We start from the raw sequence: 101,495 nt of genomic DNA, 5'->3' as shown, positions 1-101,495 counted from the left end.
TATGTCGACCACAACGGCTTTCCTCTGCTCTTTGTCCACCACCACAATGTCCGGTTGGTTCATTACCATTTTGTCCGTCTGTATCTGGAAGTCCCACAGGATCTTGGCTCGGTCATTCTCGACCACCTTTGGAAGTGTTTCCCACTTTGACCTTGGGGTTTCCAGCCCATACTCTGCACAGATGTTCCTGTACACTATACCAGCCACTTGGTTATGGCGCTCCATGTAAGCTTTCCCTGCCAGCATCTTACACCCTGCAGTTATGTGCTGGATTGTCTCATTGGCCTCTTTGCACAGTCTACACCTGGGGTCTTGTCTGGTGTGGTAGATCTGGGCCTCTATTGCTCTGGTGCTCAAGGCCTGCTCCTGTGCAGCCATGATGAGTGCCTCTGTGCTGTCCTTTAGTCCGGCTCTGTCTAGCCATTGGTAGGATTTCTGTATATCCGCCACTTCAGTTATGTTTGGGTGGTACATGCCGTGTAGGGGCTTGTCCTCCCATGACGGGACCTCCAGCACCTCATCTTCTGTTCCCCATTGTCTGAGACATTCACTGAGCACGTCATCTGTCGGAGCCTTGTCCTTGATGTACTTATGGATCTTGGATGTTTCATCCTGGATAGTGGCTCTCACACTCACTAGTCCGCGGCCTCCTTCCTTACGGCGAGCGTACAGTCTCAGGGTGCTGGATTTGGGGTGTAACCCTCCGTGCATGGTTAGGAGCTTTCGCGTCTTAACATCTGTGGTCTGTATCTCATCCTTTGGCCAGCTTATTATTCCTGCAGGGTATCTGATTACTGGTAGGGCGTAGCTGTTTATTGCCCGGGACTTGTTCTTGCCATTGAGCTGGCTTCTTAGGACCTGCCTTACTCGTTGGAGGTATTTGGCCGTAGCCGCTTTCCTTGTCACCTCTTCGAGGTTGCCATTTGCTTGTGGGATTCCGAGGTACTTGTAACTGTCCTCAATGTCTGCTATTGTTCCTTCTGGGAGTGAGACCCCTTCTGTGTGGACTACCTTCCCTCTCTGAGTCACCATCCGACCACACTTCTCTAGTCCGAATGACATCCCAATGTCTGCACTGTATATCCGGGTGGTATGGATCAGTGAGTCGATGTCTCGCTCATTCCTAGCGTACAGCTTGATGTCATCCATGTAGAGGAGGTGACTGATGGTGGCCCCGTTCCTGAGTCGGTATCCATAGCCAGTCTTGTTGATTATTTGGCTGAGGGGGTTCAGACCTATGCAGAACAGCAGTGGGGACAGGGCGTCTCCTTGGAATATGCCACATTTGATGGAGACTTGTGCAAGTGACTTGCCATTGGAGTTTGCAATGAAGGCTCTTAGAGTCCTGTTGATGTTGTATAGCTCCAGGCATTCAATGATCCAAGTATGTGGCATTGAGTCGTAGGCTTTCTTGTAATCAATCCAGGCAGTGCTCAGGTTAGTGTGTCGGGTTCTGCAGTCTCGAGCGACTGTTCTGTCTACCAGGAGCTGGTGTTTGGCACCTCTGGTATCTTTACCGATTCCCTTCTGAGCTGTGCTCATGTATTGATCCATGTGCTTACTTATCTTAGCCGCTATGGTGCCGGACATGAGCTTCCACGTTGTGGAGAGGCAGGTTATTGGCCGATAGTTGGATGGGACTGTACCCTTTTTGAGGGATCCTTCAGGATCAGGATTGTGCGCCCTTCGGTTAACCATTCAGGGTGATTCCCATCCCTCAGCAGCTGGTTCATTTGTGCTGCCAAGCGCTCATGGAGAGCCGTGAGTTTCTTAAGCCAGTAGGCGTGTATCATGTCAGGGCCTGGTGCTGTCCAATTTTTCATACCTGAGGCTCTTTCTTGGACGTCTGCCACTGTGATGGTAACTGGATTCTGTTCAGGGAGGTTGCTGTGGTCCTCTCTCAGAGCCACCAGCCACTGTGCATCACTGTTGTGTGCTGCCTCCTTCTCCCATATGCCTTTCCAGTACTGTTCAGTTTCCAGCCTTGGTGGGTCTGCTCTGTTATTGTTACCCTGCCACTGAGCGTACACTTTCACTGGTTGAGTTGCGAACAGACGATTTACTCGTCTGGCTTCGTTGTCTCTCGTGTACCTCTTTAGGCGGCTGGCCAAGGCTTGGAGCCTTTGTTTGGCAGTTTCCAATGCTTCAGGTATGGGCATCTGGCTGTACCTTTTGGGTACTTGCTTTTTCATTGCACCTTTCAAGGCCTCTGTCAATTGACTCACTTCTCTCCATGCTGCCTTGATGTTATCCTCCAGCCTTCTTTTCCATGGTGGGTATTTCATCTCATGGTTGCTCTTACGATAGCCAAGCGTCTCTAGGATCACTGCTGCTGTGGAGTATATCAGCTCATTGGTTTCAGTGATGGTTGATGTAGGAATTACTCTCAGAGCTGCATTCACATCTTCTAGGAGACTTTCTGACAGTACTTCTCTGCTATATATATATATATATATATATATATATATATATATATATATATATATATATATATATATATATATATATATACATATAAATAAAAAAATAAATAAAAACTGATTCCAGCTTCGAGAAAGTTTTGTTTTGGTTGTAAGCTACAGAGTGCACCTGCGCAGCAACTTCAGCAGACGTTTCAAAAACAAGACGGTAATTATTACCGTTAACATTTTTACCAGGGTTTACCGCTACACCGGTAACCGTGACATCCCTAGGCGGAAACAAGGACTCAATTCTATTTGATCAGCTTTACAGCTTTATTGTCAATTCACCACATGTAAAGCACAAAGAAAGATTCTTGCAAAGAATCGTTTCACTCAAAAAGACGAAAAAGACAGAAGGGGAGAGTTCAGCTTCCTGACAACCTGGTCCTTCAGTCAGTTGGACCTAGGGCTGCTAGATTATACAAAAAAATAAAAATCATGATTATTTTAGAATATAGAGGGTTCTAAACAGCTTTTCTCCTTTCAGCAAAAGGTGAGCACTTCTCAGTAGTGTTATCTCAAGAGAAAATTATTAAAATTATCCGCGACAAATACAACAGTTCATCACGCTGCACTGGTACTTCAGCCGATCAGCCGCGCTCACACAAACCGTGCAGGAGGGACTTTCTACGCTTTGGATGGACAAGCGGGAGGGCATCCTTAATAATTGTTTTTTACTCTATTATGCTATTTTTGTACTTGTTTAGTGTAATAATCCAAATCGTCATTGAATTTCGATTAATTGCACAGCCCTAGTTGGGCCTGTCACTGATGGCACTGAGTCCGCAGTCTTGTCCCTGAGGCAGGACTGAAGAGAATGTGAGATGGGTGAGGTGATAACCCTGCCCACTCTGTCGCAGAAAAGCTGTCTGAATGGGCCCTGTCCAGAACATTGTTGAGCCAAAAACACAACAGTCTTACACAGTCCACAGTTCAGCTTGATCAAAAGAGCGCCTAGTGTTCTAGCTCAGGTGTCTCCTACCTTTTACTGCCCTTCATTTTCTGTCACTCCACTTGAAGTTATTGAAGTCTAGAGCTGATGACCTCCCCAGAACATTTCATGAAGCAAGATGTAGTTTTGCTCACTCAGATCTAGCAAAAACTGATTTCCAATCCACAAAGATGCAACAAAATGCATAATACAATGCAAGTTCTGTAGTAGATGCCTTATGGACAACAAAAAATATAATTTACAAAGGTAACACCCACAAAAATGTGTGGATTGTGGATGTTAAGAGCTTTTTTACAGAAACAGTAAATCACCCAATTGTCCATATACTGGCCCATGCACTCCATCTGAAATTATGCCATGATTTAATTCCTTTGATGGACATACAAAATGCTGGTTAGACGAGTTATTCTGCTGGTGCAGTCTAAGTGGTAAATGAATACAAGCACAAAGGTAAAATGTTCCACTGCATATGATACAGAGTGGCCCTTATATGCCCCTGTGTCCTGGCTGTGAAGTGATGGACAGTTTCATCACATCTCCAAGGACAGCCATAAACTATACATCTAATGGAGACACACACACACACACGCACACACACGCATGCACACACACACACAGCTGCTGGTGGAAGTGGTGGGTGTCTAATGCACAAAGAGATGGTCTCATCATAAACCAGCAAAGGCACAAATAAAACAACTGTCCAGCAAATTTAAGGAAAATGCAGAAAGCACAACAAGCAAACAGGTGGCTTCCAATTTACATTTCTTTGTTTTTCTTTGAATTATTGAATGAAATTTAAATGTTACACTTTTGTTAACGTAAAATTATTCTTAAACGGTAAAATATTGTTTCTGTCATCAACTCCTCTCAACCTTGTCCTTGCCCTGGCAGGTCTTCATGTCACTTGGTAATGATTCTGACCTACCTGCTCCCATCCAGAATCAATAATTATGTCATAGCCGTCTAATCCAAAAGATTGTCTTTGTGTACTCCACATATTTACAAACTGAACCACTCATTTCAGCCTGATCCATTTTTAAAAACACCATCTTAAACTTGAAGCTATACATCACATCCTCCACCACGGATTTCTATGGGCACCAGCAATCACTTTTGGTGTGACATTTTTTAATGAGTCTGGCCTTTAAGTTCAATATAAGATGCTGTTAAAGCGAGATGATGCTACTCTTTGCTGTTCTATAAAAAGCATCACACACAGGTAGATATGGAGCTGTACATCCTTTTAAACAGTATTAAAACTATCACTATTTAAAATAATACATCAAATAAAAATGGTCATGTATCTCAGACAAATGCATATTGTATTTTTTCCCCTATAGAAAGGAAAATGAACTTGGGAGCTGAACCACACTTGAGTGGGTCTTGCTATTGATATAACTTTCGGTATTATTACCAGTAAATATTGGTTATCAGCGCAAAGAAATATCAGATATTTGTGTCGGTAGGAAAAAATTATATCTCTTTCCATCAAGTAGCCACTATTTTCTTGGCAGCCGTCAAACGAGTGGAGAAGACCCTTTTCTCACCAGAGACATGTGGTTAAGAGCCAAAGCCAAAGGTGATAAAGGACATGACAAAAGATCAGCCCGACTGTCTCATCAGCTCCCAGAAGAAAGCAACGGTCTCTCACCATGTGCACAGTGAGCCAGGCACAGAGCGCAGTTTGTGACACTTTTTCACCTAACTAAGATGAGTCAAATCATGTTACTTTGGACTAAAAAAGATGAGGTGAAAAACTACATTACTAGTCTTACTGACTTAAGTTGAGATATAATGCAACTTGCAAGTAGAGTCAAAAACGCAAGAACTTAACAGAGCAACTATTAACGACTTTGAAAAAACTTTTCATCAGCTTTAACCACACACAGGCGACACTAAAACGAATACAAACAATGTAATATCAGAACTAAACAAAAAATATAATAAATAGAAATAGCCCCAGATCTAAAGGCAAACTCTTATCTGGATCACACAGAGGTATTAATCTGTATCTGGTCTCCTTACAATCCCTCACTGCACTCCAGGTCAAAGCATAAAGAAAAGCACCGTACGGAAGGGAATGTTTATAGGACAAAAGTAGATTAAAGAAAATGATGTGGCTGAATGGGCATCATATCGGACTAAAGGCCGTCTGAGGATTTCTTATGGAGAGAAATATGCAGCAGAAGCTGAAGGTGAGTGAGAACTGGCCTTTGGCACCATTTATTACATATGACACTGAGGTTCTGCTGAACAAGCACAGCACACTCATCAATACATTCCCACTCCATCCTGTTCACAGCAAGCAGCATCTCCACCAGGTTTAGATGGGAGCATGGACAGCACAGTGTACAGTATCTAAGCCTCACTTATTTTTCATGAACAGTCAGAGGTGGAGCTGCCTTGTTGATCGATCTGAATTCTCTTCAGGAGTCTGTTTACCTGCGCAGGGAGTTTTTGGGCGAATACAGTGTGCCTTTGGTTGATCCATTCCCCCTGTACTCCAGCCTGACACATTCCTGTGGTGAAAGATTTCTGCCCTCAAAAAGTTCCTGTTGCTATGCAACTGATCTGCCAGGCTCCGCTCTGCGCCCTGCACCAGCTCCTGCAGCCTGCTCTCACACCAGCATCTCTAATCCACACTGTGGTGACCAGCAGAGATTATGCTCATAAAACTGTCCTCACTCCACGCACTCACTCTGCTGTGAAATTAAGCACAAACTTGTTTCATGTCACATTTGGCACCAATAATAGTTACGCCACGATACTAAGAAAACCAATCAACAGTTCCTTAATTACAAACACTGGTAAAATGAAACTTTTGTTTAATAAGTAATGCCAACATAACACAATCCCTTTCTTAAATAGGGCTTTTGTGAGTGGGTCTGGATCAAATATGGTGCACCGTTGGTACGGTGTTCCATAATGCAGTAATAGATAAAACTGGAACTCAAAAGAAAAAAGTCAAATATGAATTACTCAATGTGCCAGGATCTATGTGAGTGCTGACTTAACAGCTACGCAGATCACACCAAACCATGATGGCTCAAAACACTAAATCATTATAAACAAAAATCTACTGAAATTGCACTACACATAATTGAAACTATTGCAGGCCACTGTTAAAAAAAACAGCTCGGCCGAGTTACTTAATGCAACAGTCTCTTATCTACAACACACACAGCTCCTGTGCAAAACGTCTTACTCACTCCCCGCACTCACTGCAGAGCCCATCTCTCTCACGGTCACACCAAGGGCATTCCTCCAATGAAACCACACAGCAGAGCCTGCTAGTGGAGGGGAGTGCAGAGATCGGCTGCTAATAATCACTTACAAAAGACTATGTACAGTCGGAGAGCTTGTGGATGGAGGGAATACGGCTGGGCAACAAAATGAACGCAAAAAAAAAAACAGTGAGAGCAGCAAACGAGAGTGGCTAATGTTATGCAAGGTAAACAGGCATGTGTAGAGAAGTGTAGGCACAGCGTGGCAATGGAGATGAGATGATAATGTGCCTGCTACAGATGCAATGCAGCAAAGTAATGTATGAGGAGCCCATTAGGAGAAGACCCACATCGCAGGAGAAGCGATGGAGGAGCAGGATAGAGGGGGGTGTGAGAGAGAGGGGGTGAATGAAAGGACAAGTGTAAAGAGAAAAGAAATGTTCTGGACTGGGCCGATGATGCAGCAGATTACACATGAAGGCTATAATGAAGAGAGCAGAGCAGAATAATAAAAGAGGAGGGGGGGTTGATTCACCTATAATGGAGCTCAACAGTTACACTTCCAGTCACGTTCCTGGGTACATAATTAAATATCCCAGTCATATTGAGCATTGAATTTTCGGGGGAAAAAATAAATAAATTGGATAACGATAATGATATCAAGAGTTCAAAAGAACAACAGTAGCTAATCAGCTTATGCGAACTCCTGAACTTTCTATGTATTTTCAAGCAATGAAGTGTTTTCTTTCTTGTGAAATAACGTGATGGTCAGCAAATAGCACTAGCTGATTAGCCTGCGTCGTACTTTTAAACTCTTCGTAAAAAGTCGATGCAAAATTATAATTGAATACCTCCAGACTCCAAAACACGTGCCCGGAAATGGTCCGGACTGTTGAGCTCTACAGGTGTTAAATCACCTGTAAAGGGATGTAAGAGTGGGGAAGTACAATTTGTTGGTTTCATTGTCAAAGATTTGAAAAAGTTTCATTGTTCAAGGTTTTGGCCCGCCACATACACCAGACTAATATTGATCTTTTAATTACAAAAGTACATGATAAAAAAAAATGGAGGTTTGGAAAATAGAGAAATAGCCTTTTCAGCATTAACTGTGATGTATTTAGACCTAGTTCCATGAGCTGATTCCAAATTCCTCCAATAATAGCTCCTATGTCCTGATCCTATAGCTCCTAGCTCCTATCCCCTTGTCATATGATACAGTAAAGCGTTAGATCCCTATGCAGTTTGGAACAAAAGCTTCAACTGCGTTTGCTCGATACCACCGTCCTCACCCTGCGGCGAAAACAAGGAAGTGACATCACCGACAGCTGGTTCATAAAACTACATCACCCATATACTATTGGACAACAAAAAACACTCCTACTGCAGCCACTGACTTTAATAACTCAAACTTGAACCACAATAACGATATGAAGCCGCACAGGAAACAGACATTGATAAAAAGCTGTTTCAGATTTACCTTACACAGCTGCAGCTTCAGCAAAGAAATAAAAAATGTTCTGGTCAAATATTCCATCAAATCCCGTCCTTTGGTTCATCGTCAGAGAAAGATGCCACATTAACACACAGTGAGGTCTGCTCCTTCTCTGCAAATGATCCATGTGGCTAAAGTTTCCACTAAATGAAAGCAAAAGCACAAGCTGCCTTCATTTACTGAAGCGGCTCTTTAAAACACTGACATGTGACTGTGCTGTGGTGACTCTCACATTTACTCTGTCACTTTTATAAAGTTTGGCTTGTGCAGAATCTTTTTTATTATGGAATTAAAATCGCCTGTCAATCAACAGTGGTTGCGCATGAATAACTCGAGGGTGGGGGGATTGGCGGCGCGGTGGCTTATGGGATGGCACATTGCTCCTAACAAGGGCGGGGTACCATTCGTTTTTTTTTTCAATACCACTACTTTAACGATATCTGCTTTTCAGTACCGGTGCCTTAGCGGTACTTTTTTCGATACCTATGTTATTCTAATTGAATTACAATAATGTGTATAAAAACTATTGTTCAGGAAGAACACAGGCCGCAGCAGCGTCACCTGTCACTTCATTTTTGAGCAGAATTCCCACTTTGTTAAAGTGTGGGTTTTCAGACAAAACAGGAGTTCATATTCTTTGCCCTGGCCAAACGGGGTCGGCATTTATTGAACAGCTCCGCAAGCACAATGTCAAGTCATAGCCTTACTCTGTGGCTCACCATGTAGAGTAGCCCTTGTTCGCCCCCTAGTGGCGGGTGTAACCTGAACAAACATACAATATTATTACATATTGTATTGTTTTATTCTTTTGAAACAACCCCGAAACGCCCATTTAATTAGTAAAGTCCTTGTAGCGCTGAGGCTGACGAACAACTCTACCACATCTGGTGTCTTCGGCATCTCGCTCTGAGTTTGAGGGTTCAGCTGGACTATTACAGTGTCTGTTTGGGTATCTGGGGTGTGAACAGTCTCTATGTCAACAGCCTCTGTTTGAGGAACAACATGAGCGCGTCTGAGGTGTCTACGGTTCCTCCTGAGAACTGCACCCAAATCCATTTCAATCTCATAGGATCTAGCGTCAACCGGTATTTTCACCTTGCCCAGCTTCCATTTGGTGTGAGGCTCAAACGGCTGTACCCTTACAGTGTCACCTGGTCGTAAGGCGTCTAGATCCCTGGCTGATTGGTTGTAGTATGCACATTGATGCTGTTGGTTGTCCAACTGTGCCTGTTCAGCTTGAACCACTTTAGGCTGGAGAAGGCTGCTTCTCGCAGGTAGCAGAGTCCTCGTACGAAGGCTCAGCAGTCTTTGAGCTGGGCTGCTCTCCAGTCCTTGTGACGGTGTGTTACGATGGTCCAAGAGCGCGAGATAGGGGTCTTGTCCAGAATCTTTGGCTTTGTGTAACAGTCTCTTTACAGTTTTAACGGCAGACTCTGCCTTGCCGTTACTCTGTGGATAACCTGGCGATGAGGTTTTGTGGTCAAAGTCCCACAGTTGGCTGAATCTTTGGAACTCTTGAGATGAATATTGAGGTCCGTTGTCTGAGACTACTGTGTTGGGAATGCCGTATCTAGCAAAATGTGACTTTAGCTTCTTAATCACTGTAGAAGATTTTGTGCCTGGCAAAAAGTCTATTTCCCAAAAGTTGGAATAGTAGTCAACTGTTACATGGTAGTTCTTGTTGTCAAAGTGAAATAGGTCAACGCCTACTTTGGCCCATGGCCTGCTTGGCACATCGTGTGGGTTAAGCGTTTCTCTGTGCTGTTTGTCGTCCACTGTCCTGCAGATATCACATCGAGCTATGTGTGTCTTTATGTGGTCGTTCATGCCAATCCAGTAGACGCATTCTCTGGCTCGTCGAAGACATCCTTCTGCACCGATATGTGAGGAGTGCAGGCGGTGGGTGATGTCCTTCTGCAGTGATGATGGAATAACCGCACGTTCACCTCGAAACACAATGCCATCCTGATGACTCAATTCTTCCTGGAATGAAAAGTAGGGTTTGATTTTCAGTGGTATGGCCCTTTTTTTGATGGCCATCCCTGCTTCATCAGTCTGATTAAAGTTTGTAAAGTTTTGTCATCTTTTGTAGCTGTCCTGATTTGGCTTAGACTGTCACCTGAAATGGGTGTTGCACCATATTAACCGTCTCTATTTCAGCTTCTACAGAGCTTAAAGATGGGCATTCTGGGAGATATGCTCTGCTTAAAGTATCAGCTAGCAACATGTCTTTGCCAGGAACATACACTACAGTCAGGTCGTATTTCTGAATGCGTAGCATCATTCTTTGAAGTCTCTTGGGTGCACTCAAAAGAGGTTTCCTAACTATGGTCTCTAATGGCTTATGGTCAGACTGGACAGTAATTTTGCGACCATACGTGTACTGATGACACTTCTCAACACTGAACACCATAGCTAGAAACTCTTTCTCAATCTGGGCATAACCCCGCTCAGTTTGTGTGAGTGCCCTGCTTGCATAAGCGATGGGCTTACCCTTTTGCATGAGTGCTGCTCCCAAACCTGTGTCCGATGCATCACATTGTACTACCAGGTCCTCCTCTGGGCAGTAGTAACTTCAGAACAGGAGCATCTGCAATAGCCATTTTTAGTTTCACAAGTTTTAGTCCGTTTGCTGTTAGTTGGTGCCCGATGTATGTACACTCACTCTTCCGCAGTTTGAACTTGTCTGGGTTCAGTTTAATGTTCTTTTGTCTGCACCGCTCCAGGAACAGTTTCAACTTCACATCATGGTCTCGTTCTGCTGCTTCCTGAGTCTCACCCTGACCTGTAATGAGCACATCATCAGCAATAATGTACAGACCAGGTAACCAGTCCAGTGCTTGGGTCAGTTTCCGCTGGAAAACTTCCGGTGCCGGACTTATTCCCATGGGCATCCTTAGCCATCTGAAGTGACCAAATGGAGTGGAGAACATAGTCAGATAGCTGGAATTCTCTTCTAGCTTGACGTGCCAAAACCCGCTTTTGACGTCACACACTGTGAACACTTTAGCTTTAGACATATCTGGGAGTACGTCCTCAATGGTTTGTAGTGGAAAGTGACTGCGCTTGAGTGCCTTGTTGAGGGGCTTTGGATCAATGCATACTCTTGGTTTACCGTTTTGCTTTTGCACAACCACCATGCTACTGATCCAGTCCATGCTACAATCCACTGGCGTGATAATACCTCTGTGCTCAAGGTCCTGAAGCTCCTCTTTCAGTGGCTTCATCATGGCGACCGGAACACGTCGCTTTGGGAGTTGCACAGGTTTCACACTCTCATCCACCTCCATTTTGTATTCTCCTTCCAGACAACTGTCTCCTGTGAACACATCTGTAAAGTCTGTCTTTATTTGTTCCAGTGTCCATTGTCTTTTTGTGTCTCTCTCCGTTGTCACAATACAGTCAATAGCCATAATGTTTTCATAGTGTACTTTTATGAGTTTCATAGCCTCACTGGCTCTCTTACCAATCAGTGGTACTGTACTCCCTTTGTCAACAACCTGAAACTCTAGCTGGTACAGTTTTTGATTTCTAGGGTTTCTTAATTTCACTTTACATTTACCCAGTGGCTTCACTTTGCTGCCATTGTACATCACTAACACAGACTTTGTATCCTCAAGCTTAGCATCTGTGTTCAGCATGTTGATAGGCAAAACATTACATGTAGCTCCACAATCGATCTGAAATTTTACAATATCTTTCCCTAGGAGCATACCTGCAAACAACTGGGTGTCTTTACCTTTGTTAGAGTCAACAGCGTTTACATTTTCACTGTCTGCTACATCTCTAACACACAGTATGTCCTCATATTCACTTTCACATTCAGTAACATTGTGCACAGATTTCTTCTTCTTTGGGTCAATGCGGGCTCTACACTTAGCCGCAAAGTGGTTTTCCTTACCACAGTTTTTGCATTTCTTTCCAAATGCTGGACATTTCTGTTTGCTTCTCTCATGCGTCTTGCCGCAAAACTTGCAATCCGCGGTGCTTTCCTTCTGCTGGAAGCGCGAAGCTCCTTGCACTGCGTGAACCTCTTCCACTGCGTGCCTCGCTATGGCCCTGCAGTTTTCCCGCGACAACTCAGCAGCTCTGCAAAGTTGAATGCAAGTGTCCAAAGACATGGCTTTCTCCTGTAGCAGTCTCTCTCGCATGTTACTGCAGTTAATCCCACATACGATCCTGTCACAAATGAGCGAGTCTCTCAACGTCCCAAAGTTGCATGTTTTTGCGAGCAACTTCAGTTCAGTAGCATAGCCATCTATGGATTCACTGGCACCCTGATTTCTTGTGAAGAATTTCTACCGCTCCACTGTCTCGTTCACCAGGGGACTGCAGTAGTTATCAATCTTTTCAAAAATGTCTTTTATCTTCCAGTCCGACTTCGCTGTGTCTCCCATTAACGTATCCAGTAGCTCTCTGCCGCTCTCACCGACCAGATAACTGAAGAGCCTGACCTTTTTCTTCCCGTCATCCTCGGCAACAGTTAATCCAATGTACAGTTCAAACTCGTCTCTCCAAGACTTCCACGTTTAAGACAGGTTACTGGAGTCCAGACACAACGTCTGTGGAGGTATAAGTCCGTCCATGACGTTAGCGTTAGCTTGTTTACTTCGATGCTACACTTAGCACTTTACCGTCTTCGGACTCCGGCGCCTCCGCAACGACTCACAAAACTTGGGCAAAAATCCGCTGTCGCTGCCACCATGTTAAAGTGTGGGTTTTCAGATAAAACAGGAGTTCATATTCTTTGCCCTGGCCCAACGGGGTCGGCATTTATTGAACAGCTCCGCAAGCACAATATCAAGTCATAGCCTTAACCCCGGGATTCCACATCATCCGCCTGTGCGCTCAGCTCCACTCCGCTCCGCCCCGACTCCGAACTGCTGCGACATCAATGCCCACTGTCTCCGCTTCAGTCCGCCCCGGTCCTCTCCGCCAGTGCTCCAGCTCCACGAGGAGCACGCACACAAAGCAACGACTTTGAGAAATAAACCTCCCAATAAAATAATAAACAACTATTTATGAGCATGCGAGCTATACCGTGTTGAAGCATGAAGCCTGTTCCCCCCTCATGTGCGAGAGAGAGGCAGAAAAAAAAGTTACGTGAACGAAAGCAACAGAAGCTTAATCGGGTCGTGTGATTGTTTTTGTGATAACAAACTCCCCAGAGGGAATTATCGAGGTCACTTTGTGTGAAATAGTGACATTTTCTTTAAGATAAAGTCCGCTCGGAGGGAATTTACTTTGAAAATACGGATATTGTTGTCGTTCTCTTTCCCGACGGACCTGAAAATAGGGTTGATCCGTATTTTTATCGTGGCGAGGCGGAGTGGCGGAGAGGCGACGTAGGCCCCTCGGAGCGGAGTGGACGATGTGGAATGTTTCTGAACGTTAGCAACGCATTTGCTGCGGAGGTCGGGGCGGAGTGGAACGGAGCGGGGCAAGCACGGAGAATGTGGAATCTGGGGTCACTCTGTGGCTCACTACTTAGAGTAGCCCTTGTTCGCCCCCTAGTGGCGGGTGTAACCTGAACAAACATACAATATTATTACATATTGTTACACACTTGAGCAGCGATTAGCAAATAGCGACATTATTACCTTGTGAGCTGAAGGAACAGACCAGATCCATATCAGGACACCATTTTATTTCAGATAAACTGAGTGAAAGCGCTCCACATGTCAAAGATCTGTTACATAGTGAGCGCTCACTCTGTAACTAATAATTTACAGAAACTGTTCCAAAAATGCCTAGTGCAGAGTAAGCGCTCACTTTTTCCAGAAACAATCTTTGATCTCATTCTCGGTGCTGCCATTTTGTGCAGCATGAAGTTTAGTAAACAGGCTCTGCGGGGCTTTTGCTGAAGGTAAAGAGCCGATGTTCTTCTTGTTGTCACTGCTTTTCTCTTTGTCTAAGAGCTCTAGTTTCTTATTCAGTCCTGGTTCAGTCTATAGACCTGCACGGGACTGGATTTCGATCCCGTTCCCACCCGTTCCTGCCCGCTTCCGACGCCCCCCCGCCCACTCCTGAGTCTCCCGCGGGAGTGTCCTCCCCTGTCCGCCCTGGGGAGTCTCAAAAGTCCAGAGTTTTTTAAAAGGCCAGCGCCACAATGCAGTGCACCATGTGGTTTTCTCAAACCGTGCAGCGCTTTAAACGAACAACGAACATTAACAAACATAAAATGCCAAACTTTCCCAGAGTGGAGTTCTGATGATGGATTCTATTTTTCCACTGCTTCTCTCAGAACTCCCAACAAAGTTTAGAACAGTCTCCGTTTGTCACAGTCCATGGTGTTGTGCGAGTCCCTGCAGAAGAGTTAAAAACCTGTGTTTTCCTCCATGGAGTGCATCACCTCTCAATAGAAACGTTACATAGAAGCGTTTCCGGTGGACAGAGGGAGGTTTGGACAAGTTTTTAATTGACCTGTGCCAGGAGATAACAGCGTGTAGTTCTGCTGTAAGTCCGGTTGGTCAGTGCGGAGCAAAAGCAGCCAGTGAAGGTGCAGCAGTGTGGGGATCTAATCTGCATCATCCCGGTGTCCAATGGCGGTGATGCACAAAACGCTGCGCTACATGTGTCTAACACCCTGTTTTTTTCTCTATATGGGACATGTCAGGACAATTGGGACCCAACGTGTTTTGGCCTGACCGCCCGCTCCTGCCTGGGGCAGTTTGAATCCCACCTGCTCCCACGAGATTTGGGTCAGGTCCTGCAAGTCCCGTGGGATTTCCCGTCCCGTGCAGGTCTCTAGTTTAGTCCTGGTTTTTAATCCGTTTTCTTTCAGTCCTGGTTTAGTCCTGGCTCAGACCGCGGCGCTGCCATCTCTGATAATGACTAAAGTGTTAGTAAGTTATAGCTTTGTCATTACTTAGCTTAGACTCACTGCGGATCATTTATTGACATCTGGAGAGAAAAAGCACAGAAAATGAGCACTGAAAAAATTGTTTTTTTGATACCGCCCCCTACCGTAGCTTTTCGGTCGGTACCAAGTAGGCACCGTTTACCAGCCCTACTAACCGCAGGTGAGGAACCTCCAGAGGTCCGTATGCTAAGGGAGATATGATAGGAAGCGAAGGCTCCTTTTCTGATCATGGCGGATGCTGACGCACATCCGGTTTGGCAGTGGCCTTTTGCCAATTTGCTCGTTTCAGTGTTAAAGTGTTGAAGTTCTATATATTACAGTCATTGAACGCCACACAAGCAGTCGCTGCTTTAGCTGCACAGAAAAAGAATGACCTGACATTTTCCTGTACATAATGGCCTATTAAACAAAGGAAAAGGAGCATTTCATAAGGATTTCAACTGTGACTCAACAAGTTGGTCAGATGGTTTTTCAGTGCACAATCTTTAGTGAACTTATTTCTTAATGCTAAATGAAGGTGGTATGAGGAGGTAATACAAGTGGAATGGGTGATCCATTTACCTGCGACCTTCTTACAGTCCAGTAAAGTACAGTAAAGACCCATAAAGACCCATGATGTAATTCGTGTTTCATTTTTTCTTGCACATACCATACCTTAGCCCATGTGTCACACTGCTAACAGAAAAGCATGCCTTTTATATTACTGCTGCTACTATTGCTGCTGCCCAATTACACAAGCCGCTCAGTGTTCTTCAAAAGAGCATGACACTGGTGCTGACATGAAGGCAACGTTTGATGTTACAGTTTAACTACCGCTCACAGCGGAGCGTTTACATAAGATCGCCGCGCGACGCCGACTAAAGAAAATGAGGAAAAGGCTGATGCATTTAACGATTAGAGGAAAGCCAACAAAAAACAAACAGCGCTGTGCCACTCATTTTTCCTGTTCATTAAACGCTATAATGGCAAACTGTCACAGGGCAGTGCCATGTCGTCTGCTCCTTTTAAACAGACTTGTTCAGTTTCCTGCGGTGTTTTCTGCTATTGCTGCCGCTGACAGCAAACTAAATATGCGGCTTTTGAACAGCGGGGTCTTTATTTAAAAATAATTGTGTGCTTCTTTTTTTTATGATTACAAAAAGATAAAACTTGATTTCTGGAAAGACAGAAAAAAATAGACCCCAAAGGTTTGTTTTACTCCCGCAGTGTGAAATTGATGTACAACTGGTCAATAAGCAAGAAAAAAGTGACTGATTCAATTGAACAGACAATGAGGAACTAAAAGTAATTTACTAAACACTGCAAAACAAACAAATTACACCGAAGACTGTCATCACTACCATTTAAAATATATGATTGCTGCATTCCAGACTTTCTTTCTCCCTTTTACATGTTGTACAACTTATTTTTTGTTCATTCAGAAGACATGTTATGTTAATAAGGTGACTAACATGTTTAAGTTAAAGGTCCTATATCATGCAAAATCGACTTTTTGGAGCTTTTAGCCATGTTGTTATGCTATTTCCTTATCAAAAACACCCCCAGAGTGGTTTGCGGCTTCATTCACGCAGCTCTCAGTAATCCTCCTGAATCCTGCTCTCTGAGCAGCTGCTCCTCCCTCTCCTGGTGAACGACTGAGTGTTCAGTTGTGTCGTCACAGCGGAACGGAAGTGCTCGACGTCTGTAATGTAATGTCTTAATTCTATGCTTACGGCCTGATTTTAATTTGTAAAACAGCTTTTTCATTATTTCTGTCGTAAGAGAGAAACAAAGAGTAAAAAATGAAAAAAAAAAAAAAAAAAAAAAAAAAGGATGTGCCCGAAGTGCTTCCAGGTCAGCTGTGGCCAAAACAAACACATCGCGTCTGAACAGATCAGTCATGTTTGCGCTGCAGCTGAAGATGGAGCTCGTTGTAACTTATTCTGGACACACCTGTTCTTCATTCTTAACTAACGATCATGTCACGGACGGAGAAAAAGAAGCGCGTTTGGCTACGAGGACGAGGAGTTTATATTCAACCTTTTTCAGGAAGAGGCCACTCAGCTGTTTTTTTCTCCGGGATTCAGCGACTATCACCAAAATATTGTTTTTCTGTGACTGTCTCTGATGGATGTTTGGTGAACCTTCACCAGAATCAAAGTGGATTAACTTTTATAACCAACGCGAGTCCCATAATGTAAACAGCGATGGAGCAGAGCGGTGAGTCAATCCAAACGCGGGTTAGCTTGTGTGTTAGCATATTAGCATGTGTGTTAGCCATTTATGAAGCTGTGTTGCAGATGTCAACTCCATATAACTGCATCGTGAAGTAACTTCACTTATTGTTGTTTATTTATATTACGGTAAAGTTGTATGTTCGGAGAGAGGGGGCGGAGTTAACTGAATCGAAGCGTTGTGTCTTCCGGGTTTGAAAAATACCTCCAGAAAACACTTATATTTATCACAAAAATGAGTGCTCCATAATGGTAGAGGTACAATATATCATATAAATGCCTATACTTAACTTTGGAATGGCTAAAATAGCATGATATAGCTCCTTTAAAACTTGTTTGGAAGAACAATAGCCTTTAGCTTTTTGTGGATTATCTGTAAATTGGCCATGCCCCAAATGAGTCCATCAATGTGTCAAGCTTTTACCAGATTTGTCACTCAAAAACGGTGGATTTATGAACAGCTCCAGAGCTTCCAGAGAAGAGCAATAAAAAGCCATCCCTATCTATCCACCATCTGAATTATTGAAATGCTAAGGGTGTTGCATTGCGTGACACATCTTTCTTGACCTCATAAAAGCAGAACATAATTTCATACCTCGACGAGCAGGTCCCTCATGATGCATGTTTTAAAATGAATGCACAGCTGCTTGTCTGCAACAATCAGGCTATATTTATCTAAGGCCATCATGTGGACTGTATTCAGTCTATGAGAAAACTGCCTTAAAAGAAAAACAGGCTTTTCCTGTGCAGCTTTTGCGCGAGGGGAAAAAGCTTCAATATGAAACATGAAGAAAACCTGCCAAGGGAATTGTTGATGTAAGATGATGACTGGCTCCCTGAAAGACAACTGTGTTTTTGGGGAGCAAAAACAGGCCCCCAGTTGGTAGTTCTGAAATCCAAACAATTAAAAGTGAATAAAAAATATTGCCCAGGCAGGAGCAGAAGACCATTGCAAAGCAGCCTCTGCGGACATATAGTATCGCCAAATCTAGACACGTTCTCGATCAGAAGTATCTTGTTGGAGGATTAACCTATTGCAAGATTGATATTGTTGGAGGACAGTGGGGTATTCAGAGGAAATCCACTTAAACATGAACAAAACTCTAAGAAACAATGTAAAATGAGAAATAGAGACCTTGGCGAAAGGTGAGTGAGAAAGCCACTCTCCCATGTTTCCGGTAGTCTTTGTTTGAAGACCTCATTTCAGCGCGGGAGTTTAATGATTTAGACTGGCCCACATGCCCAAGGAGATTTAGATCAACTCGTAGGGCGTTAGCTTTATAAGTCAAAGGTTGTAGGATCGGTCACTGCTGATTAGGGTTGGGCAATGTCCCCTTAATTGGCCGTTGACGATGTTTACAGTGAACCATCGTGATGGACGATGATATCGTCCATTTTTCATTATAAGCATTTTTTTTTAAAGACATTTACATAGCCTTTATATGCTGCATATTACTATGTATGTTAGGAAAATGTGAGATTGCAGGATAAATGGATCTAAACTAAACATGTCACGGAACACGACTTTTGCAAAAGAAATGTGTTAAAACTCGTGCGTAAAGTCTGAGAGGAGAACGACTTATTCAGAGCGTGAACTCCAAGGCTCTTATCACACTAATACAAATGTAAATCGGAGCTTATTATTTGCATTTGCTCAGTTTTAGCGTAATGTTTAAGAAACAATGGGTGAACGGGACAATATTTAGAAGTTTGCGTCGTAGCCTTTGTTTTTGAAGCCGCTCCACGCACCGCCCGGTCCTCGTACCTCCTGCACCGCCTCTTTCTCTCTCCTCTCTCTTTCTTCTCTCGGGGCTTCGTGAGAATAATCCGCGCGCTCAGCTAGCTCTGATGTGAGAGCCATTCTCGTTATTTTAAAACGGTTTAAGTTTCCGTACGCAGCAACGCAAAGCAAAACTTAACTTAACTTTAACGCTGTTAAACTCTGAGCTGCAGAGAGAGAGAGAGAGAGGGTCAGAAATAGAGCAGCTGCGTCTTTACGTTAATAATTACGGCTGACACATCATGGCTTCTGACAGGTACTGACACTAGCGTGTATATTAGTTACATCCATGATTTAATTTACAGTGCAATCCCTGCAAAGTTTGTAGGTTTACAAGGCCCACAGAAGACCAGTGCGTGTTTCTGACAGGAGGGGGCGTGGCATCACAATGGTGGCTCTCCATTGTGATGTTGCTCATCCATCATGATGGACGATGATATCGTCCATCGGCACAACCCTACTGCTGATGACACCTCCTCTTTTCACACTGGCTGCTGCACACACAGTTTGAGCCATTTCCACAGTCAGCAACAAGTTCTGTAGATCAAAAATATATTATATATCGCTAATGTCTATCGCACGTGCCTTTTTTCTGTTCCCTTCTTTACTCACGCAGACACTTCTCCGCTGGATTGGACGGCACCAACTTGAACTAACGCAGAGGGGTGTTTCAGTGTCTGCGAGTGAGTTTGTTAAATGGTCAATATTAAACGTCTAATGGTATCTCCCTGCCCCAATGAATGAAAAGTGTGATGCAAGTTCTTTCTGATTTTGATTTGAGCACCGCTGGTGGCAATTATTAAACTCAGTCATTACTCTTATATCACAATAGTGTCCCGCCTGGAAGCCTATGGAGCATCGATGAGTGTGGTATTGCATCTGAAACTTGGGGGTAAAGGGCCTCTAATGCACATGCTCCAACATGACAGAGTACCTTCAACAGTAGCATCACTTCACCCAACAGTCATTTCAAGGTTGATGATTTACTCTTATTAACATATTTCCACATCATAATAGAAATAGATTTTCAGGGTGAGCTGTGCAGTGCGGCCTCATCCCCCTCTCGGACTCTTTGTCTACAAAAGCAGCCACTGGACGTATGATTTACAAATACACTGTACTGGTCACTCCCTTAAGTTAATACTCCCCCAGACGTCCAGCTCTGCCTGTCCTCACATGTATTGACTGCAGCAAGTGCCAGTGCAGGCAGCTGCAGGTAGCTCCCTCAGTGTCCTGCATTGCTCGTGGTGCAGTGGGTGCTCGGGTTCATTGATTGTATCTCTGCTGGCACTTTAATGGCTGCGCTGCACTTGTCTCTGGAGCAGGCATTAGCATGGACAATGCTATTTTCTCTCAGGGCCTATTTCCACTGACCCAACAGGATTTTTCCGTTCGCTTTTTTCAAACTTGTGTAAGAAGACTGGCTAGCTGTGTTTTTCCATTATTTCTGCTGAGGTATCCGAGAGAGTAAGACCTGCTTGACAGTACAAAAGATTTGCCTAAAAGTGTATTAAATTTAAGCGTCAAACCTCGCCAGAATTATTTTACTGCAAATGACTCAGAGCGCTTGATTTAGCCACTGCTATTTTTACCAAACTATCACCATTGTAGCGCTCACAATTACAAATAACTCGTTTTCAAATATATGTGTCCAATATAAACAGAAACAAAAGAACAAAAATAAGAGGAAGAAAGACTCGCTTCTTTACTTTAAATTTGAAATGTCTCTTTCTCTCCTCATTTTGCAATCTTACAGACTATCACTTTAATTGAAAATAATAATGAGACAGTCAGTTGGCAAAATGCTTGTCGCTTCCCTAAAATCTATGTAGTTGAAAAGGTTTGTCAACAACATAAAACATCCCATAAACACTGACATAAATTCCATAGGGCTGCAAGGTTTATGGAGACTGAGTGTTTTGTTTTTCTTGGTAGATGTTCACCTATCAGAATTGTGGAGCCTTGTGATCTCAGCTTCAGCTGCAACAGATAAAAGTGTAACAGAGTTTCCATAAAGCAGATTCAAAAGTGTTTAGATATGCACCATGTGATTTCATCCCGGGCTTACTTTAGTCACGTGGCTGTCCTCCAGAAGTACTCCTCCACATAAAATCAACTATTTTTGAAAGCAGTTAATTGTGTATCGTTCTAATGTGGGGCCTTTTGAGCAAGAATGTCACATTTTAGCAGTTTATGCATTTAAATATCCATCCATCCATCCATCCATCCATCCATCCATCCATCCATCCATCCATCCATCCATCCATCCATTTTCTTCCACTTTTCCGGTTCTGGGTCGTTCACATTGCACCAGGCCCTTATGGCTCCTCCTATAAAAATTGCATATCAAACTGCAATCGCAATATTTGTCTGAAAAATCGCAATTAGGTTTTTTGTCAAAAACGTGCAGCCCCACATTTTATAATACGTTTTATTTCTTGTTTACCCATTTCATTTCGTCTCGTATTTCTCCAAACACATAACGGCACAAACCCAGGATGCAAAACACGGCTCTCACAACTAAAGGATCTCAATGTTTTCCACAAAATAAATCCTTCCATTTGCTAAAGTGCGTAGTCTTGATTACTTCCTGAAAGATGCTCAGAGCTGGTAATGACGTGGTGGGTTGTTGGACGGCCTGTTAATGCACCAGGCTGCAGCAGTGGCACAGGTGAGCGTTGAGTGGATGAAGTCACGGCAGTGTTTTGACCCTGCCCCTCAACTCAATCATCCAACCCAACTACTTCACCTTCACCTGGCCTTGACCCGACTCCCATAGCCTTTATGAGCACCCACTGCAGCGTGCGAAGAAAAGAAATGCCAACAATAACTGCAACACTTCCCATTTATTAAACCATGTAGAGATTTGTCATGTTCTGTGGACCTTTTAGTGCCATCCTTCCATCTCATCTTCACCGCACCAAGGCCTGGGCAGTAAATCAAATCAATCATGTTGAGTATGACGCGGACATGGAAAGGTCCTGACCAAGGAGGAGAACCACTAAGCTACAGCAACAACTGTGCATCGACAAATAACAAATACAAAATGGTTTGATAACATAATGTCATATTGTGTCAGGCCTTATATAAGACTTGTTGCATCCGCTTGTCAAGATCTTGAGCAAGGACTATCTAACTGGAGAAAAAAAATCAACATCTTCTTGCTGTGAGGCAAGAGAGGTACTTATACCATAAGAATAGAAGGATGCTTTACATTAAAAACAGATTCAGCAGGGAGGAATAGGAACCAGGGCGCTATACAAGCAGCCCACACACACACCAGATTGGACGACAAGCCAACATTGCATTGCCTTACATCACCGGCAACTGTCAACAAGCCTGTATAGACTATGAAGGCAATTATATTCTTGGAACAGTACATTTATGAGCGAGATTAAACACTTCTCTTTGACATCTCCTAATGTAAACTTGATGCATTGGAGGCTGATTGCTCGCTTACTGATTGCTTGCTTTGGCAAGCAATTGGCACTTCCTTCCATACAGAGGTGTTCTACTTCTCGTGAAGAGCAAAAACAGTTGCTATAGGTGAGCCCTATAAGGCTCGTATTACATATGGGGTGTTCAGCAACTGTAACTTCAGAACTTGGATGAGACACTTCAAGCAGGCAGTAAACAATCAAACAACAAGTAAAAATATTTCTCTTTGTGTCACTTTTCTGCACAAGAACTAGAAACTTTTTTTGTTCACTAGACCTTAAAACTTACAATATGTAAAAACAAGTTCACAATTGTTATTTTTACTTCACACATCCCTAAAGCCTGGTCCACTAACATCTATGGGAAAGGCTATTTTAAAGCTAGTTTGACAAAACACAAAGTGGAGCTGACTGTTGCCACAGCAACTACAGCAAAAGGACGCAGAGCTGGAGGATTATAGCAATAAGCAGCGGAATACATGACAAGAGTACAGTAACTGGTGGTTTAGCTAATCCCTGAGGTTATGCTAAAAGAGAGCGCTAACAGAAAGCTGTTGTTTAAAGGCTTTACTTACAGAGAATCAGAGGAAAGTGTAGCAGCAGTACTAAGTCTGGTCTCCCCACGCAATCTTTTTTTTCTTTTTTCTCCAAATGATGAGAGTCTGCAGTGGCCTTTCCAGGACTAAATATAACTCAGGGCAGCAGCAGCAGCAGCAGCGTACCGGAGGCCCGATCCAGCTCGGCCACCTCTCACCAAACCGACTTCTGCCTTATCCAAACACATAGTCCCTGCACCGAAGACTCCAGGGCACACTTCCACCACTCAAAGTGTGGAGGGAGGGAGGGCCGAGGACCCAAACACTGGGAGGTAAAGACGCCAGGACAAACAGTTAATGCACAAGTTCAAGGGGAGAGGAAAGTACTTGTGACACCTTTCATTGGCCGATAAACCAGGGATCTGTTAGTTCAGGGAATAATGCTTTATGAGTCAGATAAAAAATGTGTGTTGTAACTTGAATTATTTATTTCATATAAACTTTGCCTTCATAAAGCTAGTCACCTACTAAGGATTCCATAAAGATTTTACTATTTTGGAGGATGGGTGTCGCGAAATCCTCAAAACACATTTAACAAGGGTGTAAAAACTTTTCCCTACTGACAGAGGGTTTGCCCATTTCATTTGGATGGACACAAACGTCATGGATAAATGTTGTTCAAATCTGGGGTCTTCCCATGCCCCCCACGGCCTTTGTGCTGGAGCGGGACATCTCCCAGAGGCAGCACTGTAAATAGACAAAAGCTCCACCCACTCATCGCCACACTGCACTCAGCTGTCCCAGGAACACTCTTTCAGGGGAATAGTAAAAGAGAATAGTAAAAGGGATGACCAGAAAAAAAAAATCAATCACAAACGTTTCAGTAACTTCTAGGCTTTGTGGATCCTTCTCACAAAGTATGTTCAGTTTGAGCAGAATGGCTACAATTAAGAATCTAAATATCATCCTTTTTTATTATTATTTCAATAACCCTTTCAAACAACAATATGCTTAATATGCAGAAATTAAAACCTCAAACTCTTCCATTGAAACATGTTCCAAAATGTTTAGAGTAGCAATGCATTATATAATTAAAATATGCACTGTGTGACCTAAATATATTTTCTTATTTATCGTAAATCTAATGGCAATCACAATATTTGTTCTAACATTCTATTTCATTTTTTCGATCCTTTTATAAAATAGGTTTACTCCTAACATAATAATTTAACTTTTTAAAATTGTAGTAACTCTAGGTTTCCTGGACGTTATGCTATGGACCTCTGTGTTCCTCAAAAAGACCAGTCTTATATAACAATCCAGTCCTTTGCGCTCATAGCCTTTAGCACATGAAGCACTTATAGTGTCTATAAATAAAACGGTTTATTATTGACCCAGTCTTTCTACTCTTTATCCTGTGCTGAAAAAGAGGCTTGCTGGTTATAAGAAACCAGAATGTGCCTCAGGGACCCTGGAGGTGCAGCTTGTTCTTTGCAAATACTCATCCTCGCTACTAAACAATGGCCTGGGTTATACATACATTAACAAGCATTTACAAAGTGTTTTCTAGGAATAGAGCTGGTAGTAGATTGTTCTCATATTATTTCATATACGTATGTTTGCATTTGAATAAATCTGCCTTTCAAACCTTTTCCTTCAAGGGATATTTCAGGATTTTTGACAAAGGGCCTCATTTCTTAGTTATCCAGAGTGTTGTTGATTTGTGGAGATTTTTATTTTTTTGATTCATGCCGTTCTTATATTTGAAGAGTTTAGTGGTGCTAGGCTAGTGCTAGGCTAGTGCTAGGCTAGCGCATGTCTATGGTAACTAGTAGCCTGCATTAAAAACCTCTTCAAAATCACCAGGTAGTTCTCCAAACATTGCCATATCTGATTTGAAGAAAGCTCCTCTGTGAAGGAGTGGCATCCAGGTTAGGTTGGGAACCACTGCCATAAGGTACAGATTAATGAATAGAAATGAAAAAAAAAAAAAATGTTTCTTTGTGTAATGTAAAAGGCCAATAATAGTTTGGAATTGATTTAGAAAGGCCAAGTTTCCTGCACAGGCTGAACCTCAACTGAAAGCACCTCGAATTACCCATACACTTCCATTACATTATATTTACAATTCACAAGCAATTCAATAAAAACTTGACTTCAAACTTGACTTTAATTCAAAACTCTATAGTTTTATTTGTTCAAAGCGTTTTTTCTGGGAAACTATGTATTACCAAACAGGCACATCAGGCGAGGGGAACTCGGAGACCTGCTGAGCCTCATACATGGCTGGAATTTTAAGCCTTTGAGGAAAATAGTGCAATGGAAACAAATACCTTAAAGTGAAGCATAAACCACCACAAAACACAGCCTGAGGTAACGCATTCAAATCGAAACAAACAACTTTTACAAGTGCAGTATTCACACTCTTCCTAGAATGGAGTTCTTTCAGTTCAAGGTATTACAGAGGAAACAGACTGACCTGAATGTGCTACAAACAGCCTACTGTAAGCTCGCTAATGTACGCTTCTACTCCAAAAGCAAGAGTGTTTAACAGGCAAATCCACCTCTGCCAAGAGTCTCCATTCAGGGAAGTCAGTCTTATTACATAATGAGCAGAAGCTAAACGTGGTCAATGCCAAGTGATATGGCCCAGTTTAGCAGTGGGGGCTTTTGAGGCAGGGCTGCCACCCTTCCTACAGTGAAAGTGCCAACAAGCAGGCAAAAACAAATGCTCATGTACATTTTTATTCTGTTGTGTGTGTGCATGAGGGGTGTGTGTGTGTAGACGGAGGGTGGGGGTGTAGGTGTGTGAGTGTATATATATGTGATATATTGTAAATATTGGAGGTTCTGGGTAGAATGTTTTTCATTATTTTATTCTGTAAAGCACTTTGTGATGCACCTGTGTATGAAAAACGATTGATTGATTGAAATGAAAAAAAAAAAAAAAAACAAGTCAAAGAAACACCGATTACAGTCATACTTTTTTTGACAACTACTAAAATCCCATTAAAATGCCAACATGACACAAGACAGGAGGGCTCTACAAAAAAATTATACACAGAATCATGAGACGTCTCTTGCAACATAACTTGTACCCTAGTATAAAAGGTTTGAGCTAAATACTTATTATGTTGGGGGGGATTAACCTCTTACCTCCCGCTTTAACCAGTTACTGGCTATGGTTATAAGGTCATGATTAGGAATGGCACATGTGATGCAAGGTATGAGGTATCACACTGACCCTAAACCGCAGCTGGCAGGTAGCAGGTTAACTGAACTTCTCCAGTTCAGTTTGACCCAAATCTAAAGCTCCTCCACTGCAGTTTATAGCCTTTACGCTAGAGTAATGCCTCATTTGAAAGCCAAGACCTACAAAACTACACAATTTTTAAGCGTTTTTTTGTTGTGTTTCTCACTTTTTTCGAGGCTTTCTTGTTGATTTCTTTGTTGCTTTTTCAGCACTCTTAAGTCATGTTTTTGTTGCGTTATTGTTGCTTTTCCAGCATGTCTTTGTGGCTCTTCTGTCGCATTTTGGATGTGTTTTTGTTGTGTCCTCGTGTTTTTCTAATCGCTTTTTCATTGCGTTTTCAGCACTCTTTAGTCGTGTGTTTTTGTCGCTCTTTTGTCACTTTTATTTGCTTTTAGAGTTGGGTAATGACTGGAGAAACTGTGCTCGGTTCATGTGGGGGTTAAGAGGTTAAAGTACCCCAAATAAATGCCAGTAATCAAAAAGTATGAATGGTTTCCTGACTTTCTATCAGAATTGACAGTAAAGTTTGGTATAGCCTTGTACCTGTGTGTACGAGTCATGTCGTGTCAAGGCTCTGACATCTGGGTCTGACACATTCAAATAGGAGACCTAGAGGAGAACCTAGAATACCCCAGAATACCCCAGAATACCTGCAACAGATCCCACTATGACGTCCTACTCTAATTGCCTTGCCGAAACTGGACTCACAGCCCCTTTTTTTTAATATCACATCAAGAAAGAAGGTTGTTAAAAGTGACATTGAAAGGTCAAATCCCCATTAGGACTCCATGGCAACACTCTACAGTGACAGAGTCTAAAAGTGCCGGTGGAGTTTCTAACTGGACGTCCATCCATCCATCCCCTGTCCCGTTACCTGCCGCTCGTGCACTGTCCGCGTGGGAACCGACTGCATAGCAACAGCGCCACTTAACAGCACATGTATCCGTCAGTTCTGTTTCGTATGGGCTTCGCCCTCTACGGGCTTCGCTATTGGTTATAACCCGGTGTAGCGATTTCAAACTACCCCCCATTCACCTTACCCCCCCGGTACTTCGAAATTGATTTTAGATTACCGGGGGGTAGGATGAACGCGATTTCATATTACCCCCGGGGGTAATATGAAACTGATTTTAAACTACCCCCCCTGATTTCAGATTACCCCCCGCTAGTTACAACAATGTATTAAATGCCCGGATGTTAATTGCTAAAATTAGGTATTATTTGGCGCTAATAAAAAAAAAGCCCGGATGTTAATAGCTAAAAATAGCTTCTATTCTCTAATAATAGCTACACTCATAATTTAGCTACACTCGTAACGGTTTCCTGCTCCAAACTTTTACCAGCGCTCGGTGCCTGTAAGGTATTTCTATAATGGACGAAGAAAGCAATTCAAAAGCCAACAACATTGATCTAATTTTTGATTATGTTGTAAACGGCAAGTATGCCAAAGGAATGACCAAAAATGAAAAAGCTAATCTCCGGAGACTGTCCTCAAATTACGTTGCTCGATCAGGGCAGCTATACTACCAGCACAGAGTTCACAAAAGATATGATGGCGAATATACAGAACTGCAGGTTATTCGGGATCGCAGTGAGCAGCTGCGCATTGTGAAGAGTGTGCATATGGGTTCTGGAGACAGCGACACTGCCCGTTGTATGGGAAGTCATCTTGGAATGGAAAAAACTAGAGCTAAAATCCTAGAAAGATATTATTGGAAAAACGTTGGCCGAGATGTCAGGGAGTTTATTTTGGTTTGTGATCGCTGCCAGAAAGTAAATCCACTTCAAAAGACAGAGGTTGGACAGCTTCACCCAGTGCCTGTTCCAAGTGAGGTTATGGTCCAAATCGGCATTGATCTAACAAATCTGCCCAAAACAGAGGATGGATACTGCTGTGTTGTTGTCGCTGTGGACTATTTTTCTAAATGGCCTGAAGCGCGCGCTCTTAAAGACCACACTGCAGAAAGTGTTGCCAAATTCCTGTTCGAGGATATCATCTGTCGTCATGGTTGTGTCAAAATACAGATAAATGATCAAGGTAGAGAGTTTGTCAACCGAGTGTCAACCGAACTTCACAAGATGACTGGAACTGAACAACACATCACCAGTGCGTACCACCCGCAGGCTAATGGTCTCGTTGAACGCCAGAATCGTACCATCAAAGACGCATTCATTAAATCTCTAAACGACCGCAGCAACTGGGCAGAATGTTTGCCAGCGGTGTTGTTTGCGTATAGAACCTCCAAACACGCATCTACCAAAATGACGCCTTTTCAAGTGCTGTACAACAGACGAGCTGTACTTCCCATACAGATGACCAGCAAATTGACAGATCAGGAGTGTTTGGATATAGGCCTACCAGACAAAATAGAGCATATGGTGGCTATACGTGACAAGATGATGGCAAAGGTTGTCACTAACATCGCAACAGCGCAGTGCTCCCAGAAGAAACAATACGATAAGAGACACCAAAGGCAAACTTTCAGTATTGGTGACAGGGTGCTGCTTAAAAACCTTGTAAGGGAAGACAGAAAAGGAGGGAATTTTACAGAGCGACGTACAGGTCCGTACACTGTGGCAGAAGTGTGTGGCAAAAACACCTACCGAGTATCGGATACACATAAAGTGTTAAAAAAGAAGGTAAATTCCTGTAACCTCACCAGATACAACGAGGCGCTCTCTTCACCTGATAAACACCAAACGCGCTCTTCATCGCCACCATCTCCAAAACGCACAAGGTTGTCCGAAGGAGAGGTCACACAAGATCTTGTGACGGAATCCATCACAGTCACGCCTGTTTGTGAGGACTGGCAGAGATGTCACTCAACTCAGCTGAACCTGGATTTTCACAGCTCAAATGGAAAAGCGCACGGCACGAGTGTGAGCGCCATCCCAGTGAACCAGGGCCAGAGAACCTGCCGCATCACTCCCGACGGCAACTGTCTGTTTCGTGCCTTCAGTCAGATTCTAACTGGGACTCAGGAAAACCATGCTATACTTAGAGCAAGAATCGTATCATTCATGATGGAAAATACCAACTTGTTCAACAGCGTATGCCCCAGCGTCACTCAGCACATCAACTCCAGTAAAATGATCCGCTTTGCAACCTGGGGCACTGAAGTGGAGATTTTTGCCATGGCAACAATGCTGAATACCAGGATTTATGTGTTCAGTAAATGTGGAAATGACAATAAATGGTTGGAGTACAAACCACTCGGCCCATCACATGCATGTGACATTCACGCACACGAGGTCATCATGCTCAGTAATTTGTCCAACCACTTTGAGCCTGCAGAACTTTGAGTGTCGTTTGCCTAATAGATAGCGTTCAAAGATCTATCCTGGTTACATTCAAAAATAAGATTTCTGGTCTTAGTTTATTGCCAATGTCTGTTTGTAGCTACTGGGCCAATGTTTATGCAGTTGCAGGCAATTTCTTTAGGTTTTCATGCAGTTGCAGGCTATTAGGATGGTAACAAGTTTTATGTTTCATGTTTGAGTTACATGTTGACAATTTGTATGTAATTGTATTATTAAAAAAAAAAAATTTAAAAAGAAGAAGTTTGTTTTTTTCGTTTACAACAGCACACATTAAGCTACCGCTGCTGCGGTTAGGGAGGTTTGATGCGTAATGGCGCACAGAGCGCGAGCTTGGAGACCCTTTGGCACAACTACTTGGAGAATGTAATCTTAATTACGCCACTAAAAACACAGGAATACATAGGCTATTGAAGGAAATATACAAAATCATCTTAGGCCGACTTAATATGATCGTCTAAGGGGGGGTAGTTTGAAATCAGGGGGGGTAGTTTGAAATCGCGTTCATCCTACCCCCGGGGGTAACTTGAAATCGATTTCAAATTACCGGGGGGTAGCCTGAAATGGGGGGTAGTTTAAAATCTTTACACCGGGGCATCGCCTCGCGCCTGAGAGATTAAAACATCTACCCGCTCCAATCATACCAAGGTGATGGCACACCCACCTGGGGTATATAAACCCCCTCTGCCCACCGCTCATCTCCTTTTTTAACTCAGCGTTTGAGAGAGCAAGTTCTTTTAGAACTCACTTCTACGAGCACGTTCTTCTCAGAACGACACTTCGACTTACTTTCAGGATCTTCTTGCCGTTTCTCCGCTCGAAGATGTCTTCACCTGCCGGTGTCGAGCTCCGTAGATGCGGCAAGTGTCCCTCCATCCTCCTCCCTGAAGACCAGCACGAGCTGTGCTTCCGTTGCCTCGGTTGGCGCCATACAGCGGAGGATGCTGACTGCCGGGCGTGCTTGGCGCTCTCCAGGGAAGAGCGCGAAAGCCGCCGCGGCTTCATAGGTCCAGATTCACCGGTACGGCCAGCTCAGGACGCTGTGCCGCCGGTACAGGATCTGGTGCCTCCAACAGTCCCCGGGAGGAAGGATTGGAGCGAATATGATGAGGAAGATGATCGCCGCTGTTACGAGGAGGACGTTAACTCCATCTTCTCCGAGACGCCGTCAGAGGGTCAGAAGGATCGTTATCCTTTGGATTATCTCCCTGCGCTGTTTGCGTCTGCCGCGGACCGTATGCAGATTCCTCTGCCCCCGTCTCAGTCTGCTGCTCCGTTGGAGGATTTCACGGAAGGCTTGGCTAGTCGTTCCCGCCGAAAACCTCGCCCTGTCGTGATGTGCCCGGCTATGCCGCCTATCATGCACTTTGCTCAGCGCGAATGGGTTCATCCGCTCGCGGCGAAACATCCTGCGCTGGGGTACGGGCCGTATTCCACGGTGCAGGATTGGGCGTGGCGGTCCGGGGTCCCGCCGATTGAGGACGGGGTCAGGATGTCCCTCCTTCCGTCCTCATCCCCTTGGCTGGGCGGTAAATCGTTGCTTCCCTCTGACAAAGACAAGTTAACGATGGCTGTTTTGGATCGCTGCTATGCTAACGCCGCTCAGGTAGTGGCGTTAGCTAGCAACATGGCTTTTCTGGCGGGCTCGCTAGATAAGCTCGTCCACGGGCGCACCGAGCTGGCCCTGGAGGAGCTGGAGGAGGTGCAGACCACAGTGGCGGCCTTCCTCCGCATGTCCCAGGCTTTCGCCATTGACGGTGGCCGGTCAATGGCAGCGGCTCAGGTGGGATCTCGTCACTTGTGGCTGGGGCTTTCCTCGTTGAAGGAGCAGGATAAGCGTCAGCTACTGGATCTCCCTGTTTCCACGGCCTCGCTGTTTGGGCCTGACATCCAGGCGATGGTCGAGCGCCTCGATGCTGCTTCCAAGGCTTCCCAGCAGCTGGGTCCTCATCTCCGTCCCCAGTGGGACCGCCAGCGCGCTGAACAACGGCGGAGGTCTGAACGGCGCGAGCGCCGCTTTCAGCCTCCGTCCCCTCCGCGGAGACGCGACGCTCCGGGCTCATCCCAGGCGACTCAGGCGCGCTCTCCGAGGCGGGACCAGCGGAGGGACCGTGGACCTGGACCAGCGCATGGACGCCCGGGCGCTGTCACCAAGGGGGGGAAGCAGGGGCGCTTTTCTTTCAATAAAGGCCATGCTTCGGCCCGTTACATTGTAAAAGAGCATGCTTCGCCTCTTATTCACAGCGGAGACGCGCTGAGAGCGTCTACTGCTTGTACGTCTTCTACACCCTTTGCTGTTTTTCGCAGCGCGCCACGTAAACGTATTCTCCTACCAGACCGTACGGAGGATGCGTCACGGCGGCCGGCACCTGTGACCCATCCGCGGGGCGGCGGTGCGGCCTCGGTTAAAGAGTACAGCGCTTCGCGGTCTGAGGCTGCCTCTAAACCCGCTATTGGCAATAGGCGGGACGGCTCTCGGGCTGTGCGGGGAGATGAGACGGGTCAGTCTAAGAGGCTTAGGTCTTCTCTAGGCTGCACGCTGTTTTTGCCCGCAGCGGCGCCGTTGTCCGGGGACCCGGGTTTGGGAACCCCGCGGCCCTTTTCGGCAGGGCCCCCCGCGTCCTCCCCCGCAGGCCGGGGTGGAGGTGGGCGGGCCCGCTCCGTTTCTGCTCTCCGGGCCGGTGAGGCCCGTGACAGAGTTTTACCACGAGTGGAGAAGCCTGGGGCTTCTCTCCTCTCCCTGGTTAGACAGGACGCTTCGCAGGGGCTACGCGTTGCAGTTCGCTCGAAGACCGCCGCCTTTCAACGGGATCCTCAGGACGAGGCTCCAGGGTCAGGCGGAGGCCGCGGTCATCGAAGAGGAAATAGCCTCGCTGCTGCGGCGCGGGGCTATAGCAGAGGTGGCTTCGGACGCGGTGGGAAAGAGATTGTACTCCCCATATTTCCTAGTCCCCAAAAAGAGCGGAGGCGTGCGTCCGATTTTGGACCTGCGTGTCCTGAACCACTGCATCGCGGAACGGCCCTTTCGCATGTTGACATGCAGGCAGCTCCTGGAGTGCGTCAGACCAGGCGACTAGATGACATCTGTGGACCTCACAGACGCATACTTCCATGTTCCTATTGTGTCGGAACACAGGAAGTTTCTGCGCTTTGCAGTGGGGGAGAAGTGCTACGAATATCACCGCCTCCCCTTCGGTTATTCACTGGCCCCGCGCACGTTCCCCAAGTGTGTGGAGGCAGCACTGGAGCTGCTTCGTCGTCAGGGTATCCGAGTTCTTACATACATCGACGACTGTCTCACCCTGGCCTCCTCTCGGCAGGAGGCACAGGCTCACACAGTGGCCCTGTTGGAACACATCTCTCGACTGGGCTTTGTGGTCAACCTGGAGAAGAGTGTGCTGTACCCCATCCAGCGTGTGACGTATCTGGGCCTACAGCTGGACTCCAGGAGCATGCGCGCCTCCATCTCGGCCGCGAGGATGGAGGCGCTGTGGACGCTGGGGAGGGCGGTCTTGGACGAGCTACGGATACCGTCCCAGTCCATTCGCTCCCTACTGGGCATGATGGCTGCCGCTCACCCTGTGGTTCAGTTGGGTCTACTCCACAGGAAAGCGGCGGAGATTCTCTTGTGGGCGGGCTCACACCTGTCCTCACTGAGAGCCCGTCACATTCCCGGCCTGCTCAACGTGGGCGCGGACGTCATGTCCAGGGGAGGCCCACTGCGCGACGAGTGGAGCCTAGCCCCAGAGGGCGCAATGGAGGTCTGGCGCCGGTTCGGAGAACCAGTGGCCGACCTTTTCGCCAGTGCAGAGAACGCACAGTGCCCACTTTGGTTCTCGCTCAGGTGGGCAGACGCCCCTCCACTCGGGGTGGACGCCTTGGCCCATCGGCCGTGGCCCACGGGTCTCTTGTATGCGTTTCCGCCGGTTCGCCTCATGCCTCCTCTGCTGCACAGGGTGAGGACGGAGAGGTTGGTCATTCTGATTGTGGCCCCAGACAGTCCGAGCGCCAGGTGGTACCCGGACCTGGTGGGGATGGTGGTGGACGGCCCCTGGCCTCTACCGGACAGAGTGGACACGTTGGTTCAGGCGGAGGGGGCTCTGCACTCCCGCCCAGTGTTGGGACACAGGCTCTTGGTTTGGAAGCTGAGAGGGGGAAGTTGTTGCGTTTAGGCCTTCCCTCTCCGGTGGTGGCCACCATTCAGGGTGCGCGTGCGCCGTCCACAACGCGAGCATACAGCACTCGCTGGCGGCTCTTCGAGGAATGGTGTTCAGATAGGGCACTTGACTCCACTTCTTGCCCAATACGGGAAATATTGGAATTCCTGCAGTTCCTCTTGGATAGAGGGCGTGCTGCCGCCACTCTGGGGGTGTTTGCGGCAGCCATTACAACCGGCCACGTGGGGTTTGGCCACCTCACGGCGAGGAGCCATCCCCTGGTCAAGCGTTTTTTGCGCGGTGCACGGAGGCGGAGACCGCCCGTGCGGTGTACTTCGCCCTCATGGGACCTTCAGGTGGTTTTGGAGGGTTTGTCTGGCCCTCCTTTTGAGCCCCTGGACAGGTCAGACCTTAGTTGTCTATCGTTTAAGACGGCGCTTCTCTTGGCTCTGGTCTCTGCCAAGAGGGCGGGGGACCTGACTGCGTTGTCGGTGCATCCTTCCTGCATGTCCTTCAGTGAGGATGGGGGCCTGCTGGAAATGTGGCCTAATCCGGCTTTTCAGCCCAAGATCGTCACTTCTTCTTTCAGGTCTAGGGTTATCAGGATTAGACCCTTCTCCCCCCCTCCGCATGCGTCTGTGGAGGATGAGAGGCGACACCTGCTGTGCCCGATTCGGGCCCTGCGTTGCTATTTGGACCGTTCAGCGACGTTCAGGCGATCGGACCAGCTATTTGTGGGTTTTGGAGCCAAGTGCAAGGGTGCCCCACTTTCCACCCAACGGTTGGCTCATTGGGTCTGTCATGCCATTCGTATGGCATACGAGGCTCGAGGCCGTCCTGTTCCTAGCGTCGTCAGGGCCCACTCTACACGAGGGGTGGCTGCCTCTACAGCGTTGTTCGGAGGGGTGTCGGTGGAGGATGTTTGCTTGGCGGCTTCTTGGTCATCCTCGTCAACCTTCGCCCGTTCGTACTTAATGGACGTCGCTTCTGGGTCGCTCGCTCATTCGGTTTTGAGCGGCGGCCGTGTTTAGTTTGTAGTTTGCTGCCCAGTACAGGTGCTCTTGGGAGAGGCTGCCTGTTGGGCGTGGAGGTGCGGGCGCTCTTGGGAGAGGCGGCCTGTGCACCTTCACCATCTTTTTGTCGGTTGTGAGTACGTGTGTGCTCTTGGGAGAGGCGGCACGCGTACTCTGCGTTGTTGTGGTGGCATAGGCGCTCTTGGGAGAGGCAGCCGCTATGCTTCCTTATATATATTTGGGCATTAGGTGCCTTGGTGCTCTGGAGGAGCAGCTCGAGGCCCTTGCTCTTATTGCCCATGGGTGCGTCTAGTTAGTGACACTGACTTCATGACGTTGTCCTGGGTGCGCTCCAATCATGGGCCATTTGTGCCTGCTGGGAGTACATTCATCCCTACGACCTTCGCGCAGGTTTTTAACCAATAGCGAAGCCCGTAGAGGGCGAAGCCCATACGAAACAGAAATGACAGTTACTAAACGTAACTATAGTTCTGTGAGTATGGGCGTAGCCCTCTACCTGCACGCCCAGCAGGCCCATCCTGTCTCCTATGGCTGAGTTTCAAAGGAGATGAGCGGTGGGCAGAGGGGGTTTATATACCCCAGGTGGGTGTGCCATCACCTTGGTATGATTGGAGCGGGTAGATGTTTTAATCTCTCAGGCGCGAGGCGATGCCCCGGGTTATAACCAATAGCGAAGCCCGTAGAGGGCTACGCCCATACTCACAGAACTATAGTTACGTTTAGTAACTGTCATATCACCGGAAAACAGGCGAGTCTTTTAGGTCACGTGGATGAATGGAGAGTGTCCTACCTGACCTCCACGCCTCGGAGACACGGGGAGAGCCGTCGGGATGAAGATGGATGCCTCTGCGGTCACAAGCCCCCAGAAAAAAATATAAACACATGACCCGTCAGTGCAACGTGGAAACTTTCCCTCGCACATTTGTAGTTAAAATGTGTTAATGGATGATTCTGAAACATGACGCTTGCTTTTGCCCGTGTCATGATTATCTTTGGTTATTATCTTGTCAAGCACTTTAACAGCACCGCATACTTTTAGGTTTCTTCTATCAAAATCTCATTATTACCGATGAGAATCAAGTATAATGTACAACCTATACCACTTTTAAGATTTCAACGTCAAATGGTAGAACTTTGACCTGTTACCAAGGAGGAAAGTGCAGGCTCCACGTGTGATAAGGCTGATTAAAAATGGCGTCTTCCAGGTGTGTTTGTGTTCGTCTCTCTCTCTCGCTCGCTCTTTTTGTATTTTTTTTTTATTACATTTTTGCATTTAGTCAAATGCTAAAAATTTGGTCGGACTTGGGACGCATATACTTGTGTTTGGAGGCATTTCTTTGTGCGCATTAACGCACTTTTCAGTCTTAACACTTGGTAAATGTCGAATGGCATTTGGTTTATGACTTTAGACACATGACTTTTTACACATTTTAAGGTAAACATGTTACTTATCAGAATTACTTACTATATCGCAATACATATCGGATCGGCCCCGAGTATCGTGATACGTATCGGATCGTGACAAAAACGGATCGTCCCAGCCCTACTAAAAATAATCCATTTCAATACTTTTTTTCACTCTTCATATAAATCGAGCAAGTTCACTTTCAATCAATATCAATGACTTCAGTTACTTTGTATTTTGTGAGCCAGTTCCTTTCTCCGTCAGATGAAATGCATTTCTAAACAATGCTATGACATTAAAGGAACATAAAGCACAACTTTAGTATTTACAGTACGAACAGCAGACTAAAGGACAGAGGCATCCTGTGAGCAACAGACATATTTCTGCAAACAATTACTCAGCACATCCAGGAACAAGAAATATTTCTAAACCACCTTAAAATCATTATAGGCACAACATCACAATAATAGATCAATGCAGTTTGCAGAGAAAGGATTTTATTAGAAACTAGGCCACTTTTTCCCAGAAATATTACTGCTCGTCAGCCGTGCTGCTTCAAGTATCCATAGCAAAATAAGCCTTCCATCCAGCTGTTCAATTGAAAACGTTACCCCTTGCACAATATATAAAAAGTAGGTCATGTAGTTATTGTTCAGACAAGTTTCATATTTGACACTAAGAAGTTGTTTATTTATTTTTGTCATACATTTAAGTCCTTTCTGTTTCACAATTCATGTCGAGTTATTATACCAGCAAAAGCCTATTGGGAAATGGACATGTTCTTCAAAAGCGAAAGGCAAACTGAGACGTCACATCAAATGACTTCATATTGTGCATTTCCCAAATGTAACTGCAACAGAAAACAGTATTCAGAGCAACAACAGGTTTAAAAGCCAACCCAACACCTTTCCCAAACATATCACTTGTTCATTGGCGCTCACATTTAAGGCTTTGTGCTAATGCCAATTACTAAAACTACTTCCTTTTGAATAAATATAACTGCCTTTACGGACAATTTTGTCGATTATAGAAATGTGCCCTCAGTGTGTCCAATGCCGCAAAATCGGATGAGTATAATGTTTTGCTAAAATTCATAAATGGAAGGTACAGAGTGTGAACATAATTAGATACATGTCTATATTATCCCAGCATTTATTTAGGCTTTCATAAGTACATGGACAGATGCGAATCAAAGAGGTTACTTCATTCTAAAGTAACAGTATTGTGCTGTGACGGTAGAGTCTATGCTTCAGCCGTGGTAGGAAGAACTCTCACAAACAGAGTCTTTGTGTCAAGACATTTTAGAGATGAATCCGCAGGCAGTTCTGAAAAACACAAGTTGTAAATTGTGAGTAATTTGAGTAAAGAACAGAAAAGTTGATTATATAAATGTATTTAAGTAAAAGGCACATGTATAGCAACAGCAGGAGAAAAACGAATCCTCACCCTGGTTAAAGTCCTGGTCCAGATACAGTTTGAGTCGTCTGCTGCGGAGGCCGAACACCTTGGCCACCTCGCAGTGCAGGCGTGAATAGTCCAGTTCGTTCTTTCCGACGGGGTTCAGCAGCAGCAGGGTGCCCACCTCCCCAGTCTGACACTCTGAAGGAGAACCAACCGTAGTCAGTTAAAAAGGGGTTGTCAAACACATTAGTATCACTATCTTACACTTTGTTTAAGCAATATTCATCTAAAACAATTGAAACAAAATATCCAGTAGTTTCACTTCCTGAACCTATGAGCGAGCTAGAATAAGCTCCTCCCACCCAATGTTCCTGCTAATTTTACGGTATATGTCTAAATTCTGAGAGGCTTTCCTGTATTGTGGTTTAATTTTAAACCAATAATTTGAGCTCCTTTATTGTCAAAAATGTTTTGTATTTTTTTACCCTTTTTTTGCCTAAAAATATTGTGATTTTTGTAACGGTCTATGGAATGTATTTATTTATTATTTTTAATGTACTGGTTTAAAGGCAGTCTAATCCTCTGGGCCCCCTCTACAATTGCCTGGTTGGCCCATCTCATAGTGACAGCCCTGCCAAAACATATGATCTTGCTCTACATTTTCATATTTATTGTTGATTTGCAGTATTACTATATCTTCAATAAAAGGCGGGATGGGAAGAAAATAAAAATCACTGCTCGGCGCGAGTGGCTGTAGTAAAGCTATGACAAATATTTTCACTTTGCGATGAGCGAATACAGGAAAGGCTTTTTCGGGGAAGGGAACAGTTTTATTTATAGCCAACACAGCTCTAGGTGTGTTTTCGACAAGAGCAACATTGTAACATGGTAAAAAGCTCTAAAATAACAAATTCATTTAGATTAGATCATTTTCAAGTAGATTACTGTTTGTTTTTTTCAACTAGTCCAATGATTACTTTTGTAGCATCTATGAGTTACGGGGGTAGAAAATAAACCTATTGATAGAGAATACTAATAAAAATATAAATGTTCATCAAAATTATGAAAACTTTATTGCTCCTGGGCCATATTTAAATTCATCTACCGCACCATTGCTGTTATACATGGTTAAAAGTGCTATTAGACATTCATAGTTTTAAGAAGTACCTGATGGCTGGGCGTTGCAGAGCATGAGGTTGACATAGGGACAAAGAAGTGAGTCACCGGAGACAGAGCCTGGACAGGACGGGGCGGAAGTGGCCACTAAAGTTTTACCACTCAGGCTGTGCAGGTCTGTCTTGGATGTGAGCTCTGAAATAGGACAAAAATGCCACAAGGTGTAGTACAGTTACGTTTAGTTGTGTTTTCTGTTGACATCCCAAAGAAGTTGCTGTTATTTTATTGTAACAATATCATTATATCTTTGCAAAGTTCCCCCTTTCATTTTTATTGGGTTAATCATGTTGAACCACTTTTGAATCTTGACCAACTAGTAAAAAAATCCGTCTTCAACAGAAATAGTCTGAAGACACATTTATGTTCAACTCTATCTTACCAGAGCCACCATTGAAGAGTCTGATGTTGCTGTTGGTTCCAAAAATGCTGCCGCAGACCGTCTTCAGTTTGTCCAGGTCAAGCCTGTTATCACCTTTAGGGTTCTCCAGCAACACAACGCCCTCTAGAGACACAACACAAAATCAGCTTCAAACTTAGATGAATTAACTTTGTTTGATCAGTTCCAAGCAGTGGAAGCTACCTTGGTCCTTGTTGTTTTCTTTGACTTTGATGTTGACGTAAGCACAGGCCGGTCCGTTCAGAGAGATCTTTGGAGTCGAGGATCCTTTGACGATAGTGAACTCCAAATCAGAGCCTTTAAGCTGTAGAACAAGTCAAGATGGCAGCGTTGATAATAGGTTATGTACTAATATGCCATTTAGTTCTGTGTGTGTTGGATTACAACAACAACAAATGGATCCCAAATTCCTTGTTGCCTTTTTCCTGGGTTTCTGAAGATTTTGGAAGTGTTATTTTTCCCTGCGTGTTACACAGTATCTGGTGAACCATGAACAGTTCCGTCCAACAACCATAAATGGCTTCACACAACCTCTAACTATGAGTGAAAAAAACTGTGTTCTTTCATATTCTCAGAAAAATGATCAAAAAATGGGCTCTGCCCGAGTATGTAAACTTTTGAGCACAACTGTACAAATAATAATAAAAAAAGAAAAAATTAAATTAAATTAAATAATGATACAATACTATCCTTATTTTAAAGTCCTGTGTTTTGTTTTGGTTATGTACTTCTGAAATTGGAGTGGGTTTTGAAGTAGGCAGGACCTTTGAGATGCACAGCTATGCACTTCATTTTCCAATTAATGAATTAATTCATTACTGTAATTTTGTTGTTGTTGTTGTTGTTGTTGTAGATGGATGCAGCCAGATTGTGAATACCATTTATTGTCAACAAATATTAAAGTGGGTTACCAAAGGGATTGTCCCTTAATGTGTCAGCAGTTAAACGCAAGTGAGGCTTCAAAGTCAGTATGATAATAAGAAATAAACACCCGAATACAAGAAAATAATTTAACCTGTGTACACTCCAGTTATTGTAATCTATAGTCTCAGTCAGATCAGGGAGGTCAGATCCCGCTTAAAGACACGAGGAGATGTTTTTTTTTAGTGTGGCTGCTCCCAAACGTTAGAGATGCTCCAACCATTGAAACTTCAAAAAACGCCCTTGAAAAAACATCTGTTTGCGTTCGATTCAAGTGGAGCTGCATTTTGACTCTATTGTGTGTGTTTTTTTTCTACTCTATATCTTTCTATTGTATATTTTGTGTCTTTTCCCTTGCATGTGAAGCACTTTGGGCACCGAGCGTTGTTGTAAATGTGCTTTACAAATAAAGTTGACATTGACATTATATTTCATTATACCTGTGTCTTTTCCTCGATGATGACGCTGCTGGTTTTGGGGACCGGGAACGGGAGCAGAGGAGCTTTGGTGGTGGCCAGGATAAAGTCATTATGAGCCTGGATAACAGAGTCCAAGTACTCCCCCTTTGGCTGGCACTGGTAGTACACCGTAATTTCATCAGAGGGAACCAGGTGGGCCTGGGAGACCGAGGAGAGGCAAGATTAGAACAATGTAGGACAAAGACCTAAAAATATACCACTTTAGGATAATACTGAGAGCATCATGTCAGGAGATGTGAGAATGAATTTGTCACATTGTTGGATATAGCAATTTAAATGGGAGATGTAGAAAATGGCAGTAGGATCTCTTTTTATAAGGAGTCATTCTAAACACGTAGAGTGGGGCGACAGTGGCACAGATGGTAGAGAGGGTCGTCTCATGATCGGAAGGTCGGGGGTTCGAATCCCACCTCCTGAAAGTGCACATTGTCGTTGTGTCCTTGGGCAAGACACTTCACCCACATTGCCCCCAGTGTCTGCGTACATTGGTGTATGAATGAGAGTATGAATGGGTGAGTGGATCCTTGCTGTAAAGCGCTTTGAGTGCCTAATGTAGGTGGAAAAGCGCTATATAAGTTGAGACCATTTACCATTTACCATTAATGTAGACAGTCTTGTTGAGCAGCAGAGCCTGACTAAATATAGTCTCCCACCATGTTATTACCATAGTAAATAATTAAATTTTAAGATAACAGTAAAAGAAGTGTGGCGTTGTGCTGAAGACCACACTCAAAGTTTAGTCAAATATTGAGTAACTTGGTTTTATGGGTTTAATGGAGGCCAGTCTATTGCAGTACAGTATACAGCAGGCTCTCTCTAACCTTGACACATTCAACATATTGATCAGTGTAATCTAAGTGCGAAGTGTGTGCGTCTATAGACACTAATGTTTGATGACTGCAGCTCAGTGTGTGGCTCAAGGGCACAGGGTCAGTTGGATACACAGAGGCAGTCAATCAATGAGGGAGATTTATAGGCTTTTCCTGCCAAGTGGAAGCTCTCACCCCGCCCCGCTGGCTTCACTGTAGTCAGTGGGAGACGTTTCCTCCATCACAATAGGACATGTTCAGCACGCTAACAAACAACAGCAAGCTAAATAGTGAGACGTGTTCCTTTGGATTTCATGAGGAAAGATATATTTTGTTTGTTTGCTAGTGTGGCAAGTTTAGACCAGATAGATTTAGAGTATTTTTTTTCCTGTAGATATTCTTTCAAATCAAAAATCTCTAGAAATGACACCCAAGTTTAGCACCGCAAACATGTTGAGATTAACTCTTATGCCGAGGGTGGAAAATTCCTGTGTTTGAAATAACACAAGGAATTTGGGCTGGACCGGCGCCAGCGCACAGCGCCGCCTGCTATAAGGGACGGAAAAAACTGTTTGTTGCTTGTGAAAACAAAACTAATCCTCCTTCAAGTCCCCGGACCACTTCAAAGCCCCCAACATTAGAATCTGAAAGAGGCCAGACTGTAATTAAGCTCCTATTAAGCCTGCCTTATGATGGAGAAACTGTGTGACGCTGCAGTGGAAAGATTGCAACAGTGCTTTGGTCAAACTGAGCCCAAAATGTAAAGGAAGGAAAATGTTGAGGTCAGGTGAGAAAAAGACTAAACCTGTGCATTTTACTGGATCACATAGGTTTGTTCACCTCTTAACCCCCACCTGAACCGAGCACATTTTCTCCCCTTCAGAATTGCCCAAATCTAAGAGTCAAAAGAGGGACGAAAACGAGATGTAAACAAGGATGAAAACACGACAAAAACGTGACAAAACATAACAGAAAAATGACAAAAACGCACCGAAAAATGTACAAAAGCCACAAAGACGCTACAGAAATGGGCGACAAAAAAGTAAAATAAAAAGCAACGAAAAAGTGTCAAAAATATGACGAAAAAGTGACAACAACATTTACACACTGGCCTTCAGGGCTGTAAGCTCCAGTCTAGAGGCTTTTAGATTTGGCTAATGCTGAACTGGAGAAAATGTGCTCGGTTAAAGTGGGGGTGAAAAGGTTGACTCCTAAGTCACACATTGTAGTAGCAAGATGTTTCTCTAGCAACTGACATAATGATGGCTGCCAATCTGCATCAGCTCCCAGCTTAGACCATCTCCATTCACACAAGCACACCATTAGAGTATTAGTATTGTAAAGTGTCAGGTTGGAGGCTCAGTTTTGTGAAATGTCATCACTGGTTTTAACAATTGAGATTCAGACCAGAGTCCAATTTTAAAATGTGACATGAGTAAAATATAAAAAAAGAGTAGAAAGCCTGGAGTCACTATCAGATTGTATTACATAGTGACCCGGTGTGTCACCCTGGCACTGCCCTCTTACACATGTCATAAAGTATGTGAGCGGGTCAGTATCATCTTCATTAGGCACTGGATCGCTACATTCACTTAAACTGTGCGATGTGTCACTCTCGTTTCCACTCGGGGCAGTGCCTTGGGTTGAGAGTGGTGGGGCGGTGGAGTGTTTTATTGGGTATCAGGGTCCCACCTTCTTGCGTAGTTTCTGAATGCGATTGATGACCTCACGAGCCACTCCTTCATCCAACATGGACTGGTCCGGGGTCACGTCCAGCAAAACCAGCACCTGGAAAAACAGCGGGGGGTTCACATTAAAGCGCTAATGTCCATCAAACCCGGGACCTTCTTGCTGTGTGGAGAAGTCACTACCCACGTCCTATTCAAGTCCATAAACTCACATCCAAGCCGTCAATTGTCTGCAAATCAAATCTACAAAGCCTATTTGAGCAGCTTTTCAGAGACTGTAAAGAATGGCTAGTTTGTATGTCTTTTTTTCAACAGAGCAAGCAAAAACTCCTGCTTCCCAGACAATACGAAGATAATTGGATATTACACAAATAATAGATCAAGAGCAAAACAACGCGAGAAACATTTGTTCCTCAAGCTACAATAATATGGTCGCTAATACAGAGATTGTCCCAAAATGAAAAGTCTGAAAGGATGAAAAACATGAAAGCAGCAGAAAACCAATAGTGAATGAAAACCAAGTGAAGGGAATATAATGTTAATAATAGTTAGAAGACATAGCAACACATAAAACTGCATTAACATTGTTAAACCTTCAGATTGAGAGCAAAAGTGAATTTAAAACCAGGAGAGAAAGATGAGGAAAAAGACCAGAGACAGATGGGAGCTCGAGCCCCAGTGAGTGAGAATGATCGACTAAATGCGGCTGTTCTGTAAACTGCTGCTGGTTTGCTGCGTGATGCGATTTAGAAGCTATTTATGCAAAAGTAAATGTAATAACCAAGAACAAAATGTCTGGAACAAGAGGGCACAAAGAGACATAAAAACATTAGTGAAAGAGCGAAACCGCAAAGACAGATGGGCAGAAGGAGGCTCGGTGAGTGCGCACGTGGCTGGCCGGTAAACCGGTGGAGGTTTGCCGTGTGGCGCGTGCACGGCTGGAGGAGCACTGATTAGAGCCGGCCTGTGGGGAACGCCGGCACGTCGCTCTCCACTTAGCCGTGAAATGATTTCATACATCACACTTAACAGTAAAGACATCAGGCCCCGCGCAGGCTGTAACAGCTAAGTGCAGCAGTGGTCCTTTCCCTGTATTCCTTTTACATCACCATACGTTTATAGCAGCACACGCAGGACGCTAACCGGGGCAGCAGTGACTGAGTGGGAGGGATGCTTTTCAATATGTACAATGTGAGGCTATCGATCAGGGCTGCACTATACAAGACAAATTTATCTTTATGGAAAAATCAACATTTGCAATACCCATAATGGATTACTGTTGTGGTCGTACAAGGGACATGCAGGGCAAGGAACTAAGAGACGTCTGTGGGTCTTGTGGAGGCAGCACATTAAAGCTGGACAATAAGAAGCTAGAAGTAGTTTTAACATGTCGTGTAAGTGTGTGTCAGTACTGTGATTTCCTTTTTCAGTTATGATTTCCAAAAGCACAGAGCTGGTCTTGCAGTTTGATTACAATTTGAATGTTTGCAAGTACAAATGTTCAAAGGCTGCAGTCATTTAAAAAACAGAATGTGAAAACGACAAGATAATCTCTCTTCATTGGATCATGTTAAATCCTGTCAAAACTTTGGTTTAGAGTTGGTTTAGTTGTTGTTCAGACCTGTGAATCAGAGTGGGCCTCGTACTGAGTGGCTGAACCGGAGCTCTGGTCGAAAGTGTACATCAGCCGCAGGTCCTCCTCGTGCAGCTCGTGGCCATCGACAACTATGGTGCCTGGAAAAGGACGAGATTATCAGTGAGGTTTCAGGATACAGTGAGATAATGGACAGCGCCGCCAATGAAAAGTAGCCGACAGACAAGGCTCAATACACACTTTTGTTTGTGTTCAGGAGTAATGCCTTAGTTTTAACACATTGAGTGCCAAAAACAGAAAAACTTGTTTTTGAGGGTTTTTTAAATTGTGAAACTAGACACCTTGACCTTGTGTGTCAATTTGGTAGCTCTCTGAACAGTAAAATAAATGCTGATCAAAAACTTCATATCATCATTTCATACATACGTTTTTTTTTGTCCGAAGGGGCGTGGTGTTGCGTAGCGAACAGCTGTAAACCCGACACTTCTCTCGCTCTCTGGAGCGCGTTTGACAAAGCGGCTTCCCGTGTACAGATTCGAAACAGCTGAGATTTTAACGTTTCTCTGAGTTTTTATATGGTTAAAAATCGGTTCATGGATTAGAAACAGCGATCGATGACACGCGGTGTTCCAAAACGTGTCAACAATGTTGTTGTTGAAAATTGACATGAAACAAATATATTTAGGCATTTGCCTCTTCACATAACCTTAGTGTCAGTCCAGAGAGGAGGAGAGGAGAGAGGAGGAGAGAGGAGGAGAGAGGACTTAATCAGAAAGGAAAATGTTTCATAAAACATTAATTATCTCTGAATCTAGAAAAAAAAAAAATCAGTGATTTTGATCAAAATTAGTCTCCATTTAGCTTTGGATTTCTCAGGAATCGAGGCACGTAGACCTAAACTGTTTTCAGCTACGGAGAGCTTAGGTTCTCGTCTTTAAAACGAGCCATAGCATGTGTCCATAGCTATAACACAGAATATGCTGTGGTGCTACAAATATCATGAAAAATGGTCTTGATTGACAGCCATTTAGCATGAATGTAAAATGATTAGAATCACAATAAACCATAAACCAACATTAGTTATAACATTTCAAAACATCAAATGTGTGTTTGAAAAGTCCACTTTGCTAGTCCAAGTACTTTCTTACTATCAATGCTAGAGATTGATGAATTAAGTACTTTATATTTAATAATTTTACGAAGCACCAATTCCAAAAAATAGCATTAATTGACATTAAAATTGACTCATTCATTCATATTTTTGCAAGTTTGTTTTTGCAAACACAAAATAAACATGGTACTGCCTGCAGTGACTTACCCCCCTGAGCTGCATGTTTTCTGAGGCTAAAATTGATTTTGGCAACACACTGCTTTAGTCGCTTTCCACACTTTTAATTAAACTTCTTGGCTTCTGACAAATATTACTCTGCATCCAATACAGCTCGCCACAAGCCAATTCATGTAACTTTTTTTTCCCCCCAAAGTAAGTTATTTCAAGGTTGTTTATGGTCATGTTTCCTTATAAAACCTTTGCAACAAACACCAAACAGAGAAGTGAAGGTGTATAGTCAGACTCTGCTGGAGGCACCAATTAACTCCCTCCCCGTTTCACTAAAACCCATGACCGCGCTCCTTTTACACCCAGCAGCAGAACAGTTCTCTCTAATCCTGGCTTTCTCTGGTCTCTATTTCTCTCTCAACTCTCTTTCTCTCTTTTCAGAAAATGACTAACAATGAAGATGAAAAATAAAACTGATTTAAAATGTTTTTTGCTGGGTTAAGCTAAATTATAGAGATAATTATTTCATACAAGGTTACCCTGAGCCAAATGTCTTTTTATTTGTCTGTTTAAAATGTTTTTAACCCTCGTCTTTGTAGCTCCAGTACATTTCCGTGAGTTCCATTCTTTCCATGATTCCTCTCACATCCTGTGCCACACATCTCTCTTCCTGCTGCCCCGGCTCATCCCTCGACTTAACTTCAAAAGCACAAATGACTGAAAATGTTAAGTTCCCACAGTCGCTCTGACCCCTCGGCCTCCCCCTCAGAGACTCCGGGCTCCCCACTGCAGCGATAATTGGACAGGCGGGATATACCTTGTTCAGCTTTGATCAACCCCCGGTACAATACAATGCTTCAGGGGGGTCGAGGATTTCATTATTGTTGCACAAATCATTTCTCATCTTTTTCAAATAATGCTTATTCGGCGCATTCATTTATGCCCTTTTCCATTTATGCGAGTTCACAATTAAGCAATTTTCTCACATTTAATTTTAAAATGAATTTGATTTATCACACAGCCTGAGTCTGAATAGAAACAGCCAAGTTGGTTTTCTTTCCTATTTATAAAATCATAAAGGAGGACAGAGAGTGTTCCAGAGTCTGTGTGACTGCTGTGATTATCAAGTCACAAACAAACCAAAGACCTAAATGCCTGAAGAGTGTGTAGAGTGGATTCCTTTCTGTCCCATCTGAAAATGACTTTCAGTGCTGAGCTATTGTCGTTTGGAAGTACATAAATAGCACAGTCTGTGTCATAACTAGTTTGTAAAATTGAAAAGTAGCGCAAGTTTAATTTGAATGAGCATGGGTCTGAAATGTAACATGATGATGAAGATGAAGTCCCTTGTATAAACGCTGGTACCTGTTTTCTGGAAGGCCTCGAGCTGCTCGTTGCTCAGACTCTTGATGGAAGCGGTGACCGATTTGAACGCTCCCTTCAGCCTCTTCCCCAGAACCATGTGATCAGGCTCCGCCCTCAGCCGGATGCCATACCGGTCCTTATCCGTGGAGAGGGTCAGCTGACGCACATTCAGCTCCTACCGGGTGAGGGAAAGACAGTTCAGAGAGGGGTTTGAGTACAGTTAATCGTACATGGGTACTTGATGTTTAGGAGTGTAACACCAACCTCATCTTTTTAAGTTTTTATGTGTATTCATGAGACCATATAGAGCAGGGGTGGGCAATTCATTTTCACAAGGGGCCACATAAGAAGCCTGAATTGAGTCGGAGGGCCGCACCAACAATAACTCAAAGTTATGCAGAATATGTTTGTGCATTTTGAATAGCTGACACCTACCGTTATTTAGTAGGACTATTATGTTATGAAAATATTTAGCCATGTCAAGCCAAGTGTGTGCATCATTATTTAGGTTATTCAACTTTTTATCCTCGTTAACTTCTACCATCGCACTGAAAGCACCTCTGTGCTTCCTTCAAACGTAGTTTGTTGGAAATGAAGCGATGCGCTATAGCAGGGGTCTCTAAGTACATTTCCCTGGGTCCATAAACAAAAGGCTTACACTTAGTGCCATTTACAAGCCTGTGTCACAAGTCTCTGCTACATTGTGGTCAATATTCATTCACTCTACATTCCGTGATAGTAAGCTACTATTGTAGCCACAGCTGCCCAGGGGCAGACAGTCCATTTCCCACTTGACTACAATGTGTTGTTTATATCCTGATCTTTCATTATGTCAGCCCCAAGTCAAAATCATAACTCCGTACAGGAATGGACTAGAGACTTCCTTTTTTTATTTACATACTCATGGATTTATGCTCTATAAGTCGTGGGCCAGGCTGAATAATCTCGTGGGCGGGCTGTATTTTGCCCAGGTCTGACATAGAGCAATCACCCCTAATATCCCCTGTGGTGCAACAAATAAAAACGTGTATATTCATTTTGTAAATTCAGTGGAAATTTAACCCTCTATTGAATACACTTCATTGCACGACCACTTAGCATAAGCTGACATCAATAAGAGCTAAGCCAATATATTTGCAATTTAACTATGGCTGAAATTGAAATCAATGGGGCAGGAAGTCAATATTGTCAATTATTTAAAATGTGTGAGCCCTTTAGAATATTTGGATTGGTTTGATTTGCCAGTGCAAATCATATAAAGGGTACGTCAAGTACATCTTAAATATTGTTTAATAAACCCAAGTTCACCATTATCTCAGCAAACTTTTTAAATAAAACTAATCCTACAAACTGTCCTGAACATTTGTTGCAAATATGGCTTCAGACAATTTCAATACATTTAATTACAATTAAAAGCAAACATCGATGGCACCACTGCTGTGCTCTCAGGCAGAAGAGCAAAGCGCCTCTTAATTCTGATCAAATAAAGCTTGTTTACTTGAGGGAGCCACAGATCACGGAGGTTAAATGCTTTCTTCACCACAAATGAATCCGAGTGAGAAGTGCATGAACTTAAAAAACACGGCAACAACAATCTGCAAGTAAACAAAGCTGTGCTCCCTCGACTGTTAATCCAGTATCTCATTTCTGTCCGGTCAGCAGCGCACACTCGGACCTTTATATACATGTGCAGTGCATCTCGTTATATCTAATCCTTGTGTAATGGAATAACGCTGAAATGTTTGCAGCCTTTTTTAATTATATCTTTTCTCTTTTCTTCTGATGCTGCTATTCTTGTATTTGTTTTGCATTTCAAAAACACCCTGTCTGCTTTATCGGCAGGATTAGATTTATACAGAAAGAAACACACGCAGCATCCTCTGTGCATTTCGCAGCAATCGTCTCCATCCCAGTGTACATTCGTGTGCTGATTTGGCATAGATTTTACACTAAATGCCCTTCCTTTGTCAAGTATTCAAGCGAGAGACAAAGACAACAAAGGTTTGTGACTCCCAGTGGCTGGAGAATTGACATAAATTCTCCTGAAATCCATTTTATCACAGGGATTGTCTATTGTGTTGCCAAAGCTATTGTCTCACCAGTGCAGATGAAAACAGGCTATGGCTAAACTCAAACAATCCAGTCCTGTTGACAACCTTGCAAACCTTTACGACATTCATATATTGTTATTTATTTGTGCAGGGTGTAGAGGAATCGTTTTGTTTATTTAAAGTGAAGCAAATGTGTAAAGCAAATGTGTAAATTCCTTGTGGACAAAACGTCATTGTCCTCACCTCCAGGATGTACTTCTGAAGAGACTGAATGTCCTTTAGAGACTCTGGATCCTGGTGAATGACAACCACCTCCTTCAGCGGATACTGCAAATAACACACACACAACAGTTCATTATAAGACACTTTCAAGACACTCTAAGACACTGTTGTTTTTGGCAGCCCTCTTAGTCTTTAGGCGAAAATGCTTTTTAGGCTTGGTCATTTTAGTCTACATTATGGATATCGAGTCGGAGCTACAGTATTTCCAGAGTTGTATAAGAAGGTCCTGTTAGATACATTATTACAGTAGCGATACTAAAGATCATTTACCTTCACTGGGAGAGTTTTCCTGTCTCGGATCACTCTGCCGAGCTCGATCACCGACTGCATCTGAGACACTGCGCTCTCAATACGTTTGTCAATCAGACTCTCCCTGAGGAACAAAAACACACCACACATCTTTCTTGTATTTGCAAAAAAACATGAAGTGTTTCAGTGTAAACGTTCCTGTAAACTTCCTGGGGGAAACCAGAAGAACTGTTGATTTCTAGCGGTTTCCAGGGTGAGTTTTCATTTCCTATAGCAGGTTATTTGAACATCTCTAGACAACTTTCTAAACCATCATCCCCAGTAACATTTAAAAAGATGTCCTCGTGCACCTCGGAAACCTGCTGTGTGGGCTTACACTGTGCAATTCTCCGGGCAATGTACTGTGCGAGTGGAGTGACCCGAGCAGTGTGAAGCGTTATTATGGGCACAACAAGCTGGTTCCGTCCTAGATGCAAGAAATGAGTGGAGGGAAAAGTGTCTTGGCCATTGTCTTTTTGATGAAATGAACTCCAAGAAGGTTAATGTTTGTCATCAAAATTAACAAAATGCCTTTGCCTAAAGAGGTAATAGTTTTACAGCCCACTGAGTTACAGCTGCGCAATAACAGCTAAGTGCGTTTGGGCCTCGCCATTTGCTCCAACTGTGGGTTTTTTTCTTCTGCATTCATAACGACGTTACAGTAAAATGTGGTAGAAGTGGACACAGGGGGAGGCTGAACGAGCAGCAGCTGGTCTGGTCCACGCTTAACCTCTGGGAGTTTGAACTCATTTGATTGAAGAAAGGAGAAGAAGAAAATAAACACACAGAGATGGCGCAGGAACAAGGAAGATAAGCCTTCACACTTACCACAACAAGAAAATACAAGACAAAAGAAAATAAAGCCGCAAGTAACCATTTGATGAAATTAATCGGTTCAATCTGTGTAGTGGATTGTTGGCCAATTAGAACACTAGATATTCAAGAGAGGACAAATATTTTTTTTTCTCTCTTAGTTAGAAATAAAACTCACACAGCAATACATCAAAACTGAATTTACTTTATGTGGGGGGAAAAAAACAACGCAGTGAATTGCCAAGAAAACTTTTCAAAGTTGGCTCTTGGACAAGCTGCTGTAATAAACTGTGCAGTATGGATGGATACATAAGAGCAGTGGCCTTGGTGGAACGAAATGCGTTGTCAATACGGAGGAGGGAAGAAAGAAATGGAAAACCTTCAGCAGTTTGAAGGAGTAATATCATTGTTTAAAATTCTGCAATGACTGTTTCATTTTGCAGCCATTTGCTAGAAAGCTACGCCCGGCTTTATTGTTGGTTTAAAGGGGCGGGCGGGGGTATTGTGCTTTTCGCAGGTATTTGGTAATAATCTCATCTTTATCACCGTTTTACACTTTGTTGGTGTGAAAATGATCAACTGAAACACTTCCTGATTTTAAAGCGAGCTCCCTGTAAGCCCCTCCCACGCCCCCACAAACCTGACAACACATGTTTGGCTATTTTTCTCAATAACAGTGAATCGCCATAAACTTATACAGGCCCCTGCCCTCCATCTGACATAATGACATCAAAATGAAGAATACCATCAATGTAACCTGTCAAATAACATCAAATCTACCACATCCTTTGTCTACATCTTGACGTCTCTCTCAGATACACGCAACACAATGTATACATGTTTTTTGGAGGCAAATGATTTCAATGGAGGAATCAGTTAAATTGAGGTATTATGTGAATTGAAGTGTAGCGTCTCATGAATGAAAATACCACACTCATCTTCTTACCGAACTTGGGGCAGCATGAGGTAGTGGATGCTGCTGGCGTCCTTCTCCTCCACTGAGGCGGGGTCAATGAGGTGGCACAGGTTTTGGTACATCATCTCCGTTATGAAGGGCGTGAAGGGAGCCTGTGACAGAAGTCAGCAAAGTCGGTCATTAAGGTAACACATATTACATGCTTTACGCTTTACTTGACATTTTCACATCTGCATGTGGAAAACGTGATCTTTATTTCTCCTCTGAAATCACGCACATGAGGTCAAATCGAGGACAGTCTACGTAGGGGTTAGCACTGATGAAACAATCCTCCAACAGAAGCACTGCTAATTAATTTGTATGGCCCATAGCAAGTTTGTATTGATCTGGGTCGTGCGAACAAGCGCTTTGCATGGCCGCATCATCAAGAGAATAAAATGTACAACTGCTAATGCATTATTCATGGTCATAGAAGCGTGGAACAGTTATACATTAGGGACACCAATGATTTGTATTTTATGTAAAGAAATGTATGCTATGGTTGTGGTTAACAGTCTTACTTAAATAGTGGAGTGTGATGCGTTTACTGTGTCTAAAAACATTGCTAGCGGACAGCATGAAGCCAAATAAATGAAGGCGTCACTTAATCAATCAAATTTTATATGTATAGCGCCCAACAACAACCAGAAGGTGCCCAGAGCGCTTTCCAGGATAAAAACAATAAAAACAAGAATCACAGTAGACAACAATACCTTAAAAGACTTTTCACTGAAAACTTCAAGCAGCTTATCAGCGTGACTGGAGTGTAAAGGTACCGAAAATCGGCAACAATCATCCTGCTATGCGAAAGTGTAAGTGTGCACCGACGTCAATGCCTGCTGCAGCCCCACACCTCAAAGTAGAAGAGGGGATCCCCGGTAATTTAGGGGAAGATATTTGGGGATTTTACAGTATCGGCTATCAGCTGATACAGCACCGAAAAAAGCAGATATTTCTGGGCATTGGAAAGAGCAAAATCAGGGTTTTAAAATGACTTCCTAGGTCTATGGGGAGATATGGTGAGAACCATCGCAATGAAAATTAGTTAGCTTCAAGTTTATTAAACACAAGTTTCAATATGGACATGCTGTATGTCATTTTGAAGTGCAGAATCTGGAGAATTCAATCGATGAGTTAGTTTTAACCTCCACTATTGTATTTTTGATCACCGCGCAAAATGCTGCGGCTAGTAACCATATGCTAATGCTAACGACAGCTAATCAAAGCTGGGACAGAAACTAATGGATCACCTAAAGTAATAAAAAAAAATCGGCCAGTGCTGGAGCGGCCAAGTGTTTATGTTTTTACAGGATTATAGACCAGACATTTGGAAAAAACGGCCAAACACCGGTCAAAGTTATCGGCCGACCATATCGGCATTGGCCAATTAACATCCCAAAATATCGGCATCGACATTAGAAAAACCCATATCGGTCGGACTCTAGAGATAATGTACATTAACTGTCCGCTGCTAACTGATAAGAGATCCCACAGTGCTGTGCTCCTGCCCGTGTGCTTTAAATTAGTGTTCCTTTGGTGAGGATTGGTCAAATACTGGCGTAGATATGGTCACTAAACAGCGATCACACTGCAGGCAGGATAAATACATTACCATCCTGCCTGTTCATCTCGTCCTCATTCTCCTGGACAGCGGAAGACACAAAGCTAAACTTTCATGACAAACTGCTGCTGTTTAAAAAAGTCAGAAAACATTCCTGGCAGAAGATCCATGCAGGGCAGAGAGAGGGAAATGTCCACTAAAGAATTTTGATGGTCAGCTGGAGAGAGCGTATTGTTGAACTAGGGCTGTTTCTTGTTTGGGCTGAGGTTTGTATAAGATATGCTCATGAATCAGCTCCATGTGTTTGTTTTTATTATGAAAAAATTGAATTGAATTGAAATTTGAGATTGATCAATATGGGAAAAATAACTGTGATTCATTTTGTTGCCATATCTTCAAGCCCTTTAAGTATTTAAAACATGTCAGACTCGCGATGATTTTTATTGACCCCCGGACATGATGACCAACTTTTGTTAGTGTATTAAAGATGAACTACATTTTCCATAAGCCCTGGCACAGTGGAAGTGCCGATAACACGGCCCCGCTCCGAGGTGATAAACAAAGTCTAGCCACTGCATTGAATTTCGTGGAAGTCTTCGTAGTGGAAGTACATGTAATGGTAGTGGTTGTAATTGCAGAGGTAAAGCCAAACCATCATAAGCGTCCCTCCGCTCTTCTGTGGATTGGATAACCAGGACTAAGTAGCATCTCGCCACATCAGTGCTGGCCAGTCTCCCTCAGAGAAACACTTGTTATTTCGGTGTGAGTGGAGTATGACTCACCATGAGGCGGCACATGGAGAAGAGCACGCTGAAGAGGGTTTCCAGCGCCCACACACAGTCCTCCGAGCCACTCTCCCCCTGCAACAGGCACAGAAGGCTTCAGTACTGAGGCTGGTGCAAAGAATAAAGAAAACAGACAGGGCCTAAAACCAAAGCAACCTGGACTATATTAGAAGGAGGAAAATGTTAAATAATATAAAGAAATAAGCAAACATATGCAGCCCCACATAAAACGCAGCTGAAACTTCATCCTCTTCCCGAACAAATACAACAGGAGTCATTCTAGATTGGCTTTGTACTGCAGTAATCTTATTCGAGCTGTAATTCAAAGTTCTTGCCAGGTTATAAAATTGTACAGAAAATCTCAAAAGTGAAATAAAAAGTAATCAACGACAGGGATGCCAGGTGTCAGCAGCCAAGCTCGGCCAAAATCCACTGACATAGTGCGGCAAAAAAATAAACCACTCCTGCGGCATTCGATTTGAGTCGTCCTAATCACCATGATTATCAAGATTTGTATTTCTTTTCTTCATTCAACTCAAAATGCTCCACTGGAATATCATGTACCGTACAGGATGATGTCTTGTGACTTGTGTCCTTCAGATCACTGTACCTCATTTCGTTCTTATGACATCACTCCGGTCAATTACTCCATATAGCTACAGATACCATCATCATTTCATTTACATAACTACCAATAATACACCACTATTACCACCTTTGAACTGCATGGTCTCACCTTCAGGCGGCGACGGTTGGTCCTGACGTACCAGTTCGTGAGCATGTCGACAAACTTCACCAGACGAGGAACCACAGTGTACAGGCGGTAGGCTAAAATACAGGGAAATAACGTGTTTTTTAGTATTTAACAATAAAGCCTCGATAAGTTTCACGTTTTTCAACAGAAAGGTGGAGAGACAAACGGATATGGGCTTTTCATGAGGATTTCAGCTGCAACAGAACAGGTTGTATGCTTCTTTTATAACGCTAAACCCTGCGTTAGTGCACTAACTGTTGATGCTTCTGCTTCTTCAATATTTAGGTCCTTGCATCGTGCTAGTGGCTCAGGCCTATTGGTATCGCAGCAAGAAGGTCCAGAGTTCGATCCCCAGACAAGTGACGAGTTTGTATGTTCTCCCCGTGTCTGCATATAGTCCGGGAGCCATTTATGCTGCCTTTTCCAAAACATTTTTCAATTTCTGATTTTCACTGTGATACAACATTATTTTTAAAATCAACTTTAAAAATCCATATAATAAAATGCTCTGTCTTACCATCCATCTCAGCCTTGACAAACTGGATGAGCGATTGTGTGAAAGATTGGATCCACTTGTCCATGATGTTGTCACTCTGCTTGGCCGTGTTTTCATTGTACAAGAACTGGATATTCTCCTCCTGATAACAGTGTTTGCATAAGACATTAGCATTGGGCCAAAAAGAGAAATACATTGCAGCCTATATTTCTTGTTAACACATGTGCTTTACTTTCTGGTGCCTCTGCACATTCTGGACCAGGAAGCGGTAGGCGTTGTACCAGGGCAAGAACACATCCTTCAGGACGTCCCGGACTCCCTCCTCTTTGAAACGGAGGTTCTCTGCTCTCACCACCGGAGAGTTGATCAGGTACAGTCTACAGAGGCAATGGGAAATCAGCAATTAAATGGTGCTGGGCAATGCTTCATTCTTTGATTTACCATCCGCTAGTCGGGCTTTGTTTCCATGTTTTCTGACTTGAACCAGAACTTCCCAACTTCTCATTTATACTTAGAGACATAATTTCAGTAGGGTACAGCTAGATTATGTAGAAATCAACCAAAGGACAGTATGTTGTGTTCAGAATAAGTCCAAAAAATAATAGTCAAATACTTCTCAGTTTCAGCTTATTTAATTTAAGCACTTTATCCACACTTGGAACTGGCATATTCTGCGACCTCATGTGGTTGGATAAAAGAAAAGTAGTAAGAGGAATTTTCTCTGTGTCCGTTACTAGAATTTCAGGGAGCATTTCGGGACATCTCGAGACAACCTTTTTTGGCAGGAGCTTCACTTCTCCTGACTTTGCAAATATTTAATTTCAAAGTCCAACAAATTTAAGATCACAACTTTCATCTCTGAAAGCTCACTTTTTACACAATGTTAAATATAGTTAATCTAGTTAAATCTAGTCTATTATCTAGTGACGTAACATGTTATTGCAATTGTTCTTCATTGGCCAGTTTAGTATTTTAGGCCTCTGCAAACCCCGCAATACTCATTGTGATTTTGTATGCATAAAGAAACCTCGAAGACAACCTTGAGTTTTGGCAGCCATTCTGTTCGTCTGACTTTCCAAAAATATAATGAAATTGGGGCAAGAATAAAAAGCTGGTGCACAAGAACAATTAGAAATATGAGAGAAGCACAAACCTTCAAATCCCCCTTGAAACTCAGTCTTTACAGTAAATCTGGACATATGGTTTGGCTGTGTAGTGCTTTATTCATTATGCCATATGGCAGGGTATGCTCAGCCCCGAGGGCAAAGGACCGACTAGTATGTACACACTGGCCTTCTCTCACTATTTAACTGCCTCTTTCTTGTGTTGGTAGTCGCTGGTAGTCGTTGATGAAGGGAAAATGGTGTGACATTAGGAAACATTTAGTGCATCAGGTTTTATGGAAGATGTCAAGAAATATTAAAAGACCATGTTCACACTGATTGTTTGCACTATAGATTAAAAAAATACGATATATGAATATGGCAACTGAAAAAGCTCCATTCAGCCACACATTCAAACCGCGCTGGTTTGAATGTGGTTTGAAATGGTTATATTTCAAAAATTATTCAGTCAACACAGACTTTTACATCAGTGGTCTGGTGTTATAAGTGATTTGCCTCAGGTGCACTGAGCTTGGGTCAGACTGTTGCCGTAGACATGCACTAGCCTAGTACTAGCCTAGCACCACTAAACTCTTCAAATATAAGGACTGCATGAATTAAATGTATATATATCTCCAGAAGTCCTATGTCAAAAATGCTGAAATATCCCTTTAATTTGTAATAGATTTGTATAATGCATAGTTGAGTCGCTTATATTGGTATTGTTGATGTGTTACTGTAATTTCCTACTGAAAAGTGCCTTAAACACCTCTGGGGAACAGCTCCGCCTCTGGGCCTGCTGAACAGATTCAGCTACCCCTGTGTTGTCAGGCCCCACACATGACTGACACGCATAGTGACTGACAGAATTATCAGCCAATTAAAGTTCGACATACAAGGACAGTACCCCAGACTCCGCTGTGTCTTAGCAGCTACCCCAGTACTGTTAATGTAACTGCGCACGGGCAAGATCAACGTTCCAGTTCCAGCCAATCAGAAGTGCAGCTCAACTAAACCGGATAAACAAAATATTTCTCTTGTGAAATGTCCAAACGAGGCAAAACGAAGTGGATTTATTAATCACGGATATTTGGCACCCCTTCCTCACAAAGAGCTTCGAGAGCAAAGCAGTGGGAATGACGCAGACTCTAGGCTTCCCCGCGTTAGCTGCGCTGGGACTTGGGCAGGGCCCAGGTACGGGACTACGAGCGCCAAAACAGCATCCCACAAAGATTAGCATATTATTATTACTTTAGATATTGCATTTGGGTTGATCTCTGGATGTCTCTATAATGCGCTCGCCTCGCCTGTCATGTGTGTGTCCGACTGTCCATATATTACGAGTGTTCCCGAAGGTTATTGTTTGGGTTGTGGAGGCACTGCTGCTTTCATTTGCTTTGTTGTGACGTACAAATGCCACAAAACCCATTTCGTCCATACGTCTCTCTATTTATATATGTTTTGAGTGAGTAAACCAGAAGGCACTGAAAAACGCCACGGCATGCCACTGGTACAAGATAAGCAGTGGCAAAAGTAATCGAAGTAGCAGAGGTCATATATTTCCTAAATTCTCTAACGTGTGATATTCAAAAACATGAATAAACACATTTCTTACAGACTTTGTAGATGTGATATTTTTTAATCCTTGCTTTTTATACAATCACATTTCATAGCGTTTCAGCCTCTTGGGGATTCCCTGAATGTACGGCATACTTGCTTGTTGTGGGGCAAATATTGAAACCTTTCTTGGTGGAAACGTGGAGCGAGGAGGAGGAAGCAGCCAGTGGCACACAAACATTCACGCTTCATTGAAAGACACGCGCCCCACACTCACCTAAGGGCATCAGCTCCATAGCTCTGCACGATAAGTCCAGGATCAGGGTAGTTTTTCTTGCGTTTGCTCATCTTCTGGCCATCACTGCAGAGAGATGGAGTGAGAGAGAGGAGAGAGAGTAAGAAAAAACAAATGGAGAAAGGGATTGAGAGAGGGGGTGGGTGGCAAAGAAACAGAAAGAAAGATACATAGACATACAGGCGTTAATGCACAAAGGCAGGAGGTCATGCATGATCAGGAGTGCGAGTTGGAGGATTTTTCAGTTTAAGTGAAACCCTTCCAGGTCAGTAGTCCGGTGAGCGCTGAGCTGCACCAAGCCCCGGGGCTGAAGAGGAGATATGCTAGTACTGTACCGCCACTGACAAGAGGCTACAGAGGCTAAAGCTAACAGAGAATGTACAACATTGATCAGAGGAGACCACAAGTTGTCTACGGTATACGTGTATGTTACAGTTGACTGAACACCATGAAATAATCATAGTAATGGCTTACATTTGTATTGCGCTTTTCAAGCCTGTGCTACCAAGTTTCTCAAAGCGCTATGCTGTAGTCATTATTCATTTACACCATACTCAGTGGTGGCAAGCTACTGTCGCAGTCTGTGCCATCAGCCCCTCTGACCAACACCAACCACTCACACTCATTCATTTTTTGGCTTTTGTACATGTTTTAGTGGTAGTGAAACCAACGTACCCGGAGCAAAATGACATAAAAAGCTTTGTACTAATTGATTGCCCCACATAGTTGAATTATGCCCATGGTAAAACAAATAGCTATTTGAAAGAACATAGGTGACAATTACGGCTTGTTTATTGCTTTTAGTCAATATTGGAATACTTGTATTCACTGTACCTGGCCAGCACCAAACCGTTGACAATGACGTTCTTGAAGGGAGGTTTACCAAAGAGTGCTGTGGAGAGGACCAGGAGGGTGTAAAACCTAGAAACAAATTAAATGTCAGGAGTAGAGTACTGGTAGAAGGAATGATGTTGTAATAATTGTAATAGTAGTCATAGTAATAGTAGTAGTAGTGGTAGTAGAAGTAGTAGTATATTCATGGTTATGTCCTTACCATCCTCTGGTCTGGTCGATGCCCTCAGCGATAAAGTCTGCGGGGAAAGTGTCTTCGAACTCCTTTCTGTTCTCAAAGGGATAATGGACCTGAGCGTACGGCATGCTCCCCGACTCAAACCAGCAATCGAACACTTCAGTCACTCTCCGCAGCACGCCTTTGCCACAACGCGACGGGATTGTGAGGGTGTCGATGCTGGACAGAGAAAATAAAATAAAAAGCTTTAAACTACACATGTGAATTTGCTAATTTGATGATCATTAATGCAAATGATCTGGAATGAGGTTCCTCAGTAGCCAAGTGAAACCAACAATGGCACTTGTTTTGGACAGTCACATGGCATAGCATTCACAGATCAGTTCAAAGTTACTGAAGCAGAGTGAGAGAAACGTGGGAATTGAACCCGGACCTTCTAGCTGTGAAGCACGAGCGCTAACCGCTGTACTACCGTGCCGCCACTCCTTTATGGGAGTAATCAAAATACAATGCCTGACCAAAAAACATAAAGCCACCACCTGCCTATGAAGTGTTATAACCTGGAGTTGCTGCAGTTGGTCAGGTTTAAGTTCAGTAACTCTATGAGCCCAAAGAATGAGATCAGCTGACTGACTGTACGACTGAAAGACAGAATGACCAGGTTATTCCATCAATGGATTTCTTCTTCCATGATGGCACGAGCATGTTCCAAGATGACAATGCCAGTATTCATTGGGCTCACATTGTGAAGGAGTGGTTCAGGGATAGGCAACCACAAAGTCCAGATCTTAACCCCTTTGAGAATCTCTGGGACGTGCTGAAGAAGGCCTTTATTAATGAATGCAACACTTTTGACATTGCTGTTGTGCATTTAGACAATGCTTTAGCGAATGCTGTTGTAATCAGAGTTAAAGGCTCTTTAATATAATAACTTTAATAAGGCACCAAATATAAAGCGTGTGACCTTTTTTCTGTGGCAACTTTTTTTTTTGTTAATGTTTTTTTGTTAAGGTACATACAAAAAACAACTTGTTTTCACCTCTCTCTGTGCAGATCCGTGACTTTAACCCCCGTCAGTTCCTCCAGTTCAGCCATGGACCCCACACACACCACCTGAGGATGAATAAAGCATTTTCAAATGTGTCTCTGCATGATATTAATTAATTAATTAGTTAATTCCATCACCTTTAATCACACAATCCTAACCTCGTATCCACTTTAGTAAGAAGAAGAAGTACTATCAATGCCACAGGAGTCAAACTGCCAATTTAAGGCAGATTTTGAGCATATTCTTAGCAAGGCCTACTTCAGGAAACCTCTAGGTAACTTTACCTCTAAACTCGGCGTGTTACGTCAAATCTTCAGGGACCTAACCTGTAGGAACTGCTCTACTTATGCCGGAGAACAGGCAAAATGTCCCAGATACAACCCAATTTACTTTAGGATGCGTTACGAAAGTACTACTGAGGCAGGAGTAGAAGTGACAAGTTGATTATACTGAATAATCATTTGAAAAAACGAAACAACTACAGTTCATACAAAGACAAGTAGTGGGATGTTGTGGTAAAATGTGTATGTTGTTGCAATTGTTTTCATGTAAGCAACTGCTACTCCGACTCAAAATAAAAATCCTCTCGGGAAACAAATAAAGAAAACCTGAAACCTGTAGAATAGTAGTCGGCAAAACAATTATGCAAGCACCTGTACACGTTGGTATGTTTTAGATTTACTAGCGTCCCCAGAGGAGGGGGAGAGAGAGGCCCTGGGGATCCTATTTGAAGAAGGAGGTCGCGGACTGTCCTTTCATCATCAGAGCGAGACTTCATTTCTCAAACAACCCAATTGTGACATCTCCGTGAAGTTTGGGTTACTGCGCGTCACAGATGAAGATGCACTGCCCAAAAATTACCCGCTCGATTCTTACCAGTCAATTTTGAACACATAATGGACCCGATTCGAAAAGCTGCTTTGGGAGATGCAAAACTGGAATGCTGTGCCACTTGATAATACATGCAACATTGTGACAAAAATATACAGTTGTGCTCAAAAGTTTACATACCCTGAAAATGCTTTTGATTGTTTTTGACTATATTTCAGAGAATATGAATGATGACTTCTTACTCATAGTCAGTGGTTGTGCGAAGCCATTTATGGTCAAACAACTGCGTTTACTCTTTTTAAATCATAATGACAAAAGAAACAACCGAAATGACCCTGATCAAAAGTTTACATACCCTGGTGATCTTGGCCTGATAATCTGCACACATGTGGACACAAACAGGTTTGAATGGCTGCTAAAAGTAAGCATCCTCACATGTGACCTGTGTTTGTAATTATTGTGTTTGTATTAAAGGTCAGTGAGTTTTTGGGCTCATGACAGACCCTTGCATCTTTCATTCAGTGCTGCACTGACGTTTCTGGTTTCTGAGTCATGAGGAAAGCAACATAATTGTAAATAAAAAAGGATTCAGTTTAAACCAAATCACGGTCAGGCCGACCAACAAAAAATTCAACAACCGGCAGGAAAATTCAACAACCGGCAGGAAAATTGTGGATGAAAAGAAAAACCAAGAGATGACTTTAGCTGAAAGACAGGACTCTTCGGAAAAAAAAAAGTGGTGTAGCTTCTTCAATGAAAAATGGGCTGCATGGTCAAGTTGCCAGAAGAAAGACATTACTTTACAAACGACACAAAGTGTCCGCTTACAATATGCCAAGCAGCACAGAGACAAGCCTCAACATTTCTATAAACAATGTCATATGGAATAATGAAACCAAAATGGGTCTTTTTGGCCACAACCATAAATGTTACATTTGGAGGAGTAGACCAGGCCTGTGATGAACGATACATCATTCCTAAAGTGAAACACAGGGATGTGTGAGCTTCAGGGAACTTGGTCAAAACTGATTTCAGGATGAATGCAGCATGTTATTAAAGAATACTGGAGGAAGAGTGTCTCATCAGCCTAGAAGCTGCGCATGGGACACACTTGGACATTCCAACATGACAAAGATCCAAAGCACAAGGCTATGTCGACCTCTCACTGGCTACAGCAGAATAAAGTGAAGGTTCTGGAGTGGCCATCTCAGTCTCCTGATCTCAATATCATTGATCCACTCTGGGGAGATCTCAAACGTGCAGTTCATGAAGACAGCCCTGGACTTTACAGGAAGTGGAGGCTTTTTGCCAAAAAGAATGGTCAGTTTTACCTTTCGAGGAAATAAAGATCCACAACTACCACAAAAGAATCCAAGCGGTCATTGATGCTAAAGGGGGCAATACACAGTATTAAACTTTTGATCAGGGTCATTTTGGTACTTTCTTGTCATTATGATTAAAAAAGAGTAAACTGTGTTTCACCATAAATGGCTTTTCTCTTTTCAGAGGCGTTTGTTCATTTCTTCCTTAAATGCAATACATATTTTAGACAGTGTTCATAGCCACTTTTAAACCAGTGCACACTATATCTCTATTTAAAACTCCATTCCCCTTCTTTTGAAGTATCTTCTGACTCACTTTGTTTATTTATTGGCAGTTAATGAATCATTAATGTGTTGCTTTTTTTTTTTGCGGCCGTCTTAAATGGTGCCTGAGGGGAGCACATTCAGGATGCACGCACTGGTCTGTCACCACCTCCCTCGCTCTCGCGCTCTCGCTCTCTCACGCCAACCATCTCTGCTTCAAACACTTCAAACCGAGACACGAGCTTACTCAAGTGTCAAAATCAGGTCAGAGGAGGAGAGATGCCCTGGCACCATGGTGGAGAAAATACGCTTTTGGTTTGTGCCGGGCAAAAATATGTATAAATGTAGCTATTTATACTGCGTTTTATATGTCTATGGCTTTGGGGATTTTAGTGAGAATTTACAATATGGTCTATTGTGTTCATAAAAATATATATATATAATTCTGTGGTCCATAATGATTCTATGGATACATTATGGAGAGTCAATAAAAGCTACAATAGTAGTAAAAAGATGCAGATTTTTTGCTGTGGATTCATCATACAGGACTATGGAGTATTTGCAGAGCAAAGAAAATAACATTTTGATTGATGATATAATTATGTAAAAATGTTTATAAAAATCCTATCATGGACAGAATTGTAAATTGTATTGACTAAAAAATGAAAAGATTCTCTGGCATCGTGGCATTAGTATACGGCGTGCAGAAGTGTCAAATATAAGTACCCATTTGTACAAGACCCAACTTGATTTGTGAGAGCTGCCAAAGAGGGGTTTGTTGGTTTGTACAACGACAAATAACTAGTTGTCCTGATGCATTACAATAAATTAAGTATGTCTTTTCCCCCCGTGTGTTTTGTTTACATCAGAGTTAAAGGCTTTGGGCGGTGCCACCAGGTTCAATCCCCACCTGGACGGGGCCTTTCTGTGGGGAGTTTGTATGCTTTCCTGTGCCTGCATAGGTTTCGTCTGGGTACTTCGGTTTCCCCTACCACTAAAAACATGTACAATAGGCCAGGGTGAATGAGAGTGTGTTTGAAAGTGTGAGTGCACTCACATGCGTTTACATGCATGAGTCCATGTATGTTCATTAACATGCACTGTCCCGAACAAATAAACAAATAAATGCAATCTTTACCATCTCTAACACATCTTTTCAGAGACTGCTAATTTTTTACATCAAGTATCAGCACAAAAAATATCACATGTTCCAAAAGCCTCACACCACAGGCACTAATGGACTAACATGAGTGTGAGTCATGGTTAGTGCGACAAATGTGGGTTTGCACTCTGAGTGAAAAGAGAACATCTAAAACAGCGCCAACACTAAGAGAAAAAATTATGAGTCCAGGACCAAATTAAAACAGGTTTAACTCAAGACTAAGCACTAGTAAAAATGATACCAACCTCAGATACAAAAATGTGACAGAAATGTGTTAAAACCCTATTACCATCTGCAAGACCACGGCCATCGACCCGCACCTTGCTTGCTTTGTTTGCAGTTATTTAATTGTAGTAAAATAAAGAAAGAAAAATAGGTTAAAATAAATAAAATGTGACACTGCATCGATTCTGAGGTTTCTGGTGTCTCTGCTTTGACTGAGCTGTATTAAGTCAACTTGGTGTGGATTCTCTGGAATGATTGCTGACCTCTTCGAAGTCGTCGCTGACCCACAGGGGGATGGGAGTGCCCCAGTATCTGTTCCTGGACACGGCCCAGTCTCGAGCGTCACGCAGCCAGTTTCCAAAGCGCTTCTCACGCACAAACTCGGGGACCCTACGATGGAGACACATGATTATGAAAGCATCACAGAGAGAGCAGAATGTAATTAGCCTTAGCATTTCTTGCTGTTTGAATTAAGCGTAATGTATGCGCCAAGAAAATACCTCAAGGACTTGGGTGCTAGAAAAGGGCACCAGCCTAGCGGAACACAATGGAAAGCAGTAAAAAATAAAGATTGCTTAGTTGGTAATGTAGCCAGGTTGTAATACAGGCGATTTGAGCACTGCCATGAAGGTGTAGGGAAATAAAACAATGGAGGGGTAGCTTCATTATTCAGACCAGCGTTTTGACGGTAGAAGAGAGAAGATGCTAATTATTTACATCCTCGAAAGATATTTCATAACTAAGAGATTTTATGCATTTTCAGTTTGGTTAAATATGACAGTTTTTTATGCAGAAATACATGAGAAAAAGGTTTTATGTTTATGGATGGCCCAGTTGGCAAGAATTCTTTATTGTTATAAAGCATACATTAAAGGTATCGTCACCAGTGCACAAAAGCACACAAGGTCAACACTATTGAAGCGTAGTGTGATGTAACAGCATTTAGGTAGCAGATCGGCAGATTACTCTCTGATGCATTATCTGATTTTCAATGTTCATTATAGAGACAAACCTATCAACTGCTCTCTTCATGAGGCTCGAACACAAAAGGTCATCACTTCCTCTGAGGCGTTGTCCTCTCTTCATTTTCTAGACTCTTCCACTGAGCAACGACCAATCTCTGATTTTCAGCACTATCTCTCGATCTTGTGATTTTCTCTCTTACATAGATGGTAACATCAAAGGACTTGATTAGATAAGGATGGCAGAATTGTTCAGGTGCGATCCTCCTCCTTTAATTTGGACATTGGAGATAAACTTAGCCTAAGGGCCAATAATGCACGAATGGACACTATCATTTAGTTGCAATACGGTCATTTTGACAGGGAGAAAAGTCTTTAACAGATATCGGGGGAAAATGATGTTCCTTTATTTTGTAGTTTATAGTGCTGTCGATTTTGCTTTTGAGTCATTAAGACACATTTTCTCACTATATTCCACCCCATCCTGCAATTTTCTTTTATCTTTCTCTGCTGTGCCTTACTGTGTTGCTCTGGTGATGGGTATACCGCGCTCGCAACCTATTCGCTAACCAATGACTTCATCAATTCCCATTTGAAGGAGGCATTTCTATTTAGGCCCCTAATATATCAACTTAACGATTTCTTTGCCCGAGATCACCACCAGCCATACCACCGCACTCTCTCTCCCTCGCTCCCCCTCCCGCTCAAGGCATCCGGGTTCAAACGGCACGAGAGTCTTGTGGAGAAAAGCAATTTCGGCTGCGGAAGGATTGTGTTGTAGGTCAAATAGATGGGGGAGGGAAAGCTGACAAGAGTGGGATAGAGTATTCTGGAACAATTAGCATTAGCGAGTAGTGACCAGACCAACAGATGCGTGCGAGTAAGGATTTTTGGAAAATAGCAAAGGTCAGGGAGAGGGTAGAGTTCATTAGTTCAAGTAGTTCAATAAGATGTTTATATAATGAACACACACACAGGCTAAGAGGTAAATAGATGCAGTTGAACTTGGTTGACCTCATTAGTTTGTTAATGTAAGCGCGGGATTAGTCCTTAGGAGAATGTTATACAGTACAGCATTGCTTAATGAATTGAGAAGTTCTCTTATTTTTGATCCATACAAAATTATTAATCTAACTGTTACATTGAGTGCCCTCTTCAAATCAAAAGTATGTTTCAGTATTTTAACAATGACTCGGCTTATTTGAGTGATTATTTTTTTCTCATTTGTAAAAGTAAAGCCTCAAAGATACTGTATGCCTGCGCTGCCCGAGTCTGTGGATCTTCACCTCCGTAACGCACCTCATTCATCTCTGTTTGACAGTCCCATTACCACCAACACCAGCAGAGAGAGAGGGAAGTGGAGAGAGAGAGGGGGATTGAGAGGAAGAGAGGAAAGGGGAGTACAGTAGCAAAGCTTTCATGCTCACGCTCACTTCTCATACTGGGATTTTCAATTACAATTAGCATCAGGCTAATGTTACCTACAGACGTTGATTGAACGTCCATTGCACTTGGAGAAAGGCATTAACAACTAAAGACTATAAAAGATGAGGGACGGTGTGAACTGAAATAAGAATCGTTCACTAAAAATGTTAAAACTTTGGTTATTGTCTCATAAAGAAACAGGACAATTCCTACTAGCTTTTCCTTTCAGCAAATCGTGTGCCTTCTTGGCGACAATGCCGAGTTTAGCCTAGATTTGAGAAATCCAGTCCAGCACAACTGCCTTAATTAATCCTTCTTAAAAGCTCATTTCACACGCGCGAGAACAAAAGAAAACCAGTTTACCAGTAGCATTTGTCGTTGTTGGCCAGAAGTTTGTCCACCATGATCTCCACACGCACAAACCAGCTCGGGACGGCTTTGTAGATCAGAGGGGTGTCAGACCTAGGATAGAAATGAATGGTAATTAATTTAAACAAAACTATTGTAAATTTGTTGCAATCTCAATGTAATTCTCAAAAGGACATCAGCACTACATTACTAATCCAATATTGGACTCTTACTAGGAGCAATAATACATGAATTGGATTCAATGAATAGACCAATAACTGAAAAATAATAAGAGGAAAAAAGTTTCACTATCCACATTTCAGGTCATTTGACTGTAGAAATCCAACAGTTGTGTAATGCTTTAAAAGACTAGGATAGTTGGCAAACTGGCTGCCCGAGGTCTGTGCTCGTATCTGCTCTGCCTATAGGGCCTTTAGTCACTGTGGGATAATGTGGGCTGATGTTATGTGTAAGTCAGCACTACAACACTGGCTCTGCATCGATTTTGAGCAGAAACCACAAACCTCTATTGACAAAGTGCACCGATCCTCCTCCTCCTCAGGGAAACACGCGTGAACAGAAAACCTACAAACTGCAGAATCTGAATACAACGCTTTACAATAACTCACTTATGGAGATATAGGCAGCGGCAATGCATATTATGTCAGTGTCATTTTGAGTGAGAGATTTTGATGGTTCTCAAATCTATGAGCTTTAAATCACATTGAGGGCTGAAAATAAAGAAAAACATTGATTGCTTTGACAGAAAATGGAGCTGAGGTCGTTTTTTTCATGAACTTAACATACAGTATACTAAAGCACAGAGAGGACACTGGCTTTCATACTGTAGTTTTGTGGTAGTGTCGGTATAGGTAAGGGAGACTGGGATGGGTTGGGTCGCTTAGAGTTTTAGAGCTAATAAGAGACCAGGGGCTAAACTTAGAGGTCATGGTCACAGAGTGTAATCACTTAATGTTAGGGATACTAGATGGCAGCTGCTTGAAAGCGAAAACAAACTAAAACAAACCAGCATTTGTAAAGTTGGAAGTAAAAAAAAATAGAGGTTGGCCGATATATCGGGCCGACATTTGAGTATTTTACGATATCGGCTATAAGCCTGTCTGATGCCGATAAATGGGACCGAAAATGCATTGGAAAGAGCTACATAAGTCAGCTTTAAATGAGTTACTTCACAATTTTTCTTCAGGGGAGCGGAGAAACACCACAATGAAAATTGGTTAGTTACAAGTTTGTAAACAGTAGCACAAGTTTCACTAAACCTCAGTGAATATGGACATGCTGCATGTCATTTTGAAGCAGAACCAGAACCAGAGAATCCAATCGCTCAGTTAGTTTTAACCTCTGTAATTGTATTGTTGATCGCCGTGCAAATGCTGCGGCTAGTAATAGTATGCTAATGCTAACAGCAGCTAATCAAGGCTGGGACAAAAACTATAAAAAATCCACCATTGCTGGAGTGCCCAAGTATTTGTGTTTTTACAGGATCACAGAGCACATACCAAAAATACCGGTTAAAAATATCGGCCAGGCATATCGGCATCGTCCAATATAAAAATCCTCCAAAATCAGCATCTGCCTAAGAAAAACCCATCCCATCCCGTTGATCTCTAGAAAAACAATCTAAAATGGCTGACTGGGAAGGATTGGGTCAAATGCCGTGGGGAGGGTTGGGTCAGTGCCCAATCCCAACAAAAGGTAACGCTCCTATGAAAAAGACAAAACTGAAGGCAACAGTGAAGGTCCTCGTCAGAAGAAAGTAGTGCTGAAGAGTTACTGACTGAGAAGTTGACCGACTGGAAAACGACAGTGATCACTTAATAACATCGTTCCAATCTGTCAAAATGGGTTTGTCTGGTTTATTCTTTACATACGTTTATTTAAGATGGTACTTCAAAAAAATCATACATTTTAAACTATTACACCAAATTCTCTGGCTTTCTCTATGTTGCTCCTAAAGTCTAAAAGGGGTTTATATTCTAGCAGTTTGTATGATTTGAACTATGTAGACAGTTTTATAATTTTTCCACATTTAACGTCTAAATTCTCCCAGCTTGATTATAGCCGGTAAATCTGTCTCCAAGTGTGCTAGCATGGATATATTTGCAAGGACTGCCCCCTTGACTTCATGACTAACAGATATAAAAATTCACACGTTTTATTTTCGGACGTGGGAAGCGATGGCCCGTTATAGCCTCGTGTGAACATTGGTCTTACCTCCAGCAGAACGGGTAACTGTGTTTGAAAGAGCTGGCATTGACGAGGCGCCCGTGCTCCTTCAGCCACTTGATGATATTTTTGTCAGCATCCTACACAGACAAGAGAAGACAGGCGTGCACTTTAGGAAGGACTTTCAAAAGGCAAGGAGTAAAGATAAATCAAAAAAGAAATGTACATTTAACACTGGGGTACGAAACAAATGTGTGTCATCATGGCAATTTTTAGTGTCGCATTAATTAAGAGAAGAAACACAGCTGTTGTCCGAACCCCAATGGGATATGGAGAGCATGGCACTTTTTAGGAAGTTTGGACCATATTCTTTTGTCATCGAAGGAAATCAACCCATCACAAAGCAAACTTATCTTCCTTAATCCTTTTCATTACGGATTACTATATCTATACAATTGACAATATAAACATGTTTGTAAAGCATGTTTTCAAGATTTGGTCATATTTAAAGCCACACCGTGTAGAATTGTATCCGATAAATAAAATTGAAATACAAGCATTTATTTTATGACAGATATTTTCATCATTGAAAAACACCTCATAAATGTACAAACAAACATTTATGAGGCTCACCTCTCCTAAGATATGACTGTAAACTCTACCGGGAGTGGGTGCGTCTCCAGCTCGTCTCCATGGAGATGTGACGAAAGACAGTAGAATTTGAGATTTAAACAGTTTAGTTTCTCATCCAAATCCATTCTTTTATTACACACTGCAATAACAGCATTTTCTGTATCATTAGGAGCATGTTTTGTTTTGCCGCAATAGTATAGTCCAAAATGTTACGAAGGGTACCTTTAAGTATACAAACACAAGCTAACCACAAACTAATAACTGACTAATAATGAAAAACCTTTATACAAATACGGCAGTTCATCATGGTTTCTAAAAGGCACACATACAACTTACAGTACTAACTAACATTTATTAATACAACAACAACATTATCATACTTTTTTGAAAACAACGTTTTTGAGGCCAATTGTGATAAAGATTGGATCTTGTGTCCGACATTACGCAGTGCACTGGATCTGTCACTAACCACAACCTGGTCAGTGGTCCTCAGCAGGAGAAACCTTTACAAAGCCACGCACATGTTGCAGGTCTGGAGTGTTCAGTTTAGTGGCAAGTGATGATGACACACATGCACTGTTTGGATGCGCACTTACCCGCTGCGGAGCTTAGAAATTAAAAATATAAATAAAATAATGAATTTAAAACTTGCTCCCCGCAGCGCATTGTTACGCATTAGCTTTTATTTAATTAACTGTACTTGTAAATTCTTTAGTAGAAACAACTTAAGGAAACATTTTCAAATAAAAAAATCTCTGTAAAATCAAGTACTGACATCCTGATCAGGAATTTACGCTCCTCCTAAAATATTGAGGTAATATATTCACCATCTATTCATTCATCTTTCCCTGATCCCATAGAGAAATACTGTCCCAAAGCTGGAGCACACAACAGCCCCGGGACACGCAATCTTCACTTGTTCCCCTGATAACTTAAGTCAACTTAGCATTAGTGCTAAATTTATTCGGCTTGAGGCTAAATGCGGCTACACTTAGCACATTTGTGTTAAACTGTGAGCTTTAATGCATGAAATATCAGCCAGGCCCAGCGTCACCCAGCTCCCATTTTTCTCTTTTGCTATTTCTTTCCAACACTCGTTTTCCAATCTCTGTACAATTTCTTTTCGTTAATGTTATCTTGTTTTTTTTAAATAATGTTAATTTATTTTACTTTTATTTATTACTAGGTTTCCTTACATATGGCAACAACTATCCATCTCCTTCAGTCAGAAGGAACACACTGGCATTGATTTTAGTAATTGCATTTGCTAGCAATTTGCAAACAACAAATGAGAAAAAGTATAATGCATTTTGTAATTTGTTGAACTATACACATTGGCATCTTAAATAATAAATAAGCCAAGCTCCCCATCCACTCATTTGATCAGTTTCTCTAACAAGATCATTTTGCTTTGCGTGCATTTTTTGGCCCTCCATCTAACGCAGCCAATCATCCTTGTGCGTGTTATCACATTATTTCATCCTCTTCCAACCAAGCCTGAAAAGCAATTTAACAAAAGCTCATTAATATTAATTCTCGACATGGCGCATGGCAAACTGCGGCGACCTTTTTGAAGAGGGAGATTTACACCTTTTTTTTTCTCTGCCCACGCTAAATTTTGTTATGGCTGACCTGGGCTCATTAAAACATCAGCGTGCACTTGTAATGCAGAGATATAGCGAGCATTTTCCTGTAGCCCGCTGAGACACTTCACCACCTGGCCCATCAAAACAAAGTGGGGTTGATAAAATGTTGCTGAAATACTTATACCAGGTCTAGAGTGGGTATGAAAGTTGTTAGTCGAGACAAACCAGTGGGGAATTGACTTAAAACATGCACAGTAGGCCCTGACACAAGAGGAGTCTCCGGGCTTTTATCTGTTACTGGGCTTTAGATTTTACATGTGTGCCAACACCAGAGCCATTGTATAATACAGTATGGACATAAAGGTAAAAAGGAAAGGAAAGCAATTGATGCATTCACTTCAGTCTTTATTTGTCATAGAGGCTTTGTTGTTTATTGGAAATCAAGATCAAACTGAAAAGAGCATAGAATAGGTACAGTACACACAAAATGTGTTAGATTCACAGACAAGACATGAAGTTATGGAGGAAAATATGGAAGAAAGCAAGAAACTCCAGGGCTCAAAAGGGACTATTTGTAAAGCAATATTGTTTACAAGGTTTCAGACATGCATATTTATTGATTAGGCATAAGATTAAGACCACGGCAGACAGGTTAAACTCCAAAGGAACAATAGTTTACCCAGTCATATAATCATCACTATTTGCCTCCAGTGCTTAGTTACATATGCTGTATCCAACACATCAACTTTGAAGATAAAATATTAACTGGGCAGCTGATCTATTCCACCCACCTACAGGTGCCATGATGCAGAGAGAATCACTCACTTCACCGTGGAGTGGTCTAAACATTATGTCTCATCAATGTTCATCATTCGCTGTCAATACAGAAAGGGCTATTTTCTAACTAAAAAGGCGCTGCCAACTTCCTCCTCTTCTGTGGAGCTTCTTCAGGCATCTTTGCTGATCCCGAGCCTCGTCTCCTCTCCTTCCAGCAGCTTCCTGTAGGTAGCGATCTCCGCGTCCAGCTTGAGCTTTATGTGCAGGAGTTCCTGGTAGTCTTGCAGGTACTTGGTCATCTCCAGCTTAGTCTCGCAGAGTTGGGTTTCCAGTTGGGCGATGACGCTTTCGAACCCGGACACTTTCTCCAGATGGGCAACTTCCATGTCTTCGAGTTGTTGCTCCAGGGCCGCGTTTCTAGCTCTTAACCCGTCGATTTGGTTTTGCAGATCCGTGATTTGGTTTTGGAAAACGCTAATCTCTTCTTTTATGGACTTCATGTGGTCTTCGTGCTTGCCCGCATGCTCCTTTAGAGTGTCGAATTTGCTTTTGTACCACTTTTCGGCCTCCTGGACATTTCTTGCAGCAACTGTTTCGATCTCAGCTCTCATGTTTCGCAGATAGGCAGCCAAATCTGGTCTATCGCCATCGAGATCGGCTGAAATTTTGGAATCCTCAATTTGTTTCATAAGATCGGCTACCTCCTCGTCATGCAGCTTCTTCAAGAACTCAATCTCGGCCACCAGCTGCTCAATGCTCTTCTCCAGTTCGGCCTTTTGCAGAGTTGCGTTGTCCACATCTTGGCGAAACTCTCGCAAAATCATTTCTGCTTCTTCCTTTAGTGCAAGCTCCTCTTCAAGTTTCAACTGCCAAACTTCAACTTCCTCCTCCAAGTAGCCCCTTTCAATATCAGCAGCTCCTTTCTCGTTGGTCAAAGTTTCAATCAAGTCACGCACCTCTTTGAATTTCAGCTCGTACTCTTCGCCGATGTTGGACGGGCCTCCTTTGTAGCGGCCTTGGAGGGCAGCTAGCTCGGCCTGGAGAGAAGCATTTCTCTGTTCAAGAGCTTGCACTTTCTCGATGTATCCGGCAAACTTGACATTGAGTTCTTGCATCTCTTCTTTCTCGTTGGCATGATGTTGGTGAATTTCAGTGTCCAATTCAACAGCAGCACCACGGAAACCAGAGCGCCCGCGGCTGTCATAGGAAGACCCACGGCATCTTGAAGGAGATGGGCTTTGCACACGGACCCTGCTGCCCGAACTGCTAACCTGCAAGCTCTTCTGGGAATAGGAGGCAGCTCTCATGGTGGCAACAGCAGCAAGTAAGTCTGGGTTTTCTGAGCTGAAGTTACTTGCCTAGGAGACAGGTTGAGACTGTTCCATGCTTTAACGCAGAGTTTTTATTGCCTGGTGAAGAATCTCCCACACAGCCTTGAAAGTGGCGCTTAGCTCAAACATATTTCAAAAGTGGACTATGACAGACACTTCATGGACCGTGGCTGTATATTAGATAGCGCTGTACTGCGAGTGGCCGGGCCACTGTAGTACACTCCCTGGTCTCGGCGCTTAGATGTGAAATAGTGATCAGATCATGTATGAATTGTTACTCTCTAGATGCATGGAGAAAAGCAGTAAGGATGGGTAGGACTGCGGTCAACAATACCACAACACTGATTTGTTCTTTCAGCTTAGTGTGGCTTTTCTTTTCTTTTCTTTTTTTATGTATGGCTTTTGAGACTCTGTAATGTTACTCTTACAGCAATAAAACATGTTCTTTAAAACACAGCTTGAAGGTAAATTAATGTTAAGTACAAACCTAAAACGTTTTGATTACATTTTACAAAATTTGGCAGGTACAATGTAATGTTCTATGCAACAATGTGTAATAACATGTACCTACGTGTTACATACATGATGGAACAATGTGTATTTGTAGTTTGGAGGTACATAATGTAATAAGACATAAGACCCTAACTCTCACTTTAAAGGGGCTAGATGCAAGTTAGCCATTTTATACTCACTACTGCCACCACAGGTCATACGTGTAACTGCACCTTCTATATTAAGCTCGTGCATGACGGCACTTCGGACCCGAATTAACACCTTTTTGAGCGACAGTGCAGGATTTTAGAGGCAGTTGTGGTGAACAGGTCTGGGCTCATTCTACACCTTGGGACATTGTTGGAACATGTACGGGGAGGAAAATACTTAATTTTAACATTTTGAAACTCTGTATAGTCCCTTTAAGCCCTAAATGTCTTTCTACAATATGCACCCCCAAAGTACAAATACACATTATTCCATTGTATATGTACTACATTAGGTAGTTATTACACATGGTTACGTAGAAGATAACATAGTTCTAAATTTAGTTTGGCGCAATGTATCAAGTTAGTGTAAAATAAAGTGTAAACAACTTTTTCATTCATTGTGTGGTACACATTTGACATATAAAACTATTTGTTTGCGAAAAATCCCCAAATCATATTTTAAGAAATAGTAGGCCTACACAATCACCAATACTTGACATATCACAACCTTTTAGAAAAATGTGATCAACATTTCCTAAAGAGAGAAAATGGACACAACAAAAAGCTTAATTAATCCTGCTCCGAAAGGTTTTGACCTTGTGTAAAACACTGTATGTTACAAGACAGGATTTTTTAAGAGAAGCTAAACATTGTTTAAAGTGTGAAGGGTGCCACTCACTTTGACGTATTGTCCCGCGAAGTCAGTGACCTCTGGAGTGAAGCAGCCTGAGGCATCGACGGGGCAGATCGGGGCCTGGTCCTTCTGGATGATGTTGTAGTCAGTGCAAACCCTGTAATCGTCCTGTTGGAGAGACACAGCAAAACACCATTTAAACTAAAACATAGCATTAGGTTTTTTCAGGACAGAAATTGGTCTCAGTTGTTACATTACCATTATTTGGCTCTTGTTCGCAGATTAAGTCCACATTAGGAATTTTGTTTGGCAATGATTGTTTAGTCTCTCACCCTCACAAACATGCTTTTCCTACCAGTGTCAGCAATAGCGGAGTGTCTGACGTTGTATTGTAACATCAGACACAGACAGATATAAGGCCTACGGTGTCAGTCCAGAGAAACAGAGGGTTGTATCTGGAAGGCCATCAGTGGTAAAATAATTCTGTCAGATATGAGGAACGGACCATATGCAGTGCCATGTTTAATCTAATACAGGGTTTCTCAAACTTCTCAAGTAGCATCTTGGGAAAAAGTGGCTCTCTGAATATCACTAGCTCTCAAATAGGTCAATAATAGGTCAATAATAAAACTGCCTCCATTTCGAACAATGACGAGAACAAGTTTTATACATACAGCAGTAACCCATGTCATCTCTATATTGTACTGTTTAAGCGCCACCTGTGCCAATTGCAACAGTGCCAGTTGCAATTTCAATTTGATTGCAATTAACTACTGGGCACCACTGCGTGTGAAGCACTGATCTAAAGCTGGTGGCACGAGTGACTCATTTGAATTGTTTGGTGATGCTGTGCATGATTCCAGTGGCATGCCGCAGTGGTACGTGAAAATCCCAGCCGTGTAAATGTATTCTGTTCTGTCAGAGCTGAGACGGATGGACAACAGGGTCAGCTCACAGACCGTCATGACAACATTAAATCTGTGACGTCCAGGTCAGGGCCACTGTGCTCACTGTAGATCTTCTTCAGATGTGTTTGCACAACACACTGTGACTGTTTAGAGCACTTCGGGTGAGATCGATGTTGAGGAACATATTGGGAAATACTTCTTTCTACAGTTTGAACACGAACTTAAGCATGACGTCACTGTGTAGGTTTCTTCCAGGTAGTCTAGTTTCCCCTACCACTACAAATATGTACAATAGGATCCTTTTGGAACAAGAATTACCCTCATCTTAAAGCAGTACTAAGTAACTCGTGCACCCTAGAGGCCATAAGCGCCACTGCAGGTGTCGTAGCATGCTGCGTTTTTTAACTTATTAATTGTTTGTGAGAGAAAATACTACGCTGACAGAAAAGACAAAGGGAGAGAGGGATATTGTATATCCAATTACACAATGGAAATTTTTTTTCACTCAAACTTGGCTGTAAATACTGTTTTAAGTGGAGCTAGCCCACAGCTAGCTTTGCCCGTTAGCCTGTTAGCATGTTCTTCATGATTCTATTAGTGTGTATTGGTGCTCCAACCCGGTGGCAGTCCAGTTGTAAGCATGGTTTTCTGGCCAGAGACACCAGGGGGAGATGATGGATTACCCCTCAATCATCCTATTAACACTTGTATTACCCCCAGAGGGACTACGAACAGGATTAAGGTAAACAAGTTACTTAGCACTGCTTTAAAGGGACTTTCCTGGTTAAATAAATAACAAAAAAAAACACTATTGTTATTTTTCCCATCTTTACTCAGACAGGCAGATGTCCTTTCAAAAGAAGTAGATTTTTAGACATTTGTGGATGGACATTTATACTGGTACCACAGACTGTGGGGAAAAAGCAACTACTACTTGAATGTAAGTTGTGTCGTTAAAGTCTTGCTACAGTGAAGTAACTCATCAATAAATTATGTATTTCTGTAATCCTGCATATTTAGCCTGTCTCCTTTCCCAGAATTCACTCCATGAAGCTCCTCCATGCTTATAAAAAACATACATCACGATCAAACTCTTGGGGATATTTTCTAGACAGATACATTAGCCCAAGTAATACTACAAGAAATACCTAGGCCAGGAGTCTTAAGTAGTTTAAAATACATGAATAGTATATAGGATAGGACCTTTAAAATGTAACTGAGCAGCAATTCATATGCAACAAGAGGACAGTAAATCCTAAAGAAGGTACAGGACCTGCTGCTGCCTTTAGCCTCAGAGTCACAGCTGCCCTTGACAAGGACATCAGTGCTATTACCAAGGACCCACAAGCGCCTGCAGAGCACATTTATCACAGGAGAGCATTAACATTTTTATAGTTCGAACTGCATTAACAAGAGTTCTGGCCAGCTCAGATCTACTGTAAAACTTGATGCCTGGCAAAGCAATGATGATTCTTATGAAGAAGTTAAGATGTTCTTATTTTGTGTCCATATGTGGGAACATGTGTTTAAATGACTCTCCTTTTGTAATATACTCATAGTGATTTCCTTCTCCCCTCTATTACTCAACCAAGAAATGTACTTATTTTTTGTTTGTTTTTGGCTTGGATTTATAACAGATGCTCTTCCCAATAACCAGTTAATCCAATGAAGGAGTAACAAAAGGAGTATGCTAGCTGGTTACGTACAGCTCCAAAATATGGCGCCTGGTGGACCACTCCTGTGCCCTCCTCCTCTTTGACGTAGTTGTCCAGCACAATCTGGAACGCTCCCTTCTCTGCACACTAGAGAACCAGAAAAAAAAATCAGGAATTAGAAAGATTCAATGAGAGGCAACACCAAACAATTCAGTGATTTAGTTAGAAAGACTTGAAGTATTTAATAGAAAAGCGGCAAAAGAACAGTCAACAAACCTTGGCAAAGTACTGGAACAGAGGCTTGTACTTCTTCCCTTTTAACACTTTACCTGGAAATCTAAGAAGAAACAAGAAAAGAGGGAACAAACAAGTCTAGTTATTTATAAAACCTGCTTATCCGGTCGCCTCCAAAAACATCTGCCAATCTTACAGTGGAACAAATTGAGTGCCCTTTATGGCCAAATCATTCTGTTTTTTATGCAAGCGCTAAATTTGGCCAAAATGTTTCCATTAACCCGTTTTAGAAAAGCCTATTTGTCCAAAAAAGTAAATATGGGCGACATTTTGCAATGGCCATGATAACATTTTTGTGTCCCTTTTGAAGTAATTTTAGAGTTTCTGCTTTTGTTCCAACTCAACCTTGTTTAGTTCCAGGACCTAAAAACCTTTCTTTAACTAAACTAAAGACCTTTTTATGGGACCTGCTATAGAACTATATTAAAGTCAAACACACACACTTGCTCTGTGACAGGACATAAAATGTGTTATAAAATATCCTGATATGATGAAATAAACAGCCATTTTGGGTTTGGTGTTTTTATTTTCGAACAACGAACATTTTAGGCTACAGGGGAATTTTTTTTTAATTTATCCATCCATCCATTTTCTTACACTTTATCCGGGCCAGGGTAGCAGAGGCAGCAGTCTGAACAAAGATGCCCAGACTTCCCTATCCACGCACGCACACTTCCTTCATGTCTCTGAGCTGGCCTGGTGCCGCCTCGGGATCCCCCCAGAACAGCTCAGAGACATGGTCCCTCCAGCGTGTCCTGGGTGTCCTGGGTCTTCCCGGGGGCTAGGGTTGTGCCGATGGACGATATCAGCGAGCCACCATCATGATGCCACGCCCCTTCCTGTCAGAAACAAGCACTGGTCTCCTGTAGGCTTTGTAAACCTACAAACTTTGCAGGGATTTCACTGTAAATTAAATCACGGATGTAACTAATATGCACGCTAGTGTCAGTACCTGCCAGAAGCCATGATGTGTTAGCCGTAATTATTAAAGTAAAGACGCAGCGCTGCTCTATTTCTGACGCGCGGAGCTCTCTCTCTCTCTCTGCAGCTCAGATTTTAACAGCGTGTGGTTTTGCTTTGCTTTGCTGCGTACGGAAACTTAAACCATTTTAAAATGACGAGATGGCTCTCACATCGGAGCTAGCTGAGCGTGCGGATTATTCTCACGAAGGACCGAGAGAGGAGAGAGAAAGAGGCGGTGCAGGAGGTACAAGGTTACGAGCACACGGACCGGGCGGCGCATGGAGCGGCTTCAAAAATGTAAGCTACGACGCAAACTTCTAAATATTGTCCCGTTCACCCACTGTTTCTAAAGCATTACGCCAAAACTGAGCAAATGCAAATAATAAGCTCCGATTTACATTTGTATTAGTGTGATAAGAGCCTTGGAGTTCACGCTCTGAATAAGTCGTTCTCCTCTCAGACTTTACGCACGAGTTTTAACACATTTCTTTTGCAAAAGTCGTGTTCCGTGACTCTGTTCAAATCATGTTTAGTTTAGATCAATTGATCCTGCAATCTCACATTTTCCTAGCATACATAGTAATATGCAGCATATATATAGGCTATGTAAATGTAAATGCTTCTAAAGAAATGAACGATATCAACAGGGCAACTTGTTACGGCAGCATAACCATGAGGCTCTGAGATGTTCTGAACTAAAAGAAAACTGGAAAAGAAGCACCCACCATGTTGGTGCATGTGATGGTGCATTCACAGATGACACACACAATATTAAAACACAGCCAGCCAGGGGACCTTGGGAAGAGAAATACATCTAAACTTTCCTGACATCCTTGATCCTCATTTCCAAAAGGCTGTTTTGCAAGAGGATAAACATCTTAGGAAGAGGTGAAATGTCAGGTGGACATTTTTTTATTCATTTATTTATACATCTATATATTTATTTATACTGCAACTGATTTTTTAGGAAATAAATGAACAAACTGCTAAGCACAACTAGACTATTATGTTAAAATGGTAATGGTAATAAAATAGTACTTATGTAAAATGACGACTTGCCAAATTAATATAACTTTAGATTTACATTTACTTTTAATTTCAGTAAAAAAGCCGATGTAGAGGAGAAGAAGATCTTTATTTATATAGCGCCTTTCACAGACATATAGTCACAAAGCGCTTTACATGAGACAGTTGTACATTCACTCCATACTCGGTGGTGGAAAGCTACGTTTGTAGCTTCAGTTTCCCCTGGGGGAGACTGTCAGAGGCGCTTTCGCGACTACACACGTCTGCGCCAACAGACCCTCTGACCACCACCATTCAATCACTCACACACATCATTCATCCTGGCCTATTGTGCATGTTTTTAGTGGTAGGGGAAACCGGAGTGCCCGGAGGAAACCTACGCAGACACGGGGAGAACATGCAAACTCCACACAGAAAGGCCCCGTGCAGGTGGGAATCGAACCCGGACCTTCTAGCTGTGAAGCAAGAGCACTAACCACTGCGCTACCGTGCCGCCGATTGTAGAGAAGGACACCATTGTAGAGAAGCAGCCTTCAGAAGATGAACCTTCGCCTGCAAAGAAAGGACCGAGCTCTTGGAGATCTATTTGAACAGGCATTTTCTCCTCAGAAAGGCCAGGACTCCTATGTTTCCAATTCATCAAACAGAGACTCAATTAAAAGGCTTATTCTAATATTTTAACGCTTTAGTCATCCAACATAATAAAAACATACATTTAGTATACTTTAAAAAAAAAGCCTTTTATGTATCAGGATACGCATCTCATTGGGGGCTCTGTATTGGGATACATGCATGTTGGGACACTTATTGTATTATGGGCCCCGTGTCAAGATACGCATCACATCCTAAGGTTGTTGGCAATACCCAAGCAAGCCCTACCAGCCACCCTGCAAAGGCAACCCATTTCAACCGTCTGTGTCTGCAATCTAGTCCTGTCACTACCCAGATCTCATGACCATAGGTAAGGGTAGAAACGTAGATCGACAAGCAAATGAAGAGCTTTTCCCCCGGACTCCGCTTCCTCCTCACCACAACAGTCCGATACAGCGACTGCATGACTGCAGACATCGCACCAATCCATCTATTGATCCCACGCTCCATCCATCTCTCACTCATAAACAAGACCTCGAGACAATTGAACTCCTCCACTTGAGGCAAGGACTCTCTACCGACCTTGAGAGGGCAAGGCACCTTTTTCCCATGGAGAACCATGACCTGATTTTGAGTGGACTATTTGGGCAAGCTCCCTTGACCCTTCAAGCACCCAATGAACAGAGCTGGTCCAGTGTTCCGCGAACAGGACGAAAACCACACAGTTCCTCCTGAATCCGGGATTCGACAATCGGCCGAATCCTCCTCTCCAGCATCCTGGAGTAGACCTTAGCGTGGGGGCTGAGGAGCATGATCCCTCTTTAGTTTACTGCCCCCCTTCTTGAATAGAGGGAGCACCGCCCCTGTCTGCCAATCCAGGAGTTGAATAGCTTCAGCTTGGCATCCAGAATGATACCCCTCTGTATATTTGATACACAGGGATATCAGTCTGGATCTGTGCAATCGGATTCATTTATTTACAGTCACATGTTGTTCGCAAGCAGCGGCACTCTTAGGACACCGAAGTCTCCTCAATAACAATCTACAGACGTGCACAGGAGAGGCGAGAGCTTTTTTCCAATCGGCGGTAAACGACAAAAAACACATCGACAGTACATACGTTTGTATGTTTCGCTCTGTAAATGTAGTTAACGACTCTGACCAAACTCAATCGCTGATATAGCAGTGAGTCTGGATTTTTCCAGGTAAGGAGTTGAAGACCCTGCTGCCTCTGTCAGCTCTGTCCACCAGAAGTTCCCAACTCACCACCAGGTGGTGGTCAGTGGATCAGTGCTCTGTCCCCCTCTCCACCCGAGGGTCCAAGGCCGGAGATCAGATGACACAACTTTAAAGTCGATCATCGACCTCCGGCCTCCTGGTGTCATGTGCACTTATGGACACATCTCTCCAACCCGAAGGAGCAACCCTCTCGTTCATTGGGGTGAACTCAAACACGTGGCGGGTAAGCTGGGGGCTACAAGCAGGGCAACACCAGCCTGCTGCCTCTCCCTATGGCAATGCCAGAAAAGTGGAGCATCCAGCCTCTATCCAGGAGTTGGGTTCCAGAAGCAATGGAGAACCCACAGGAGGCCTGGCCCATATTGTTTGTTTGGGCTGAGCCTGGCCAGGTCCTGTGTGCAAAGGCCCGACCACCAGGCGCTCGCATAACTCCAGGCCTGGTTCCAGGGTGGGTCTGAAGAAAGCACTCTCAAATCGTATTTTACTCTCACTGTAAATTAAAGATCTGTAAAGTTTGTTGATGTTCGGATCCTCCTGTGGTTTGACAACTTGCTAAAGCATAGATTGCACATGATGAAAAACACAGATCGACAAGGAGTTCGAAATGGGCCAAACATTTTTTTATATAATTGTGAGGAAAAATGTAAAATGTGATATGGTTTGGAAGTGGATGGTGATAGCTGATATTCCTTTTATTCCAGTCAATTCACAATTCATTCAAAACAGTTATTGCCTTTTCTTCATATCATGCAGCCCTAAACGACGAATAGTACAACTTTGAGGACAAATACAGCCTTGCAATCCTGAATCTCAATTTAAATAGCCCACTGTTGGCAACAGAGTTCACCATTAATTAGACTAAAAAGGCTTGTATCCTGTGAATGGGAACTCTGTCTTTATACCAAAAGAGATTTGAGGATTTATTAAAACCTTCTTCAAACTTCACATTTCTTGGCAGCTAATGTTTTGTCCAACACAAGGATGAATGGCTCAAGCCTGAGAGTATTTTCAAAGCTTACATACTTTACACGACTGCTACTCTCTGCAATGTATTTTTATTGCGTTTCTTTCTATGTTTGGGCTTTTTGCGCTGGTATTGTCCACTGAGCCGGGAAATTAGGGAGGTGATTTGCTTCTGTTGTGTGGGTAAAAAAAAAAAAGGCATTGCCAAGAAATCCCACCCGTAACTTCCAGTCTCCGACGCTGTAGGACAGGCTACAATGCGGATAGATGCTGGTAATAAAACGAAGTGATGGGTGCGCTTGAAAAGTTTTTTAAAGATTGGGCCAACTTTTGAGCACACTATAAATGTTCAGGACAGGGCAGTAGTTACAGTGAAGCAATGGTACATCACTCCAGTGTCATCGATGTTAAGCTATAGCTTGACATGTTAACTGCTCACCTTTAACAGAATCCCAGGCTTTTCATAGCATATCTGTAAATGTCTAAACTGCAGGGCTAGCGGGTTAAAAACAGACCACAATTCTCTGAAGGCAGTGTATTTAATTGGTTTGCAAAGGATATTGAACTTCCCATAATTACAGCTATTGTTTTCCAAAACAGACTTACGGGGACCCCTGGGGTATGCAAATACTTAGAATTATTTTACAAAAAAACACATGAAACCAACTATTGTCCGTTTACTAAATGATAGGAGTTGTAGCTGATCACGGCCTATGAACCACTCTTTCACTATGTCAGCCTGATGAATCCTGGCATTGTCATCTTGGAATATGCCAGAGCCATCAGGGAGGAAGAAATCCATTGATGGAATAAACTCCCCGTTCTACTCCCTCAAAGTCAATGTAAATAGGCCGGAATTAGCACACCAGCTTATTTTCATCCATTTTACTAAGGTAGGTATGCGGACATTTCACTAACAACGTGTACAGTAGTTACAATGAACCCGTCTCAGAGGATAATCAGAGGAGTACTCACTTGTCCAGAAGAGTGTATTCGTTTTCTGCCTTAAATAAAGCGCCGAGTCTGGCCTCCATCATGATGTAGGTCTTGTCAGTGGCATTATCTGGGGAGGGAGGGGGGGGGAATAGTGTTGAGTAATTTGCTTAAAGGGACTATACAGAGTTTAAACATTTTTAAATTAAGTGTTTTACTCCCCCTACAAGTTTCAACAATGAGCCCAGACCTGTTCACCACAACTGCCTCTAAAATCCTGCACTGCCACTAACTCAAAAAGGTGTTAATTCGGGTGCAAAGTGCCGTCATGCACGAGCCTAATATAGAAGCTGCAGTTACACGTGTGACCTGAGGTGGCAGTAGTGAGTATAAAATGGCTAACTTGCATCTAGCCCCTTTAAGGTAAGGCTGCAACTTTATTTTAGAGTTAAAAAAGTCAGTCAGTGTTTCCGCTTTCGTGGGACAGAAGTTGCAGTAATGGCGGACTACAGTTATGCCTGTTCTGTTCTCTCCATCTTTGTTTGATTATACCTCATTATGAAAACATATTAAGCATAATGCCTCCAAATTTATGGAGGACCGTGGCTGCCAAAACTATAAATATATACATAAATAAATAAATAAATAAATAAATTTATAAAAGATAAAATTTGCAAAGAAATGCGTGCAATTATGAGAATAAGTGCATTTATTTCTGTATTTATTTATTTATATATTTATTTATTTCTGTATTTATTTATTTATTTACATATTTATTTATTTTTGTATTTATTTATACATTTATTTCTGTATTTCTCTATTTATTTCTCTATTTCTGTATTTATTTTTGTATTTATTTATTTATTTATATATTTATTTATTTATCTATTTATTTATTTATTTCTCTATTTATTTATTTATTTTTGTATGTATTTATTTATTTCTCTATTTATTTATTTCTCTATTTATTTTTTTATTTATGCATTTATTTATTTATTTCTGTATTTATTTATTTATTTCTGTATTTATTTATTTATTTCTGTATTTATTTATTTATTTCTGTATTTATTTATTTATTTCTGTATTTATTTCTGTATTTATTTCTGTATTTCTCTTAATGAGATGCAAATCATGGGGTGGGTCGGGATGCCTCTGCTGTAAGCTCATTGGTCAATCTTTTTCCTTGCTCCAGAGCTTGTCCAGCATAGACGGCCATGTTGAGATCACTGTGTTCTCGCTATAGCCATGTCAGAACGAAAAAGAAAAAAAAAGCATTCTTCCATATGCAGCAATTGCATTGTGTGTGTGTTTTTTAAACAAATAAGTAAATTATCCTTTGCTCTGGGTCGCTGAACAGCCTCCATTTTGGAGTGGTGAACGGTTGCATGTTGGACCTCAAGCATAGCTAGTTGGGGACTGCTGTGCTATGTTCTAATGAGCTGAGAAGACTGGCGGACAGGAGAATCTGTAGTGTTGACTATATTATTTTCCGTTTGGATCAGTTACGTAAAGTCCCGTCGCCAGACGTCAGTCTTAAGGCGGCATTAGTAGCCTATTACAATAAAGAACATATTTTTCGGTATTCGCGTAGCCCTGGCGCACACTGATCATTACATTAAACTTAATCAACAGCAAATATGACCAGACCAACCACAGCTGTAACATCAGTCCTCGTGGCGGAAACGTCAGTAGGCCTACATGCATTAAATGCCGCCGGTCCTCTCTCTCCGTGAGGGGGAAATAGTTAGGTTACTTGTTGTGGAGTTTGGGCTGGTCTAATCGGGCAGAAAGCGCGAAAGTAACACTGTGCAAATGAGTGATCTTTGCCCAATTTGTAGTGGTTATACAGCAGTTCTGCAGGCCTTCTCGTGGTTATACGGTGCATGTCTGCGTATCACGTAGTCTACTACACCACATCTGTGTCGGGGGGGCGGGCATGGCCCCGTATGGCCAGCCCATAGCGACGGGTATAACCGCTAGAAAACATGCAGGATGGCCGGATAACCACGACAAACCGGGCCAAGATACGTATCACTCATGTGCGAAGTGTTACTTTGCGCTTTCAATCGGTTTAATACACCGCACGCGACGAGCTCTCGCGCAAAGTGCGTACATGTACATTACAGGCGTGCGCTGAGAAGCGCCATGCTGTCAAGATGCGTGTGCCCACTACAAACCACTACAAATTGGGCAAAGATCACTCAATTGCACAGTGTTACTTTCGCGCTTTCTGCCCGATTAGACCAGCCCAAACTCCACAACAAGTAGCCTAACTATTTCCTCCTCTAGCACGGAGGCGGCATTTCATCCCTCTCTCTCTTTCTCTGGCACGGTTCCTTCCAAGCTGCGCTCGTGCGCAATTGCGCACGGCTCCCGTGTTGTCTGGGCACAAAATAAAATATAGGTGATATGATAGAGGGGCATCAACGATCATCCTCCGCCCCGAGAGTCCACGATGCTCGTGAGAGGCAAAGGCAGTGACAGGTGCTCGTGTGTGTTTTACTACAAAGCGCTGAAGTCCGCCGAAAAGTCCCCGCGTTCGAAGTGTGCGTTTTACACTCAGACACTGGAGCTTTAGTGAAGGCTGAGAGAGACTGACAAGTGGACGCGGCCACAGCACTGACCGAGCCATATTCATGGTACAAACGGTGGCGCGAGTGTGGGGGTGTGTGTGGGGGGAGTGTGGGGGTGCAGGCGCTCGTTCTACAGCCCCAGAGTCCGGTCGTTTTCCACGCTCAGAAACGTGTTTTCGTTGCATCGGCGCAGTATTCTGCACAGACGCAAGGCCCAGCTCATTCAGCTGCTTTTGAAAAGGACCTCACTCATAAGTTCAAGTCTGAGTAGAAGGATGTGTTGATGAGGAGGCTCAGCTCGGAGAAACGCATGTAGGCCTACTGACGTTTCCGCCACGAGGACTGATGTTACAGCTGTAGTTGGTCTGGTCATATTTGCTGTTGATTAAGTTTAATGTAATGATCAGTGTGCGCCAGGGCTACGCGAATACCGAAAAATATGTTCTTTATTGTAATAGGCTACTAATGCCGCCTTAAGACTGACGTCTGGCGACGGGACTTTACGTAACTGATCCAAACGGAAAATAATATAGTCAACACTACAGATTCTCCTGTCCGCCAGTCTTCTCAGCTCATTAGAACATAGCACAGCAGTCCCCAACTAGCTATGCTTGAGGTCCAACATGCAACCGTTCACCACTCCAAAATGGAGGCTGTTCAGCGACCCAGAGCAAAGGATAATTTACTTATTTGTTTAAAAAACACACACACAATGCAATTGCTGCATATGGAAGAATGCTTTTTTTTTCTTTTTCGTTCTGACATGGCTATAGCGAGAACACAGTGATCTCAACATGGCCGTCTATGCTGGACAAGCTCTGGAGCAAGGAAAAAGATTGACCAATGAGCTTACAGCAGAGGCATCCCGACCCACCCCATGATTTGCATCTCATTAAGAGAAATACAGAAATAAATAAATAAATAAATACAGAAATAAATAAATAAATACAGAAATAAATAAATAAATACAGAAATAAATAAATAAATACAGAAATAAATAAATAAATGCATAAATAAAAAAATAAATAGAGAAATAAATAAATAAATAGAGAAATAAATAAATACATACAAAAATAAATAAATAAATAGAGAAATAAATAAATAAATAGATAAATAAATAAATATATAAATAAATAAATAAATACAAAAATAAATACAGAAATAGAGAAATAAATAGAGAAATACAGAAATAAATGTATAAATAAATATAAAAATAAATAAATAAATATATAAATACAGAAATACAGAAATAAATAAATATATAAATAAATAAATACAGAAATAAATGCACTTATTCTCATAATTGCACGCATTTCTTTGCAAATTTTATCTTTTTTAAATTTATTTATTTATTTATTTATTTATGTATATATTTATAGTTTTGGCAGCCACGGTCCTCCATACAAATTGGTTCTGAATTCATGCAACCTGCCACTCAAAAACAATTCACATGTGACAGGTCAAACTGTTATTTCAATTCCCTTTTTTAATATTAATGGAGTGGTGCCGACTCTTTTTAAGTGCTGTAGTGGCCGATGGGAACGGGAAAGAGGAAGGCGACAAGAAAGGTAGCTAACAAAGGACAGACATTTAGCAGAATAACCAATAAATCCAGAGGCAGTGAGGACTCAGGAGAGAAAGCAAATCGAAAAAAATAAAAAATAAAATCATTAGTATTCTGAGGAGGTCCTCAGTGCAGCACCAGCTTTTAGATAAGGCGTGCTTCAACAGTGCCCCCTGCAGGAGCTAGCGGGGATGTGATTAGTTGGGAGGAAATCTAGGTCATTCTCTCAAATCCCACCAGCTTCTCTCAGAGGGGACCAAAAAAATGCAGCGGGAGGGCAACACCAAAACACTGCAGAGGTCTCCTGAGGCCCAACGAGGACGGACTTTTTTAAATGACCTCATTAGAAAAGTTCACGGCCGTTTTAGACAAAACATGGGAATAGGGAACAAAAATACTGTATGAGCTGTTTATAGACTCAAGGTCAGACAGGATTAACAAGAAAATACAATCAGTAGAAATGAATGACTAAAAATGTATAATGTAGCAACCTTGGTTATTACATACGTTTCAGGGCTGCTAAACTGATGGATTATTTTAATACTTGACTAGACACAATTAAAGTCCGATACAGTAATAGGCAGATATACTGATTGTTAAATTTTGATGAAAATCTCTTTTCTGCATCAAGGTTTTCTCAAGTAAGCTGCCACCGAGAAGAACCGAACTACTGCTGCGCATATACAAGGCCTACATCAGATCTCGATTGGAGTACTGCTCAGTGCTGCTATGTGGTATTGGAAAAACATTGGTGAACTTTTTAGAAAGCCTACAGCGGAGATGTATGCGCATAATTCTTCAGCTGCCATACCGTGCAGAAATAGCACTTGAGCACTATAGAGGCTGGGTTTGATCACACTGCAAACAAGACGTCATTTTGCACTGTCATGTTTTGCATATAAAATGCATCATGGGCTTTCACCCAAAGCTTTGGACCAACACCGTCACACACAAAAGGTTCTACCTTACAATGTGCGCCGACCAAACTATGTGTTGCCTGATGGGGCGCTGCCTGTGGCGGGTGTAGTGCGGAGGTCGTGCTTTGTTTTGGCTGCACAAATGCTTAACATCCTGGACTATGGTTGTGTCACTCAGCCTGGGTCTATGGAGGAATTTAAGAAGTACCTGACAAGCAATTTCAGAAACAGTGAATTTTCCATTTTCTTATGGCCATGGAATCCAAATTTGTAGTTTAACACTTGTTTGCTTTATTGTATTTTTTGTACTTAAGAAATGTATATTTTTTAATTTAAAAAAAAGTAGCATACCTTACTTGGAAAAAACATGAAAGCGCAAATGTTTGACAAATCAAAGAATAATTGCCGACTTATTAACGACTTGTTGCGGCTCTAGACTATTATGGGTCCCCAAAATATTTTTGAATTAGTTTAACAAACAATACAAAAGGGAATTTTGGGGTTGTCCTATATGCGAACAGTATTCATGCGTGAGATGTGAGCTTATAAAAGTGGGTGTGTTGTGGTTAAATTACCGATCTATCACAGCCTCATTCACTGAACTAGTTGTTCTTGAAAAATGACATTTTAAGACTGGGTTTATTCCAAGGCATAAACCGCCAGTGTCACAGCTGTTAGACACACCTAGTTTCTAAAATCTAAATAGGTTTTAGCGTGTGAAACACTGCCTTTTAGCTCAGATTAGCTCAGTCAAAAGCGCACTATAAATTCCTTCTAAAACACACCTCACCTTGTCGTTGCTTTTACATAATCTTATATCAATATCTTTAACTTAGCTGTTTGTAAACTTTGTAGCTGTGGACGGTAAAGAACTGCAGATGTGCTTTATAAATACATTTAACATTGACATGAATTTGAAAAGGCTTAAGGATTAAACTCAAAACCTTGAAGTTGAGATGGAGACACTGACCACACTGTGACCATGAAAGAAGTGACCATTTTACAGAGAAAATAAGCCACAATTAGAGCAGATTTTTCTTTTTGGACATCACAGTCCCAATCAAGAGTTTTAAGACTGTCAGCACCAATAACGGACTTCAGTTGGGTCGAGGATCATCCAGTGTCTTCACGGACAGCTAACCGGATTCTCCAGCTCAGTGCTGGAGACATTTCTTTGTTCCATAACCCTCAGGATCTTTTAAGAAATTCAAAATGACTGTCTTACTGCGTCCCGCCTCAGCAGCGATGGCGCTCTGCGAGAGGCCCTGCTTATGCAGCTCAACAACTCAACCACGTACAAAACATGAACGTTTATTTGCCTTTGCCATCACGACGATATGACAGTGTGAATACCTGACAGAAAATGACACTGCATCCACATTTTTGTCCATTTTGGCCTTTTAAAGGCATGGGGTCCTAAACTTTTGATCAGCTGCAAAAACAGCCTTTTCAGTTTCATTGATGTTTTTAATATAGGGTTTACTCCATTTTTACTCCTATTTCTTCTTCTTAAATATTGAAGTTCTACTTGGAACCTTGTTAAGCTCCAACCATGGAAAATGTGAATTTTACCTAACCTTAACCTTTTGATGCACATCATATGCATGTTCACACAGAATAAGTTGTGTTTTATCACAAAACGTACTAGACTCTTTTCTTTGCTCTTACCTTTGACCTTGACGTAAAGGTACTCCGGGTTGACACAGAGCGCCAAGTTACTGGGGAGGGTCCAGGGAGTGGTCGTCCAAGCGATCAGAGAAACCCCCTCATTCTCCAGAAGAGGGAAGTTCACAATCACAGAGGGGTCTTGGACATCCTAGGGAGGATTCAAAATAATCAAAATCATGCTTCCTTTGGGTTCATTTAGTAGTTCTGTTCTGTTGTTGTTTTCTTTTACATTTTTTCAAATGTTGAGGTAACATAAGGTATAATAGCAGATTACAATGAGAGTGAGCACATTGGTTCAGAGTAACAAACCTTATAGTTTTGATTAGCCTCGAAGTTGGACAGAGGGGTGTTGCAGGCCGTGGAGAAGGGCATGACTTTGACCCCTCGATAAACCAGACCCTTGTCATACAGCTGCTTGAACACCCACCTGAGGGGGGGCACAGTCAAATTTAACAAGACATTTTTCATTTTTAGACTTCTAATATCAGATAGACTCTGAGCAAGAACCCTAACAACAATACTTTTGGTCATTATTAATAACATTATTGAGGAAAGTGCGACAAATGTATGACAAGAAATGTAATTAACCTGAATTACATCTCGCAAATGTCTGAATTACTTTATCACGACTACCTATAAATATAATGCAAGGCGAAACAGCTAATATAACTACAATGTTATCTGTAATTGCTTTAAAACCGTGAAGTATTATAATAATGGTCTCCAAACAAACCTCACATAAAACCATTTTGGTTGCAAAAATCGAAGTAAAAACCACAGTCTCACCATACGGTCTCCATGAACCATGGGTACAAGGTCTTGTAATCATTCTTGAAGTCAATCCATCTGCCCATTCTTTTCACTGACGTCTAAACATAAATCAAACGATATTAATATTATATCTAAAACGACTCTCATATTTCATTTACATTGATAAACATTTGAAGCCCTTACCTCCCATTCGTTGGAATATCTCATGACGATGTTTCTGCACTGTTTGTTGTATTCAGCAATTCCCATTTTGGCCACATCTTCAGGCCCTTTGATTCCCAGAGTCTTATCAATCTCATACTCCTACAAGTCCATAACAAAGATGCTTTTCATTATTATATGTCAAAATATTAACTGTGAACTATTTCAAAGGACACATTATGATCTATTCCTTTGGACACCTTTGCACTGGTAATTCATTTGTGACAGAATATAGCTTTGTAGTGGAGACAATTTAAGTGCTGAAATTACTTGTTGCTGAAACTGTATGGACTTTTACAGCTGGTTTACATTGTTTAAAAAAGAAATGAAAAACAATTGTTTCGGCTGGTTTAGAAGAATGATTTCCTCCATCATAACATTTCGCCACAGTAATATTTACCACTGGCAGGCCATGACAGTCCCAGCCAAAGCGGCGGTCCACGTGGAAGCCGCTTTGATGAGCGAACCTGGTCACAATGTCTTTGATGGTTCCAGCCAAAATGTGGCCATAGTGAGGCAGGCCAGTCGCAAAAGGAGGACCATCATAGAAGGTATATCTGTAAACAACAACAACAACAACAACAACATGGGTCATTACAAGTCCACTCAACAAAGCTTGACTAATGTCTTCTCTTCCCTGACAGGTGAGATATTTACCTAGGTCTGTTCTTGGACTGTTTAAGACACTCATAGAAACAGTCTTTGTCCTTCCAAAACTGCAGGATCTTTTCCTCCTCAGAGGTAAAACTGATCGTCTCAGGAACTGGTTCCACCATGGCCTCTGCGTGTAAATAGTGCAGATTAGACATGCTGTGCGGTATGAAATCTATTACAAAGAAGGGGAGGGTGACACAGCAACCAATGATAATCAAACTCCAGACAGTAAGGACGGTTTATGCATCCGGTATGAACTTGTATGCATTCTGCTCTGGTTTTTGTATGAAACACAATTACATAAAGTTAATTAGTCAGTTAATTACATAAACTTTCAACAAGCAGGACACATCTTCTACATGGTTAGGAGTCGGGAAAGACCGAACGGGATGAGCAGTATAACCTGACATTTCTATTGAAAAACTATAAAGGTCAAGTCAACACAACAAATCTGTCTGTGTGAGTGTGTCATCCACATGATTCGAAAGTTACTTCCATAAAATGCACTGAAGTTCAGATGCACTACTTCACACTCAGCACTGACCCGGCAGCTGTTGTTAGCAGCTCAAGCTAACCAGGTGTAATAACACAATCATACCCAAACCTCGGTGAGTGCAGAGACTTTACAAGTTAGCGCGAGTTTTCCTGCAGTGGTGAACTAACGTCAGGTTAGGTGTGATAACTGTAATCTGTTCAAATTCGCTCTTTAGTTTCAATGGAAGTACTCACATGTTGCCGACTGCACAGGAATGATGCAAACTGCAGTCAGCGTTGGCGGAAGTGACGCAATCACGTACTTTACGCTTTTTAGGCGTAAAAATAAAAATCAGTGCATGATTTTAATTTGTCAAGATCAAGACATCGATCTTTAAAGCCACACTGCGTAGGATTTTCACTTATAAATAAAATTGAAATACTAGCATTTATTTTATGATAGATCATTTCATCATTGGAAAAACACCTCATAAATGAACAAACATGTGTTTTTGCTGTGAGTGGCTCAGCTCTCCAAAGACATGACTGTATCTTTACCGGGAGTGGGTACGTCTCCAGCTCGTCTCCATGGAGATGTGATTAAAGTCAGTAGAATTTGATATTAAAATAGGTTAGATCCTCATCCAAAACCATTCTTTGATTATTCTCTGCAGTTAGAGCATTCCATGTATTGAGCTGGTCAATAGGAGCATGTTGTGCACTGATAACAGTATAGTCCAAAATGTTACGCAGTGTCCTTTTAAAGATCGAGAGTTCATTTTCTAATGTTACTGTAGTTGTGCAGACTTGAGTGGCTCACAGAAAGATCAATTGTGATCATTGATTATAGACAACTCAATAAGCATTTTTCACGCAGCATTCTTGAAAATGTACTCATAAAGACAGCGCAAGTAGTGAAGGCGTTTCATTTATTTAAAAAAGAAAAAAATCATATATCTGAACAAGGCTAGGTCAGAACTACAAAAACTGACCAGCTTAGTTGGTTCAGTTTGCACAATTCTGATTAAACCTATTTCATGTCATAGGAAGTACAGAGAATGGCGACTCCTATATTTTAGCATGCCTCATTTAAGGCAATTCTCCATCCATCCATCCATTTTCTTCCGCTTTATCCGGGGCCGGGTCGCGGGGGCAGCAGTCTCAGCAGAGATGCCCAAACTTCCCGATCCACACACACCTCCTCCAGCTGTTCTGGGGGGACCCCGAGGCGACACCAGGCCAGCTCGGAGACATAGTCCCACCACCGTGTCCTGGGTCTTCCACGAGGCCTTGTCCCACTAGGACATGCCTGGAACACCTCCCGTGGGAGGCGACCAGGAGGCATCCGGAACAGATGCCCGAGCCACCTCAGCTGGCTCCTTTCGACGTGAAGGAGCAGCGACTCTACTCCGAGCTCCTCCCGGGTAGCTGAGCTCCTCACCCGATCTCGAAGGGTGCGCCCAGCCACCCTGCGAAGGAAACTCATTTCGGCCGCTTGTATTCGCGATCTTGTCCTTTCGGTCATGACCCAAATCTCATGACCATAGGTGAGGGTGGGAACGTAGATCGATCGGTAAATCGAGAGCTTTGCCCCGACTCAGCTCCCTCTTCACCACGACAGACCGATACAGCGACCGCATCACTGCTGACGCCGCACCGATCCGTCTGTCCATCTCACGCTCCTTCCGTCCCTCACTCGTGAACAAGACCCCGAGATACTTGAACTCCTCCACTTGAGGCAAGGACTCCCCACCGACCTGAAGAGGGGAAGCCACCTTTTTCCGGTGGAGAACCATGGCCTCGGATTTGGAGGTGCTGATCCTCATCCCGGCCGCTACACACTCTGCTGCAAACCGCCCCAGAGCAGCTGAAGGTCCTGGTTCTTTAAGGCAATTCTGCCTAACAAAATACTGCATACATTTTTCCATAAAGATATTTTTTTGTAAAATTCATGCACATTTTATTTATTAAATATGTATTTAAGTATACGGAGAATGCAGACATTAGTAGAAGACTGCATGCAGTGCATCTGATAAAACCTTGAAGACTGCATGCAGTGCACCTGATAAAACCTTTATCTGGAACCATTATGCTGATTAGCATTTGGAGTTTAATCAATTGAGAATTAATTGAATTAATAGCAATGTTCACTCTAATTGTTTGTAAACAAAAAACAATCAGGACCAGATCAAAATATCAAACAAACAAAACATTTGTTAACAAAGCATAAGTTTATTAACACAGGGGTGAAGAACAGTTTATTTCGGGGCGACAGCGGGCTCCTTCCTCTGAGCCACCTTCATGCCCTTCTTGTTATGCTTCTTGGCAAAACGCATGTTCCGCAGGAACTTAGGATCCACCTGTAAACAGGACAAAATGGGTAAACGTTCAGTTTCAACACATGACAAGAGAAAAAAAAATGAGCTGATTGGCCTCTAGCATGATAGGTAATCGAGGGTAAGCAGATAGCATTTCATTATGACAGCAGCACAGCAATAGAGCCAAATACGTGGTAAGTCTGCTTTATTATTTGACTGTGGAGAGTCTCAGCTGCCTGGTCACTACTTGTAAATGGCTTTAGGTAAATTCATACAAAATGTCCAAATACAGGTTTTTTTTCTTGCCGCATGAAGCCAAAATCCCACCTAACCCAAAGGGTTTGAAAGGATAGGTTAACACCAAGAAAGGTCATATCCTTGTTATATCCAGCCCATTGGGAAACACCATACATGGGCGTGGATCGGTCCAGTGCAGTCACAAAACACCAGACTAAACTTCAGACTGCACAGAACAAAGCTGCAAGACTGGCTCTGGGCTATTCATTTGACTGGAGACAGAGCTCCGCTGATCTTCATGCGCATCTCTTGAAAATTAGAGTCTGATGTTCAGTTATAACAAAGTTCAGGACTGAGATGTCATACCGCTAAGCATCATGGGATTTGCAGCAACAATTAACTAATTGAGATTTTTTAAAGGTAAAATACTGGAGCTATTGTTCACACAACACTTGGACACTTACAGTGCGTTAGATGTATACAGCAGTTACTCCACAGCTAACAGTTTCACAGCTTTTTAATCCACTTTTTGGAATATTTTTAGCTTATGTTAGTGGCTGTTTGCATACATTTTCCATAGACTAACACGGCAGATCTCTATGGCCTCTAACAGTGGATTTTCCCAAACTCTTGAAGTGGAACAGACTGCCACCATCTCCCACCAAAGCTTCAGCAAATGCTACTTTTGAGACATTTTTGAAAAGTGTATAAGCTTTCTAGGTATTTGCAGGACCCGATAAGGGTCCGATGTTTTGTTCAAAGGAATTTGTGACATGTTAGCTCAACATGCATTGTAATTATTTATGAACTTTATATTTGAATTGTATAAAGGGAGAGTAGCTGTTACAACCATACTGAGTCACAATATGGGACGCAACCACACTATGCCATGTCAATCATGTGCTGATTGGGTTCGACAGGCAACACATGACATGAAAATGGCAACTTCCAGCAACACCATTTAACACTTGTCTGCAGAGGATTGAAAGTATTAAAGAAAATCAAACTGAATTTACAGTCAAACATTCCCATAGTGTAATGGACATTTTGTATGTGCAATAAGCGCATGTTTTTGGATGTTAAACTGTGCACATTTTGTACTGTACTGTCATGCATGTTTTGTCATACTCGTATGTTCTGTGTTGGAGGTACATTTTTACCCCATGGGATTGTGGCTGGAAATTAGCACTGAATTACACCCGGCATATTTACAGCACTGGTTTGTCTGTTCATCAATATGCATTGTCCCATTCAAATAAATGAACCAATATAAGTGACAGTGTAGGCGGGCAATTGGCTTAAGACTTCAAGATGCAATTTTGCAAAGCAAATGTGTGCCCACTGAGAAATCTGCTAACAAGGCCTTTCTATGTCGAATTTCACTTCTCCCCAAGCAAAAGTCCACAACGTATTAAACTATTAACCCTGCGGAGGAAAATTGACTATCTTTACAATGACAATATGCAATAACCAGCTAATGAGTAAAATGCCCTTTTACATAGAAACAAGATGCAGGAAGTACCAAGTAGACCATATACAGCTTCTTTATCAAATACATACCCCCTTCAGAGACTCGTAGCGCTGAGAACTGGGCTTCTTGATCCCATTTCTGTGGTGTTTACGGGCTGTAGCGGGAACAAACACACGTTCAGGAAACATGGCCAGGTTCAATATTGCAGGTGAAATGACTGTTGTACTTACCCTGGTTGTGAAACGTGTGATTCTTTGACTTTGCCATTATAGAGACTGGTTAATCTGAAAAATGGTCACAAAAACATAGTTAGCATCGCTTCGTAGCTCCGGATGTGCGTCCGCTTGCCTATGTTTCAGCTAAATAGTGCAGAGAAACGAAAAGGATTGTCGAGCAATCCAACACCAAGTCGAAGTTTTGCAAGAAAACATTGAATGAGCAGGAGAGAGCAAGTAACAGGAGAGAAACTTAAACCGCTGCGTTAGCCTAAAGTAAAACACATTTTAGGGTCTCAAAAGCTTTATTCGCGAATCATATTGTACTGATAATGTAGCGAGGACTTGTCTGTATTAACATATGTGCACCAGTTAAACTATGTATGTTTATAGCCAACGGATTGGTGAAGATTACAAATATCACTAGCCGAAGCTCTGAAATATACCTGCCACACACGTACAGACGTCAACCGGAAGAGGGAGCACAGAGCACCGGAAGAGCTTAAGAGGATTTAGAGGAAAAGAAACATCTCTGATTTTGCTTCAGCGCCTCCTCTTGGTGATTCATTATTTTATTTTGAGTAAAATCGGACACAAGATGTCACTGTTAGTTCATGTATTTGTGAACATATAGTTTGAAAGTTGGCTACTTGATTTCATTAGGTTTTATGAGTATAAGTAGGCCTATAGATAACGTATAGGCTACGTCTTATGGTCAACGTTACAACATTAAAAGTAAAAGTTCCTCAGTTAAATTATTAATGTAGGCTAGGCCACTGAATTTTTGCTCTAGAAAAGTATACAAAGTAGCAAGTATATTTTTAACAATAATTTGGAATATATGCTACCCGAATAGGCGCACTAGGACATGGCTTAATTTAAGCACACCACATAGGAAACATCTGAAAGTTACCTACAAACAGGATTCAGTGCCAATGCTTCACAATATTGAATATCTAGCAATTTGCCTGATCAATCCATCCTCCACAGTCATACATGTTGAACACTCCACTAAAAACCTCAGAATCTTAATGTGAAGGAGTAAAATCTTCTTTGCATTAGATGTGCACACCAGTGTTTGTTTGACGAGGGCTTGTGAGTGGCAACATTTTGGTTTCATAATTTAAGCAAATCACTCAGAAAGACATCCTAAAGACAGGATTCAGTGTCAATACTCAAATTATACACATATTAGGCTATTTATAAACTCTTTCAGTTCATCTTCTATAAACTACATTTTACATAAAGATACATGCTTGACAATAGTCTTTTAAATTAAGGAAGGTTTAAATAATTCACTGGTTTAAAATAAATGTATAAAGAAAACAAATTATTATTGAATTACATGCATGTAAATCATAACCGGTGAAGGGCAGTGCAACCAAGGAGAAATATTTAGTCTCACGCATGAAAATTTTGTCTTAATTATGACCAATTGGGTCCACTCTTGAGCCCTGTGGTTACAGTATATCACGTTTAAATTGCTATTGTCTAATGGCATCGGCAATAACACTGACTTTATGCATTGTTTTCCATGTTAAACCAAAATAATAGACTACTACTTATCTATTTCTGTTTATAGTAGACCCATCTTATTATTATAGTATCTTTTTCTTTTTTTCTGTTAAAGAAGTTTTGGTGATCCCTAAACATGCTTCAGCAGTGCATAAAGAACTTTTTTTTTTTTAATACTTTGGCAGACCAAACTTGAGTTATCTTGCGAACACATCCTTACTTTTCGCTCCAGTCTACAGCCTACAAACTAATACAAATCTTATCTGTGCAATAGGATATTCTTATGATAACAACAACACCCCAAGCCATCAGTCTGGCACAGTGGGAGCAGCTATTACATTTCTCATTTCTGCTTCCTCCTTGCGCCCGTATGTAATTTGACCTCGCCATGATCTCTATGACCGGCTATTATACCAGCGTATAATGATTCCCTATTGTGTCAGCCTTGTCTTTGCACCATTTGTCCAATTACTTCAATTACACCGGCTAATTCCTCACCGTGGGACTATCTTACGCTTGTGTGATGGCAGTGTCTCCTCTTACAATGATTAAGGCAGATTCAAAAATCATTGCCAATGTTTGCGAGTAATTGTTTTTAATAGCCTTATCTGCTGCAAAGGACCCCTACATAATGAGGTGCCATTACAATCAATGCCGCTTGTCCAAACCAGTAAAACGGATAATGGACATTTGCAGAAGTGACAGATAGAACCATTTTTTTTTTCTAAAAGCTGTGATTATGCAATGTCTTACCTTTAGTTCTCTGCCAAATTTGACTGAAAGAGATGAAAATGTGCTAGACAGTCTTATTGGTTGAGATTGAAGATGACAGTTTTAACATTTAGCAAGCCATAAACAAGCAATGATCCAATAATATTGTTATTACATATACATTTGCAAACATTTATGTAAATGTAGACAGGAGAAACTATACACATTGTCTTTCTTTATGTTGAAAAATCCTCTTAGGCACAAACTGTTCTGGGTGTTCTTCGCTTGGTTCCAGACTTTATTCTGTTGAGCTCTTTGGCCTGAATTGAAGTGTTGCTTTTAAATTATAATTCATAAAACTTGCATCTAGATTTTGAGAACACAACAAGACATATTCTATTGCACGATTAGGAAAAGTTATCCTTCTGCATCTGACCCAGCTTTAGCAACCATGGACACCGTGTAGTGCAGCACATAGGGAAGCTTTAAGCCCGTTAAACGTTGAGCCAGGATCTTGCTTGCACACCAAGACGGATTAGACTTGTTCTGTTGAAGGGGGAAACTGAATGGACACAATAAATTGTACAACTGAGACACTGCTCTGTATACATTATCTATTAGGAGCTAGATGCAAGTTGGTCATTTTATACTCACTACTGCCACCTCAGGTCGTACACGTAACTGCAGCTTCTATATTAAGCTCGTGCATGACGGCACTTCGGACCCGAATTAACACCTTTTTGAGTGACAGTGCAGGATTTTAGAGGCAGTTGTGGTGAACAGATCTGGAACATGTGGGGAGGAAAATACCGAATTTTAACATGCTTAAACTCCGTATAGTCCCTTTAAAAATGTAGCTTTGATTCAAAATAGTTTTACATTAAACCTGACTTCAATTCAGTTGAATACTTTATTATTGCCAAAAGAAAAGTCATTTGTTAGCGATAATCAACTAGCAAATTGAGGTTTTCGTTCATAGGCACAAATATGTGTGCACTTTAGAACAAATTAATACAATCAAACTCTCTAAATCAGAAAATATCTCTTAAAGGAATAGGCCGCCGTTTTTAAATACTGAGATATGTTCTTACCTTAGCTTAGACGAGTTGATATGTAGCTGTTTGATCTTTACGTGTGCCCTCAGTCATATAAACAGAGCACAGATGGCGTTAGTGTTTAGCCTCTCCTCTTTTCTATGGATCCAAACAGGAGTGAAGATAGAAGCGACCAAGCTCTTCCACATTTTCCACATATACATAAATATGGTTGCATAAGCCTTTACACAATCCAAGCATAGTCACACAAAATGAAACATGTTGATTTTCTAAACAGATAAAAGGGGAACTATATTGCATAGTGTAGGTGTAGTAATATTACTAAGCCAATATTGCAATATAGTTCCCCTTTTCCGTCTGTGCTCTGTGTACGTGACTGAGGGCACGCGTAAAGACCAGACAGCTACATATCAACTCGTCTATGCTAAGATAAGTATTTAAAAACGGTGGCCTATTCCTTTGAATGTCTACAATGTCTGTTTCCCAAAGTCGGCTTCTTCATTCACGAGGTCTGGTATTTCCCTTCACTCAGCCGTAATAAAAGTATAGCTTTCATTACAGCAGGCTCAGTTGTGTTGTTTGTATATGCTAATATATGCTAATGTGAATCTACAGCAAAATTATGGATCCACATATAAATATTAATGCAGTTTACTGTAGACGGAGTAGGTGGTACAAGCAAAACAATAAACTGCATTAATGTGATGTGCAGCTGATGTAATTATAATCCTTTCAATCATCGTAAACCTAATAAAAATCAATAGAAGCCTCTCTCGTGCATGTAGTCTGACATGAAAATGAGCACTACACATTGACACTTACATTTACTTTTCCATTTCAAACAGAACAATTCAGTTATTAGCCATACATAAAGTGCACATGTTCTGCAGCCTTCATTAAGACTCCATTACTTTTACAACAAGCACTGCACCACTAAAGAAAATGACACTCTAACCAACCAGGTATAACAGGACTAAAAACAAAGTCCAGACCTGCTGATGACCCCAGGTACCAAAGCAGTTCATGTATCAACAGTGGCATCTGGACCAAAGTCTGAGAACCATCGTTTGTATCCTGCCTTTGGTCATGCATGAAGTCACTCCCAGTTCTTGCCCAATAATGGCTATATTTATTAAAGTGACACTTAAGTGCAAGCAGAAAGTAATCCTGTGTAATGATACATAGTTGAATGTGTTTAAAGAGCTGTGTCATTGTCGTAAATGTCATTTATGGCCTCTGCTTTAGGACCTCGGCCAGTGGTTCCTAACCTATTTTCCTTGAAGCACTCCTTGCGCTGAAATGAAGTGTTTTCCCTTAAGCCTTTGCTCAGACACATGCAATCATGTTTGCCATTTAATTTGCTCAAATCTGATCTCTTATGGCCTGACCTTCTGACCAGGCAATGCTTTAGGGAACCCCTGTAACCCCCCAGGTTGGGAACCACTGGTCCACATAGATCTAGGGTATTGTGGCACTGGGACTTCATTAATGTTGAATTCTTTATCAATGCAAAATGTCTGAACATGCTGGCGAATTGCTGTGTAGGTTCGACACCAGTATTTCGCTTTTATTTGGGATTAAACGTGACAAAAAGTGAATCTGCATCTCTAGGTGTTTTCTCCAGCCCCTTCTCGAGCTACCATTGGCTCTTGCGGCAGAGAGCTGAGGTTGGGTGAATCCTGCTCAGGCAGAAAAAAATCGTGCAGGATCCTATATTTAGACGCTCGTGTGATCAAGCCTCCTCTCCACAGCTCCCACTGCTCTCAGCAACATGCACGGGAAACATGTGTGCACATATGATGCATCAGTGTTGTAACAAGGTACACGCAGACTCATGTTTTTTTCAGGCAAGGAGAGTTTTATGTTATTACTCACTCATAGTTTGGTCATGTTAGGGTTAAATAATTAATAAAGCTATGGTTAACTGGGAACCAAGGCA

At 42.4% G+C, this 101,495-nt stretch overlaps 3 protein-coding genes across 4 annotated transcripts; all 3 read right to left on the bottom strand.

The window, feature by feature from the left end:
* Window positions 1-2,326: 2,326 nt before the first annotated feature.
* Window positions 2,327-92,341, bottom strand: iars1 (isoleucyl-tRNA synthetase 1). Of its 2 annotated transcripts, XM_079578848.1 has the most exons (35): window positions 92,290-92,341; window positions 91,564-91,687; window positions 91,307-91,463; window positions 90,889-91,008; window positions 90,721-90,803; window positions 90,244-90,361; window positions 89,935-90,082; window positions 83,255-83,342; window positions 77,480-77,540; window positions 77,255-77,350; window positions 74,686-74,808; window positions 69,027-69,118; window positions 66,807-66,905; window positions 64,320-64,446; window positions 60,244-60,317; window positions 59,229-59,423; window positions 59,009-59,095; window positions 58,157-58,240; window positions 55,452-55,596; window positions 55,241-55,361; window positions 54,706-54,797; window positions 53,967-54,044; window positions 51,615-51,736; window positions 49,838-49,940; window positions 49,529-49,612; window positions 47,235-47,409; window positions 44,618-44,730; window positions 43,001-43,096; window positions 40,461-40,637; window positions 39,283-39,403; window positions 39,082-39,204; window positions 38,694-38,837; window positions 37,572-37,724; window positions 37,358-37,450; window positions 2,327-2,340 (listed from the first exon to the last, which is right to left on the bottom strand). In XM_079578848.1, the coding sequence occupies exons 2-34, from the start codon at window positions 91,680-91,682 to the stop codon at window positions 37,368-37,370; spliced, it is 3,801 nt and encodes a 1,266-aa protein (XP_079434974.1). In that variant the 5' UTR covers window positions 91,683-91,687; window positions 92,290-92,341; the 3' UTR covers window positions 2,327-2,340; window positions 37,358-37,367. The 2 variants fall into 2 exon arrangements, with proteins under 2 accessions (XP_079434974.1, XP_079434973.1); XM_079578847.1 differs by lacking the exon at window positions 2,327-2,340 and having other exon boundaries at window positions 36,612-37,450.
* On the bottom strand, window positions 49,581-96,791 carry rpl29 (ribosomal protein L29). Its single transcript, XM_079578884.1, has 5 exons — window positions 96,722-96,791; window positions 96,291-96,344; window positions 96,150-96,214; window positions 94,290-94,394; window positions 49,581-49,594 (listed from the first exon to the last, which is right to left on the bottom strand). Exons 2-4 carry the CDS (start codon window positions 96,325-96,327, stop codon window positions 94,293-94,295), a joined length of 204 nt encoding a protein of 67 aa, XP_079435010.1. The 5' UTR covers window positions 96,328-96,344; window positions 96,722-96,791; the 3' UTR covers window positions 49,581-49,594; window positions 94,290-94,292.
* Window positions 72,145-73,281, bottom strand: LOC306980206 (vimentin; the record flags this gene model as incomplete). Its single annotated transcript, XM_079579472.1, has 1 exon — window positions 72,145-73,281. One exon carries the CDS (start codon window positions 73,279-73,281, stop codon window positions 72,145-72,147), a length of 1,137 nt encoding a protein of 378 aa, XP_079435598.1.
* Window positions 96,792-101,495: the final 4,704 nt, after the last annotated feature.

The sequence above is a fragment of the Gobius niger genome, assembly GCF_951799975.1.
Source record: "Gobius niger genome assembly, chromosome: 20".
NCBI classification, from domain to species: Eukaryota; Metazoa; Chordata; class Actinopteri; order Gobiiformes; family Gobiidae; genus Gobius; species Gobius niger.
The sequence above is the reverse complement of the archived record's forward strand: the minus strand, read 5'-3'. Positions and strand labels throughout refer to the sequence as shown.

Bases quoted from the DNA above. Each gene is read 5' to 3' on its own strand.
- iars1 (XM_079578848.1), bottom strand. From the start codon at position 91,682: ATGGTGGAACCAGTTCCTGAGACGATCAGTTTTACCTCTGAGGAGGAA. The intron at 77,351-77,479 runs GTTTGTTGACTG...CTGGTTCTCTAG, and splicing joins TGTTCCAGTACTTTGCCAAG to TGTGCAGAGAAGGGAGCGTT. The intron at 59,096-59,228 runs GTAAGGACATAA...ATTTGTTTCTAG, and splicing joins ATCGACCAGACCAGAGGATG to GTTTTACACCCTCCTGGTCC.
- rpl29 (XM_079578884.1), bottom strand. From the start codon at position 96,327: ATGGCAAAGTCAAAGAATCACACGTTTCACAACCAGG. The intron at 96,215-96,290 runs GTAAGTACAACA...TTCCCGCTACAG, and splicing joins TCACACGTTTCACAACCAGG to CCCGTAAACACCACAGAAAT. The intron at 94,395-96,149 runs GTATGTATTTGA...TCCTGTTTACAG, and splicing joins GCTACGAGTCTCTGAAGGGG to GTGGATCCTAAGTTCCTGCG.